The sequence below is a fragment of the Saccoglossus kowalevskii genome, chromosome 3, assembly GCF_978046115.1.
Source record: "Saccoglossus kowalevskii chromosome 3, keSacKowa6.1, whole genome shotgun sequence".
Lineage (NCBI taxonomy): Eukaryota > Metazoa > Hemichordata > Enteropneusta > Harrimaniidae > Saccoglossus > Saccoglossus kowalevskii.
The window spans coordinates 10742584-10886762 of record NC_140643.1 but is presented as its reverse complement, the minus strand read 5'-3'; the positions used below and the strand labels follow the sequence as shown (position 1 = coordinate 10886762).

Genomic DNA, 144179 nt, shown 5'->3' with positions numbered 1-144179 from the left:
CTGTTCGCATATTGCAACACAAAAATACATATTATGGGTAGTTTTCAAACAGTCTACCTACGTATAGTGTTTAGAATTATTGAAATAATAAAAATCAAAATAAGGGTATATTTTTTAGAAACAGTATACCAGGTAATAAATATAAAGGTTATTTTCTGATCTTTTTTTTTTTTTTTTTTCGTAAATCGTCGAACCGGGTTGCAAATCTCTGGGGTGAATCTATCATGCATGTCCAGAATTCCAGGGAATTGTCACACTTTTTTCCCCGTATGCACTTAGAGGATTCTTTTGAAAAGCCATGTTTGAGCATGTTTACTTGTGCTCTGATTTGAGTGCCCCTGGGGCTAGATACCTACTATAAAATACTTTATTTTAGCTGGAATTAATTTTTGCTGAAAAGCCTTTTTGGGTGTTTTGTATGGAATTTATTTTTACTGATTTTTGCCTAGATGAATGTAAAATATAGAAAAAAAAAGGGATATTGGCTGGATTTTATTTTCACTGAATCATTCGTTCAGCGAAAATAGCGAAAATTAATTCCAAGTGAAAGTAAAGTATCTTACTGTATCTACTGTTGTCTCAAAGTTGCATTTCCACATTGTTTTATTTGCAGAATACCTCCTACTAATTATTGTGATCGCCATAGGAAACAATAAAATCTATTGGTATGGCCACAAACTCTGAAATGACCTGCATTGAAGTTTGTTTTGTTTAATTACCAAATTCAATCAACTAGAAGACAGACACTGTGATCATTTTGTCAAGTAATCAAAGAAAGAAATGTATGAAGAAGCTGAAAATAAAAACAAAAGCTGAGAATAAATGTATTGCATTGTCCAAATTTATATATATTTATAAAAAAATAACTTTTATGTGAGACTGCAATACCTCTCGTCAGAATAGCATTATTCTCTTTTCATGTTTTTTTTCCCTTACAGGCAGAATTAAAATTTTTATAGGCATTCTATTTTTTAATTTTTTAGGATTGCATTACTGCGATTATCCGTAATTTAGCAAAATAACCTTATAGACACAATAGTGATATCATACTGATAACAGTTCAAGATCACGAAAACAAATGAAATGTAATTATGAACTGTGGTGGCGTCATTTGAAACGAAGAAATAACAAACAAACACTCGCGAGCGGCCATTACTATACTGAAACAGAAAACATGCCGGCGGAAAACTTAGAAGAAGAGGGATTGGAGAAAAACCCCGATCTACGTCTCTCGCAGTTAAAATTCTTGCTCAGTTTACCGGACTACAAAAACGATGCGTCTGTTAAGAAGAAACTCATCGATGGAATTCAGGCTAATAGTAAGTTTATCGTGCAAAATCAAATCGATGTACTTCAAGTTCTCAATAATTTGCTTTTGCACTGTCATGCCTGTTGGTCCCATACAGTCAGGACATCGCGTCACTTATATATAAATTTTGCACAAGACCAGTTAGTCGTGTTTCCAATACTGTCTTATATGAAAAAAGTTGTATATCTTGTTTTGTTTTTCTAAATTGGACATAAAATTCACAGTAAACCAATTATGTCATTGCTAACACAAAAGTATTGTTTGTTTGTTTTTATCTCTGGCTTTTGAACATATTCCCGACAGTTTATTCATTCTGTGGAAACACACAACAGATAATTTAACTATCCTATTTCAAATTATTGCATTCTTTGTTTCACAATCTTTGTATTAGCCATCAAAAAAGAATTGTATTCAACTTGATTATTCAGTAAAATTGCATAATCAACACCATAGAAATGTTTCACCAGACTTCTGGGCATGCAAGTTTTTTACCAGTCCGATTGGACAATAATTTCAAACACTGATTGTGAAATGCTGTATATCAATTTTCTCATTTTCACTTTCTCCATCACTATGGTATAATGCATTTATTGATAAACGTAGTATGCAGTGTATCAACACTCACTAGCTACTTTATACTTGTTACCTTCTAGTCATAATTCTGTCGCTACCTACTATTTTGTAATAACCTTTTACCATAAAATCTGCATTGAAAGCAGCATTTCTAATTGAGACTGCCTCCATTCTTTTGGCAAATGAGAACTAAATTCACCCTTTCTCATGTGTGTAAATGCTCTAACTTTTTCACCACCAGTTCGCCTCTTGTCTTCACAAAATAGTCTTGTATATAGTCTGCCCTTTTCGTCAGAAGATTTGGATAAAAATGGGCAAATTTTTTGAATAAAAACTGAAAATTGACTCAAATTTTGTCTGTTGGCTCCTAAATTAAGGTTTATTTCTAGGAATAATGAAGAATATTAGAAAAACTGGCAGAAAAATTTGTGCAAGAAAGTCTGGTGGTGAAATGGTTAATTGAGGCTGCATCCCCTCTGTTGCATCGTACCAAACTGGCGTCTAATACAGATTTCACAGCACTAAACCTAATGATTAGATGTTTGATATTGACTATGATAGCATACATCTTTGACACATACACTCATTACTTTAGATATGGCACCATTCTATGAGGAAGTCTGTAACGATCTAGGGTGGAAAGTAGATCAGAAGTTATTAAAGCAAATGAAAGACTCAAATGCTACCAAGCTAAAAGAACTACAGACCACATTAGAAGATGCTGAGCAGAATCTGGGGGAAACTGAAGTGAGAGATGCCTTTTTAGCTCAAGCAGAATTCCATTGTCGCATTGGTGACAAGGTATGTGCATGATACTATATCTTTACACAAGATGCAGTGAAATGGTGTGCATAAAGTCATAATGAACACTGACATCAATACACATGTACATAGGAATACAATTACTAGAAATATTGGAATGTTTCAGATGAAACAAGCCATCGGTTTTCACCCATTATCACATCTGCTGCAGTAAAGGTTTCACCCTTGTAAATCACTGCTTTATTCAAATACTTGTAAATACAACAATAAAATCAATGTTGGCCTTTGCAGTCAGACCGAAAAAAAGTCCAGCAAAATAACATTTCACTTTTTGAACTGCAACACCTACTGACAACCTAAAAATCTCATTCTCTATTTTGGAAAACATTGAATAATAATGCATATTTTGGTTTGAGTGTCCTTCTCATCCATCCATCCATTTTAAATAGGATACACCTTTTTTTAACATGATGAAATTATAGGTAAAAAAAAACCGTATATACACTATGTGTGTGGGTGTAGCTGTTTGTGCTCATTTGATTGTGCCCCATCTAAGAGTCTTTGTGTTCTTCAAATTAAAGTGCCTGTGCAATGCCCACCCTCACGTTTCCCATTTTAGATCTGTGTCCCACTGAAATGGGCAGTTATTGATTTTTTTGCTGAAAATGATTACTCGTATCCAAGTAAATTTGGGATATTTCTAGTGTTGTAGCCACGCCCACCTATCCTGAAACGGTCGACTGTTTCCGGATTTCCGACTCTCGCCGAAAGTGAGCCACCAAATGACAAAATGTGAGAGGAAGTCATACCCCTGAGCCGTAATAACACTGGTCATTCAGTATACTTTTAAACGATATACATTTTTTCGGTTGGCGTTCTTTTTCTTTTTTTGTTTATTTTATTTTTTTTTTGAGTGAGAGTTTTTAGATGTTGTGTTGTGGGCAGTTGAAGTGAAACGTATAGTCATAGTGTATGTATTCACATGTTTCTAATTGATCCGAAGGTGTGACATCAGTGGACGAAAACCACTTAATCTCAGATTCTTTTTTTTGTTGAAAAAACTGCCCTCGTCCATGAAAAAAAAACTAGGTTTAAAGGAAAACGCCGACAACGTAAACCTGTCGCAACACTTTTGAAAGAAATAGATTCCGGACAAGTCCATTATCACCGAGGCGGATTTCAGAAGAGAGAGAGACGTCCGGCAAGTGTTTCAAATGAATTGACTTTTTTTGCGATTGTGAGTATCGTTTTATAGAGACTATTTAGTTAAGTAAAAGTTAGCAATAATTTAGACAGTGACACGAAAACGAAGCGTCGGACAAACAGGAAATTACACAGCCCTACGCTCTGCTAATTGTTTCCATTTTCGAAGGCTAAATGTTTCTGAATTGTTTGGGTATTGGTGTTGAATGTCGAATTCATACCTCTGTTCTTTTTTTACCTCCATGCTTGCAGATGTTTTTCCACCAAATAAAGTTTTAATATGTTATAATTATGACAATCACGCCATGGATCACGCTAACTCAAATCCACTCTGAATTTATCTGTATATGTGTTGATCTCGATTATTTTTGTTATCCAATTAAACGCCACTTTTAACGCACTTGCCCTCGTCGTGACCCGACGCGTTCACCTATTTCAACAAAATGTCAATTTATTTCTACTCGGCTGTCATTTATTTAGTAACTGTGATTTGTCGTTTTTTCAATTATTTTATAGTGATCACTATAGTCTAATGTTTAGAATGTCAAAATATGTTCTTTTTTATTTTAATTTTGAAAGTTTTACTCAGACGATCGATGAAATAAAACAGTGTAGTGACGTGCCTAGTAACCTGCTAAATAACGACGTCAAATTCTATTTTGTTCAGCGACAGTGTACAAACGTGTGCCGGTGTCGGTGACGATCACGGTGACCAGCTACAACAGAACGGACATATTTCGCATCTAACTCAACCCCATGCAACAAAAATTGATACTATGTGTTCATTATGGTCCATTCTTCCTCGACAAACAAGTACATAAGTGACATTTTAGTCAAAGACGAAAAAACTGCACAAGTAATTTGCCTTATTTACACGTATCGGCAATGCAAGCTGCCATGCGATTTCCCCTTCTGACATCACAAGGGGAATTTATGTATGCAAATGAGAAGCTAATGAGGAGCCTCGTTTTTAAATACACAAAAATAAAGTTGCCATAGACTGAGTTTAAAACATATTTTTTCACTTAAAAAAAATAATTCATGCTTAAAAACATAAAAAATAATAATATTTGTGTATCAATGGATAAGCGTGAAAATAGCAGCCATTTCACAGGCACTTTAATTTTATACTGTACATGTAATTCATTCTGTTTTGCGAGAGTTATAAATATTTTTGAATTTGTTATTCAGGGGAAACTGCAATATGTTGTATGAGTGAACATTTCTATCTGGCTTCCATAAATAGAGATGGCTGTATTGTAAAATATTGTTTCAAATATTATTTCAATAAGACGATCAAAGATGTTAAGATATGAAGGTCATCAAAAGTGCTGTATCACTACAACTCACTTGTTGTGAACTACTGTGATTTATTAGAATTTTATTCAAGTATATAATGAATATTATTCAAACGTGAATCAAAATTAAAAAATATTCAACTGTTTGGATGGCGCTATGAGTCCTATATCGAACAGGACGCGGCACGATGACTGTCGCCCTTTAAGGTTAATAGACCCGAAGTAACGAGCAACACACTCACTGTGGTATGGACACAGCAAGTCTTACAGCAGAAGTTTTGTGGGCAATGAAATGCGTTAATTCGCACTACAGTTATAAAAGTTGTGCTGATTTGGACAGTTATTTCGAAGGATGTTTCCAGATAGTGATATAGCAAAGAAATTCACCTGATAGAAACTGACTGAGTTTTTGTCAAATTGGCTGATGTAATAGTAACATGGTTGACACACCATAACTGTCCAGTTACATTCACTACTATGATATTAATTAGAAATGTCAGAACTTGCAGTTTGTTTCGCTCATTATTTATGTTTCCTGGTCAACTTAAGTAAATAAATTTGATAAAGTTTATATTGTAGTATTTACTTTCTGTGTATATAATAAAGAATGTCGGTATTGACTTTGGTTTAAACTTAAATGAGTATTCCACTGAAATGCTTTATATCGACTATATTTCCCTACAAAATTGGCCTGGAATAGCCTGGATTTTCATCAATATTGGGCCTGGAATAGCATGGAATTTTATCATCTCTGGGGTGTACGAACCCTGTCACCGGTATTTTGCCTTGTAAATGACACGCCAGTGTGATGATAGTGTGTAATAGTAGTAATATTCCAAGCTGTCAAGAATGTTGGCCATGTTTGTACTGCAGTGTGTCCATACATGCAAGTGGTACGTTCCATGTATATGTGCCAAATGTTTTTATTTTAGCCCACTGTATGGTGTTGTGATTTGTAGGACCAGTCTTTCACAGACACCATGTGTAAAACAGCGAATCAGTGACTATCACAAAATGTTGTCTCCCACAAATATAAAAATCTGAATTTAATCAGTTCCAAGTTTATTTCCAAAATTTTGTTCTGCCAATTAACCATTTATTGATTCTTTGAACAGGAAGCTTGTTTGTCAACATTTAGAAAAGCATTTGAAAAGACTGTGGCATTAGGACATAGACTGGATATTATATTTCATCTTATCAGAGTTGGGTTGTTCTACATGGACAATGATCTTATAACAAGAAATATTGCCAAAGCAAAAGAGTAAGTATCCCAAAATGTAAGGTTTTCACTTGCAATTTGTAGACACTAGGAGAGTGTAGGTCATTTGCATCATACTACTATTTATTTTGAATCTTGTTAACATATATAGTCAACATAGTAATAACTGCTAGTGAAAGTTTAAGTACATTGTATAGCATTTCATTGATGAAACCACAATGCTTAAAAAAAAGAACATTGTTCGTTATTATGAAAGGAATGCTAAGCCACTCTTCAGATTTGAATGTACTAACTCACAACACAGAAAACCTTACATAAAGATATTGTGAAAGTATCGCCCTAAAGGACTTACAGTCTAACCTGTCTTAGCGGCCACCCTCAGAGAACGGTCACCTCTCCGGAGCGGTCACCCTGCAGCAGTCCCGTGCAATTTGCCATGTAATTGACACTCCATAGAACGGCCACCTGTCTAACGCAGCCAACGGCCAGGTTTCAGCGGCCGCAGTGATCAATTGAACTGCATATAACGGGCATAGTTCCCGGATGTCTTGCAGAGTACAAAGATTAAGCGAGGCTTCAAAGACCACAAAGGACAAAGTTAGCACGTTTTAACACCTTTCATTCAACCGATGGCTTTGGCAATTATGTTTTTTTCCTAGTTTATATTTCAGTTTATCACGGCCAGCACACCGTACCGATGGCCTGGGAACTCCAAAAACATAATTAAGAATTTGGAAGTGTCCTGATAAAAACATGTCATTAATATTTTGTTGAAATATGTATACCATGGGAACAGAAGTGCTATGTACATCGGCTTTGTACAATGAATCAAGCGGCCACAATGTCGTCAACCCGCAAACTTGTTGTGAATCGCCGAGGTGAATCGGATTGCCGACGATAAATCCCCGATCAAATTGATTACCAACAAAACAAACGTAGCAACTCACATGTTATTCAGTATCGATATTTATTCACTTTGAACTCCTATAAATATCGATAAATACGCATGTAACTGAAATTGATAGCAAAAGGAAAAAAATTAACGCAATGGCCATGCCTGTTTATACATCCAAATAAATTATGCTAATTAGCCTCGCGCATGTGCGTTCTTGTTCTTCCGGGGTTATGATAACTCGGGTCAAAAAGTAGTGTCACTTCCGTTACTGTGTATCGATCGCTGCGAGGGAATGTGTGTGCAGTATCGTCTCCTTGTCCAACTAAATTCGTTCAACAATTTTTGTTTTAGTCACTACTGCAATGATACATGTAACAATAGATGATTTTAACAATGATGTTCAACTGACTTCAGTTCGCCGGCCAAAGTCGCCAGGCATATTTCACACGTTTCTATTGTTGCAGCGGTACAATAACATGGAAGTCGCTCAGATTTCGATTGCGCAAGGTAGTGTTTTGATTAAAGGGGTCAACCATTTCGTAAGTGAGGTAGGTCAAGGAGATTTTGAAAAAAATATCAAAATGTTAAAGGGAATTGTGGTGGGGGATAATACTGTCAAGTTGTCACATAACTGCGGGGAGATCTAGCACTACTATAGATAAGTGTTCTTTTCGTGTATGTTGTAAGGATCAATAAAGCACTGCTAACTGTCCCTCTCTCCTCACCTTGAAAAAATTTGCTATAGCCCAGGGACATTCCAATTTATTAGAACAGTTACCAAGTGTACACATGGAGTACGTCCATGGTGTACAAGACACAATAAATAATAAAAGAAACATAAAAATCAGAACAGCTAAGCATAGCAAGCTGAGTGATTTCTTTAGTAGGAAATGAGACTAAAACTGCTACTGAACATGAACTTTACTGTACAAATCTTCAAACATTCAATTTTCGATACTACTCATTATTATTTATTTGTAAAAAGTGTTTGGATACTGTGTACAGTAGTGTGACAGTGTGTGTCAAACAGGGTTGTGAGATCTGTTTTATTACATTGATGTAATGCCTAATTAATATTCATGAATAAATTAGTGAACCTGTATAGAAAGGCCACCTGTCTATAAAGGCCAAAATCTCCAAGTCCCGAGGGTGGCCACTATAGACAGGTTTGACTGTATTTTTTGTTTTTCAAATTGTCAGTATTTTATAATTAAAATCCATAATAAAGGTTTAGGAATGTACTGAAACTTTATAAAAATGTCATTGTTATATGTGCTCTTATGTTAAATAAGCACTTTGAGCAACAGACCACAAAACTAATGCTTGTGACTCTGGAAAAATTACTAGAAATTTAAAACCTTTTTGAATTTCTAAATAATGAATCAATTTTTTGGTAACAACAATTTTAATTACATTATAGAAAAGTCCTAAATGAATGAAACATCTGGAAGTTTATGAACTGGAATCGTGCATACAACATTCAAAACATTCAAAAACTAATTTACATGAATGGTTAGAATAATCCGTAATATGTAAATATTTCTGAGCAGTGTTTGTGAAACTGAATATATTTATGCATTGTTCATTTCATACAGACACATGATTTCAGTTTGATGAATGTGTATTAAATATATGTGGTGATAACTCCTTTATTCTGGTCAACAATTTGCAATTCCAAATTGTTGTATTTCAGCTGAAACAAATCAAATGATATTTTAAGATAAAGGAGATATATTTTTATACTGAGTGTTTATGACTTGCTGTTACATGACTGGCACCAGGCTGTTTTTTAACAAGGAGATTAAATGTATACATGTATAAACTGCCAGCCTGTGTTGAGAGTGCTTATGAAATCTATCTCCTACTTATATTGTGTCACGACTAATGTTTGCACGATTGTGTCACGATTAGTGTTTGGTAATTGCTCTGGGTGATTTCTCAGCTCAACTTTCAACGCAGACAGTTGGACCCCACCCCAGACGAAATAAACTATTGCAGAAGCTAATCTAAAATTTGATACATTTTTTTTCTTGTTGCTACAAGATGCCGAATTAAAAAATAGACCACCGAAAATGTCATTACAATGTCACCCAGTGTCATTTTTCTCCCCAAGAATGCCAAATACAATTTTTTTTCTAATTTTATTGGTAACGAAAGTATATTTTAAAAGAAGTTCCAAATAAAAACAAACATTTATTAGTCATTGTGACATAACATCCCAGGTACTTAAAACTATCCACAGCCTTAACAGGAGTATCCTCCAGCATGATCACTGGGTCCACATCTCCAATCCTCATAGCTTTGGTTTTGGGGTCAGGCCAACCTCTTCGCCAGATTTCCCCAGGTTGTGGAGTGATCTGTTGCCTCTTACGGACTTGGATTCGAGCAAGGCGTCATCATCTGCAAAATCCAAAATGCTGTAGGATATCCGTAATTTTTTTTCTCTTGCAAAAGTTGATCGCTAATTAATTAATCAAACTGATGGATGATGGCAACATGTATAAATTACCATAGCCATTTAAGTATGTTCATCAACACGGGAGTGATTTGCCAATGTTGTAGTACAATCTATTTGGATTTTGATGGGGAAACTGCATGATTTTTTAAATCAAAAAATTAGTTGTTTTCAAAAGATAAACTTAGCAATTGAAGAATAATATAACATTGTTTACAGTGATAACAGCTCATATTCAAAACGAAGCTTCTCAATTCACACTAGTAACTACAGTTTGTATAAACATAATACTCTTGAATAGGCATCAATGACTGTGATAAAACTTAAATAAGACTCTATTTTCGGTGTCAAGAAGGATTGAAATGCCAAAAAAACGGCCCAGGGCGAATTCACGACAGACTCCGGTATCATAGATGACAGAGTGTTGCTTTTCATATAAAGTGATTGTCCATCTGCAATCTATCAACAATTAACAGCTCAATTGCTTTGATACTTGGTGTGTAGGTCTTCAAATTTGTTCATTTTGTGACGATATATCACTTATTTTCACAAATATCTTTGGAACAAAATGAAAACTATCAACATGATTGATTTAGTATTTGTGAACAATTTCTTTGAAATTTAGGTTGGCATGTTTTTAATAGGCAGAATTTAACTACATTTTAGGGATTAAGGTAGAAGCCTTCTCATATTTTTTGAGAAAGTTGGTCATAAATCACATGACAATGTTCATTGGTTTATTATGTAAAATCATGAAGCTATTTTCCCATGGCACCATAAAATAGCATTCTATTGTGTGTTACAGTGACGTATTTTGAGAAACTTGTACTACATTTTTTCAAAAATAGCTATTTTTAGAACAATTCCATAGAGCGCAATGTTAAACAAAAATTGCATTTTTCAACACTTTTTAAAACCCAGATTTTTGAAAAAATTCAGGAAAACAAAAAGTAGGCCATCATTAACAATATATTATTTTTTCAGCCTATGTCACCAGCCTACAATTTGAGATTTGGCATAATATCTCTGCCATAGGAACCTATGGTAAAAGCACTATAATACTGCCAAAATGGCCGCTATCCACTAAAATACAACCATGATTTTCTCGAAAATTAACTTGGTGACCCCCATTTTTTTTCAAAGTCAATATTCTTGTATTGCCTGGAAGTACAATATACAAAAAAAAATTAAGAAATTCTGGGTTTCTAACTTAACTGTGTTTTGTGTGCAGAACACTCGTTGTAGTTAGCAGGCATTGTGTCCTGTAATTAAAAAATTACTTAATTAATAAATTTGTATTTACATACTGTTTCTTTCAAAATATGGCAGCCACTGAATATTGCGTATTCTGGTGTTGACTCGCTGATTGTCACAATATATTTGTTACTGGGTGATACGTGCACTGGTACTACAGGGATTTTAAACTTTTATCAGAAGTGTTGCAAATATTAAATGAACTTTCCTTCTTGAATAGTGTCATTTCACAATCCTTCTTATGTTTTATGTGTTACAGTATGATTGAAGAAGGAGGAGACTGGGATAGACGCAATCGCTTGAAGGTTTACCAAGGAGTATATTCCATGGCTATACGTGATTTTAAAAATGCTGCCAACTATTTTCTCGACACAGTCTCAACATTCACATCATACGAGTTAATGGAATATACAACATTTGTCACTCATACTGTATTGGTATCGATGTATTCGCTGGATAGAACCGATCTCAGACAAAAGGTAAGTATTTTCTATACACTTCAAAAGTGTAATCAAATCTGTCTGTTGCCAGAACCAATCAGATTTAAACTAAAGACATGCATCTTAGCATTCATATGCATGTGTATTCGTTTGGTGATTTGATTCAAAATGTCCCAATGGCGGCCATTCCTGTCTTACCCTTGCCCAATTATTTCAAACTTCACACTTATGCACATGCTCTGGCACCAGCATTTTTTTCTTGATCTTGTGCCTAAAAATGTATCAAAATGCATCAATATAAAGCTGTGTTGTGTCAATGATTGTTGAAATTTAGTGCATGTGATAGTCATTTTGTTTTAGTGGAATCCAAATTTGAATAGCCTGATGGTTTGCATATTTGACAATTAATTAAATTATTTTGTTTGTTACACGCAGGTTGTTAAGGGATCTGAAATATTAGAAGTTTTACACAGTCTGCCTGATATTAGAAACTTCTTATTTTCTTTATATGATTGTAGATATGGAGATTTCTTTGCGTCTCTTGGTAAGTGATATAAGTAATATATCTCAGATACAGTATAACAAATATAAATCATCCTGTTATATATAAATAGATGAGTGAAGGAAAACTTGATTGGCTGCACAGCATTATAATTACATAGGGAGATAACTCACAGGAAATGTAATAAAATGTATGAGAAAGTACCACTACTTACCAATCAAGAAAAAAAATAGCCTTGGAACCTTATCAATATGTGGCACGGAATAGCATGAAATATCTTTTCTCTGTAGTGTATGAACCCTTACTTTACTTTAATCAGTGTTTTATTATATTTGCAGCTAAAGTAGAAGAGATGTTAAAGTTTGACCGTTTGATGGCACCACACTATCGGTTTTATGTGCGTGAAATGAGAATCCTTGCATACACACAGTTACTAGAATCCTATAGAAGTTTAACACTACAATATATGGCTGATGCATTTGGTGTTAGCATTGAATTTATTGATCAGTAAGTAACTATGTATGTATTCATTCATAATTAGTAATTGCCTAAATGTCATGGTTACTATCCTCTGGGTGGACATCCGGGTATTTTCATCACCTGGCAAACATCACAGTGAAAAACAAAGGCGGAAAAGTCTTAAAAAACTGTACATTTGGATGGTTGTTGAGACTCCTGAACAATGTAACAAAATTACCCCTACATGTACCTCAACTCATATATAAATTTAGTTCTTCAGGATAACTTTAAAGTTGAGTTTGCGCTGTTTCCTTGACTTTAGCTGTGTTCACCAACTCTTAACGGGCGTTCCACAGTAGCTTGAGCAGAGCTCATAGAAATTGTACACACCTTAGCAATGTAAAACATTGTGCTCCACATCCAAAATACAAGGAGTCCCCATTGTGACTTACATGCTTTGTAATACCACATTTAATTAACTCCAATAGGAGATCCCGTTTCTACAAGTGCTTCAGAGTAAATAACTCAAAAGTATGTGATTTGAACAATATTTCCTATATAAGTTGGTCAGATCTATGTGTGGCTTTTCACAATAACAAAAATAGTGAAAGTAAACAAGAAAAATGAGTTGAATGTAAAATATAGGAAAAAGGGTATATTCGCTGGATTTTCATTTCATTATCTCCTTTCATCATCTCTTTAACTAAAATAAACTCTTTTAATAGTTTTAAAGGAACACTTGTCAGAATTGTGTATAATTATATACTGTATTTAATTATTGTTCTTTTGTTTTCTCTTTGGTCTTGACAAACATCATACACAAAAATCCTGAACTATGACAAAGCGAGACTCACCATTTGAGTTAGTAAATTTTCTGTATTGAGTAGCTTGTCTGCCTCTTAAAATTGGGTTAACATTAGTGTTTCTATGAGCTACACATAGTTGTAAGTTAGGATGATTGGAAATGTCAAGTGATCTATTATTTATTGTACATTCTGTCATAAACATTGTTTACAAACAACACAACACTTAAAAATACAATGAACTATTCCCCATAGATTTTCAAAACTTACGATTCCTTAAATGAAGAATCAGCCACTTGTAATAACTCGTGATTTTCTCTCGCAGGGAATTATCTCGCTTCATTGCTGCTGGTCGTCTTCACTGTAAGATAGACAAGGTGGGGGGCATTGTAGAAACCAATCGACCAGATAGTAAAAACTGGCAATATCAGGTGAGTTCAAGTTCATTTCCAAATCAAATCTGCTTATTTTATATTATCCATGTAGATGTGTGTATCACATTTCTATGTGTTAATGCAAAGATTTTTGGTTCTCAAGTTGTTTTGCATGTATAGTAAGGCGGTTGATGAATTCAAAGTTATTTTCAGATAACCTATTGTCATCTAAAAATTGTCTTGTGTTCTTTTTTTTATAGGAGACCATAAAGAAAGGAGACTTGCTATTAAATCGAGTACAGAAGTTAAGCAGAGTAATTAATATCTAAGCCACTCATGACAGTGGAATGGAGTATTGGTATCATGATTTTGGAATACATCTATTTTGACTTGTGTGCCATCTCAATATTAAGAATAGTTATCACCTGGAAGATTTGAATTTGTCTATGCGAGTTGAACGAAAATAATCCTGATTGGTGCTATGCATGACTCCTAAATCCTGGTACTTTTTTATGGGACAAATTCACTATCAATAAAAGTTTATTTAGTTACCGAAAACATGCAAGAAGTTGTCTTTTACTGTACTCGACCGCGTTAGCGCCCATGCCCGGGCAAGCGCCCACCCCCCACTTTTGTGCATTTTTTATATTTGGGGTCACATTCGGCAAAGCGCCCACCACTTCATTTTGCAACTAATTTAAAACTTGGTCTTGCGTAACGAATCTTGGTAATCGTTTTTATATGATACAGCGTGGATATCGATCGCTGTGAACATGTGAATGCGTAGAACACGGTAACCGTGCGTAAACTACGCTTCGACAATGACCTGTTAATACAAGTAAAATGCGATAAATATTTCATGCCATATTCAGTTTACCTCTCAAAAATGGCTAGTTACTAGTTTTTCGGAAAACCATGTCGTTTATTCGCTGAAATCAATCCCAACAGATCGTACTTCGACATCGATTATTCACTTCCGCATTGCATTACCGGAAAGTCTTCGGGAATTTCCGAAGAATTGCGTCAGTGCAACACAGCATTCTGATTAGTTAATAACCAACTTGACCCATTAGTTCAAAGGACGCTGCTGTAGGTCAAATCTGCAATTGCATCATGGCGGAAAGTGATTTTCATCGAGAGTTTGCGTACGATCCAACAACTTCGTCATTGGAAATAATATGACAATTTTGACTTCGACTGTGTTCCAACAGACTCAAATGTTTTTAATTCCGTAAATTATGGCGGTACGTAATTAATATTGTAATAAAATGTGCGTATTTTTTGTGATCATTTCTGTTTTTTTTTCATTGTGAAAATCAATGACGACGCAACTAATTTAGTAATTTGATTTTCTCTCAAAGACGTAATCTGTCACTTGATGAATCAAAATTTTCATTTGCACTCTTTTTCGAGGGGGGTGCTCGGGTAAGCGCCCACCCCTACAAAATCGTGATTTTCCGAGTTGAGGCCCCTGGGCGCTTTCGCGGTCGAGTACGGAATATCCAAAAAACAGTTTAAACTGGTGTAATATTGAACATTATTATATGAATAGAATACCCCCAGAAATGCCAGGATGTGTGACCTTTAGGGGTCATTCATAATACAATTATATGTTCAAGTATAAATGCTTCATTTCATTATTTTCTCCTAAACTTTCAAAAAGCTTTCAAAAATCTTATTCTAAGCATTATTAGACAGAGGATCGTAGATTCAAACGACTGACTGTTATATATATTCTGTTTAATAATTGTTGACTTTGTTATCGAGTTTATGGTAAAACTACCACTAAAAAGACATACCTTGTTCTTTTGTTTCTGTCCCTTATCTTGTTTACTTCACTAGCACATCTGTGTATGTCTTCGTAAGTTTCAATGTGATGATTTGATTGTAGTTCACTTTTCATATATTTGGTAGTAAAATAAAGTCTGTTCTATCGAACTATCTTTGTTATCTAGTGTATTTTAGAGTCATATGAATAAAATTATTCCATCATGCCCCACCATATTGTGTAGCTGTGACAGCACTCAGTCATGGTGATAATTAGCCACTGTGGTGACTAATTATGTTATTAGGCAAACAAAGTTATCATTAGTCACTCTTGCAATGAGCTGTTATGTTATAACCCAAACAATGTTATTAGCCACTCTTGCAATGAGCTGTTATGTTATTACCTAACCAAAGTTATCATTAGCCACTCTTGCAATGAGCTGTTATGTTATTACCCAACCAAAGTTATCATTAGCCACTCTTGCAATGAGCTGTTATGTTATTACCCAACCAAAGTTATCATTAGCCACTCTTGCAATGAGCTGTTATGTTATTACCCAACCAAAGTTATCATTAGCCACTCTTGCAATGAGATGTTATGTTATTACCCAACCAAAGTTATCATTAGCCACTCTTGCAATGAGATGTTATGTTATTACCCAACCAAAGTTATCATTAGCCACTCTTGCAATGAGCTGTTATGTTATTACCCAACCAAAGTTATCATTAGCCACTCTTGTAATGAGCTGTTATGTTATTACCCAACCAAAGTTATCATTAGCCACTCTTGCAATGAGCTGTTATGTTATTACCCAACCAAAGTTATCATTAGCCACTCTTGCAATGAGCTGTTATGTTATTACCCAACCAAAGTTATCATTAGCCACTCTTGCAATGAGCTGTTATGTTATTACCCAAACAAAGTTATCATTAGCCACTCTTGCAATGAGCTGTTATGTTATTACCCAACCAAAGTTATCATTAGCCACTCTGGCGACTTGCATATTACTAGTATATTATTAGACACATAAAGTTATCTTTGATATTGTGGCAACTAGCATGTTACTTAACCAATCAAGGTTATTACCTTAGTGGCCACTAGCTATGATGTTATTAGCCACACAAAGTTATTAGCCATTGTGGTGACTAGCATATTATGTCATCAGCCTTGTAAAATTATTAACCTCTGTGGTGACTAGCATGTTATGTCATTATTACTCACTGTGGAAAAGTGTTGCATATTTTTACCTTGTCCATATCATTGGAGATGAGATAACAGGCAAGGTATATGAGGGGAAAATGTTGTTGTCATTGTCTGTCATCAAACTTTTTTTGTGGTCACAATATCACAAATAACACAATAACAAATTTTATCAAATTTCTTTCAAACTTATTACATTAACCAGTTTTGGATCTTAGCCAATTTTGGTTATGGTTCATGTTCATGTTCTATGTACATTTTTCAAGATATTCATTAAATTGCACTTGAAACTGTCTTCTGGTTGTCGTTACAGCAATTTTTATCTAACCACCTTCAAAATTGGGAATCACTATCAACCAAGGTCAGTTTTGGTGTAAGTGCAATTTTCAAGAAAGGGGTAGAATTTAACTGAAATAAAACATTTTTAGATAGAGAAATAAGTACAGAAAGAGAATGACGTTAGTACATGTTACTGCTCTTCAAGATTGTCAATTAGGAAAGTATAGTAAACACTTACAAAAACACTTTCCTGCCTTTTTTCAAATCTGTACAGTATTTTATTTTGCTTAGATATATTACTGGGCTATTATTTGGGAACAGTATATATAGCATTGTTTTGCTTAATTTGTCTTGGTTCTGTTGCTGAACAATTATTTCTTAGGAACACTTACACAATTCAAGTTATATTATTCTATGAGGAACATAAGATAAATACAGTAGTATTTGAGAAAAATGATTATTAATTTATTTTTTGTGTGTAACTATGTTTTCACCTATATTTCCACACAAAATGCTTAGATAATATATTATTGTATTACTTGAGGACTTTTATACTCATTTTTGCCATGCAAAGAAATAATATTACATCATTTGTCATCCATCCATACATTTGTTATTTAATCTCGGTTCTCAATGGACAAGGTTGTGATAGTTATGCTATGTTTCATTATAATATCCAGCTTTGAGGTAAATACTTCAGCTGAATTTGCACATTCTAAAAACATTAGTTTTCAAATTAGCATTTTTTGTCTGATTGTATGTAAACTGCTCTCATTTTAAGATAGAGTCTGGATTGATTTGAATTAATTGTCGATGTGATACAAAAATCTATCAAAATGAGATATTTTGATGTTTTTACAAAAATGACCCTTAGTTTAATTGTTACATTCATTTCTTCTTTTTAAGAAGTCCATAAAATCTGACATTATTCTGAAAAGAAATTCAAAATGAAAATTATTTCAATATATTTAGACAATTCTAGAACTTATAAAACATTAGTGACATTGAAAGGTGTCCTATGCTGCTATTTTTTAAAATCTCTGAGGATTAGTGAATTGTGTTTTCATTTTTTGCACAGATTCCCATCATGAAAATATTATTGACTGCATAATTTTGCAACCTAATTACCCACATACAGATAATTGTATTTTAGGAGTGGTTGTGTATTTGATCCTACACTGAAATCATAAAACAAATATATATAATATTTTAGATATTTTATTATAAAAATAAAACAAATTTATTAACAGCCATAAAATATCTATTGAGAACCTATCTTTATAATCGGGTATTAAAGACTTGTTGGACAATGTGATCTACCTTTTATCTACCGTATGTATGTTTGTGATCAATTCTCAAAATAAAACACGGGTTATGGTAATTACAGACAAACAAATAAATATATTGATTGTCATCCAGAAATAATAAACTCTGACACCTTAATCGGTCACGATATCAGTTCATATTTTATGCATGAAAGAATCAGTCACGACATCTGCTCAGTGACAAAAATAGTACCACGATAATATCACGATGGCTGTATCATATCAGCAGGGAATTATAAATCCTCTTTTTTTCCTTGCTGGCATTTCTCTTGCATCAATTGCGCACTATATTCTGATCTCTATATCCTCTCTCAAACTGCGGGATTCGTGTCAAAATGGCTACGCGTGTAACACGCCTGTACAAAATGATATACTGATGGCAGGACCGCAATTTATTGACGTGGTTAGACAGAATTCGTACTTGCCCAGCGACAGCGCCGACAAGCTAATGGTTGACATGCATCGATTTCGCCGAAAATGTACGTGTCCACCGCCACCTGATTGGTATGAATCGGCCAATAAACGTCGCCTCGTGGAATCTAAATTATGGAGACAGGAGATAGATGCAAAGCGGGCCCCACTAACAATTTGTAAAGCAATGTATCCATTTACTTACGTTGGTTCTGGTATCACCGTTGAACCATTCAACAAAGTACCGATTGTCGGGCTGTCCTTCTCCCTTGTGGTAGAACATATCTTAGAACAACCGGATATTTCTCAACCAATAGTTCTGTCGCTAACTTCTAGAAATAAATATGGTGTGTTAAGCATTGCCGGGGATTTCAAATATAGTGGTACAATTAAGGGAATACAGACGTCATCTCTTTCCATTCACGTCGGTGAAGACGTAAATGAAATCAACAATCTGTTGAATAAAGTCATCTATACTGGTACCGTGTATCTTATTGATGCTTACGACAAGATTCAAGTTTCCTTTCTCAATTTCACCATCGATATTAATCTTCACATCAAACGCCCGCCATTACCAGATCTCATTGATCCAGGGGCGACAGGAAGCGTCATTGACAAAGTCACTGTCATTACCAAGACTTTTGAACGCCCGGATATTGTAAAACGATTTATAAACAGCGTCCATCATTTTTATCCTAATATGACTATCATTGTTGCGGATGATTCACAACAACCAATACCAATAAAGAAAGATCATGTCAAATATTATACAATGTCATTTAGAGACGGTAGTTATCCAGGAATTAATTTGGCATTGTCACAAGTGGAGACAAAATATGTACTTTATGCAGACGATGATTATGTGTTCACAAACGAGACACGACTTGAATTGATGCTTGAAAAACTTGAAAATCCACATGCCAATATAGATATAGTTGTACCCAACGTGATCGGTCTACCTAACATGAGTGCTCTGTTAAAATTTGGATTCCATGAACATGGAATCTGTGGCCTTGGTGTTCGCGGAAAGGTGTCACGTGATTATTTAATGGTACCCCAATACCCGCAATGTAAATACGGTGATTTCTTCGAAAATGTGTTATTGGCTAAAACTGTGATATATCGAAAAATTGGCTACTACCCTCCCATCAAACCTTGCACGCACGTGGAGTTTTGGACGAACGCAATCGGGAAAGCTCGCATCGTGCTGTGCGATGACGTCAGAATATTACACAAACATGGTTTTAATCGGGTTTATAACAAATTTCGTGTAGAAACGTTAAATATTGAGAAAAAACGAGACCCTTCCCCTTTGTTTGAAAATGATCTATGTTATTCGCATAACTACGATTTCCCTATGTCTAAAGAAGACGTCATGCACTAAATCATAATTTTCTCACGGTTTCATAATTACAACTGTCTACTCTACAATTTGCCTTAAGAATTGTTTAATAAATAACACGATTATACCCTGACTCATTGTCGTAAAACCAATATGTTGATTTTTAGTGTGTTTTTTTGTGAGGGCTAACCTCCATAGACCAGGCATGGGAATGTGTATGGTGTACCAATAGCAGTACTCGTATCGATTTTTTGGAAGTATCACATGATTATTTGCGCATTGTTGTCGACGAATTGGTGTCTCCAATTATCGGTGTTATTGTTTTTGTTTTTACCTAAGATCGATAGCAACGGCGACCAGGCATAGGAATGTGTATGGTGTACCAATAGCAGTACTCGTATCGATTTTTTGGAAGTATCACATGATTATTTGCGCATTGATGTCGACGAATTGGTGTCTCCAATTATCGGTGTTATTGTTTTTGTTTTTACCTAAGATCGATAGAAACGGCGACTTTAACATTTTAATGTGTTTTTCCTATGCTATATGTTTATATTACGAATCATCTTTCAGTCCTCTTTATTGTGTAATATTGTTGTTATTCAGTTTCAAACATTTTGCAGAATTAACGACAAATACAAATACAAGCATACATTGTGGGATGCTTTACATCATTCTGTACATTTAATTTTTTACATAACAATAAACAAAACAAAGTAGCATTTTCTACCCTCGTTTGTTAAGAAAATTCAAAATATTATCGACATTATCTAAGATTGTTTCACATTTTTTATACATATCTTAAATACGCTAAAATACTTTATCTTAAACAAATGAAATCACCCTGAAACGCAATATTTTTGTAAATCTAATTGTGTGTTAATTTTCATAGACTCACTTCCTAGATTTTTAAGTGAAAAATCCCAAGCAAATTAATGTTAATAGTATTACATACACATTTTACGTTTGATATGAACATGAATTATTATAATCAGTCGCGTAACAGCAGCTGACTCACGACTATCAGTTATTTGTTTTTGGCGATACTCCGATTAGTAGTAACCCTTTACAATGATCCTCTTGAATGAATGGATTGTCGATATTATGATAAAACATTGCAAACCTTTAATGACATAGTATGTGTAATCTGAATGAATACGTAATTCACACGTGTTGATTCATAATCAGTTTCATAATCAACCTGCCATACATACATATGTGTTGGCATGTTCGCTTATTTTATAGTAATAAAATAATAAATTAAGTTTTTTATGCATTACAAATCCATATTAAGAATCAATTAAAAACTGAAAGGAAAAACTTTATCCAGTCAATACTCATTTCGTTGATTTGATGCGTATCTAATACCAATGTACATATTGACGCTATGACTTTGCTGAAAACAAATCGCAGATCATACCATGGCGGACATTTAGTTTTCGTAAATTTAAATTTTAAATCTAAGATGGGATTTACTTTAATTGTTGACATAATCACCTGACAATTATCCTAAAACGCTAATATGCAAAATGTTTAAACACAAAATACCAAACTCAACTCACATTCCTGGAAATCCCGTACGGACTATGCATGGCACATCTTTACTTTCAATGCATCCAATGCGATAACATAGCTGAATTAAAAAAATATTCTATTGTATGTTGTATTTATGTAACATATTCCTAAAAAAATATTCACAAATTATATCTACAACAACATAATATCGGATGAGCTAACACATGGTAATTCACTAACAAAATTAAGTTTCGCGATAGGTGTACTATGAAGAGATGTTGAATTTCAAGACCACCTTGTCAGTGTATTTCTTACCCCTCAAACCTTATATGTATAGATCTGATGATTTCAAATTTAGTAACTTCACTCATTTTATTAATAATTACAGCGCAGCTAGCAGATTATGGTACATATGGTAAATTTTATGCAATACAAATACTGTATGTCCATCCGGTTTTTGACTGACAAAAGTAAGTCTTGTCTGTCTATATTAGAGTTACAAGGTCTAGTAGACGTCCGAGCAAATACCAAAAGTGTTATCCCCTTAGACCCGCATGACTGTTGCTGAGACAAAAAAAAAACATTTTGTCATTATGGAGGAATCAATTACCAACAATGGGGTAACAAACAGCAACCAGCAATATCAACACATTTTTGATACAATAAATACAAATATATGACAATCTTCCAATAAGTACTTTCCAAAAAACTTAAACCTACAACATGAGGGTTGGTTACAATGATGGCATTACTGCAGAAACATGACACGGAACGACCAGCACTACCGATACCAGCACGAAAACTAGTTACAATGCATAGTTTTATAGATCGGAGAAATATTAAGAACAAATCAATGCTAAGATTATTATTAAAAGAAATATGATAACATGATGCCATGTATCCTAAAATTACCGAGTGTTTTCTCGAATTCATTCATTATATTAAATGTGTTGTGAATAACACGGGGAAACGTTTGCCAAGTCTGAACGCCTGGTTATTTTCGTCCTCTAATTTCCCTATACTGTATGTATAAGGTATAATATAAAGTACATGCTGCGACCTATGCCATCTTCCGATTCACACGATTTAGATGACCATTGCCATGGTGAGAAGACGGACTAATATTACATACATAGTGCTGTACAGATGATAAGCAGAACAAAAGCAATAGACCTGCCAGAGTATACATGTACATAAACCCTAAAAACTGTATTCACGATTGTTGAATCATCACATCACATCACAACAACTGGTTCCTGGAAAAGCACAATTCATAAATAAAATAAATCACACTCTGTATACTCTAACATCTGAACCAGTCTCATAAGTTGCAGATGATGATTATACCGCCTACATAGTCACCATTTTCCGAATTCGAACTATGCAGATGCAGCAGTGTCAATCGGCTATATGATGGCTAATACAACAGACAATGATTTGCCTTGCCATGGTCAAAGGATCATGTTTAATTGAGTAGAAAGAAATGTTTCCTATTTTTGTTTCTTGTTTAATATGTGAATATTTGTGGCATGGACAGCACATTTCACTATTTCAATGTCGTTGCCCCAAAATCATAAGCTTGGTATAATCTTTGCTGAAGCCCGGGGCTGCTTTTGCACACCTTCCTGGGGTCAATTACGATATTGCAAATTATCTTTCTCATCTGCAGATAAACCACTTCAGTTATTGTATCCGAGCGCTCTTTCTCGAGTGAACTATGCCTATTCTGCATTCCAGAACCACACTCCTGCAAACTAAACACACATGTACTAGCCATGCACACAGTCCCCCACATTCACAATAGTATCCCCATACTTTTCGCTACAACGCTGGCAAAACAAGACCTTGCATACTAGACTATTAGGATATACATGGCTTTCACCATTCACATGTTCACCGAACCAAAACATCACTCACTGCGTACTTCAAGATATAAAGAGAAACAGTTGTGATGTAACCAAAAAATACTGCCAAAACATTATGCGTTAATCTAAGGATGCCCACAGAACACATACATTACTTCACACACATGAAAAATGTGTTTGTCCACTTCTATTATACCATTATCTAGCTTCGTACACATCAACGAGTTCCCGGCTCCAACTGAAACCACATTCACTGCCAACCAAATGCTGCTCACATTCAACATCCAATGTGAACTATATGTCATGTAATCACGGGTGCACAATTACTATTGCATTGTCAAACTCATCCATCTGCACGGTGAAAGGCCACTTAAATTATCAACTTGATCACATGACCGATCTGCTCGTCCCAGCCTTCCAGTTCACCAACGGTCGCTGGCTTACTAGACAAAACCTCGCCATGCGCCTACGTGATCGCTGTATTCATTTCATCTGTACACCACACTCAGTTTCCATGGCGGTACCACGACAGATGTGTTAATTAAAACCCTTAGGGTAGTGTCTGCTACTAAGTATATACGACTAACTCTCTTCAGTTTGCCAAGCAAACCCATTCGAGCTTAGACATTTTTGCATGTCCCTACTTTATTTATATCAATAGTGTTGGCTTTGCTAGGTGATTTGCCAGTGCGAACCTTTCCACTTTACCTGAAGTCATCACATTTTTGCCGCCCTTCAACTCGCAACATTTGTCATTCATCTCGTTTTGATTTGATTCTGTTCAGTCTATATGTTTATCGTATTATTAACTATTATTCGATGACCATAGCCGATTAGTCTATTAGTTTGTAGAATTATGCTTGTGTTTGTTTGTGATACCATTTTCTTCTAACATTCTTTGTGTTGTTTTCCTTTCGAACTAGATTTTTAGTGTTTTCGCAGCTTTAGAATCTGTAATTCTCCGCACTTGCGGTAACTCAGGCAACACTCCAAGTGGGGCAAAACAATCAATATTCACCCTACAGTATAGGATGCTCTGACACCAGTGGTGGGCTACTGCAGAACAGGCTCCGTCTCCGGAAAAGGTCGTTACCATACTCACCTTCGGTCTTACTCTCTCTACTTATCTTATAATTATATAAGGCATAATGTAGTGTTGGGACACAATTCAATGAAATATATATTTAACACAGTTTCTGCACCGAAAATAAAATATGATGTTGATGGTAGTAGCAAATCCAATTTGGCATGTTTCCCCATAATTTAAATTTAACAATCAATGAAATTTGAAAGTTGTCACTTTGATTTTAAAATATCTACATAAGTGAGCGAGAATACAACTGTGATATCACGTAGTAGCTGAGTAATTACAGTTATGTTTATTATTTGTATTTTGTTTATTTACATTTGTCATTGTTACATTTAGGAAAACGTACTTATAACTGAAGGTGCATTGAACAGTCGAATATTTGCACATTTTTTCAATAAAGAAATAAGATTTTTCTATGTGTGAATTAAAGAGAGATGTTAAATATAACTATATACCTGTGTTGTTTCGAAAACTTCATCTTTGTTATGTCTTTTCTTACCCAAGTCACAAAGGAAGGATACAGAATAATGCAACTGTCATGAATTTGTTTTCGCGTATCTGTTGACCGACTTAATTAGTTGATTATTAGCGAATTGCTGTGTTATGTCTGTCATCGTGTAGGCCTATTTGAAGTTTTGGACGGAACTTGGCTCAGTGATTTGGAACTAATTACAAGATACCGTCGCTATTCTGACATCCGTAGTTATTAATGTAGTGAACGATTAATGAAAAGATATGACGTATTCAGTACTTAGTGTGATTGGCTTTATGATTGAAGGTTACGCCCTAGAGTCTTTTTACTGCATTGTAATTGGTTAGAGTTTTGAAAATGAATAAAGAGAGTTTGAGTTGGTCTTGGCGAATACTCCACGACAGACGCAGTAGAGAGAGAGAGCAGTCGAGAGTCCTGGAGAGACTTGGGGCGAGCCTTGACGCAGTCTAAGAGAGTCTTGGGTCAGCCTTGCGATATAGTCTTGGGGACTTTTCCCCAGGGCGCTGTGTCTTATAGAGTGCTCCAAAAGATCGACTAAGACGAGAGTTGAAACGTATTTTGTTGTGTGTGCCTTATTTGACTGTAAAGTATAAGTGACATTCCCGATCCCGCACCTCAAGGGGACGAGATATAGAGACGAGACGAGTTTTCCCCGTGACAGTGTGGAGAACCCGAGAGAAAGAGAGATTTTCCCCCTGATACGTTTTGGATGAACCCGGGCAGGTGTTTAACACACATTGACATCCTGTGAAGAGAAGTGAATGGCGAAGATGTGTCTTTCTTGTGAACCGAACTAACTGGCTCGATGGCAGAGACGAAACCGCGCTCAACGACTCACGACTTTACCCGAACGGCACCGATGTACAACGCTGAAGAGATGAAGATTTCAGAACCCCTTCGGAAGGACGAATATCGGATAGGACTGTATAATTAAGAATTGAGCGACATTAAAGACAAGAAGATGAAAGAACGACCCGGCTAACGCGATGACAAGAGGAGACGCTTATAGACTTTGACTTTAGCTATCTGTGTATTGCTTAGAGTACCGCTCGCTGGACACTGTAACTGACACTGTGTAACTCAAGGACGTTGAACTCTTTTCCACAACCCTAACCCTATTGCTCAGTAATGTAATGTATTGCTTGTTTTTTCTATTGTTTTTACCGTTTTTTTTGTGATGTTGAATTGTATGTATGTAAGCGCCCAGATCTTTGTTTTGAACTGATATTTAGTGACGTTCGAGGTCCTTTATAACGATTTAAGCGCGCCTCAGTGGACAAGTATTTGCAACACAGTGTTTTGAGTTTCGTGAAGTTTTATGGAGTTTTAATGAGTTTATGAGTACGGATTATGATGGGGAGAGTGATGCCCCCACGTGTTTTTTTTAAGAGTTTTGAGATTTGTCGAGTACAGAGATACCGACGTTTTAAGAGTTGTTTTTGTTTATGTGTTGATTCCGGAATACTTCTGACGCTTTTTTGAGTGGAGAGCACCTTTGTAACGTTTTTTAATGTCTTTTTGAGATGAGAGTGTTGTGCGCTTATATATGTATTGTTTGACAACGCAAGCTTTTGTTCATGATTGACAGGTTTATGTGATTCAGTAGTTTCTATCGTTTTGCCTTTCCCGTTTTTTTTTGCCAGAGGAGTAATGTGTTATGAAAGCGAATTTGTCTTTGCATTCTGTTTCCACGCCGTATGACTTTTGTTTAGATTAACGACTTTTGAGTTCAGTTGAAGTTTATAAGCGTATGTGACAGGAGTTTGATTAATAGCTTTTTATTCATTGTTTATTAGTTACCGCTTTGCAATGCTTTAACCGAGAGACGCATCCCTGGTAATCACGTGATCATGCTGTCGACTGCAGCGATTTGCAGATTGCATGGTTACACCACCACGCCTTAGTTTTTTGACCTTTTGATATAGAGTTTGTAACTTTAGTAACGGAGACAGTGCAGCGAAGGGTTTCCCTCGGCGACCTGTTTGAGAAAAGCGAGTCGATTGGTAGCCTTTCCCTTGTTTTTGATTTATAACCGTTGATATTTGTGACTTTATAACCATTGTATTTAGACTTTATAATCATTGTACTTAATTAGTGTGTTTTACTCTTTTTGATTTATACCTTTTATTATTAGTATTGTATTTAACCTGTATGACGATGAGTAGAGGACGGTATCTTTGATTTATGAACGTGTTATGCCAAGAGGCATATCTCAGTTTGGGTGAAGGGATGTGTCATGAATTTGTTTTCGCGTATCTGTTGACCGACTTAATTAGTTGATTATTAGCGAATTGCTGTGTTATGTCTGTCATCGTGTAGGCCTATTTGAAGTTTTGGACGGAACTTGGCTCAGTGATTTGGAACTAATTACAAGATACCGTCGCTATTCTGACATCCGTAGTTATTAATGTAGTGAACGATTAATGAAAAGATATGACGTATTCAGTACTTAGTGTGATTGGCTTTATGATTGAAGGTTACGCCCTAGAGTCTTTTTACTGCATTGTAATTGGTTAGAGTTTTGAAAATGAATAAAGAGAGTTTGAGTTGGTCTTGGCGAATACTCCACGACAGACGCAGTAGAGAGAGAGAGCAGTCGAGAGTCCTGGAGAGACTTGGGGCGAGCCTTGACGCAGTCTAAGAGAGTCTTGGGTCAGCCTTGCGATATAGTCTTGGGGACTTTTCCCCAGGGCGCTGTGTCTTATAGAGTGCTCCAAAAGATCGACTAAGACGAGAGTTGAAACGTATTTTGTTGTGTGTGCCTTATTTGACTGTAAAGTATAAGTGACATTCCCGATCCCGCACCTCAAGGGGACGAGATATAGAGACGAGACGAGTTTTCCCCGTGACAGTGTGGAGAACCCGAGAGAAAGAGAGATTTTCCCCCTGATACAACTGTGAGCTCTCAGTATCAAGTCAAGTCAAGTTTATAATAACACACATACACAGAAAGTATGAACACTTAACATTCAATTAACAATTCACTTGCGGAAATCAGAAAACTTTGAAATACATAGATCATTGTCAAATAATGGCGATGGGTCTCGTTTTTTCTCAATTTTATATGCTTCATTCCGGAATTTGTTGTACACAGGATTACGAACGTGGTCATGTGATACAATGACGTCAACACATTTTGCACAGCGAGCTTTTCCAACGGTATTAATCCAAAATTCGGCATGCGTGCTAGTCTTTATAGGAGGATAGTATCCAATTTTTCGAAATAACACGGTGTTGCACATCACAAAATTCTCAAACATATCCCCATACCGACATTGTGGGTATCCAGGAACGTTCAATTTTTCCTTTTCCACGTCCCAATACTCAGTAAAGCAGGTTCCATTTTCATTATATGCAAATTTCCACATGGACCCTAAAAGAGGTAGACCAGGCACGTGGGGAATTACTATATCGATATTCGAAAGAGGATTTTCAAGTTTTTCAAGCATCAATTCCAGTCTTGTCTCGTTTGTGAACACATAATCATCGTCAGAATAAAGTACATATTTTGTCTCCACTTGTGACAATGCTAGGTTAACTCCCGGGTAATTACCATCTCTAAATGCCATTGTATAATATTTGACATGATCTTTCTTTATTGGTATTGGTTGTTGTGAATCATCAGCAACAATGATAGTCATATTAGGGTAGAAATGATGGACGCTGTCTATAAATCGTTTCACAACATCCGGGCGTTCAAAAGTCTTGGTGATGACAGTGAGCTTCTCAACCACGCTTCCAGATGCTCCTGGATCAATGAGATCTGGTAATGGTGGGCGTTTGATGTGAAGATTAATATCGATTGTGAAATTGAGAAATGAAACTTGAATCTTGTCGTAAGCATCAATATGATATACAGTACCAGTATAAATGACTTTACTCAAGAGATTGTTGATTTCATTTACGTCTTTACCGAGTACATTAATCTTAAGAGAAGAGGTTTTACTACCATCAATAATACCGTCATATTGAGGGCCATCAGACATTGTAAATATACCGTAATTATTTACAGCAGAGATATACAGAATAACTTGTTGAGACATGTTCGATTGTTTTAAAATGTGTTCCACTGCAGGGGAGAGGGACAATCCAACAATCGGTACTGTGTTGAATGGTTCAACGGTGATACCAGAACTGACGTAAATGAAAGGAGAAAATGCCTTACAAATTGCTAGTGGAGCTCTCTTTGTATCCATTTCATTTTTCCACAATTTAGATTCCTTGAGACGGCGTTCATTGGCTGCTTTATACCAAAACGGTGGCGTGGGGCAGCTACATTTTGCACGATAACGATTCATATCCATCATCAGTTTTGCATCGCTTAATGTGGGTACATCAGTATTGGTCGTGTATTTTATCCACTCTGCACCAACAGTTGATTTCGAATCTTTCACGGATCTCTTATCTGGCACTATATGTTCTACTCTTAGCTTAGTGTCTTGGTGCTTGCTCACAGGAGATGTAAACATGTGAAGATGAATAAGAGAGGCAGTTATAAATCCAATCGAAAACATCAGTAAAGATGATAGTCTGTACGAAAAAACACCCATGTTGCTAGGGTATCCGTGCACAAATGATAGTATGATCTGTACGCTACAAAGCTGCTACAAAGGATTACGTACACCAAATGTAACTTATCACACTGTATATGGATAATGAAATATGCAGATTAGATAAACAACACAACAACAGACAGTAGATAAAACATTTGATTTAGGCAGCTTAGAAAACCTATCAAAATATGACTGGACATAAGTATATTCTTAAATAAAATCAATACCTTTTTCTATATTTTACGTTTTCGATTATACAGAAATACGTAAAACGAATGTTTATGTCATTAATTTTGTGCTTGATTTTGGGAGATACTGAGCCAAATGAAAGATACTAAAATATCAAATAAATTCAGAATTTAAAACATAATCAATCAGTTATTTTCACACGTACGCATAAAGAGAACCACTTGTCAGTACTTTTGACGAGATTGTCATGGCCAATCGTTGCACTGGTTACAATAGTGAAGTAATTGTTTCATATATGAATGAGATAAAGCTGACAATTTTATTTTATTTATACTATAATATAGTTAAAGTATTTAAAATTAATCATTTAATTTAGTGAGTTTTAATAATATATATTTTCATGTTCTCCCCAAAATTATAGTTGTGCAAATTTCAAACCGAACGGAGTTCATATGTGAGGATCATTTGTGAAGTAACTTCACTCAGCAGTGAAGTCCATGTTACCGCCCTATCTATCTTTAGACAGTAGACTATGTGTCTGCCCATACGTGTTTACATTAAATGGAGGCATTTTCTCAGTAAACAGTGCGTCCCCATCTTCGCCCACTCGCGCAGTCGACCGGAATATATTTTACTGTCCGACATAGTTTACATAGTACATGGTGAACGTCATACATCTACCCCATATGTGTGTATTTATTTAGTACACAGTTGACTGTACTCAAAAGTACAGCCCCATCTACGTTTACGCAGTAGAATGTAGCCAATATACTAGTTGTTGCTATTACAGCCATGTTCAATCCATGTTAATGCTCATTTTACTTCATTTTACTGTTCAATACTGTAAAATGACTAATTTTCGCTGGGTTTAAATTTCACTGATTTACCATTTCAGGCATATTCAGTGGGTTTTAAATTCACAGTTTTATCATTTAGATAATGTGTTCTAAGCACAATTTTACATATTCACTGGGTTTTAATTTAGCGCATTTTTCAGTCAGCGAAAAAAGCCAAATTAAAACCCAGTGAATAATTAACTCCTTTACAGTATATGGTTTGATTCATCATTACATGGTCAACTGTAATGTGATGGAATAGAATAATAGAATAAATGGGCGCAAATTGTAGCTCATAAACTGGTTTGTGATATATTGCAAAATTTGGAGTTTTAATGACACAAGGAGAAATTTTGGTTTGAATTTATTTACAGAAATCTGCCAGCTACTGCGGATGACTAATCCATTTCATCTCAAGCAAAACATGGATGCTAAAGTGATTCAACAAGATTCTGGTGCGCATCCAAGTCAAGATGGTGAAATCTTGGGACCAGTTGGGACCAGATGTGTATTCAGCTGACATTACTAGCATATATATAACTGCTGTATATGTTTCCATGCCAGGATTAACAAATACAATGGCGTTGCTCTGACAGATGATCGTCTGATTTGTGTTTTGTTAGAAGGACCACATGGGAAACTTTGCTGATACGGAGAACACATATAAAACGACTCGAATGATTTGAAGGTTAAGGTTGAATATCACCGTAAACCTACATTTTAATTGACTACTAGACACAATTAGGACCTAAATGCATTTGAAAAATGATTGACCATGGATTGGTCTATTTACATTAGTGTTTAATCATGTTATTAGCAGCATCTGCTAGCAATACTCTTACTGATATTAGTCTAGGCTGACTGCCCAGAGCTAGTTGTGGTGTTCAAATCATTATTACTGATTATGTACCAGTATCATTTCTGATTTTGGCAGAGGTGAGCTAGGTTTTATCTACGCCTTACTATGTGTCACAAGTTTAGTGTCTGACTAGTGCTACACTACTAGATTGCTGTCACACGCAACGTAATATTACCGTAATTGGTATAGTACAGGTGTGATGGTTCAAATATCAAAATGGCAACAGTAACAGAAAGCCTTCCCTGGCGGCGATGATAAAATACGAACACGGAGCCAACAGATGAGGTTTCAACTGGTACTGGTATTATTATACTCTGAAAACATCAAGTACAATAACGCGGTAAAACTCCACTACTCCAATGACTAGATACTTAAACTCCAATACAATTCAACGAGATCTCCGATCTGAACTCAGTGCTGAACAACTCCCCTATATATACCCACACTGTCTATAAATAGATCATTACATTAGCATACATAATGAGTCTGGAACTTACTACAAATTTCTAGAATATTCCATTACCTTCTATTGCCTCCTACAGTGTTCTATTACCTATTAAACCAGTTTCTAAAAAAACCTAGAATATTTCACCCAGACACAGTACGGTTCTAGAACATTCTCAGTGACACGGAAGTGGTAAATAAGTCGTATGCGACAATTGCTTATATATCTGTGTTTGTAAGCAATTGTATAATTTGAGTCAAGTCAAATATTGGCATCATTTCAGTCACCGGATTGAAATGGCGTGCACTCGATGAGCAAGTTTTATTTCCAATCTGACTGAGTAAACCATGTCGCAGTGTATGGACGAGTGGTGCAGTGTCTTTGCGAAAATTACAGTGAAGGTAAATGACAGCGATGACAACTCAATGTTGTTTTCCGGGACTGAGTTGCTTATGCCACTTATCAATGAGAATAGTTAAGCAATAATCGCCGGTATTCTACAGATTCCAGAATCTCCTGCTCATAGATGAAAATATTATGTTATTGAGCACATAAAATTATCATTAGCATGTTATGTTCCTCGCTAAATAAAGTTATCACAAGCCAGTGCAACGACAATCATGTTCTGTCTGACCCTCATTATCCATTGTTGCGACTAGCATGTTCAGTTATTTGCCCCATAAATTATCGTTATCCACTGTAGCTACTAGCATGCTATGTTATTAGCCACGTGAAGTTATCAATAAGCACTTTGATGACTAGCATGTCATGTCAGTAGCCTCGCAATACCAACAAGTTTGGGAGCTCAGTCAAGTTTCTTAAAATTGTCTTGTTGTGGTTATACAAACAATTATAACTTACCATTTTCAATTGCTTACTAATTACTATAAAATGTCAACCAAGCTAAATTATTGGTGTAATTATCATTAGGTTGCAATGAAATATTTTTAGATGTAGAAATAAGGGGACTGAGTGAGTACCTTTATAGTGCTGATGTTAGTGATATGATGTCCATTATCTGCCAATTAGACAGTAAACAGGTATGTTGTTATGGTTATGAATATTATATATTTAGCTTAATACAGTACATGAAGTAGTATTTGGGGGAACATGAATAATAATTGGATTTTTAAAATAATTATGCTGACTTTTCAGCATGTATTTTCCACACAAAATGATAAAATATATGCAATATATTATTGCATTCTGCACTCATTTTTGCCATGCATAAAAAATATATTGCATCTTCAGTTGTTGTCCATCCATACATTTATTGTGTAGGTACTCAATGGACAAGATTGTTACAGTTGTACTATTTTTAACACCCATCATTTATCAGCCTCCATATTTTGTAAAAATTACCCTCTAATTTGTACATTTATCCCTTCGTTTTAAGTAGTCTAAGACGTCTGACTTTATTCTGAGAAGAGATGCGAACTGAGGATAATCTGATATTTTCGAAACTGGACAATGGGTGTTGATGTGTGTGTTTTATAAACAAACTGATAATTAATGATTCCATCTCTGTACTACATTTGCTGTTTATTATTTATAAATGACTGTAACACTATCAATCACTATCCATCAATGTTTTGTTCATTTCTGCTGGAATATTTTGTGAAATTTATAAATGAAATTATATTCATTGATTGCTTATGCAAAGGTTGAACACTTGCATGCCACGTAAACTCGTTTGTTGATATATTATTACAATGTATACATTTTTTAACCAGTATTATAAATATTAGTGACATTCGAAGGTATCCCATTTTGCTAATTATGTAAAAACAGTAGGGATGTGGCCCTCCATTTTCCAAATATAGGGTGGCGGATAATAAAATAAACCCATTTTAAAAACAATTCATAAATAATGAAAACTCTGACATCTAAATCGGTCACGATGTCAGATCATATTTTATGCATAAAAGAATCAGTCACGCGTTGTTGCAGCATCTGTCGAGACATCTGCTCAGTGGCACACAGTCACTTTATCACAACACAAAACATATATCACGACTACTGTATTATACGCGTGGGGAATTACAATTTGTCATTCTTGCTGGCATTCTTCTTGCACTAATTATGCATTTCTTCAGATTTCCATACTCTCAAATTGTGAGATGCGTTTCAAAATGACCATGCGTGTAACACGCCTGTACCAAATGATATACTGATGGCAGGTCCACAATTTATTGACCTAGTTAGACATAATTCGTACATGCCCAGCGATACCGCGACAGCGCCGACAAGTTAATGGTTGATATACATTGATTTCACCAAAGATGTACGTGTCCACCGCTACCGACTGGTATGAATCGACTAACACATTTTTCATAGCAATGTACCCATTGAATTACGTTGATTTTGGTATCACCGTTTAACTAAACAGCACGGATTGTCCCTCTCCTCCGTGGTAGAACATATTTTAAAATAACCGGATATGTCTCAACCAATAGTTCCGTCGCCAACTGCTAGAAATAAATATGGTGTGTATTTCCGGGAATATATTATCAAATCAAATATAGTGGTGCAATTAAGACTTTACTATTTTCATGCACGTCATGCACATTGGTAAAGACGATAATTAATTATCTTTTCACACTGGAACTGTGTATAATATTGACACGTATGTCAAGATACAAATCTACATTATCAATTTCCCTATCAATATTTATCTTTACATCAAACGCCCATCATTGAGAAGTTCACTGAACGCCCAGATGTTGTTGAAAACTTTGTGGATAAAGTTCATCAATTCTATCCTAATATGGCTATCATTGTTACTGATGAATCACAATGTAAATATCCTTTATTCTATGTTTTTTGTCATATTACCTCAAACCCTGCAAACAGAAGTGCGCATGGAATCATGGGAAGAAATGGTGTGCATTGCCGTGTGATAACTGTCATAAAGGTCATACTTGCTTACCACCTCGGAATAATCTTCTTTAATGCTACATCTTCAGGGTACCGCGAAGCATAATCTACAACAGTAAAAAGGTACTGATTGCTAGACTAATCGGATCCATAGCTATCATTTGAAATGGAACTTTAATCAAGGGCATATCGCCTAATGGTACTCTTACCATGCATACCAGGCCAATAAAACTGAATTGCTATTCTATCTGTAGCCTTCTTAGCACCAAGATGACCTGCAATAACTGACTCATGAGCAAGTGCTAGTACTATATCACGGCAACACAATGGTGCAACTAACTGGAAACACACACACGTCTTCTATTTACGTGAGGTGACTGAAAAAACCTGGCCCGATTGCCACGACCTGTGATCAACTCTTCTCCTGTAGATACTAACTTCTTAACATGCTCCAATATAGAATCAGACTGATGTGCCTCTCGCACTGCATCTACAGTAATAAGTTTCTTACCACCATTAGTATCAACCTTACTATGTAACTGGACTATAAGCCTACGTAATGGCTTTTTCTCAGCTATCTTCTGGGCCCTAGTCTGTACTACTGGTACAACTTGAATCAATGGAGGGTTCACAACTACTCCCACTAACTGAAGGCTCTCTTATCTCAACACCTGGAGAACAACCTTCATCCATATAGGGCACACTAGTCTGACTACTAATGGATGTACAGCCTTCATTACCTAAGGGAACACTAGTCCCAACACTAGGACAACAACCTTCACCATATTAGTCCCATCACTCACAGGAGTACTATGTTCATCACTCGAGGGCGAACTAACCTCATCATGCCCTAGCTCATGAGCTAAACCTAGCTTCCAACCAGAATCAGGATCCTTGGGCTCCACTAATGTTACCAATAATAAGATCATACACTGGGGTTCTCATACACAGTACCAACATAAAAGGGTGTATCTATATATAGTCTAGCTACTGGGGCTTCCTGACATGTACCATCCATCATCATACAGGTACGACTCTCTCCAGTCACTTGACTATCCTCTACCAACTCTCTACGTACTACAACCAAACTACACCCACTATCAGGTAGAACCTCTGCCTTAGTACTGCCAATAAAGCCTTGGACAACAGGCATACCACTCACTATCCTATTAACTGGTGCAACACTGACAACACTAATAATTGGCCATATTTCAACCCAACTCTATCTTGTCCCAGTAAACATGGATGCCTATTTGCATCTGTGACTTTATGAAGTACACAAGTAGTACTGATTCCCTGTGAATCTTTACTATTCTGATTACATGCCAACATAGCAGCTGACTTAACCTGAGGCTTGGAACTTTTGTAATGCTTAGGATAACTGACAGCAGAGTGATTTGGATCACCACAGCCTGGCTTATACTGGCCAAATCGACCTTTTCCTTTCTGACTTGTGCTCTAGAACTGACTTTTCTGACTATGACATTGAAACTGGCTAGATTTCAGATTTTTGACACCTGTCTGTTTACTTATCAGCTAAGTCAGCCATTTCTTTAACTGACTTTGGTGACCTTTCTCCTATGAAAATAGGCAACGCATTACCAAAAGTACCCATCAATTGATCTCTCATCACTAAGTCCTTAGCTCCTTCAAAACTATTATCAACTTCAGACAGCTATACACATCGGTCGAATAACTACTTAGTCTAGCTGCAATTTGCGAAATGCGCTTTCCACCTTCTGCCCTACTAGTTTGAAATCTCTTTCTATAACCTTTTCTATTCATGTCATAACGCTTCAGAAAAACTGCATACAATGCTGAAAACAAATACAAAGCTTTGTAATTATTTTGAGAGGTATTACAGTCAGGAGATTTAACTCGATGTTTTGGTGTATGTGTATTTCATTTCTAGTACTATTGTCTTGTCTACCTTATTCTAGGAGAGAAAGAACCCTCCTATCCGGTGTGAGTTCTGTGGGTGGCCCTCTCAATTGCGATAAGCGGGCCTTATGACACATGCTTTCAAAGTTGCTGGTGTTGTTGCTGTCTGAAATCCAAATAATAAAACTGTATTTATGGTGGTATTATTATTATTTTGAACCTATCCGTTTGGGTATTAATGATAATGTAGACGATGGTACCACGTACTCCTACTATCCATTGCATATAAATAGGACATTGTATGTTAGTTGCATGTACATGTAATGTAGAGATTGGGTGGTACGTTTTTACTCAACTCGATAAATATTTCCATCTTTCAAGCAAAACGCCCAAAATAGTACAAATTTCTGAACAATAGAAACATACGAAGAAGGTCAAGAAAGAACATTAACACATTTTGAAGCCAATAAAATTGACAACCAATTACATTATAATAATTGCTACTACCTTCAAGGGAATACAGTACTATCAAAAGAAATGACATTTACCACAAACCGCAGTGGAATATCCGCCCCATGACTGCATGGAGCTAAATGCTTTTTATTTCTACAAATCACCCTGTGGGACATAGTTATATCATAAGACCTAGGTGCAATTTTCATAGAACCTCATCATTCGACTGCATGTTCGTAACCAGAATTTATGTTCCTGATTTATTTCAGGCATATTCCTAGCACAATGTGACCTGTCCGGGTCAGATGATCAAATAACATTTCAGCTGGGCCATATCCATTAGATAATGAGGTTGTCAGATATGCCATTGATGCCAAGTAGCAATCCACTTGTTTTTTAATGAACTGCTCACCTGTACTGACAGTCAGTTCAATGCAGGACCACTAGTCACAGCATTATACCTATATTTTCTAGCAAATTTGGACCAATTATCTGAACTCATCGGGTATTCCATATAGGTTATATATATATCATTCTTATACAGCCACTTTTTGATATGGCCGTTCAGGGAATTCTCTCTCTCTCTCTCTACTTAACATTGCCCTGGTAACCTTCATTTAAAATATCTAAAACATCTAACTTGTTTAAGCTAGGGGTAATAATTCTAGACCCTCTCATCCAGATATTATCAACATAAATAATGTCTGCCTGGAAGAGACAGTATGCATTTCAGAGTACCTATCAGTAACTGGCCATTTAGCCACCCTTATTTACAAAACTTAATCAATTTACAACATATCACGCATCACTACACCGTCTCACCTAGATAAGTAAGATTGGAATTTGACTTACGAAATAAGAAGCATACAATTTAACTACCCTCCACAGTTGTTTATTTTCTTTGTTTACAAGGATGACTGGACAAAGCATCTGATATAATGAGATCTTTGCCAGGCACATGAAATATACCTAAATAGTATCTCATCGTCTAATTCAAAATCGCTCCATTCTAGGTAAAAGCTCATTCAAATTCATTTGTCCAAAAAGGTTTGTGGTTGTGATTTATGAGTTTGGAACCATTTAGGAAATTTGCGAATGTATTACACTCACCAATGCTCCCCTTTTAATAAGGGCATAATTTTGTTTTGTTTTGGAAACAAATATTGATGCACAATTGAGTAGTTCCTACTCCCCACTTGTTTGCTTTTGAACCTGGTAGTCATATTCAATTGCTCAATATGTTTGTAGATAAATTGTCTAATCGAGTTTACACGAACGGTTCGGAGTTCTTGACCAAAACGAAAAACTTTTTTCACCAGTTTCTGTCAGCAATACACTTGTAATTATGAGTAATCGCTGAATAATTATGACTCGGATGCTTGATAAGTGAATAAAGGCTTATTATGGGAGTTCTGCCAAGGTACAATGGTAAGGCGACGGCCGAAATAAATTTGGCTGGCTGGCTAGGGTGCATACATATATACATTAGCACCGAACGCCCTACCATCGCACTGCGCAGGTAATAATCGAAACAAAAACATTATATTTGCTTCTCAGTGCATGTCTGATGTTGTTTGTGCTGTTGTTGGTTGAAACCCTAATAATAATAGACGACGGTGCCACATGTTCCCATCGATTGACTGGTAGATTCAATGTTATTTACACATGACTATACATAGGGTGATACATCTGTACACTACTGGCATATACATAATTGATCGAATGTGTTGCAGCATCTGCCATGTCTAGTTGTATGCAACCACAGTCCCGCATAACAACGTTTCAAGATGGCGCTGTCATAACAATTATATCATCTTTTGTTACATGTTCTGTAATAATGACCAACTTATATTTATGAAAAGAAACTTCTATTCACACTAGAAATTATAACCCGTTTTAGACGGATTGTGATAACAATTTAGAGTTGTGGTATCTTGGAATATATGGTAAATTTGAATGATTATTTAGCTAGTTTTTTTTCCACAAGGCAGTGCTCGGGGTCCAGGTTGTTAGTGGTTTATATCAACGATCTAGGTAATTAAATTTGAATGTTTGTCGATGACATTAACATATTCAAATAAATTAAATACAGGCAAAATTGAGAGTTTATTCACAAAGGTATCAGCAACCTGGAGCTGCGGACGTATCTAGGACACATGAGTAAAGTTTTGCTCAAGCTCAAGTAATATGTTTTGCTCCAAATAATATAATAACAACTGATATACAGATGTACTTCATAGTTTCAATCAACGTATCTGCCAGAGGCGCAACAATCAGTATTCATGGTACTGAGTTGTTGTTTTTTTAAATAATTAAAAGCAAATCCACCCAGGCATATTTTTTATTGTATTTTTTTATGTGTATTTTTTTTCAGCACTCCCATGATTGATTGAGCATAGTTGTCAACAATTGAAACCCATGAAACTACAAATGCGTATCCCCATGTTTGTATTGCATATTTGCAATGGGATTCGACCAATAGAGTCGCGTTTCTTATTAAATGTTTAAATTACCTCAGTACTAATGGGTATGATGTAGCATAGAGGACACAATACCATGCAATAGATATTTTACACGCTTTCTGCACCAAAAATATAATACGATGGTAGCAGCAGATCCAATTTAGTATGTTTACACATAATGAAATATTAAAATTTAGATATTGTTATTTAATTTTTAATTATCTACACATAAACTTAAAGTTACTATACTGAATGAAAAGAGTAGCAGATAAAATATTCAATGAAATGTATACTGAGTGAATATTGAGAGTGGGAATTACGTGTCTACTTTCCATTGTCGTTTCAAATACAACATTTATCCTTGTTATGTCTTTTTCACTATTTTGTTGACATAATCTGACCTAAGTCAACAAAATATATAATATTGCATCTACGATTTCACGGTTATAATGAAAATAGTTGATACAACACAATACATGTTTTCTGGTTTAACAAGTGCATTCACAAGCTGAACATCTATCTAAGTCACGATTATAACAATATACATATAATACATGCACAGAAAGTATAAACATTTAGCATACATTTACTGAATTCACTGAAATAAACAATTACTTAACGTGCTAGTATATCTTCTTTCTTAAAATTGAAATCATAAAATTTTGAATAACACAGATCATTTTCAAATAATGGGGCAGGGTCTTGTTTTTTCTCAATTTGATATGCTTCATTCCGAAATTTGTTGTACACAGGATTACGAACGTGGTCATGTGATACAATGACGTCAACACATTTTGCAGAGCGGGCTTTTCCAATGGCATTAGCCCAGAATTCAGCATGCGTGCAAGGCCTTATAGAAGGATAGTAACCGATTTTTCGAAATAAAACTGTCTTGCCCATCACAAAATTCTCGAACATGTCCCCATAACGACATTGTGGGTATCCTGGAACCACCAATTTGTCTTTTCCTACGTGCCAGTAATCGACAAAGCAGGTCCCACTCTCATTATATGCAAATTTCCACATGGCCCCTAAAAGAGGTAGACCAATGACGTGAGGGATTACTATATCGATATTAGAAAGTGGATTTTCAAGTTTTTCAAGCATCAATTCCAGTCTTGTCTCGTTTGTGAACACATAATCATCGTCTGCATAAAGTACATATTTTGTCTCCACTTGTGACAATGCAAGATTAATTCCCGGGTAACTGCCGTCTCTAAATGACATTGTATAATATTTGACATGATCTTTCTTTATTGGTATTGGTTGTTGTGAATCATCCGCAACAATGATAGTCATATTAGGGTAGAAATGATGAACTTTATCCACAAATCGTTTCACAACATCCGGGCGTTCAAAAGTCTTGGTAATAACAGTGAGCTTCTCAATGACGCTTCCAGATGCTCCTGGATCAATGAGATCTGGTAATGGTGGGCGTTTGATGTGAAGATTAATATCGATTGTGAAATTGAGAAATGAAACTTGAATCTTGTCATAAGCATCAATATGATATACAGTACCAGTATAAATGACTTTACTCAAGAGATTGTTGATTTCATTTACGTCTTTACCGAGTACATTAATCTTAAGAGAAGAGGTTTTACTACCATCAATAATACCATCATATTGAGGGCCATCAGACATTGTAAATATACCGTAATTATTTACAGCAGAGATATACAGAATAACTTGTTGAGACATGTTCGATTGTTTTAAAATGTGTTCTACTGCAGGGGAGAGGGACAATCCAACAATCGGTACTGTGTTGAATGGTTCAACTGTGATACCAGAACTGACGTAAATGAAAGGAGAAAATGCCTTACAAATTGCTAGTGGAGCTCTCTTTGTATCCATTTCATTTTTCCATAATATAGATTCCTTGAGACGGCGTTCATTGGCTGCTTTATACCAAAACGGTGGCGTAGGACAGTTACACTTTGCACGATAACGATTCATATCCATCAACAGTTTGGCATCACTTAATGTGGGTACATTAGGATGGGTTGTGTATTTTATCCATTCTGCACCAACAGTTGATTCACACTCTTTAGCGGATCTCTTATCTGGCACGAACTGTTCTGCTCTCATTCTGGTGTCTTCGTGTTTCTTTGCAGGAGGTGAAAACATATGAAGATGAATAACAGAGGCAGTTATGAACCCAATAGAGAACATCAATAGAGAGTATATTTTGTACGACAACACACTCATATTGCTAGTGTATCCGTGCACAAATGATATTATTATTTGAAATTACGCTACCAAGCTGTTACCTCGTATGCACACCAATTGAGAGCTATACCTAGCACGCTGAATATGAATTATGAATGTGTCTTATGTGAACTATTGTGCAAATGAAATAGTAAAATGCATTAAGCCTATTAAGGTTTACCGGGGCACGAATTAATTTTAAAATAAAAATTAACAATTGTCTTCTCTATCTAATATGTCCATGTTGTTTTTTGATTTAACAAAAAAACATATAATCGAACGATTGTTTTGTCAGTAATTTTGTATTTTTATTCTTGGAATACTGAACTCACTATCAATTATTACCAAATAATTTCACACACGGTAAAATGTGAGAAAGGTACAATAGAATCATACATGTACGTTTCAAAAGTGTCACGTGTCAGTATTTATGACAAGACTGACATAACAAATGGAAAACAACTTTTTTACTGGTTACAATTGTGAAGTGATGTCATCATATTTAAATATGATAAAAATTACAATTATATTACTATTTATATGAATTCAAATCTGCATTCAAGTCAAACCAAACAAAGTTCATATGCAAGAATCATTTGCAAAATAATTTGATCAGTTGCCATGGCACATGCTAAACCTCTTTTATACAAACCTATGAAATAACATTCCCCAGTTGTTAGTGGTTACTCAGTAAACATACGTTGAACTGAATGTGACTTTACTATCACATCTATGGCCACTCAGTTAAACGGTGACTGGTCTCCATGTATAACTGTCCTATTCATGTTTACTCCGTAAGCAGTGAATTACAAGTTTCCTCCCTATCTATGTGCACACAATAGACAGTAGATTGAGCTCTGTGTTACTACCCCATGCGTGTTTACTGAGTTAACATTAGACTGGACTGTCTCATTTGCATTTGTTCAGTAAACAGTACACTCAATGTTACTGATCCATCTATGCCCACTCAGTACACAGTCGACTGGAATCATTCTTCTTTAGCAGTACATGGCATGGTTCGTATATCAAGCCGGATTAAAACTTTTAGAATACAGTACATTTAGAGATGTCTCTGCTCTGATAATGGACATCCGTACTTCAGACTTCCAGACTATGTTTTTAAAACATACAGTTGATCAACAATTTTCAAAACAACTTTTTATTATAAATGTGCCTTATGTTCCCTGTCAAGACACAATATTTTAACCACGTGGAAAAGCTTTAATACTGTTCGTGTAGGCGAACCTGTGTCTGTCATGGATATTTTTAATGAGCCTATTTTTAACAATAATATAATTTTACATTGTACAAACGACAAGCCTCTAACATGTCAGACATTTGTTGACGCAAACATCGCAACAGTAAATTATCTGATTGATCATTAAACAGAAGATGGTTACACCTGATGATTTACAATCAGTCGTTTCAGTTTACTCGACGGAATACTGGAACAAATGTTTAAAATGATTCGTGAATCCATCCTACAATCATTCATCAATAAAATTGATAAATAACTTTCTGACACACAACCAGGCTATACTTACAGATACAAGATACAATATTGATCTAAGGTTCATTAATGACCCTGTCACACTTAATACCCCCTTTACAAACAATGACAGCAATATATGTACATTCTGTGAAAATGTTAACGACCTCTTACATATTTTTCTCCAATGTGACCGTCTCAATTCATTATTCAAGCAACTCAATGCTCTGTGTAAAAGGCGTTTGGACAATGCTTTCAAACTTCCCCACTAGTGTGGTATATACTTAGTCTGCCTGCCCCACCCAAAACAAGTCTGTACACTGAAAAACGTGCACATACCCTTTGTAATGTCCACTGCAAAAATTTCGATACATTTATCCCGATGCAATACACTTAATGGCTCCACCGTTGCTGTACACATCTTCAAACAAATACTGTGTTAACTAATAACCGAGGAGAGTGAATCTAGAATCTACAAGTTAAAATAAACCATAAATTATTCAAACCAGTCATCACGATTAATATTTGTTTATGGACCATCCCCAAAACTTCAGTCTGGCTTACGACTAGCTAGAAACAGTTTTAGTTTTTCCTTTTTTTGAATCCCATTGTATTTTTCTTATAGAATTATGGTATAGAATACCCAAATAATATCACTGTGAGATGCATTTTGCTGAACCTGAATACACTGCAAGCAAACGTACACAGATTTTACTGAAACTGATCAAATTATACGTAATATAATTATGCAATGTAAATTTAAAATGATTACTCCCCATGTCTCTGCCACAATCAAATTATATCCAATATTTTCGCATTCGACTATTTGCATTACACAAAATCTTAAATTATTGTCACATTCTGAATTCTTGTTTGAAGTTTCGACTGGCTGTGTGCCTTCGCCGCTGCGTTGTTTTATGCCACCGAACTTCAAACTTGGATCTATGTGATAGGTATTTTTGATGTGTCGAAACCTTTCACTTAGGTAACCAGGATTCGATTGTTCCCCACGTTAGACTCACAAAAAACACACGCACAAGCTCGATTCGTGTCAAATTCGATTCTCTACTGCCTCTCCTTTCTTCCCGAGACAGCTTCAAATCACTTTTATTACTTGTCAACCATTAGCCAATTACAATACTGTATAAGAGACTTTGGGGCGTTGCCCCCAAACACACAGCCAATCACACGAAAGTTTTACACATCATAATACAATTGATTAATCGTCACTATATTAGGAAAATCACTATCATATTGTCAACGTCAGTTTATATTTATGGGTACTAATGGTCTTGCAATAACATTCCACAGTTGACATCAATAAACATCATTCGTTCTGGACTACAACCAAGACATCGCATAAGCTTGAAATAGCAAACATCATTAGTCTTGATCTACGACCAAAGCACCGCATAAGCTTTAAATCGCAAACTGATGAGAATGTGTCGTCTGGTCCCGACCAGTTCCGTCATCTGGCCTCATCATTTAACCTTTATCAGTAGATGTCATGGCAACCACTATTAAGCCGACTGGCCTCATCATTTAACCGTTATCAGTAGATGCCATGGCAACCACTATTAAACCGAAATATAAATCATGATACTATCTTAGAGTCAGCAAATATATATATATATGCGTTTTTTCCCGCCAACCATGAGAGTTAGTGACCAATCGCATCGCACAAGGATCGGAAATATATCAGATCAAATATCGCATCATTTACCTCTGAGGGTTTTGAACATCAGATAAAGCAAAGATTATTACACACCTGTTTAGTCTTTCTGTGAATGTTTCGTCTAACTAGGTTATTACAAACTACCAGCATTTATCCGTAACACTAAATCAATATGATGTTCATTGTCTATAAATGATGTGCCACTAATGTGGGCCTATGGGTACGGTGGCCTGGTGGTATAGGGATAACTTTCAATTCTCAGGACAAAAATGTGTTAAATTTGAATAAAAAAAAATCCCTCATAATTTGCATATCATTAATATATTTGTACTTTGAACTCTGAATGAAGTCAGCCATTGCATGCAATCTCTTTGTCTAATGTGACAGTCATTTAACAGTGGACAGTATTGAACATTATTAAAAGAATATCAAATACGGAGAGTATCATGGGCATGAGTTTTCACAACTTTATAAATGGGATCTCTGGTATCGATTTTATTGATTCGGCGAACAAGTGCACAAAGCCAGACTGTATGTTACAGTAGCGTAATGACAAAGCGTATATAGTAGTAGGGATAGTACAGTGAAATGTATGGGCTTTTTGTGCACATTCAGAATTACTATTTTTCTTTGAAAAATAAATATACTATAGTTCGAATTAATATGTAACAGCATGAAGATTGTATATATATATGGAACAATACATAGATCTTTGTTGCAGTGCGCAAGTCTCATAGTAGTGAAATCTTCACATAAGGAAGGTTTGTAAAATATTATATTATAATATAGATATTCCACGACTAGAAAGCAGTTGAATGAAATTGCAAAATGTGTAACGTATTCAACGATTCATGTATAAACAATAACTTTAATAACTCTGATTTTACTCGGCAAAAATACTGCATTTTTCTGTCATAAAAACGAAAGAATGCCACAATGTTGAAAACGGAAAGACTTTATCGTAGTGTTTTGGTCACTGTAACGAATGATTGATATGACGTGGCGGGGGAAATAAGAACGAATCAGTGTTACAATACTACCCTTGAATAGAATTATTATGCCTTCATGCGTTACTGTGAAGGACTTTATAGAAAAAAAATATGGGTTTGACCAATAAAGAGGTTGGAAGGTAAAACACAAATTATTTTGTGTTTCAGGTTTTTGATAGAATTTTGTCTTTTCCTGTATTAAAATGCTATCATCGGAGTCATCGGAGCGTGTCTACGAATTTCATGTAAACAAACAATGTATTTAACACACGTTGTATGCGTTGATATGAGTTCCATATAGAACAGAACGCCGTGCGACGACTATAGTGTTTGAAATGTGTTATTTTTTGAATATTTGTTTAATTTTAATGCACAATCCTTGAATAAATATCATATAATACAATATAAGTATCGTACGCGATTATAAAGCCCGCCGCAAAACATTTTCACGTCACGTAATAGTTTCCGAGCATGCACAGTTTTATCAAGGGGGAAAGAGATATAATATGATTCGCTGAAGAAAACATCTAATGTGCATAAATTATTATTTATGAAATGAAATAACCGTCTTTTCACTAAATCGTTTCAAAATGACGTCCATCATGGTAGCCGATTTTATCATTGTAAGCCCAACAAAATAATTGAAATTCTGATGTAAAAGAGTTTTTGACATGTTTTTGATCAGAAAGTAACCACAGGTTTATACCTTAGGCCAAACAATTGTTTTGTTGCCCTCAGCGACTGACCAAAATATATGAAACATCGGGTCGCGTGTTTTTAGCAGCAATATCACCAAATGGTATATTTCAACTGCTTACTAACTACACAACATATAAATTTCAACCCAAGTGTGTTGAACAGTATATAATGCGATAAAACTCATACATGGTTTAATTTACCTTATTCGGAAGTAAGTATAATGCATGACTCTGGCAAGTCATTCATTTTGATAGATTGAAACCATACATGAGACACAATTGGGAGTAACTCACAATTGTAGATCAAGTGTTGACCATAGATTGATTGGTGAGGAACCTGGAAGTTCACGAATGATTGGGAAAAAGCTGCACCGGCTTGGAACTCATTTTCGACTAGGACAATGGTAACCACACTAATTACACTAACATACTAACACGCTGAGTCTGCAATAATCACCCCTCTGGATTTATTAGTCACACAGACTGAAAACCGCACAGACCGCATTGTCGTTTCAAATACAAAATTTATCCTTGTTATGTCTTTTTCACTATTTTGTTGACATAATCTGACCTAAGTCAACAAAATATATAATATTGCATCTACGATTTCACGGTTATAATGAAAATAGTTGATACAACACAATACATGTTTTCTGATTTAACAAGTGCATTCACAAGCTGAACATCTGCCCAAGTCATGATTATAATAATACACATATAATACATATAAACTGAATTTGTAATGACACAACGTGGGTTTCGCATGACTCAACAAATTTTTAAAATTAATAAAATTAATTAGTAGAACATTGATAGAGGGGATACTTTGTACCACAACACACTCATATTGCTACGGTATCCGTAAACAAGTGATATTATGATCTGATATTACGCTACAAAGCTGTTACCACGTATGCACGCGATATTGGGCTATGAATATGTTTACTGAATAACAATGTGCAATAATCCCGTTAAAGCATGAATGGACACGAGTATATTTTAAGCTAAAAATCATCAATCTCATTCTATATCTGATATGTATATGTCGCTTTATTAGTGAACTACTGAGTCCTGAAAACTAATTACCATGCAAATGAAGAGATAAGTTACCAATAGATATACCACAGATAATCCAGCTATTAAACGCTAATAACACTCCATACTGAACAATATGTACTACCTGTAACCCCTGAGTGTAGAGAAACGACCACGTGGCGTAGTCACAATTGGTGGTTACAGTGATTGTAAAATAATAATGTTATGCCTGTTTCCTTTATAAGTAGTGCGCGCGATGTTTATCAAAAAAGGACCCCTTGTCTATTTTGATAATTCAGAGATCCCTTGGGTGCATCGAATATTAGTTGGTAAGTTTCCATTATTTCAAGATTAATGGAAACGAAGATGACAAATCAAGTTGTTAAACTCCTGAAAGAGTGGCACAGCACTACGACAATAAGTATAAATTAAAGTATGCAAAGTATAGTAGGAACTAATTTACTAAAAATAGTACATGAAAAGTTGGGAGGCCAAATAATTTTATTGAAAATGAATTCGCCCGCAAAGTCCGGGTCACGTTCAATGTGCAAAATATACTATGTGATTTTGCGGAGAGGGGAGAAAGGTATAAGTTTAGACCGAACTTTAGACCAAACATGCCCGGGCGCGTGGCTGGCTGACAGATGGCGACAGTCTTAAAATGGAAATGCAAACATTTACACTAATTGTAAACGCAATGCTTATCATAATATTTGTATTACTTCCCAGTCACTATCGTTGGTGAAGACATGAAGCAGTCGTTTCACTCTGCAGAAATTAGTGATGATAATATTTGCTGACAGCTATGAACTAATCTACCAAGAATTTAAAAAAAAGAATTTGCATTTACAATTATTACTGAGTTCAATCAAAGAATCTAGAAATTACAATCGCAAAAAGGTCGGAATTAATAATTATAATTATAACAGCAAAATACGCGTCAGTAACAAAGTGAAATGACTTCTAAAGACTGAATTTCGTATTCGGGGCCCTGGTTTTAGTTAGAAACCGACGTTAACTTCACGTTCATGTCCCACCATGGCAAAAGCCGAAAACATGCTTGGGGTGTTAACTGTCATGAATTTGTTTTCGCGTATCTGTTGACCGACTTAATTAACTGATTATTACTGAATTGCTGTGTTATGTCTGTCATCGTTCAGGTCTATTTGAAGTTTTGGACGGAACTTGGCTCAGTGATTTGGAACTAATTACAAGATACCGTCGCTATTCTGACATCCATAGTTATTAATGTAGTGAACGATTAATCAAAATATATGACGTATTCAGTACTTAGTGTGATTGGCTTTATGATTGAAGGTTACGCCCTAGAGTCTTTTTACTGCTTTGTAATTGGTTAGAGTTTTGAAAATGAATAAAGAGAGTTTGAGTTGGTCTTGAAGAGTACTCCAGGACAGACGCAGTAGAGAGAGAGAGAGACGCAGTCCTGGAGAGACTTGGGGCGAGCCTTGACGCAGTCTAAGAGAGTCTTGGGTCAGCCTTGCGATATAGTCTTGGGGACTTTTCCCCAGGGCGCTGTGTCTTATAGAGTGCTCGATTGACCGACTAAGACGAGAGCTGAAACGTATTTCGTTGTGTGTGTCTTATTTGACTGTAAAGTTAAAGTGACTTTCCCGATCCCGTACCTCAAGGGGACGAGATAGAGAGACGAGACGAGATCCCCCCCGACAGAGTGGAGAACCCCGGGGAGGAGAATTTACCCCTGATACGTGGTGTGAGAACCCTGGGCATTGCGTCTTACGCACATTGACATCCTGTGAAGAGAAGTGAATTGGCGAAGATGTGTCTTTCTTGTGAACCGAACTAACTGGCTCGATGGCAGAGACGAAACCGCGCTCGACGACTAACACCGTTAACAGTACGACACCGATGTACAACGCTGAAGAGATGAAGATTTCAGAACCCCTTCGGAAGGACCAGTACCGGATAGGACTGTATAATTAAGAATTGAGCGACATTAAAGACAAGAAGAAGATGAAATAACGACCCGGACTAACGCGACGACAAGAGAAGAAGACGCTATATAGACTTTGAATTAGAACTTTAGCTATCTGTGTATTGCTTAGAGAACTGCTCGCTGGACACTGTAACTGACACTGTGTAACTCAAGGACGTTGAACTCTTTTCACAATCCTAACCCTATTGCTCAGTAATGTAATGTATTGTTTGCTTTTTCTATCTTTTTTCTTACCGTTTTTTGTGATGTCGAATTGTATGTATGTAAGCGCCCAGATCTTTGTTTTGAAATGATATTTAGTGACGTTCGAGGTCCTTTATAACGATTTAAGCGCGTTTCAGTGGACAAGTATTTGCAACACAGTGTTTTGGGTTTTTGTGAAGTTTTATGGTGTTTTAATGAGTTTATGAGTACGGATTATGATGGGAGAAGTAATGCCCCAATGAGTTTTTCAGAGTTTTGAGATTTGTCGATGTACAGAGATATCGACATTTTAAGAGTTGTTTTTGTTTATGTGTTGTTTCCGGAATACTTCTGACGCTTTTTGAGTTGATAGCACCTTTGTAACGTTTTTTAATGTCTTTTTGGGATGAGAGTTTGGTGCGCTTATATACGTATTGTTTGATAACGCAAGCTTTTGTTCACGATTGACAGGTTTATATGTAATTCAGTAGTTTCTATCGTTTTGCTTTTCCGTCTTTTTGCCAGAGGAGTAATGTATTATGAAAGCGAATTTGTCTTTGCATTCTGTTTCCACGCCGTATGACTTTTGTTTAGATTAACGACTTGTGAGTTCAGTTGAAGTTTATAAGCGTATATGACAGGAGTTTGATTAATAGCTTTTTATTCATTGTTTATTACTTACCGCTTTGCAATGCTTTAACCGAGAGACGCATCCCTGGTAATCACGTGATCATGCTGTCGACTGCAGCGATTGGCTGATCGCTTGGTTACACCGCCACGCCTTAGTTTTTTGACCTTTTGATATAGAGTTTGTAACCTTAGTAACGGAGAAAGTGAAGCGACGGGTTACCTCAGCGAACTGTTTGAGAAAAGTGAGTCGATTGGTAGCCTTTCCCTTTTTTTTGATTTATAACCGTTGATATTTGAAACTTTATAACCATTGTATTTAGACTTTATAATCATAGTACTTAATTAGTGTGTTTTTCTCTTTTTGATTTATACCTTTTATTATTAGTATTGTATTTAACCCGTAGCGATGAGTAGAGGACGGTATCTTTGATTTATGAACGTGTTATGCCAAGAGGCATATCTCAGTTTGGGTGAAGGGATGTGTCATGAATTTGTTTTCGCGTATCTGTTGACCGACTTAATTAACTGATTATTACTGAATTGCTGTGTTATGTCTGTCATCGTTCAGGTCTATTTGAAGTTTTGGACGGAACTTGGCTCAGTGATTTGGAACTAATTACAAGATACCGTCGCTATTCTGACATCCATAGTTATTAATGTAGTGAACGATTAATCAAAATATATGACGTATTCAGTACTTAGTGTGATTGGCTTTATGATTGAAGGTTACGCCCTAGAGTCTTTTTACTGCTTTGTAATTGGTTAGAGTTTTGAAAATGAATAAAGAGAGTTTGAGTTGGTCTTGGAGAGTACTCCAGGACAGACGCAGTAGAGAGAGAGAGACGCAGTCCTGGAGAGACTTGGGGCGAGCCTTGACGCAGTCTAAGAGAGTCTTGGGTCAGCCTTGCGATATAGTCTTGGGGACTTTTCCCCAGGGCGCTGTGTCTTATAGAGTGCTCGATTGACCGACTAAGACGAGAGCTGAAACGTATTTCGTTGTGTGTGTCTTATTTGACTGTAAAGTATAAGTGACTTTCCCGATCCCGTACCTCAAGGGGACGAGATAGAGAGACGAGACGAGATTCCCCCCTGACAAGTGTGGAGAACCCCAGAGAGAAGAGATTTCCCTCTGATATAACTCCCATCAAGTTATGACCCGTAATCCCCCCATAAGGAAATGGTTGCATCAAATATTAAAATAAAAATGGTTAAATAGAAGGTAGTATTTTTTTAATTTTTATTTTTGCAATTTCTCTGACTTTTCCAATATGTCTGTGGCTCTTCCTTGTTTTGCATAATGTTTGTATCAGTATTCTTAGTATATTCAGTATAGCGTTCAGGGCACTGCTGTTGAACAACAACGATTCAGTCAATGTCCTTAAGTACCAATTTCCTCGTCGGGCGCTTTGTGGCTGGTGTAACATATTTAAGGTTGGTTTAACCATCGAAATCAACACTGAGAGTGAGACAATTGTAACATTTAGTGCTCCAAGAAAATGTTCTCTGTTAGTGTGTATTTATATACGTGAGCCGATCCTATTACCCATGGCAGTTGGACATTTGCCAAATGTCACAACACTCATCATAGCCCACTTTCTATATAATAATAACAATACAATTAAACTAAATAATTACAATTGATTTAAATTATTAAATACTGTTAAACTTGTCAGTGTTAACTTTTTACGTCACATTGTTCCATGGGTTTGGACATTAGTGCCTTTTTTGAAATGAATTGGTATTGATTAAGTGAAAGATTATTGCAGCAAGTATAACTCAAGTATTGTTTTTAGATATTCATAATGATATAGTTACATTGAGTATTGAAGTACCAGAGTTGCTAGTCGAATACTCGATAGAGGATATAAAATAGATTATATTCGTGAGGTTGTTTTCAAGCGTCTGCAATCAACATTATACCAGTTAACTAAAAATTCAAATGTTCCAGTAAACATAATTCTACCCAAAAGTGCCACAAAGTGTGAAAATTACTAATGCTAATAATAATCCCCACCAATGTATACAATTGTTCTTACAAATATAATACTCGATAAACTGATAAATGTTAACGATCAAGTTCATCTTTTTTTGAAAGTTTAAAATTATAAAACATAGGGGGTCTTGTTTTAATCAATTGCATAGGCTTCATTGCGATATTTGTTGTACTTACCGAAGAATACATGATTGTTCTATATCATAACATCATCACAATTTGCTGAACGTGCCTTCCTGGTAGCATTTGTCCAAAATTCTAAATGGGTGCCAGTTTTCTTCAGAAGGTATACCCTATTTTTTGATACACTAGGGCCATCAATAAATGTTCAACGAAATCTCCAAATGTACACTGTAGATAACCACGAATCCTTAATAGCCGTTTTTTGTCATCTCCTACTACAATGAAACAATTGCCACCCTCGTTATATGCATATTTTCATATGGCCTCCAATGGTTAATGACGTGGGAAATAACAATTTCAACGTTTGCATGTGGATTTTCAAGTGAATAACCACAACAGTAAATGTACCTTTATTGTTTATAGACATGTGCAACACAATTATTCAGTGAAATATGTCGGACTGTTTAAAGATATGTTCTACTGCAGGGGAGAGGGCGAATCCAACAATCGGTACTGAAATCAACAGTAATATATTTGATGTGAAACGTGTGAATTTTATAATTATTTAAAAAGTGTCTTTATGCTCTGTTACAGACATTTTTATATTCTCGGTTTTAAATTCAATTTGTGTTACGTTGGTAAGTTATTTCACATAAAATCTTTAAACTATTTTACCATTTTAGAGAAGGGGTCCTGAGCCATTCCCCACCCACAGACAAACACACCCACACCCTTGATCCACTACGGCAAAATGTTGTACACAAAAAAGACAAGACTATACGTATCTTAGCATTATTGTCTAAGTATTTTAAGGTAGAATGCTACTCACGAGTTTTTTCGCTCTTCGCAGTGGCACGATTTCCTGTCGAAATCTGTCTACAATTATTCATTTTAGTATTAGTCAATTTTGTATTATGTAATTTTATTTCTGCACAGGGCCTCAGCCTATCGTACAAAATGTAATGGGTAGAAAAGTGCACAGCACGTTTTAAATACAATACAACATCCATGTAAACATATGGTACTAAGTTAAGCTGGATTCATATTCATCTCGTCGCTTGACAACTTTTAAAAGATACAAAGCTAGTTGATATATGGTGTGGCAGTTTGTGTAAACTCAGACTGTCAGTATTTGCATAATTGCATAGGGTTATTGACAAAAGATCAGCCCTTAGATTATTATAAAATGGACATATAAAAACAAAGTGAATTTAATTTTCTACTATGTTAAATTCGAACGTATCACTGCAAAAACTAAAAAAATGTTGATCTAACTGTATTTTTGTGTGTCTGCCTAATTCAACATCATGTTTTTGGCCAAAACAGCGAAAATTCGTCAGTATATATTTTAGTCTATAATTGCTTGGCAATAAATTTTTCCGAAAGTACACAGCCTGGATGATTGTGAAATTGAGGCATGCCATTCTTGCTGACAGCATTTTTTTTTATTCTTTGAGTAAATATCACTAAGAAATTTGCAGTATCTCCAACTTGTTTTTTAAACCAGACAATGCCGAAGTCATATTTGAACGGGAGATTTGTATTTGGGTTTCCCAAGTAAGTCTGCCTGTCTTGTCTAATCGTTTAAGCATGATATAACATGTTTTGGGATTCCAGCTAATTTTTACTTTTAACCAATATGAGATACAACGCTTGAAATAACCACAGCATAATGGCAGACTTGCACATTCATCCAACGCCGCTACATTGTTTGTACAACTATTAATGATAAATATATATCTGCAAAATGTTGTTTGTACCCTCTCGATTTCCAAATTTTGGTACCCCCATATCGCTACCATACGAAATAGCTAGCACAATGATTGATTGCATCAAACAAATTAAATGCACCAGCCAGTGGCACACTACCAAATTTCTTACAGTATGTAAATGTGTTGGTTCACTGTAAATCTGTTTTATGAACCCACTAAAAATATAGTAAATTTTCTAAGACATCAAAAAAACGTGTAAAATATATGTTTGAAAAATATGATTCATCACATAGTTTCAGTGCTGAAGCAACACTGTGGGGGTAAATTGTTGGCTGCAAGAAGCTCTTCGACCTATACAATTCGTGATGATAAATCTTCAGCAATTTTTAAATGATCTGTTCAACCCGTAGCTGTACACTATTGTCCAATAACAGAGGCTACACATACTAATACAATAAGTTGACTACATTTGGCTTATACACTTGAAACGAAACAATATATATGCCATCATTAACTTGAAGAATACAAAACTAATGAACCAAACTGGGAAAATACAGTGTCGTGTTGTCGTGTCAATCCCGTTCGATCCCCACACTTCAGTAACTGAGCGAACACTAGCACAAGACAAACGGATCTATTCAGGACCACCACATCCTTCAGAGAGTGACTACCATTACATTATTGTTTCAATGTTGCTTTAATATTTAACATCAGCTGCTTGAACGCGATCTTCATTACACCATCGCGGAATCACCGAATAAAAGCTTGCCCATTAATAACAACCTTTTTTATTTGCTGCTGTTGAGCTGAGACGGTGTAACTTCACGATTGACATTTAAAGCTCGTTGCCACCAAAATGCTCATTACTGTGCAATTTAGATTTAATTAATACTGTGTGTTTATTATGTTCTAATCTACGATCATGAATCTCTTCACTTCCAAAATTTAGGGGGTTCGACCGAACCTCCCCCCCCCCAATCTACGGGCCTGAAAACGTCGATTCTGGTCCGATTTCCCCCCAAAACTCAGTTCTCTGCGTTCCTTTTGTCATAAGCTATTTGAATATAAGAACCACATCCCGGCTAAACCCAGTTTTCAGCAGAACTGTCCCAAAACACTGTGGACACTCTGGAAACTATCTGCTAACTCACTCAAACTTGCAAGCTAAAATAACATCTTTACTGGGGTAACTCCACCCTTGAACATATCCCATACGTCAAGGAATCCATCATCTGATACTGACGGTGACAGGTATTAATGATTCTAAAATCCCTATATGTAGTAAAACACAGCATAGCCCATTGTTTCTGAAAACGTGGGAAAATTGCCTGCAATGTACTTATAGCCTTTGAAATCGGGATAATTCTAATGATTATCAATAGCGAAAAAATAATTAAAAACAAAGGAACCTGCATCCAATACCCTATTATCATATGTCTAATTAGTTAACTTATTAATTTCTTGACTAATTAATATTAATCACCTCAATTCCTTATTAAGCTACTATCAGGGGGGAATTCTCTTCTTCCTGGGGTTCTCCACAGTGTCAGGGGGGAATCTCGTCTCGTCTCTATATCTCGTCCCCTTGAGGTACGGGATCGGGAAAGTCACTTAAGCTTTACAGTCAAATAAGACACACACAACGAAATACGTTTTAACTCTCGTCTTAGTCGGTCATTCAAGCACTGACTCTCCAGGACTGGACCACGACTGCGTCTCTCGTGGAGTACTCGCCAAGACCAACTCAAAACTCTCTTCATTTTCAAAACATTAACCAATTACAAAGCAGTAAAAAGACTCTAGGGCGTAACCTTCAATCATAAAGCCAATCACACTAAGTACTGAATACGTCATATCTTTTGATTAATCGTTCACTACATTAATAATTATGAATACTAACTGTCAGAAATAGTAGTCAGAATAGCGACGGTTATCTCGTAATTAGTTCCAAATCACCGAGTCGAGTTCCGTCCAGGACCTCGCCTGCCTAAACGATGACAGATATAACACAGCAATTTGCTCGTAATCAGCTAATTAAGTCGATTAACAGATACGCAAAAACAAATTCATCATACTACTCTAATTAATTTCTGCCCTAATAAGTACTAAGTCGCCATTAACTCGCTTGTAATAAGTGATTTCATCTTCATCTTCTAGTTGGTCTCCATGGTTACCCCTACCAAGAAAGCTATAGTACTCTGTATCTGAAACTCGACTCAAACACAGTAATTCTGATTAGGCAATGCTCAATGGCTCCTAATAAAAATCACAAATTATCTATGATATACTATGGTTCATTTTCAAACATTAAATCTTTGCTAATTATATTCATTACCACAAAATTGGCTTTGACCTAATTCGTACTTTCCATGTAGCTTTAACTGAAGTTCGCACACACTAGCCATAACACTAATTTCCTGCCAATCTCTCCAACTGATAGAGAGTTCTCAAGTATGAATAAACAAAAGTACCTGCTGGTATACATACACTGACATACACATGTACCAGCTATCGTACACTGGGTCTATTGACTTACATTACATACTCAGTTAGAACCTACACTTACTCATATGAAATCATTAATTGCTAATTATTTGATTCGGGTACACTACCATATTAAGAAACGCGAATTCCATGTGTAGAATTGTATAGAAGAGATTCGGGTGGATAGAGATAACGGAGGCGAGATAACATTGGCTTGAGGAAATAACGAGGTTTATTACACTAACATAAAACAGCATCTGACAAGTACAAGGACAATTTTTCAATTTATAGGGGAATGGTGCATTCTTGAATTTAGGCGGGAAGAGGATATATTACATGTATGTAATAGGTCAATAAGGAGGGGATCCGATTGGCTAAAATATATGCGTTGTGATAGGCTGAATCTTTCGTATGCAGAATCCAAAAGTGCTTATAATGATTCCCGATATTCCAAATATGGAATGATTACGCGCGTAAGCGTCCTCTAATAATAGAAGTTCGCTGATTCTGTCACAAACATTTTGAATTTCGGCATTCCCATCGTGTATCCTTAGAAGGAAAAGATGTATAATAATAAGGTTATTACGAGGATACCTCAAAGTATACACTCAGACAGAACGCCGATAGCTGTACTGCCTTCGTGCATACTTTGAGGTATTCTGGTAATAACCTCATATAATATCAAGGTATTACTGTTTTGCATATATTTTTAGTCTTGTAGCAAACTAAGTTTATTTTTTGCTACTCATAAAAATGAGTGATCCTTCTTGTCTCATTTTTTTAATGCTGTATTGGGTTAAAGCTGTGTATAATAATTATAGTAGTACCAATAAGCCGTTCTCCAAATATCAGTAGTCTAGAAAAAATATACTGACACAATCAATGGAAGCGGAACATCACAAACCCCCACAAGGGAGTCAGACCAAGTGCACGTGGATGATAAGCATCTGATGCTGGCATGCCACACCCGCCGTGATGCTCCAAAGTCATGTCAGGGAAAAATGTCAAATCAAGTTTACTGGACAAACAACCACACTAAGTAGCGAGGACAAACACGACCACATACATCAATCAACAAACAAATCTGCAATCATGTTACAGACAGAAATCCCATAGGAAGCCACCAAATCATGATTGTGACCAAACAACTTCTTAAATGCACGTTTCAGTCGAGGAATCAGAAACCCTTGGCTTATCAACTTGGCAGTCAATAGCCAACAGTTTCAATTCACTTCAATAAACTAATCATTCTATTTAAGCTATTGACCAGTGCCATGAGCCCTTACAACGCTTTGTCAGGGAAATGTACTGGATAAGAGAACTTAAAACCACTGATCCATACGGCCTAAACATTAAAGACAAGCAGCCTGTCGGCTGAGATAGCTCCGCTGTTAGCAATGCACATTTCAATTAAAGAACAGAAAATATTATTAGAAAATGAACAATATGTATAGTATCAAAGCAATGGGACTTGCTGTTTTCAACAACAATTCAAAAATATCACTTTTCACCAAAAATGACAAAAACAATCATCAAAATTAGATAATTGAAGATATCAGCACGAAATTAACAAATCTTAAAGAGGTCCACATGTAGTACTTATACATGTATATGTAATATCAAAGCAATTGGACTTGTAGTTTTTAACAAGAAGTCGAAAATATCACTTTTTACCAAAAATGACAAAAATATTCACCAAAATTAAGAATTGAAGATATCATTACAAAATGAACAAATCTGAGAGGGGTCCACATGTAGTACCTATATATGTAATATCAAAGCAATTGGACTTGCGGTTTTTAACAAGAAGTCGAAAATATCACCTTTTACCAAAAATGACAAAAATATTCACCAAAATTAGAGAATTAAAGATATCATTACAAAATGAACAAATCTGAAAGAGGTCCACATATAGTACCTATATATGTAATATCAAAGCAATTGGACTTGCGGTTTTCAATAAGAAGTCTAAAATATCATTTTTTACCAAAAATACCAAAACTATTCACCAAAATTAGAGAATTGAAGATATCATCATGAAATGAACAAACCTAAACCTCTCACCAAGTATCAAAGCATTCAAGCTTGTAGTTTTCAAGAAGAAGTCAAAAAAGTAAAACACAGACGACAGAAGACAATCACTCATATGATAAGCTCCGCTCGACAAAGTTGACAGCGGAGCTAAAAAAGTGAGATGAAGTATGCCCTCTTCTCTTTACTTCACTTCTCTTGTTTTTATTGCATAAACAAAATTAGCCATCTCTTCTTTCTTGAGTTGAAAACTCCCAAACAACTTCTGTCAGCTGCTTCCTGTTATTACACCTGATGAAGGTCAGGCTTTTCTGTTTTTTTAATAGTAGTTTTTAGCTTGGATTTTTATTATTTTCATCAGCTATGGCTACTATTTTATCGTCTTTTTAACCTGGTTTCCAGTGTTTGTATGATACTGATTTTTGATGTTTTTTTAACACAAAAATGACTACCATTCAGCCATTTCCAATTGGACCATCAAACCAATATATCTGAATATCTATGACATGATGTATAATGAATATTTAAAATTTGAAAATAATCAGAAAAAGCATGCCAGGGATATGGCATTCGAACCAGATTCATTAAAACAAAATGGCCGCCAGTCAGTCATTTTGAATCTTATCTGAAAAACAAAATGACGTGCATCAAGGTCCCATAATGTCTAATGAATATACCAAGTTTGAATAAAATCCATCTGTAAACAGCCGAGAAATGCTTGATTTTGATAATTTTTCAGTACAAAAATGGCTGCTATTCGGCCATCTTGAATCAGATCAGGAAACAAATTGATGTGCATATGTATAATAATATGTATAATGTATGTGTGAAGTTTGATTGGTCCAGGCATGATGTCTAAGATACAGGTCAGGACACATGCACGCACGGACAAACGGATACACGGATGATAATCCCTGTTTTCGGACTGCATCTGAACAGGGACTAAAAATGAAATGCACCAGGAACCCATAATGTGTAATGTATGTACCAAGTTTGAACAAAATCCATTCATAAATGCCAGAAATGCTTGATATTTGATGAGTTTTTAGCACAAAAATGGCTGCCATTTGGCTATTTTGAATCAGAACATGAAATAAATTGATGTGCATATGTATGATGTATGTGTGAGGTTTGATTGTGATTGGTCCTGGCATGTCTAAGATATACGTCTGGACGTACACATGCACGCACACATGGACAGAGAGAGGTCAATCCATAAGTCTTCGTTTTTGGACTGTGTTCGAACGAGGACTAAAAATGAAAATATCATCACCAAATGGAAAATCTGACAGTGATATCCACCTGAGGTGCCTATAGGTATAATACCAAACCAATCTGACCTGTGGGTTCAACAAGAAGTTGTATCACTATTTACCAAAAATATTTTTCTAAATTGGAAAATATCATGAAATGAACAAATCTATGAGAGGTGTAAAGTATCAAAGCTATCTGGCTTGTAGTTTTCAAGAAGAAGTCGAAAATATAAAAAGTTGACACGGACGCTGATAATCAGTAATATGATTAGCTCCGCTCGACAAAATTGACACAAAGCTAAAAAGTCTGTGATCACAGATTGCTTGGATGGTTGTAACCAGTTCCTAAAATAGAGGTTACATTTTGTCAGAAATATTTTTTGACAGGAATGTTCATGCAATGTTTATCCAGCTAATGCATAGTTTGAATGTCTAAGTTGCTAGAGTCACAATTGGGGTTTGTTGAACAATACAGTGAATGGCAGTACCTTAGGGACGACGTCAAAAGATTGATGTCGGGCAAAAAACATATTTCCTTTAGTTTGGGGGTGGGGGGAGGGTTTGACCTCAAAAAGTTTCCATCCTACAAAAACGATTTTATTTTTTAATGAAGTCAAAAAAATCTTGGAGTATTTGTAGTTCGTTTTTTTTCTATTCAATCATGGACAGAAATAACCGAAAAGGGAAAAAAAAAACAGAAAAATGGTTTGGTTCGGGTGTAAATTTGTGCATCAAATGAGGTGCATTTGTAAAATCTTTTTACACCCACTCGAAAACCAACTGCTATGCAATACTACTGTCCGATTATCAATTTGTATTTAATGGTGAATGTGTCTGACGCCATGACCAATATTTATCAATTAAGTTTCAGTGGGGGGTAGGGGGGTTTGGAAAAAAACTAAAGGAATTAAGTTTTTTATCCGACATCGATCTTTTGACGTGGTCCCTTAATTTATAAACATATTGATAAAAATAAGGAAATATCTATGATCAGCTTTCATTGAAATATTTAATAGTGATTGGTTCACCAATGTTTACGACTATATCTTGCATAACAATTAAACAAGACTCAACACTTACAGTAAAATACTTTATTTTCGCTTGGAATTAATTTTTGCTATTTTGGCTGAAGGTATGATTCAGTGAAAATAAAATCTAGCAAATATACCGTTTTTCCTATATTTTACATTCAGCTAGTCAAAAATCAGTGAAAGTAAATTCCACACAAAACACCACAAAAGACTTTTCAGAGAAAATTAATTCCAGCTATAATAAAGTATTTTACAGTATTCAAGATGAAGTGCTTGGTGATTGGATGATGTTGAACTAACTTTTTTCTGGGTTAGTCAATTTAAAATCAGCCATTATGATGTATAAATGTTACCAGCTTTCTGACTTTCACTGCAGTAATGCATTGTACAGTTGTAAACTAATTTCAATATACTTTAATTCTATTCAGAATAATGGGAAGAAAACAATGTTCTGGTCTCCAAGAATATATGAAGTTCTAAATACCTACTAAAAAACATTGCACAGCTTGTTCTGTAAAGTTTACAGGTAACCCTTCATTATTCTCCATAGATACTGTAACAGTTTCCGTTAACAATAACAAATAAACAGTGAAAAGAGAGACGTTACAACCGTGTCAGTTAAGCAAATTCCAATTAAACTGTAGACACACATAGCACCATGTATGGACACAATGAAAACCATCAATAAAACAAGTGAAAACAACTTCTGAATAAGAAAAGCATTTTTTTTTTCCTGCAAGGTATAGTTTGATATGAGATGCATACACTGCAGCTTTGGATTACATTTCTAGTACAGGGGAAAAGCAGAATTCAGCAGCATGAGTGAATATATTGACGGTAAAGCAAACAAAATTGCTATGAAAATAATGATGTAAAGGCAAACAATGCTGCAATAAGCGGGGAAATAACAATGGTAAAGTGAAAGTATTGATGGTAATACAGATAATGCTGTCATGGGAGTTGCGCAATGAATGAAATTTGTTTTATAATATGCAGCATTGAAAGAAAGCATTTAGTATATGTATACATTAAACTCATGTGTGTGCCACTATACACCAATGCCCACCCTGATAAGAGTTCTTAAAGTCCCAACCCCCTACCATACCTCTAAAACCTCCAGTGTCTCAAATTTAATTGTATAATTGGGCATATACAAGGGTTGGGGGCTCAAAGAACTCTTTCCGCCCAGCCATTAACAAACATATATAAGTCAAAATATAGATATATACATATGAATATGATTATTAGATAAATAAATAGATAAATATGAGGTTAAAGAAGCAGCCTGCTTTTGTAGTGTATGAAAGGCACATATGAAACAGTACTATAATTAGGGCAATTATCTGTTCATTATTACATGACATTCAGTCAAATAATACAGCAATGACATGAATTGTAATAATGTGTCATGCATTTCAGAGACCTCATTGGATGACATTTGACCTTCACACCATTTGTAACAATGTGTCATGGATTTCAGTGACCCTCATTGGATGACATTTGACCTTCACACCATTTGTAACAATGTGTCATGCATTTCAGTGACCCTCATTGTATGACATTTGACCTTCACACCATTTGTAACAATGTGTCATGCATTTAAGTGACCCCCATTGGATAACATTTGATCTTCACACCATTTGTAACAATGTGTCATGCATTTAAGTGACCCTCATTGGATGACATTTGACCTACCCCATTTGTAATATGACATGCATATAAGTGACCTTCACTGGGGGGGGGGGGGCATGAAACAAACTCCCATGAATAATGTTAATAAGGCAGTGATATCAGGGTGGGAAAATATTTGCATAATGATATGCAAAATAACAAACTTTTCTTGTTCACAAATATCAAAGTTACATATCGTATGAATATTTCCACATCAATTAAATTAAACATGTAATCTAAGTTTGATATGGCAGCAATTTGAGATGTTAATAGCAGCAACTCGGGACAAATGAGTAGTTTCTGCAGTGCATCCTGATACATGCTGACAGGAACAATACTACAAACATAATAACATTAATGGTCCTGCAAATCATTACTTTAAACTCATAATTCAAAACAGCCAACAAAGTAGTAACGTTTACTATCTCCATTAATATTGTTATAATGCTGATGTATCATATTTGCATACCAAATTATTAAATGTTTCTCAAGTTTCCGCATTTTGTGCTAGTAGCATACTATTTTGGGAACCTCTATTTATGAATTGCACTGAAGTGAAAGTATTATTATTGAAAAGGTGGTGGTTGTTGCAATCCTAAAATATGCATTCATATTTTGTATAATAAACTACATATTTAAAAGACAGTCAGAACCAACTACCACCCTTTAAATAGCTAATCAGTCATTGTGTCCATGCTATAGTTGAGACAAGTGATATAGATCATGTGACAGCCTCATTCAGAATTCATATATGCGGAAAATGAGCTTCTATTCAGCTCTTTCATAATAATGAACTGTCATGTTTATTTATTGCCTAAAAGATGGTGGTCATCACAACGCCTCATGTTTGCGATGTGAAATATACAACATGTGTCAATTACAAAAGTTAACACATACTGCATAACAACCACCACCCTCTAAAATTAAATGAACGCGATACAGTATTCAACTCCGAATTTAGCTTATTTGTAAACTATCTGCTTGGGAAATTAACGATCTATCTTTAGGGTTATTTCCATTGTACAGCCCAAATTTATTGCCACATTTTGCTTGAGAGAGGCCACTTTTCAATTGTCTTTGAGGAAAAGGATTAAAACTTTTGGATTTTGAATTGGACTCTGAAGGAGATGTTGGGGATATCAATTGTTCTGTACTTTTGGACCTTGTTCTTTTCTTCTTGTCTTTAAGGGAGAAAGTGGCAATTCTTTCTTCCACTGTTTGAACAGGCAGTACAGCAGTCTCATTAGGGTGTTGTGACTCTGAAGATGTATCAATGCTACCACTCCTGTGAGCGCTAACAGTAGTTGCCTGGGTTGCCATTTCCAACAACGTCATGGGTTTCTTGTCCTTGAATTCTTGTGAATGACGATGATGGGGATGATGTTGATGTACCTGCCTTGGTGTTCTATATTGTTGGTTATGTTTGTGATGTGTTCTTAAGGTATGATGATGAATACGTCCATTATGATGCGAACCTTTTCGAACATGTTGTTGTTTTTGGTCCAGTTCGTTTGCCGCTGATTTGCCATTTGTCTGTCTTGAGAGATCTAACAGTCGAGGTCTGTCATTTGGCTTTGCATCTTCTTGGGAGTTTATTTGTTTGGGTTTACCGTTGGTTTTTGTAGCCTCTTCAGTTAGTTTAGCAGCAATGCTTGTAACATCAAAATGAAACTTGTTTGATTGGCTAGTTTTCTTTTTCATATCATCATTTATGCCTTCAAGATCAATCAACACTGCTAACTTTGGTTCTGCAGCCGTAGTCTCCTCAGACACCTCTGTGTTATTCTCTACTTTTTCTATTCCACTGTTATTTTCTACACTAGTGTCCAGTTCATTAGAGTCATCTGATGAACAATCTTGATCCAAATTAGTCTGGTCATCACCACTTGATGAACTCCTTTCAACATTTTCTGTCATGGCAACCTCACTCCCGGTTTCATTTTCATCCATCCCATTTGTCACTTTCTCATTTGTTGCTATGTCAACAGGTGATTCCTTATCTTCAGCCGGGGAGTTGTCTGATGATGAACTTTGCGGAGATGTGGCAATCGTCTTGGCAACATGAGCATTGACATGTGCTCTTATCCTAAGATGGTTTACAGCACTTGCGTGATTTTGAGTTGGTGATGCTATCCTGGGACCAATCGTTACTCTCTTATTCCTAGCACCAAGCCCTGGAACAAGAATAAAAAGAATTAGATTCATGAAAAAAATATAATTTCTCAACAACGTAATGAAGCATGAGTGTTAATCACAGCAATAAGTATTCGGCATTTTCGTAGAGGTTAGTTATACAGTCTTGCTAAATAACATCATTTTTAATTACACAAAATATGAAAACAATATTTTAGAATTATATAGTTCTGAAGGGAAATTTAGGTTAGGGTTTGAATACAAACTGTAGGTTAGATAATATAGCTTCAGTTACATTTCAGAATTATTCAGTGTTTAAGACATTTTTATTAATTTATATTAATTCAGCCGTGTAATGACACCTCATATCAAGGTATGAATATAGATATATGCTTCACAACTATCATTTATGAGTGAATGCAAATATGTTTTTATTAGATAAATTTATTTTATCTAAATATCAAATTAACAAGCTATAATTGTGATATAGTGTCATATGACAGTGTGTTCCACAACACACAGGAATATGGTGTGTGGCAAAGCATGGTCTCTCTCACACAGATACAAAATTCATACAAGATAGAGATTTAGTTTTCACTAAATTGTAAAATTAAAATCAACCTTACCTTTCTTGCCAACAAATAAGTGATTCATCACAGGTGGTTTTTCAATATGTGGAGTAATATTCTTTCTCACCATTTTTGGCCTCGCATCTGAACAAATAAATAAGTGAAATATGACCTAACATGAGACTTGAAATATGACCTAACATGAGACTTGAAATATGATCTGACATGAGACCTGAAATATGACCTAACATGAGACTTGAAATATGACCTGACACGAGACTTGAAATATGACCTGACATGAGACTTGAAATATGACCTGACATGAGACTTGAAATATGACTTGACATGAGACTTGAAATATGACCTGACATGAGACTTGAAATATGACCTGACACGAGACTTGAAATATGACCTGACATGAGACTTGAAACATCATCAAACTCAATTCATTAATACTATTAAGACATTTATGTACATATGTGCATGTCTAATAAGCAAATGTGTGAATGTGTAATACCCAACCCTAATTTTTGACAAAATATATTTTGAACAATGTGCTTCTCTAGAAAAATGCTAATCAGCTCGAAATATGCAAATTAATCTTACCAACTTGGGTGTCTGTTGGTTTAACAGATGATCCGGATCCATATATGACATGCGCTTGTTGCTGTCGCTCCTGAATCCTCCAATACTGCCTTTTTAGTGAGTAAATATCTAATGACATTCTTTCCAGCATGGATGAAGAAATTTTTTGACTGAAACTCATATCACTACTGGATGAGAAGGCACCGGGACTCACGTTTGTGATGTCATTACTGCTTCCAATCTCACCTAAAGAACACATCAGTAACATTAGTCATATTTTCCATATCCAACATATTTTCCCTGCTTTTCAGACATTTTCTTAATTGCGTATCCAAAGGTAAATGTAACTAATGGTAAGTGTGAAATACAAAAACACATAGATATAATCATAGCATATAACGCTTCCCCTCCCCCTACATTGTGAAATACAAGCCTTCCTGTACTGCACAACTCCTGGGGCAATTAAAGTACATACTGTAAAATATTTTATTTTAGCTGGAATTAATTTGGTGTTTTGTATGGAATTTATTTTCATTGATTTCTGACGAGTTGAATGTGAAATTTAGGAAAAGAGGTATATTTGCTGAATTTTATTTTCACAGCGAAATTTAATTCCAACCGAAAAATGTATTTCACAGTAACCCATTAGTGGTTTTATATGTGATACCACTGATCATTTTAGTACACAAGTAGACCATTCTCCAGTCTGTGGTATCAAGGAAGACATGAAACCTTCTTACATTATTATCTATATTAAAATGCTAATGTTCCAATTACTTCCACCACACAAGTGGAAAATACATTTCAACGATTCATGACTCAATTGAGCTGCAACTGCCATGTAAAAATTAAATGATGAAAAATTAATTTTATTTTAATGTTATTTATTTGTAACGTGCCAGTTAAATATTCTATATCATGGCTTGCTAACTACCTGACAGTGAGATTCCAATAACAGCCTTTAGAAAGCCTTTCATGGGCATTTTTATGGCAAATTATAAACTATAACACGTTTACCCTGAAAGACACTTATGTTATGTTCAAATCCAAAGATGAAGCTTTCATTGGATATGGAAGCCATTTTGTGAGACCCATTACCCATAAGGCTTTATGGGTTGCCATGCACACAAAAGATATTCCATACGGGTGGTTAACATCATTGAGTTGTCATGATTGGTTAATTTTATTCAACTGTGAGTGTCATTTAAAATTTATATAGTAAACACATTTTATATTAAAAAACATTCATGTCTATATGAAACAGAATGTAATTCAAAAATTTAATTTTTTAAAATTCAAAAATATTTAATATAGTACTAAATTAATTCAAATCCCAAATTTAAGACTGATACATGTTGAGATGATGAACAAAAGTGTTTAGTAGGTACATGTATACTGGGATCATTGAGCGCCCTCTACAGTTGATAGTCACAAATATAAAGATGAGCAATTCTCGGGGGCGGACATCCGGGCATTTTCTACCGCCTGGCAACCCTTGCGGTGAAAACAAAGACCAAAAACTCGCAGAAAACGGTACTTTGCGATGGTTGTTGAGAGTCCCCTGAACAGTGTAACAAGATTAGCCCTACGTGTGTAACATATATGAATTTGGTTGTTCAGGATTACTTCAAAGTTGAGTTTGTGTTGTTTTCTCGAGTTTTCACCGGCTCCACCGGCGTTCCACAGCAGCGCGCACAGAGCCCATAGAAATACGTGGTACAGTGGTGCGCGTCTTAGCAACGTAGAACGTCCGTGACGTAGCTCCGCCCCAAGGATAGGACTTGGCCGACTCTGCAATGAGCGCCCTCTACAGTTAATTGTAACAAACACAACAGGCACCTTCTGTATTTACTATTCTAACATGCAGGCATGCCCTTTACCATACTGACCATTTTCTAATTTCCTCTGTGGTGACGGTGGCATAAACACGCCAAAGCAATTGATGGCTTGCAAATCATCTTCATCCAAATCTATTTCTTCATCACTAGTAACACTTCGTCTGGGCTTTTCTTTGTTTTTCACAGATTTTTCCAGTGTACCCACTGGTGTAAATGGAGTAATGCTGTACATGAACTTTTCACGAATTTCATCAAGATGAGGAAACGGGAAAGGCGCCATATTGTAAATTGTCTGAAAAATAATAAAAATTACGATATTCAGATAAATATTGATAAATTACATTAAAAACTGCAAAATTAAATTATTACACGTTTTTTCAATTTCTGTCCTTATCCATTGTATGTGCCCAGTTATGCAAAACACTGAAAAATATCCATTATTTAAACTAGCTTTCTCAGAGAGAATTAAAAGAATATATAGATACCTGTATGAGTTCATCTCCACTAACCAGTCCTATATGTAACATTTCATGTGTTAAGAATCCCATTGAGGTATAGAAATCATCAGCTGATTGGCAACCTTCTATACGACTGAAAAAATACAAATATTGTGATTAATAATACACTTAATAATTGACAAAGACTGATTTAGTTGACTTTCTAAGCAGAGTGACACTGTATATTTCCAGTTTACTTTTGTTTGCCAGTTCCTTGTACCAGTGATAAGATTACAGTACGTGTTGCAAGTATTTCAACGTTACAAGACCATACACATGTAATGTACATCAAATCAATCAATAATAGATGGTTTCCTATTAGATTGTTGTTGCAGGAATACAGAAATATCAAGCCCTGCTAGTCACAAGGTTTTACCAATTACATCAATAAAAACAATTATCGTGATATTTTTTCTTTATTAGTAGTACATGCACTAATGTACATGTAAATGACTGTGGTGTAGAGAAAAAAATAAGTTGTGATCAAGCTCACAATTGAAGATGATTATTATTATTATTATTATTCAAAGATTACTAGAATTGTTATTCTTGGTGAAATAAAAATCATATCATATCATATCACAATTGACAATCATGTTCCATACACATTTATGTATAAACAATTCTGAGAATTTTCCACTGCTATATTGACATTTAAATTAGGAATATAAAATTACTTGATAGGGAAAAAAACAAAACAGAGAAAAATATCTTAGAACTTACTCTCCTAGTTTGGCCCAGATCGCAAGTGCTGTCCTCAGTAAGATTTCACTACCTTCCAGGAATACACAGTCCCAAACTCTTAGTACAATTGGTTTTGGAAGACATGTGGCAAACAGAGTCAGGAACCATTGCATAGTAAATACATTGGTGAGTGGAGGTTCATAGTGACCTACAAACAAACAAACAAACAGTAACTGACAAGCAGTATTCAGGCATGTACATGGAATTACGGGATATCTGTACAAGTATTAAATCCTATAAAGTGCATACGTTCATTTCACATACAAAGCCGCAGTGTATGAATAGACATGTGATAACATGTAAAGAATAGTAAGTGTTCGAGGTAAAAAAAAATCAATAGAGTTGTAGCCAGAGAATGGAAAAATTGACTGTGTGGTAAGCACGTTGTAGAATCTTCAAAGAGTAACACACTCTAGAATTTGCTAAAAAAAACAAAACATTTTTTTTGTCAAAAAACCCATTTAATGTTTTGAATGAATAGCGCCCTCTGGAGTTGACTTACCATTAGCATCATCATTGGCTGCTTTCTGTAAATTATCCAAATGTTTTGAGAGTTGCGGTAATTTAATTTGAAGAAGTTGACGGAAGACTGCCATATCCACAGACAAAGCACGCAAATTATTAGCAAAATAACTTTCAGGAAGTACATGGTCTATCAAGTAAATCATCATCTACAAAAAAAACACAAGTTATATTACAAAAAGTGCGAGTACAAATTTCATTTTGTCTGACATTCTACAACATTCAGGAGATACTGGTACAAAAAATGTATGTCCGCAATCTAAATCCAGTCTGCATTACATTATTCAACAATGATAGGTGTAGTTTGTAAAGCATGTTAGATTAATTGCTATTTGTCAGTATCCTCTTCTCATTCTCAAACTTCCCACATGAATCTTCTTTACACAAGTAAAATTTATCAACGCAAAATAGTAATCACTGTGATATTTGTAGAATTATAACCAACTTGAGAATGTAGTAGACTTTCGTTGGGCAAAACAGAAAAAGCTTGATAAAAAAATAATAATAATGATTAATGAGTAACAATTTTTACATGTTATTGTAGCCCCTGCAACACTATCTAAAAATTATGACAACACTAATGTCAACATTAATTACGTCACGTGACTGCTAAATAAACAAAATCCATTGTGTTGCTAATTTTTCACTAATACATGTGTACTAGAAAACCAAAAAAGCCGCTTTTTCTTAAAATCAAAACGTGACGAAAAATGAAAAAAAAAAAAATCACTCTGAAAGTCTACTACATCTTTAAAGGATAACAACAAATTATGATAACTCTTTCAGACACTCCTAATACAGTACACTCCCATGCACTCCTATGCAGGCTATCAGCTGAATGCAACTTTTCAAAAAAGTTGTTTAAAGTGAGTATACCTTTGTCATCTATAATTGCAACATATTTTTTTAATTTATTTTACTGATATAAATCATGTTTTGATTGGTTGCTTTAAACAAATTAGATATATGGTGGTTTTGAAAGGAAAACCAAACAAGGTTTAAACTATCTAAATGTTAAAGCCATATATAGTCGCTTATTTGAATTTCATGTAAACAAACAATGTATTTTACATGCATTGCCTATGCCGCTATCGGTTACATTTAAACATGATGTGGTGCGATGACAGCATCACTTTATGTTATGCTCAGACTGTATTGCAGCATTTGAAGCATCTTTTCCTGAGATTACAGATTTGATATATATTTGTGAACACAAATTAAAGAAACTCCAGGAAATATGCAGAAAAAAATATTTTCAGACAATTACAAAACAATAAAATGAAAATAAAAACATCCATTGCAGCAATATTAATGAATGTCATCCCATAGCTCCATAAATGTCACAGAAAGTCAAAATAAATCAATAAAAAAAAAATACTTTCACACCAATTCAACCCATAATATAAAATCATCAAAATATTTGAAATGATGCCATTTTACAACATACATTATTTATTTCCTTAATGACTAGGTATTGCCTGCAACGATGTAATATCTATGCAAATGTAGAGATAGATGGGCACAGGGGGCACTCTATATTTTGAAGTGTTTTACAGGGGGATAGATGTTTGACATGTGTACATGTGATTTCAACAAGGATGAATATATTGGTGACTTATTTTCCGCATGGAATGCTTATCAGAATTTTTATTTTTACTCACTTTTACATCATACATAAGATAATTATATTATTATTCCCTAGTATTTTTCTTAGTTCAGCTGGGAAAGATATGAGTGACATATTAAAGAGGTGTATCACTGTGAGTCAAAGATTACTTGTGATGCAGCTCTTATTTCAAGAGTATTCTCCCCAACTGAATGAAGACAAATATTGGAGAATAATAGTATTATCACATGAACAAGTCAAGTTTTTAGTTTCTTGAAATTAAATATTCTGATTATACAAGAAGGCATAAAAACTGAAAAATCATTCATAGCTTCACCAGGCTTGTAGTGCGTCTATTATGGTAGTGTCAACACATTGACACACAACGCATTCCTGGATATTGAACACATTGTTTCAATACAGTGGCAACACACTGGAATGCTAAATACACATTGTTTTTGATTAAAATTATTTTGCAATCAAATGTTTAAATTTGTTTTCTTTAAGTTTAAAAGCAACAACCGCTATTATTATTATTTCCTGACTCTGTTTGCCACATGTCAGGAGGTAGTGAAATGGAAGTCAGTAGAAATAGTTCCATATTCACAGAACATAGAAGACGCAGGGTCAAAAAGAGGTATTTTCCGTTCAATGGATATGACTTTTGCATGTAATACTCTTCATCAGATAATCAGTTACTGATATTAGTCTCAGTAATGTAGTACTAATCCAATATTGTTTATCAGTTAAATTATTATCTTTTTTTTTTTCATTTCCTGTCGGTTGATGTATCTTGCATCAATTTAAGTAGTGACAAAGATTAAATATTTTTTAAAGCTATCTGTTTGACAATTTAGAAATTTCAATAAAAGTTGTTTTGATTTAAGAATCCACTCTATTGTTACTTTTATGACTCTAAAGGCATTTTATATATGTTGAATTTTATGGCATTTGTAAAGACAAAATTTTGTTACGTCACCAACACTCTGTGACTTAGGACCTCAAATAACTTTTCACTGCTTCGACATTTTGAAAAATTCAGCGACTCACAAAATTGTTCTCTTGCAAGATCAAAGCAGTTTACAGTTGTTTGTTTGTTTGTTGTTTCCACAATGAACACAAAGTTAGGAACTGAAAAAAAAAGCTACCAAATTCAGAACTTCTAACAATTACAATTCTAAATATATGAATCTAGCAAAATCACTTGTTCTGGGATGAGTGGGTGTTCACATTATTATAACCAATGTAAGCATATGGCCTTTATTCAGTTGGAAATTAATCTTTGCTTTGTGATCAATTCATACACACAAATGCACATGACATTTGACCTTGCGAAGAATAGACAACATATGGCTGCCTTTGCTGTAATGTATTCTCCTACATAGGGTGTTTCCATGAGTAGCAGGGCTCAACACAGACGTAATGTCAACCCACTGTTGAAAAACATATGTGAACATGACTAAAGCTGTACTGAACGGGCTAGTTCAGCTTGATGTTAGAGGGCTGGTCTTGACCGAAGTTTTGCATTTAACCCTGAAATAAGATACTGTAAAAGGGTTAATTATTCACTGGGTTTTAATTTTGCTTATTTCGCTGACTGAAAAATGCACTAAATTAAAACCCAGTGAATATGTAAAATTTAGCATAGAACACATTATCTAAATGATATATATGCCTGAAATGGTAAATCAGCAAAATTTAAACCCAATGAAAATTAGTAATTTTACAGTACATATAAACAAGGTATCCAGATTAAAACAATGCCCTCTATTAAATGGCGACACAATGGTAGGGGGGATAGGACATAATATGTGTGAATGCTAGAGTAAGTGATCTATTCTGATAGTATATGTGATCATAGGTTATGAAAGCACATGGCAATCGATATCTTAGTAAAACCATGAACAAATATATTGTTGCTATTTTGTTGATTGGTGGATGGGTTAACACAACCAGAAGAGGGTATTTTGTTTATAGTCAAGAAAAGTCCTTTTATTCATTCTCATTCCTTCATCTGTACATCCAATTCTTAAATCCATACATTTATTCTTTCATTCATCCTTCAATCCATCCATCCATCCATCCATATTCATTAATTCAGACAGTCATTTCCAAAACATTGACGCCAAATAGTTTAGGGTCTGGGCATATCAATACGGCAATGTGATAGAATATAATCCACTCCGATGTGAAATGTGAAAACTCATAAAACCTGCACCATACCTGGCATCAAACCACAAACAAACAATTTCAAAACTTAATTCTGTTTTCTTTTGTGAATTTTACTGAATATTCAAACAATGTGTATTGAAAGCTGTCACGGTATACGTATTGAAGTGACGTATATGCTCTGAAATATGGATTAATTTGTTGTTGTCATGTGACATTGACATTTAAGAGTACATCCTGTTGTTGGTATTTGCATCACTGACCTCAAAAAACACAATAATAATAATAATGGCTTGTTTCCTTTTAAAACCCAAAAAAGGCATTGATACATTTTATTATAATGTCGGCAATACCAATTCATAGTCGACCACAGAAATAAGATGACAGAAATTAAATTATATTTTGTATTAATGTTGTTTATCACTTCCAACCAGGGAATCTACGATCAATAATACAATATTTTTAGTTCCAATAATGTGAGAAATTCCAAGATGAAGACTAATGATGCTGTAATTATTTTTTGATTGGATAAAGCTTGAGATGTTTGCGTCAAGACTGCACTTCCAGTCACATGATATAACAGAAATGATAATAAATTATGTAGTTTATGTCTGTATACTGTAAACCGATTTAATTTCATGAGGGACAATTTTGTCACAATGAATGCCATAAATTATTGAATCATCAACATTTCTAGTAGTGAAATAGTATTTCTAGTATTTCAGAGTCAGTTTTTAATTTTCATAAAAGCGACCATTATAGAAATGAAGGTGACATGAACTATCTGAGTGTCTAAATGAAACTGATCTCCAGATTTAGATATCCCAAACACATCATTCCATTTAGCATCTACTGTGCCTCCATGTAAGTCACCTCAAAAATAATGGAGATAAATTCAGACACATTACCCATGGGAATCTTAAAAGCTCTGCTGACTTGCAATTGAATGAATAAATTAATATTTGGTGTGATTTCTGATGTAAGCTATTGGTGTAATTAGATGTCCAAATATGGTAAGTTAATTGTTAAAAAATTAATCTGGTTATCAGCTGACCTTGGTATCAGAATATGGTAATAATAAAATTAATTGTGTCTAAGTGAATATCAAAGAAACACAAAATGATAATGTAGATGAAGATGAACAGAACTGTGAATTCATTGTTGGAAAGTGTTCACATTTTATTATAGGTACAGTTGTAATACTATTTTGACCATCCATCAATCACAGTTTTTCACAAATGAGTAATTACTTTGAAAGTCACCTCAGATTAGGATAAATCTATTAGTAAAACAAACTAAAATAACAGAAATATAATTTATAACATTTATGATATTGAAATAATTTTGCAAAGGTTTTTTTCCAGGCTGAAAAAATTACTCAAAACCAAATAAAATAATGCAGTTACTAGTAAGGATTGAAAAATTATGACATTACATCTGTTTTACATTTTAAACAACATATTCCATGGCAGCATTAATACATCCAACCCAAAGTAGCTTACCGGTATGTCTGATTGGCTAAACAAACAGACCAATCAGTGAGCAGATTTTTTGTTGACAGGCTTTTTTAATATATCAAATTCTGCCTTATGTAAAGCACTTTGAAATAGCAACATATCATTTTAGCGAATTTTACTCAATGCATGAATTAACTGAATTTTAATTTAGCTAAAGTACCAATAATTTTATTCTAATTAGCGACATCTTTATTTAGCGAAATTGTGGATGTCTAAAAAGACATGTTTTACAGTATATGATTAAGTATCTTCTATGAATCTTTACAAATATCTCATGGGCATTGGATGTTTTGACTTCATGAATCCCCCCAAAAAAATATGTTTTTATAATATTTTGTAATAACTTATGTTTACTATTTTCAACAATAAAAGAATGCAGTTACCTGATATTCAAGCCAAAAAACTTTTTATCATAATATTTTTATTTTTATAAAAAAAAAATCAGATTTGAGGAGATAATATTTGCAAGCAAACAAACCAATAATTGTAACAGATGTTGGTTTCATCTTAAGAACCATATTATACTCGGTAACAGACGAAGCAATAAATCTACTAAATAAAACAAATATAGAGTTTTAAGTTTCATTAATCGTCGGTATGTCTGAGTTGGGTGAAATATAACTCCAACAATTCAACAATTTCCTTTCATTTTCAAATCCTCACCAGATGACACACAAACATATGGCACACAATATTTGCCAATTTTATTACATACTTCCTGTCCAGTTGTCATTTTTGAAAAAATTAATAATAGAAAAAAAACATTTCCTAATCTAAGCCTTCAATGCAGTCAATTATAGCCAGATAGGGCCACATATATTCATACAGCACCACATAGAAAGGAAACTGGTCAATGAAGTGACTTAAAAAATAACTCTTAATAACATTACTCGACATGTTTTCATTTTAATAACAAACGGAAATACCAGATAATGAGATCACAGTTAAGTCCCTGTTAAAACCCTTATGGAAATGTTGAAAGGTCATCGATATATCAATAATTGGAAATTTAAATACTCGTGCTGTTTCCATGGTTACCTGAGTTTTTTTTCACCTCCTCCAGCACATTAATGCATACATTAAGATTATTATTTTCTTACTCATGACCACCTAATCATTAAATAGAGTCAGAACTTCCAGAATTGTTGTTCCCTAATATTGAATAAAAACTGTGATACCCAATTACCCATAATACTAACTACGATTATTTGTATTCTGATAACTAAAAATAGCTGAGACACTACAGGAGTCTATTCATCTTGTCCATTCCCTAATGACTCTGTTCAAAAGCTATAAATAGAAGACGGTTCCCATGATGCTTTGCAGTCTCATGTGATTGTTGCCTTAAAATAAAAATGAAAGTCTTGGATTCCCAAAAGCACTTAGATGACACTACATACATGCAAAACAATCACTTCTCGATTTATTATTGGTTCTCGATTGTTGTCAGCATATTTATATATATATATATATATATATATCTTGAATTGGTATCATATTTGCTCTATTAATAGTACATGCACTTTCGTAAATGACAGATTTGTATCATTAAGATTATATTATGAGGCTATTACGAGGATACTGCAAAGTATGCACAAAGACAGTACAGCGGAAGAATCAATCGACGTACAGTCTGAATACATCATGGGAATGCCGAAATCCAAAACATTTGGAACAGATTGAGCGAACTTCTTTGATTGGTGTCTGGTCAAACCCTGGGGGCCAGCCATTTTTGTTTTTTATTATTAGAGGACGCACATGCGTAATCATTCCATATTTAGAAATTTGCGTTTCCTAATATGGTAGGATGAAAATACCCAGTGCAATACCGCAACATTCAGCACGCTATAACTTATGGCGTTACAGTAACAGATGTATAATAATAAGTCTTATTGTTAAGAATACAGCATACAAAAAACACAATTTAGTTTTGGTTTATGCGCACTTACATCAGAGTGAATACTAGTACTGAAGATAGCTAGAGTACAAGTTTTAACAATTTCACTGGTTTATTACACTTTTTATTTGTAATACAATTTAATAAGCCCAGGATGTGTTTCATGAGCAAGATTTTAATTTAATTCTCATGTTCTATCACCATGGCAATATATCAATGTTTTTTCTTCCTTCAAGACAATCAATGTTCAATGACAACCACAATTCCTACATACATATAGATCTCAGCATGATGCTGAATACAAACTAGATGTAAGTACACGGTGAACAACTGACCCTATGATCTAGTCACTTTTCACAAATCAATCACTGACTGACACTGCTCTTTAGTAGACTGTGACAGCTACGCACTGACAGGGTTGACAAGACTCAAATAACGTGAAATGTTTTATATCAGCAGATCTCTAGATTCCAATGAATGAGTCGATATACATGTATGCATGTACTTTTTAATATTCAACAAGTTAAACAGTCGGACTATCAAGTGTTATGCAAGATTTTTTTCATTTTTCAGGAGACGAGAAGTAGAAATACATTTTATTGCTTCACTGACAATGTAATTAGAGAACTCAATCATGAACTGCCAAACAGAATATGATAAAATCCACGGGAGCTTTTTTTAACTACTCGTCACCATAAATAGAATTTTATATAAAGTTCACTTGCCCCACAATGTAGGAGAATGATTTATTAAATTTAAGACAGACTGTCAATGTTTTGGTTCTTTCTCATCAGAATTGACGTTACGATACAAACATCCATTCCACATTGTATTTACCTTGCTAGAAATCACATGCTGTATGACATCATACTAGCATAGCAACGATCATCGCTAGGGTATAAATGTGTATAAATATTAAATGTATAAATGATTTCAACGTCAACAATAGAAACAATCTTGACCACGATAGATGCAAACAATTCATACCAAATTATCCTTGTCATTATGCACACAATGCCAATTATGCACACATAATGCCAATTTTCAGTTCAAAAGTTAACAAGTCATTGTCAATGACACGTCCCCGTTCTGTTCATATTTGAGTGACATGTACATTCAAAGCAGATCATGACCGAAATGCACCTGCATATGTACAACAAATTGTTCTAAATCTGAACAAAATCCATCCATGCATGACTGAGATCAGGTTCCGGAATTGTGAAAATACGTGATTTTGATGCATTTTCAGCCTTAAAATGGCCATCATTCAGCTATTGTTAAGCGGATCATGAAACAAATGCACATATCTATTTGTGACATGATGTACCATGTGTGTGTGAAGTTTGAACTTGATCAATCCAGACATGTCTTGGATACGGATCCAGAACTGAATTTATTAAAACAAAATGGCCGCCAGTCGGCCATTTCGAACTTGATTCGGGAAAAAAAAAGACGTGCATCAAGGTTCTATTATGTTTAATGTATGTACCAAATTTAAACAAAATCCGTCCATGCATAACTGAGATCCGGGTTTGGAATGGTGAAAATGTGCGATTTCAATGCATTTTCGACCTTAAAGAGGCCGCCATTTGGCTATCGTTAATGAAATCATGAAACAAATGCACATACATATTTGTGACATGATGTACCTTGTGTGTGTGAAGTTTGAACTTGATCAATCCAGACATGTCTCGGATACGGATCCAGAACTGAATTCTTTAAAACAAAATGGCCGCCAGTCGGCCATTTCGAACTTGATCCGAAAAAAAAAATAACGTGCATCAAGGTCCTATTATGTTTAATGTATGTACCAAATTTGAACAAAATCCGTCCATGCATAACTGAGATCCGGGTTTGGAATGGTGAAAATGTGCGATTTCAATGCATTTTCGACCTTAAAGAGGCCGCCATTTGGCTATTGTTAATGAAATCATGAAACAAATGCACATACACATTTGTGACATGATGTACCTTGTGTGTGTGAAGTTTGAACTTGATCAATCCAGACATGTCTCGGATACGGATCCAGAACTGAATTCTTTAAAACAAAATGGCCGCCAGTCGGCCATTTCGAACTTGATCCGAAAAAAAAATAACGTGCATCAAGGTCCTATTATGTTTAATGTATGTACCAAATTTGACTGAAATCCGTCCATGCATAACTGAGATCCGGGTCCGGAATGGTGAAAATGAGCGATTTCAATGCATTTTCGGCCTTAAAGCGGCCGCCATTTGGCTATCGTTAATGAGTTCATGAAACAAATGCACATACATACTTGTGACATGATGTACCTTGTGTGTGTGAAGTTTGAACTCGATCAATCCAAGCATGTCTCAGATACGGATCCAGAACTGAATTTTTTAAAACAAAATGGCCGCCAGTCGGCCATTTCAAACCTGATCCAAAAAAAAAAATGACGTGCATCAAGGTCCTATTATGTTTACTGTATGTACCAAATTCGAACGAAATCCGTCCATGCATAACTGAGATCCGGGTCCGGAATGGTGAAAATGTGTGATTTTGATGCATTTTCGGCCTTAAAATGGCCGCTATTCGGCTATCGTTAATCGGATCATGAAAAAAATGCATATGCATATGTCCCATATAATGTGCGATGTATGAGTGAAGTTTGAACTTAATCGGTCCATGCATGTTCGAGATACAGGTGATCACGGACGGACGCACGGACGGACAGACGGACGGACGGACGCACGCACACAGGGCAAAACATAAGTCCCTGTTTTCGGACTACGTCCGAACGGGGACTAAAAAGCTATAAATAATATCTTATAAAGCCATCATACATACATAATATACCAGCACTGTGCTTGAAACAGAGAAAATACTGCACAGATGGGGAATGAAATGTGAATTGATCAAAGGTGCCCCAAGGTCTTACTTTTAGTGCGTCATCTTCTTTACGTTGCATAACTTCTAGTATAAGTGCAGCGAGTACGTTAAATCCTTGACAATACCCAACAGCTTTATTCCAACGAGCATATGCTAATAAAACCCTTTTCAATACCACTCTGTCTTCCTCAGCTTCCTGACCACAAAACCCACTACAACCAGTACGATGTAGATCCTATTAAATAGCAAGAATTATTTTTAATATTTCTGATGGATGAATATTTGGTGAGCATGTTAAAAAAATTGTACACATAATATATAGTAAAACTGTCTCCATTATTAGTGCATGCATTGAATAACAGACTTCGTTCCTAGTCTAAAAAATTCACAATACAAAAAATGTACTATATTGGCTTTAATAGTAGCACATTTGTTTGTGATGAAATGATTATAAATGTTGCAGTCAAAATAAGTAAATTTACAAAAATGCTGAGACAGGCAAAAGATTACAACAACATACACCAACTGAGAGCCAACCACATAAATTACAAGAACACAGATTACGCATATTCACACCTTTACTATTTGAATTCCTAGCTTGTCGTCATCCGGATTACTTCGTTCATTGAATGCTAGTTTGACAGTCTTCTCCCAGTCCACTTTGATACTTCTGATATGATTGTCTGCCAGACACAGCCATATTTGTCTTCTGAATTCGTGGGGTATACCTCTCGGTAGACGTACTACGGCTTTGAGTGCGTCATACCACTGAAATTAACAACAGCAATATAATTGCAATACAAGTCAAGACTAACTATCTGTGATCATTGGTATACTACTATAGACTAATTAAACCACATCTACAGCATAATGGGATACATATTTAGGTGGAACAGTCTCGTTTAATCTCATCCATCACTTGCACATTGTATTCTTGACATATAATAACCATTTCTAACACAACATTATTTGCTTTATATTTTTACACTAATCCAAGACTTTGAATTGAATTATGGTGGCGGGACAGTGCAGCACATGTAATTACCCACAATCCTAAATGTTTTGTACTAATCTGACAAACAATTCTTCGATAACTAAAAAAATCCCCTCAGCACGTGGTTGTATTTTTGAATGGATGAAACAAACTAATATGCATTCTAGCTACCAGGTGAATAGAATGAACATTTATCACATCTACAAATGGTTTTCACCAGACTTTGAGAGCTAAATTTGACATTCTGAAGACATATTGCAAAGTGTACTTTTAAAAAACAATTATAACAGATCATTAATGCATCCAAAAAATTTTTTCAACAACAAGTTTTAGTAAAATCAATGTCCAATAGTACATATCATAAAGAATTATGGGTAATTTTTAGTGAGCAGTATAATACATAATAATCATTGGACTATTTTTACCTGCTGATAGCCATTCTTTCCTGGTAAGGGTTCAATGCTGAATCGCATCCTTGTGTCAATTCCTACAACAACAAAATCGCTCAATAAGTAAGGGGGTACACATAGATATTCTAGTCAACTATGATGTCACACTAGCCAACTATGATGCCACACTAGCCAACTATGATGTCACACTAGCCAACTATGATGTCACACTAGCCAACTATGATGTCACACTAGCCAACTATCATGTCACACTAGCCAACTATCATGTCACACTAGCCAACTATCATGTCACACTAGCCAACTATCATGTCACACTAGCCAACTATCATGTCACACTAGCCAACTATCATGTCACACTAGCCAACTATATGTCACACTAGCCAACTATGATGTCACAATAGCCAACTATGATGCCATACTAGCCAACTATGATGCCATACTAGCTAACTATGATGCCATACTAGCCAACTATGATGTCACACTAGCCAACTATGATGTCACTAGCCAACTATGATTGCATACTAGCCAACCATGATGTCACACTAGCCAACTATGATGTCACACTAGCCAACTATGATGTCACACAAGCCAACTATGATGTCACACTAGCCAACTATGATGTCACACTAGCCAACTATCATGTCACACTAGCCAACTATATGTCATACTAGCCAATTATGATGTCACACTAGCCAACTAAGATGTCACACTAGCCAACTATGATGCCATACTAGCCAACTATGATGCCACACTAGCCAACTATGATGCCACACTAGCCAACTATGATGCCACACTAGCCAACTATGATGCCACACTAGCCAACTATGATGTCACACTAGCCAACTATGTCACACTAGCCAACTATGATGCCACACTAGCCAACTATGATGCCACACTAGCCAACTATGATGTCACACTAGCCAACTATGATTGCATACTAGCCAACTATGTCACACTAGCCAACTATGATGTCACACTAGCCAACTATGATGTCACACTAGCCAACTATCATGTCACACTAGCCAACTATATGTCATACTAGCCAACTATGATGTCACACTAGCCAACTATGATGTCACACTAGCCAACTATGATGTCACACTAGCCAACTATCATGTCACACTAGCCAACTATGTCACACTAGCCAACTATGTCATACTAGCCAACTATGATGTCACACTAGCCAACTAAGATGTCACACTAGCCAACTATGATGCCATACTAGCCAACTAAGATGTCACACTAGCCAACTATGATTGCATACTAGCCAACTATCATGTCACACTAGCCAACTACGTCATACGAGCCAACTATGATGCCATACTAGCCAACTATGATGCCATACTAGCCAACTATGATGTCACACTAGCCAACTATCATGTCACACTAGCCAACTATCATGTTACACTAGCCAACTATCATGTTACACTAGCCAACTATCATGTCACACTAGCCAACTATCATGTCATACTTGAGTTTCTTATTTGAAATAAAAGTCAACATAGGTAGTATTTGCTCTATTATTAGTATGTGCACTCATGTAAATGACAAGAGTTGTGTCTATGGTCAGAATAAATCTAATTCTAAGATCTAGTACACAACACATGCAAATATTTGTGTACATGTATTAATAATGAAACATTTTTGACTACAAAACATCAAATAATGTTCCATAAGGTAGTGCACCACACCATAGTACAGGTGTATCCAATGCATTGATAACTATTATTTTCGAGCGCGGAGCTATGTCATTTTAAGTTTCTAAGATGTGTACCACTGTGCTATCGCCTCTGCACGAGCTGTTGTAGAACGACAGTCAAAGAAACAGTGTGAATCTGTATAGTTACAGGTTTTACACTAAATATACAACAAAAATGCAAGTAAAAGAAAAACTGTGCAATGAGACAACAAATAAATTTAGGTTTTACAGAGTGCACAGGATGATGAATATAGGTTTACTGTAAAGCATGTTGAAATAGCTACATGCCATTTTAACAAACTCGAATATTAATTAAGCTAAAGTGCCAACAATCTCATTGTGAGAAATCAACATACTTCTTTTAAATTAGCTGCATCTTGAATTAGCAAAATTACGGATTAGCTAAAAATAACATGTTAGCTAAAAACACATAACTTCCTCTCAAAAATTACAATCAATATAACACATATAAAATAGAATATTGATTTTCTTAACAGTTGAATATATCAATTCACTGAAAATGTTAAAAGTTCAACACTGATAATTAAAACATTTTGGGACAGTTAATTATATCTGAAGCATTTGCATAATCAATTTCTATCATCACAAGAAATTGATCAGCGTTCTTAACTGCATGGAATATTAATGATGTTGACACAGTTAACATTACAGTTTAATTGCTACAAGGCTCTTGCAGGTTAAAGTTATAAGGTTTTTATTCATGGAATTTATTTATCAAATTATAATCCTAACAATAGAAATGGTTTTATTGGTTTCAGAGAGAGCAGCAATAAAAAACTTTTCAAAGAAAATATATTTTTGTGATCATAAACAAATTTATAATGTTTTGTGAATTCAAGACCAAGTAGTTGTATACATTGTAGTGTTACAAACATCGCTACAAGTTAACACTATAGACAGTATATGGCTTACTGTGAGGCTCAGCTGAAATTGACTCTGTATATTGTCTACTCACACCTATCTACTGCCACTCACCCATAAATGAACAAAATTCGCCAAATTCAAAAGTTCCAAAATCCAATCAACAAAAATCAATATGCAATATTAAAATGTTACTTGAATTATGGAAATATAAACTAATTGAGATATCATAGAGCAAGTTAGATAGAAAATAAAATATGTATTCTGATTCTGACACCAAAGTGGGTGTACTTAATTTATTTTTTCATTAATATATAAATATCACTGCAAAATAAATTGTTTTAGACATTATTAATCATGACAGTGGGAAACGTAACTTTATACTTTGTATATCAATAAGTAATATTTAACAAAAATATCTAAAAAATATTTATTGAGTTATTGATATGTTTGTCTTTTCAGTGATGTAGTGTGTCACACAGATGTCATACACACATAATAAAGCATCAACATTTTTACCAAGGATAAAAAAATAACTGATATATAGGAATTTTTTTTAATATGAATATTGGTACACAGTGCTTTTTTTTTAATTCTGATTTCATATTAAAAACACAGATTGGTATTCTAAGCTTGACTGCCGCTAATCTGAGGGTCTGCCTCAACATAACCAATATGATATGCTTGGTAACAAATTAATTAAATTATTGTAATCGACATGCGTGACTCAACACATTAATAACGTAGAATGAGCCTGAAAATAGCGACACAATACAATGACGAACGTGTGACTTTATCTGTATCCGTTTGCCTATTACCTCAATTATTTACTGACTAATTGGAATTACTTTATCTCGTTTATTCATTTGCGTATTTTTTATGATGACCACAAATATATGTACAATTTTGTAAACAATACATAAGAAAATAAAAAAAATAAAATATCCCAAATATAAGATGACGAACAATTACAAGAATGTATATTTTTGAGTTCATGGAATTGACGAGTTCAACAGCAGATTGTGAGAATTCATCATCTGATTAAGATGGGTTGGACGTCTACTTCAGATGCACCACAGGAAGCGAAGCCACAATTAAGTAGTTATAACATACACAATAGCAATTGTAATAGTACGTGCATTTTTAATACAAATTAATTAATCTATATTTTATTACATTTTAAAATTAACGTTAAATTTAGTCAAAAAAATGTATGTTGTAATAACAAAGTAAATATATTGAACGACAGTTTCCTTATTTGAAATAGGTTGCCAGGTAGCAAAAGCTATTTTTAGTGTCATCACTTTAAATCGTAAAGTATTTAAGAATACAAATACATGTGTCAAGAAGATGATGCGAGTATGGTTTTTGAAATAATAATTAAAATAATTGGAGGAAATAATTGTGATTACCATAAACACATCTGCAAACATACTAATAAGTGCTGATATGGATCTTGCTCAATCCTATTTTACAAATCTTTTGTGTATGTTGAATAGAAAACCTACCACGGTACAACATAAAGCTATGTGTTACTAGCATTGCGGCAAACAGTGGGGAACAAAAGCCAACTTACTGATCAATGAGATAACACACGCGCGCCTCAATGACGTCACGTCGTCACTAGTGAAAAGATAAATCAGATATTTTAGGACGGTTTTTAATCGCAGCCTCCCGTCAAGATACGATGAAAAGTTCACAGATATATATATTTTTTATCTGGTCATCCCACGCAGAGTGTGTTTTTTTCTATTCTGACAGAAGAACGACTTTGCCGTTTACGTCATACATACGTGGGCGACATGTAAAACATTAAAAACAAACTGATTTTGACCGATTAATTTCATTGTAATTATTTCCAGGCGCATAGTATTTTAAAAATAAATTGCTAAATTCATTTTTTTCCTATTATACAAAATGGAATAACAGTGGTAACGAACAAGGCACGTACGCTCAAAAAATAAGAAACAAAAACCTCACCTCAATAGTAGTAGTTTTGAAGCAAAGAAACGGAATAACCTTACGTTGGTAAAGCAAAGAAACACCGGTCGTGGATACAGTAATGTTCCTGGAACTTCGTAAAATGCCAACGAAACGCCGTGATTTCCAAGTCTTATATTGTTTCGTTTTGTCATACACACATGTCAAGACTGGGAAGTGAAAATCAAGGAAAGCAAAGAAAAACACCTAGCTAAAGCGTAGAACAGCAACGAGAATTAGAAGCAGCAGCCAAGACTACACAGCACCACCGTCGCAATAAAGGAGGGCCTCTCGTCAGAAGCGGTAGTGCGGAGCGAGTCGAATCGCGATGCGGCAATTTGCTTTCCATTCAAACTACGTCAGCATGGCAACATAAAGGATTTCTCAGTGGAGAGAATTAAGTCCCATTACCATGGTGAAATATTGAATAGATGAATGACGTCGATGCGAGCACATATACACGGCCGCTAAGAGTATGCAAAGTAAACTAAAGTGCTTAGAGATGACGGGGAGGGAGTTACGTACGTCACGACGTTTCCTGGTTTCAACGATCAATGCTAATGAGATGCGCAATGGACATTTACAACAGGGCCCCACAGAGTAGAGCAATATCACTAAAAAAAAATGACCTGGTTAATCGGGACCATTGGTTGAGTAGGTATTATAAGCGAAATCAGATCACTGAATGCGGCGATAGATAAAAAATTATTACAATTGCGATCAGAGCGGCACAACGGCTATTGAATGACATTTTAGAATGAAGCGACGAAAAGAACCGCCGTGAAATGCCCTCAACACAGGCTTCAAAGAGAAGAATAATCACATGGAAAGGTCAAGCGTCGATCCGGGAACAGAAACAGACTAATCTACAAGCACGACTTGTACACTTATGAATGTACTGGAAATTACCGCGATGTGTAAGCATGGTATAGAAGGTAAGGCAAATATTATTTATAGAATTCCGTGAAGAGGTAATGACAAGCCAAGATGAGATATACGCTAATCAAACCACAATGAACGTCTCCGTATTCGAATTTATCTAAAATAGCTACTAATCAGTGGGAAACGTGACTTTATATGTCTCAAAATGAAAGATCATCGAGTTAACGATGAGGTTGTGAAAATGCAGTTTGATACGAAAAATAAAATATGAATAAGTGGACCCAAATCGCGAGAGTTTTCGTGAAACCAACTTCCCAAAACGTTGAGTACAAGAGCGTCGCCAACTTGGGCGGTTGATGTCACGTAGCTTAGATTTGTTTATAGTTGAGCGCACACAAAACCTGGTATTTCTTTATCCCATTTTTTTATTTCATAATATACTGGTTTGATTTTAATACTGATCCTCTCGACACTCCGGTGATTGTTTTTACACCTGGAGAGTTTGAATTCGCCGACAGCATCCACGTGAAAAAACAACACATACGAATTTAAATGCATGTGCCATGATTTATCGTTTCTAACTCTATACGATTATTGTATTTTACGTCATGGTATTCATATGAATTGCCTAGTCGAATTACTGACAACGTTTAGACATATAGTAGAAGACTAACAAACGTTTGTTTTGTTTCGTAAATATAATTAACTACGCGCCATGGTAGCGAACTAGCCAGGTGTTAAAGATAGATTTCTTTTAGATTTTTTTTTCATCAAAGGGCGATGGTCGTCGTGTCGCGTCCTGTTCGATATGGGACTCGTAACAATCTATACAATGCATGTAAAATGCGTTGCTTATTTACATGAAATTCTAACACGCTTTGCGCGACGACCACCGACCTTTAAAAAAGTATAATATACTTGATATGAAGTCTATGAATATATATGCCCTCTCTGTCTTTCATTAGTTAATGTAGTATATCTGAAGTTGAAATTTACATTAATATGAATATGAATTTCACAAACAATATTCCAGGATAAATAATCACACAAAGTTCCTTATCATCAGATGGACTATTGAAACCACCAAACAAAAATTAGCATATCATTTCCTACAGTGGAAAATTTGAGACCCTTTTTATTCAATCCAATATTGGTAAATGCCAATACAGCTGAATTTCAAAATGGCAACATGGAGATATTTATAATGCAAGAATGGTTTTCACTGCAGAATATCAATATGGGCTAAATGCCAAAATCTATCAAATGCTGGAAAATCAGAGTCTGAATTTTTTCTGTCTTAATTCTTGCCCACAGTCTAACATGATTATTACCGGTAATAAGACTTATAATAATAATAAGATTTGAACCGACATAGGTCTGACATTGTGACAGAATTATCAAAATACATTGTATATTAAAAATTGTCTCTAGGAACACATGCTATAGTTGCCAAAAACTTACCTTGCATTACTATTATTACGCAGATTCATTGTTGTGACAACATTAGACAATTACACACAATGTGTGAAATGTGGGTTTATATACATTTGCAGGAATTAGCATATGAACTTACACTTCCTAGTATTTCAACATGAAGAGTATACTAGTTATACTCTTATTACAGATCAATAATAATAAAAGGCTATTTTTTAATTATCCCTAGTTTATTGTTCATGCAAACAAATTCATTAATGGCCCACATTGTTTAGAAGTTACAGGAAGTACAATGTACTTTTGCAGATTTTTGTTTTGAGTGATACATTTCTTGTGCCATTATGGTCACTGTAAATGATACAGTATTAAAAGCATTGATGAATGCGAATAAATTAAAAGACATTATACAAAGAAATTATATTAAAACAAAGACAAGCAAAACATAAAAAAATATTGTCGCTGATGCAGAATCTCCAACAACATAAATTCTGTGGAGTTTCCATTGATAGGATTTTGATGAACTGTTCAAGGCAAATAAAAAAATGAAAGTTCTACAATATTAAATCAAAAACACAGTTTTTCCCAATAATGTAGTACAAACACATAATGAGTGTTATTTGATTAAGGTACTCCACAAAGAATTGCCACGAAGTATTATACACATCAATCAATGCTGTGCTGAAATGTAAAAGCAAATACAGTGATTTGATTTTGTAGAAATCCCTCGCCCATGTCTGCTTGAATATGAGTCGTATGGAAAAATACCAAAATGAAAAATATACACATGCTCAAAGACAAGCTATCAATTTATAATAATAATGAAATGTATTACAAGGAACAAATGCATTACTTTATAAACATCTACATCTCAACAATTAAACTTTTTTAGATGCACATTAAGAACTTGGCATTTCTCAAGGAACATAATAAGTATGGGAAGATGCAGACATGTTTAATACTAAGTGTGGCTACTAAAGAGGTGAGAATAACCCCTGTCAGTTAGATAGTCTAACAGGAAACATGTCTTGAACACTAATTTCCATCAGTTCTCCAATGGTTTACATGCAAACACAACTGAAATTGAACAATTATCGCTACCCCTTTGGGTGTTCTGTTTCATTGTATATCCAATTCCAAAACGAGAACAGAGTAGCAGCTTCTGATATTCTTCTAGAATATTAACAATCCCTCAGGGAGTATTTCAAGACATTTTCAACAACAGAACGGCAAGTGCATTTGTGAACTGTCGCTAGTATTGCAGGAAATTTGAAAGGGCCATGGCTCTCTGAAACACATCAAACATTATTGTAACCCCAGGTAGTCTAACTAAAATGGTTTATAGGTCAACCATTATTTTATTATTTTCACAAACATTAGCAATTGTCATTGACAGTGCCAGAAAAAAACCTCCCATGAATCCTTATTTGTTTTTAGTTATTCCTTTCATTTTGATTTTATTTGTAATTTATGATATAACGGTATGTTGTTTTATGACTGATTTACTATGGTTTCATTGATTAGAATTAGTACAGAACGAACATAACTCATCTCGCAAGAATTTGGAGGCTAACATTTCAGGGTGAATGAATGAATGGAAGGAAAAATGTTATACAAATAAATCATGTTCACTTGACAATGTCTGTGCCTTGCATTAAGAATCCATTCACCCAGTATTTGTTTATTCCATCTAGACTCGTGAGGGCGATTTAGCTAAATTCCACAATAAGATGGTCAACATACCTAACTTGCTACAATATAGAGAAGGTGACTCTGAGATGAGGCTTGATTAATAAGACTACCGGTACATAGGAGAGGGGAAAGTGAGGAATTATGTTTTTGACAATATTTTCTATTATGTAATTTGTCATACAATGTCCAATCTTCTTCAGAACGACTTGTTGACTTTGGAATAGTGGTCGTTGTGTTATTGCAGTGACGAATACAACCATATTTGAATAAGAACAGTGAATTGCAGCACTGACTTTGTGTCTTACTAGTATGTATTTGATAAAGTATCAAAAACAAAAGCACTCACTTCTGTATGATAGGTAGCATGAGGGCGCTATTTCAATCACATTGTGGTATGTTCTGTGACACACACACAACACAAACACATGATGGACTGATAGTGCACACACATGAGAAACATTCCTAACAGCCCAATTTAAATTATATTTTATGTTTTTGTGCCAGGCGACAGTTCTGGCCATTGAATGTCACTGTTGTCTCTTCTGACATTTTTATGTTCAAATTCCAAGTACAAGTGCTGACAGGCAGTGCATTTTTGCCACAGAAGTCATATTCATGTTTTGTACTAGATGGCAGGGCTGTGTGGCCATCTCTCTATCAAATGGCAATTCAATGTGCTATCCTGGTTTCAACCAGGCTCGGTGGAACACAAGCACCTTTTTTTGTTTGCAAGCAAGCTATTGTATCCATTGTGCACTTGGAATGAACCATTCAAAGTGTCACATGGCTATGTACCAAGGTTATGTGTGTATTTGGAATCCCTCAGTGTCATTTAACAAGGTGTTCAGTTTGTATTCAAAGTGTCACATGGTTTTGTACCAAGGTTCAGTGCGTATTTGGAATCCCTCAGTGTCATTTAGCAAGGTGTTCAGTTTGTATTCAAAGTGTCACATGGCTATGTACCAAGGTTCAGTGTGTATTTGGAATCCCTCAGTGTCATTTAACAAGGTGTTCAGTTTGTACTCAAAGTGTCACATGGCTATGTACCAAGGTTCAGTGCGTATTTAGAATCCCTCAGTGTCATTTAGCAAGGTGTTCAGTGTGTATTCAAAGTGTCACATGGCTATGTACCAAGGTTCAGTGTGTATTTGGAATCCCTCAGTGTCATTTAGCAAGGTGTTCAGTGTGTATTCAAAGTGTCACATGGCTATGTACCAAGGTTCAGTGTGTATTTGGAATCCCTCAGTGTCATTTAGCAAGGTGTTCAGTGTGTATTCAAAGTGTCACATGGCTATGTACCAAGGTTCAGTGTGTATTTGGAATCCCTCAGTGTCATTTAACAAGGTGTTCAGTTTGTATTCAAAGTGTCACATGGCTATGTACCAAGGTTCAGTGTTTATTTGGAATCGCTCAGTGTCATTTAGCAAGGTGTTCAGTGTGTATTCAAAGTGTCACATGGCTATGTACCAAGGTTATGTGTGTATTTGGAATCCCTCAGTGTCATTTAACAAGGTGTTCAGTTTGTATTCAAAGTGTCACATGGCTATGTACCAAGGTTCAGTGTGTATTTGGAATCCCTCAGTGTCATTTAGCAAGGTGTTCAGTGTGTATTCAAAGTGTCACATGGCTATGTACCAAGGTTATGTGTGTATTTGGAATCCCTCAGTGTCATTTAACAAGGTGTTCAGTTTGTATTCAAAGTGTCACATGGTTTTGTACCAAGGTTCAGTGTGTATTTGGAATCCCTCAGTGTCATTTAACAAGGTGTTCAGTTTGTATTCAAAGTGTCACATGGTTTTGTACCAAGGTTCAGTGTGTATTTGGAATTACTCATGGTTTTAAACCAAGAGATCCAGAGTGTATTTAGAACAGCCAAGTTGTCAAGGGACATACTTACGTCTTTTCTGTGACACAGCCTGTAGTATAGCTGTCAGCACATCTTGATTTTTCTGTAACTTTGCTGCACGTCTTTCTCGTCTCTTAAGTTGTTTAACAAGACGTGCAGACTGAACTGTTGTCTCTCTCTGTAGATCTCGCTTCATGCTCCTCAGCTCATCAACAACTAAAATAGAAAGCAAATACAGAGAAAGGAATGTGTTGCTATATGATGACTTTAAACATAATGCATTTTAGATTATTATGAATATCAAAAAGTATGCACTGATATTATTATACATCTTTTTCTAGTAATTATACTCATAATTATTATGGTTAGAATTTAGTGATATATAACAGCCTCATAAATGCCATCAAAACATGTTATCACATGGCTTTCTGTCATGTGCTACATTGTTGTTGTGTCTGAAGTAAACAAAAACAAGTATTCGAATACGACATCAATCAGCCGCACATTTTCCTTATAAGGAAGGGGTCCACAACACAATTAAATGTGTCGCGAGATTCGTTCACGTTTTTATGGATGGATCCATTCTATTGTTTTCGCAGACAGATGTATAATTTCATATTTATTTAGGTTGTGTCTGATCTGAATACAATGCTCACTATCATGACTACAAGCAATGTTGTGGCATACTGAACAGGTCTCATTCTAATACATGCAAATTTATTTCTATTCACAGGTGTATACTCTATGGAATGATGTAAAGTACTCAATTGCCATGGCAACATATTATTAACATGAACAGATTTGATTTATACTCATTGTATAAGTGTAAGTTATTTTTTACTAACCCCCCTCCATTGAACTAAGTTTCATACTTTCAACCAAATTCACTAAAAGTGAATGTAGTGAACCAAATAAAAATATCTAAAATTCAATTTTGGCATACTTATTATATTTGTCCCGAGCTTATCAGGAGGGCGTGGCTGTATATCATGAAGGTAAAATAATCACGGATATTATTTCAAAACCATGTCCTGCAATGATTCACAGTTGTCAAATTTGCATGATAAAATAGTCTAATATAAGGTAACTAAATTTTCGTTTTATTAAAAATATCATTTAATTGTAGTATGCTTTGGTACATGACTAGGAGAGCTCTGTTTTTCATGAAGTGTACGTAAAAACAGAAAACAAGATATGGTAAACATTTTCAAAATGTATCATAACATGAATTTTTACTAATTCTTTTCGAGGTTTTTTAGTAAATTATAAATAATTAAATTCTCAATTTACTAATGACAGAGAGAACATAGGAAAGTACAGCATGAGAGATATTCAAAATTTCTACCTATATTTAGATTCATTATTTAGCAAATTAGCATACATTTTCACAAATAGGAAATGTCCCCCTAAATGTAATGGTCGTAGAACACAACCCCTCTCTAAACCTTCTGAAATGATTCTATGTACATGTACACAACATATGTTACCACCTTTCTATCAATTACTAAATGCATGCTTTCAGCAAAATTATCATTACTACCTGCAACTTTCAATTTTAATATTCACCAAAATGAATCAATATGGTATTTTTAGCAAATATTTTTACAGTTTAATTTCCAAGTACAATATTGATTATGAATATGAATTGGGCACCAAAAATACATGTATATATTTATTTCTGTATTACTCACATAATTCATTATTATCATTAAATTATACAGTCAAATTACATAAATTAAACTGTTATATAAGAGTTCTTTGCACATGTTCAAACTCTCTAATACAGAATAACTGTTTCCTTCAACATATAATTATCTAACACTAGATAAGATTCATGTGACTATTAAATATGACTTGATCTTAGCTCCATTGATATGTGTCTATCTGTGGCAAGCAGTGGTTTGTATGCAGCTTTTTTAAAGTTACATTTAGGGAGGAACATATATATCAGGTCCATGCACACCCAACTGTGGCTCAATGTGGGATTGTCTCAAAAAATTTATAAAACTTTTCCAAGCATCAGCAGGTCTGGGTAACTGTATTGTCGATGTGTAACTTTGCACTCTGTCATTAGTAAATATGATAAATTTGGATTTATTTTCAAAATTTACTAAATATCTCAAGGTGAATTAGTAAAATTGACATTATGATGTATATTTATTGTTTTCTGTTTTCAATTACTATGTTGTAAATTTATGTCTGATTTAAGTGACCCTCTTTTTATTTTCCTTGTACATTTCTCAGATTTGTGCTTGGTAACAATGTATGATAAACTTCTTCTCTCCCTTATTCTAACTATTTACACTCACTTTGTTTGACAGTACACACATACAACCACAAATTCTGTTCAAGATTTGATCCAATAATTGGATTGACTGCTAACCCTATATACCGGTAGACATTAAAGTAACCTACAATTGAACTCAACTATTTTTCATTCATTCATTCATTCGTTCGTTATTCACTTACTTACTCACTCACTCACTCATTTTTATTTATTTATTTATTTTAATCATTCATTTATTCATCCACCCATTCACCCTTTTTACCAACATTCATCGGTGTCAAAAGTATGTCAGTCATATTCTGCATAATAAAATTGATAATAAAAAAAAAACAGATTGATAGAGAACAAAGAATACTACAGGCTGTTCAATATCTGAATAATTAATTGTAGACTTAGATTAAATTGTCACAGCTATGCACTAATATACACATTTAAAAAACAGACTTGCAGTTTTCCACCACCTTTATCTATTATTATTTACCGTTTGGATAAATAATTTGCACAATGGGGAGATCTGTCAGCAGTAAATATAATGAATTGTGAATATTTGTCAAAATTTATGAAAAATCTCAGGATAAATTTGTAAAAATTATGATTTATCAGTATATAGTTTGACAGTTATTGTTTTCAATTATCACTAATACACATGTACTAACAAAAAAATGCTGTGAACATAAACGATAAATTAATTGTGATATGAAAACGAATTTGTTTTAGTAATCCAATAATTAGCTAATATAGCAAATATACGATATCTAAATTACAGAAAAATCTTAGAACTGAATGTGCCATTTAACATTTAATTTAAAGTGAATGAATATGAATAGTGACTGAACATTTTCCCATAAAATAAATTTAAGATATATCAGCTTTATTTTCGTGAATGTTAGTTTTACACAGCATTGTTAATCTCATGATGTTTTATTGTCAATGTAATTTGAAATATTTTGGAATATTACTGTAACAATAATTTATTTGTCAGTAGGAGTGTTTAACATTACAGAATATTTAATATATTGTCAGAATTTAATAGTCAAATGGGATGTTTGTTTAATTAATCAATCATAACTCCCAAATTATTTTGTATATATTTTATTCTTTTAATTAAAATGAACGACACTCTATGTGGAAAAATTATTGGAAATATGTGCGATTTAAAGAGATCAAATGTCATTAAGGTCATGTGACTATTATGTGAAATATTTGGCGACTGGAATGGCAGGGTATATATTAGGTAAAGAATCATGTTTTTCAGTACTTTCAAATTTCAGCGATCATTCCTGTACCAATTTTATTATTCGATTATTAATTCACATTGCTGGGCCCATGGATTCACAAAGATTTACCTCAGTTCTGAATACTATAGTCTGCTGTAATTCGGAACAATGATGAATCCGACAAATACTTGAATGTTCCAATAATAATTTAAGCCCTTTCGTACCATCACTTAAGTCATATAATAATCCAAGGATCCCAATAAAACAACCATGCGTCATTTTAATATTCATTTTCAAGCTGCTTGTTTCTGGTTGATTTGAGTTTGAGAACGAGACTATTTTGCGATACATTTGATAAATATAAATAAGACAGCAGAAAATATATTGTATATTTAAATGTTTCTGTTTGTATTTTTATTTATCCTGTTTTATAAAAATCAAAGATTTTGATAAATTCAGTCCAATAAAGTAAACGCCAGAAACTTGGGAATGTTATAAACTTTTTGGAAACATAATTTTTTTAAAAATCAAAATGGCTGTCAAATTCACCAATCCAGAGACGTATTGTAACATCTCAAATATTAATGACTTTAGCATTATCCGATCAGTAAGTGCTTCATTTTGAAGTGGAGGTCACAGTTACCATGTTGCATGAAGGTATGTGCGTGTATTCTGGAAATAGACATTATTCAGCTCTTGAACCAATCACTATTAAATATATTTGAATTTGAATGAAAGCTGACCAAATTTACACATTTTTATAAATATGTTTATAAATTTAGGTACATTTTTCTGCCTTTCTTTGTAACAATAATGTAGTTGTTTACATAGTTCAACCTTCACATGTATATGTAGGTGTCAAATAATTTGTATTTAACCTCAGTGTCAAACTCTTTTCCACTCAAATTAAGGCAGGGAAATTTGTTGACATTTCCTGTAATTTTCACTGCATTCAATCCTGATTTTGAACCAAACAGACAAACTGTGTCATGGCTTCTAGTTTTAAACCAACAATTTTTAATTGGAAAAGAGCAGAGTACAAATTATTATTATTTTGTGGAATATGCCTGAAGTTGAATTTGGATGCCATATTCAATGTTTGTCATCTTTTACAAAAAATCATGCTCGATTCTTTCTTTATTTTTTCAAAACTTTTGATCAAGTTATGAAGTCAGTTGAATGAAATATAAAGATATCACATACAAATTTATTTTTCATGTTCTGATGAAATGGTTGGAATGAAATTATTATTATTATGAAATTAGTGATTATTAGTGAATTAATGATATTAGCAATCACAAGATCACAATGAAATGTTTACTTCTACAAAAAATAAAGTTTTTCCCTTACTTTGCAACCAGCTGCACTACAAACCATCAAGATGTCTGCTATAGAAGTAACAATTTAATCGCCAAATCCAAGACTGTAAAATACTTTATTTTAGCTTAAATAAATTTTTGCTGAAATGTGTTTTGGCTGTTTTTAAGGGATTTTATTTTCACTGATTGTTGATGAGTTGAATGCAAAATACAAGAAAAAAGGTATATTCGCTGGATTTTATTTTCACTGAATTATTGCTTCGGCGAAAAAGGCAAAAATAAATTTCACAGTATTTAAAATATCATGGATAGATGAGGTCATGTCTCATTATTCTGAACATTATCACGCCAAATGCAAATGCAGTACCATATGGCCATAGGTACAAAGACTTAGATAATAGATATATGTCACCTGTGTCGTATACACTGTTCACTGACAGCTCCAGACATTATAACTCAGAGACCTGAAATTGCTATTTTACAGATTCTGCTTCAATAAAGTGGACTGACTGGCAGATGGTGTGGTCAGAAATGATATTATTTATTCAACCATCTAACATAGATTTATATATACCAGTATCTACGTTTAGTTGGATTGTCATAGGAAACATGATGACGTCATCAGATCATTCTGTCATAAAGGGATTCAGACTGTCACCATCATGAAGATAATTACCATCTACCTACCTACCAAATGAGATTGGTGTTTTTAATTCATTTAGTTATTTTTATTTGAAAAAATAAATATTTTAAAACAGGAATGTTGAGTTTAAATAGTTCCCAACAGCATCAAAATATGTCAAGTCCAATCCTACACCCTGGCATACACTGAAAACAGAACTAATTGGATTTAAACTTAAATCAGAGGGAAGAGGTATACTACTATTAACTGACTAGAGATACCGAGGTCAATACGTATATGCGTTCATTAATGTAGAGGCCACCATTGAATAATAGTACTCACTTTTAGTGTTGAGATATGCTCGATGCAATCTCGTTGAATGTCTATTGGCAAACTGGTCATGATACGTGTCACTGCGACTACTGCTAAGATGGGCAGCATCGGAATTACACGATGACTCGGTGTATGCATCACTGTCTATGCTATCATGTCTCGGTCCATGATATCTGTCGTAGATTTCACACAACAACCCATCTACTATTGAACTTGTGCATGTACGACTTCTCTCTCTGCCACCTGTCGGCACCGCTGTATTCCCTCCATGTAGCCCTTCTTCCCCAATCACGCACGGATTTATGTATGTCACATCTTGGTTTATGTCATTAGCTTCGTTTATCAGAGGAGACGGGAAGAAAATATCATCGTCAATGTCGGACGTATCGTCCTGGAAAGTTTCCGATATAAATTCCTCGGACACGGCCGCCATATTGCCATGTTGGCTTGTTTATACTAATCAACATAATTTATGTTAATCTATGCAAAAAATGGCATTTTAGTGTGTACATTTCATAGCCATTTTGCGGGTCCCTGTTCAAGCGTTATAATTATGAAAATTGACAAATAAACATTAATTTATCTAGTAATTAATTGATTAACGTGAGTTAATAACAGAAACGCACAGTAATATATATATGACACAGCTTCAAGTTGTTAATTTTTATTTGTGTTTGTGACGTGGGAACACTAAAAAGTCGGTCTTAAGTTTCGCAAAAAAACACATAAATGTGTTTTAGAAGCGTACGCATCGAGGAGTTTCACTGTTTCTGTTGGAATGCGAATAAGGCATTTCAGGGACGCATTGTTTGAATTCCACAGTAACTCGATATGTCCTCAAACCCGGGAATAGCCCATGAGTGATATTTAGTAGTTGCGAATTATAATGAGGGGTAACCCATTTGAAATCCGGGGGGTTGAGGATTTGGGGAAAACAAATTTGATATGGGCTAAAAATCAATAAAAAAAACCTAGACGTTCAATATTTAAAACAAATCTCTTATTGGGGGGAAAATGAAGTTCAGACATGCTAACAGGAAGGAACAAAAAGCCTGCCACAGTGGTGTGAAAAAGTAAGTATGCAGGTATCTCCGCAGATTTGAAATGGGTTAGCCTTAACCTTGCAACCCTAACTAAACTACGAGTGCAGTTCAGGCCATTGTTTTTATATCTCCATGGATGGTTTCGAGGACGAGAAATTAGTATAATATTTATTGTTCAAATAAATAATCTAAAATTTTAGATTGAAGTCAAATGTGTCATGTTTAGTACTGTCATGCTTAGTTAGCTATCTAAACTTAATTCTATTTCTCTTCCGCCAGTTCGATTTGAGGAAACAGCGCCCTCATTTATGAGTTATATTTAGGGACAAGAAATTATTATTCATATCATTATTTTCCACAACACATGAGATAACCGAGCTGTACATGTTATTGATAATATGTCAAAATATAATCAATATATATAATGCCTAATAAACAAGTAAATAAATATATAATTTAATGTGTTCATTTTTATTTAAAAATAAATATTTGTATCTCTCTAAGACGTTTGAGCGTGGTTCTAATTTAACTTGTTATTATTTTTTGCAATTTACTGGATAATCAGTCAGAGTTAAGGTATGCAGAATTCAAGTAAGTGCCATGGAAACGCATGTCAACGTACTAGTATGTTAACATGCTCAGTAAGATAAAATACAGAAACATTTAAAGGGCAGTGGTCGTCGCTCTGCGCATGTGCGACATCTGTGTTGATAAACATTGATTTCCCACAATCCAATGCGTTCTTTAATGGAAATCACAAGTATGAGGTTTGACCTGGGCGTTACTTGCACTAATGACTCCTTTGATACCTTTCAATCACAACAGTCAGTCAGTCAAAGTCGCCTCCTTTATTTGCTATTTTATGTATAAACGCTATAATGCGAATATTTTTAATGAAGAATATATGTGAACGTATTCCCCCAATACTACACGTGTACAGAGCGGTGTTGGTTAGCTCATTTTTTGAAGTTTTTTTAGTGGGGTGCAGCATGTGCGTAGCTCCCTGACTTGGCAGTGAATGATATGCTTGTTTGTTCATGGTGTTGGAAATCGAATTAGGTATAGAATAAGAAAACCACTCATAGAAAAAAATAGACTTTATACAAAAAATGAAATGAAATTCACTTCATTCTAGATTGTGAATTATATAAAGAAGCTCTTATTTGAAGAATGTGATATCAAAAAAAAAAAAAAAAAAAACAACACAAAGAGGAAAGACAAAAAAACTTTAAACAATATGCAATTGTAGTATTGCATTGGCAAAATACAAAATACAATATACTAAATTAAATAAAAACAAGGGAGTTTTAATTTTGTAATAGATATTTTTTTCAATATTTATTATTTATTTCTGTCTGTCTAATGTATTTTATGTTTTGTCTTTACCATGAAGTACCCTCAGATGGTACTTGTTGAGTAATAAAGATATTGTTATGATGCAGGACATTGTCTTCAGATTTGCGAATGCAACTTGAGCAGATACATAGTGCTACCAATAACTGTCAAACTGCCGCTCGAGCTGTCAGTGCCGTGTGATCGCTACTCTATCTTTTCTCTCCAGGCCCGTATTTCGGCTCGAACTGGTATTACAGCAAGTTCAGTTTCACTGCAGCTGTCATAATAATAGTTGCTTGATAACACTACGAGTTTGGAAAGCAGTACATGGAAAACATAGACTATAGCGTTGACCAAACAGGGTTGTTCATAAACGACGTCACTGAAACAGTAGACCCCCAGCAGCGGCTATCCGTAGGAAACGAGGCAAATATCGTCTGCTTTCCATGTATTTTATAACGTTATAAAAACAATAGGCTGGTGGGAAAGTTCAAATATTTATTCAGTCTTGATTAAAATTACATTACTTTAAACCATGTCTGTTACGATTAATTTACAGGATTTTGGTAAATTGGTATTTTTTTTAAATATTGTTTTCCCATATTGCATATAAAAAAGCTGCATATGCAGATCGTGAATCTACGTGGACTGACGTCATTCTTTTCAACTTTGTCCGTGGACGTTTATAGGGCTTTCACACCGTTGGTAGGTAACTTTGTGAATTCAAATATTAGAATAAGAACACTGATGTTTGTTTGCATTGCTTAGAAAATTTGTGATCTGAAATGAACGTGTTTTCGGCGAGAATATCCCCAATTCGTTTTGCTAGTACGTCAATTCGTTCATATAAACGGTGCCATCAAACGCTCACTAGCAGGTAGGACGTTTTGATTTTGACAAACAAGGTCGAGAAAGCTGCTTTTATACGTGTTACAGAAATAAACAACGTGTTAACTGCAGGTCTGATTCGAATTCTATGCTTAGAGGCGGTAATGTAACAAAGATGACAGCGTGCGCGTCATGGCATGAACCGACTTTTCACTTACAGCTGGTGCCTATCTAATGACCAGCTTCCCGCCTGGCTTTTAATAGAAGTTTACACTCATGCAAATGGATTACTGCGAAAGACTATAATGGTTGCGATCTATGCTGTGTTAGTGTGTATGCATCGACTACATGTCATGTGTCTAGGGAGGTACATCACAGAGGAATACATACATATGATGTGAACCCATGTGACACACTGTCATGTAACAAAGTAAGGGAGAGTTTTTTTGAGAAATTTGGCAAAGGATAACATTTTTTTAAACACAAAACTAGAGAGCTTTAAGCGAACGATTGCGGTTGTAATAAATACGGATTTCATCTTGTTTGGAAGAAGGACACGCACATGGCGGCGCTCTTTAGTGCCTCATAGTTCTTATATTCGAATCTCAAAACATATATTCGTTGTTCCGAACACACTTGAATGTCATTTACTATAAACGCTATTTACTATCAACAATCTATTGAATATTGAAAAATGAAACCAAACACCATGTATTTAAAATACATTTGACCGCCATTAGGCAAGTATGCAAATCTAAAAAAAAAAATAGGTCGGACTTCTGCATAATTTATTTACAACTTAATTCAGCAAAATGTAAATACTGAATATGCAAAAGTGATCAAAAGTAAATTATCAACAATACAATACACGATGTTTTGAATTTTCTTGGCCGTAATATGACTCCGATTATAAGATCAAATTTAATTGGACTTAGACTACCAAATGTAACAGTAGTAGCATTGGACGTTCGAAAATATACCAAAATAGTATACCGTTGTATAAGTTGTACGAGACGGTTTTTGGGCACACTTGGTCATTATCAAGAGGTTTTGATGTGCTTTCACATATAATAGTACACACTGCAGCATGTTACCAGACTGGTGAAGAAGGAACTTCTTGTCAGGTGAGAGCGACAACTATGGTATATTCGTAATAAACAATCCGTGTTTATTCAAGCTCATTGCGAATGCGAAGAAAATAATGTACTGTCAAACAAAGTGAGTGTATGAATTAAATACTTAGAATAAGGGAGAGAAGAAGTTTATCATACATTGTTAGAATCTCTGAATGAAAACTATTACCAAGCACAAATCTGAGAAATGTACAAGGAAAATAAAAAGAGGGCCACTTAAATCAAACATAAATTTACAACATAGTGATTGAAAACAGAAAACAATAAATATACATCATAATGTCAATTTTACTAATTCACCTTGAGATATTTAGTAAATTTTGAAATAAAATCCAAATTTATCATATTTATTAATGACAGAGTGCAAAGTTACACATCGACAATACAGTTACCCAGACCTGTTGATATTATGTCAAGACTCGCCCCAAGTCTCTCCAGGACTGCTCTAGACTGCGTCTATTGTGCTGTGCTCCCCAAGACCAATTCAAACAACTTTATTCATTTTCAAAACTCTAACCAATTACAAAACAGTAAAAAGACTCTAGGGCGTAACCTTCAATCATACAGCCAATCACTGTACTAAACACGTCACATCTTTTGATTAATCGTTCACTACATTAATAACTGCGAATACTAACTGTCAGAAATAGTAGTCCGAATAGCGACGGTTATCTCGTAATTAGTTCCAAATCACTGAGCCAATTTCCGTGCAGGAACTCACATAGGCCTAAACGATGACAGACATAACATAGCCATTCACTCGTATTCAACTAATTAAGTCGATTAACAGATACGCGTAAACAATTTCATCATAGTGCATGGACCTGGTATATATGTTTCTCCCTACATGTAACATAAAAAAACTGCATACAAACCACTGCTTGCCACAGATAGACACATATCAATAGAGCTAAGACCAAGACATATTTAATAGTCACATGAATGTTATCTATGTGTTAATGTGTTAATTATATGTTGAAGGAAACAGTTATTCTGTATTAGAGAGTTTGAACATGTGCAAAGAACTCTTATATAACAGTTTAATTTATGTAATTTGACTGTATAATTTAATGATAATAATGAATTATGTGAGTAATACAGAAATAAATATATACATATATTATTGGTGCCCAATTCATATTCATAATCAATATTGTATTTGAAAATTAAACTGTAAAAATATTTGCTTAAAATGCCATATTGATTCATTTTGGTGAATATTAAAATTGCAAGTAGTGATGATAAATTTGCTGAAAGCACGACATTTAGTAATTGATAGAAAGGTAATACATAGTAACATAGGTTTGTGTTCTACGACCATCACATTTAGGGGGACATTTCCTATTTATGAAAATATGTGCTAAATAATGAATCTAAATATAGGTAGAAATTTTGAATATTTCTCATGCTGTACTTTCATATGTTCTCTCTGTCATTAGTAAATTGAGAATTTAATTATTTATAATTTACTAAAAAATCTCAAAAAGAATTAGTAAACATTCATGTTATGATACATTTTGAAAATGTTTATCATATCTTGTTTTCTGTTTTTACTTACACTTCATAAAAAAACCGAGCTCTCCTAGTCATGTACCAAAGCATACTACAATTAAATGATATTTTTAATAAAAAAAAATTTAGTTACCTTATATTAGACTATTTTATTATGCAAATTTGACAACTGTGAATCATTGCAGGGCATCGTTTTGAAATAATATCCGTGATTATTTTACCTTCATGATATACAGCCACGCCCTCCTGATAAGCTCGGGACAAATATAATAAGTATGCCAAAATTGAATTTTAGATATTTTTATTTGGTTCACTACATTCACTTTTAGTGAATTAGGTTGAAAGTATGAAACTTAGTTCAATGGAGGGGGGTTGGTAAAAAAATAACTTACACTTATACAATAAGTATAAATCAAATCTGTCCATGTTAATAATATGCTGCCATGGCAATTGAGTACTTTACATAAATTTATAGAGTATACACCTGTGAATAGAAATAAATTTGCATGTATTAAAATGAGACCATTAATATCTGTTCAGTATGCCACAACATTAAATAAATGCATATTTCAATATATTCGGAAATCAGTAAGAATTGGTGTCATTGAGAACTGTGTTTTTAAAAGTTGTCCGAAACGTCTGGTGATATTAAATCTATACTCTAAACTCATTGTCTCAGTTCAAAACGGTTGTTTTACAATTTAGATCTATACTTATAATTAGCTAGCCAAATCGCGATAAGTGGTCGCTAAATATTTGGGGAAATGGCCTCGGCACATGGTTCTAAACAGCTGCTACTTTATAATTGAGGTCGTATAATTAGTTAATTAAATAGCGACAATTGTTCGTGAAAATAACGGGGAATGAGGCCTAAATAGTTATTAATTACATTAGATCGTCTAAATAGCTGGCTAACGGTTTGGGGAGTATGTTGTTTATTAACTCAGTGGCGGACTCGGATATAGTGGGGTCTTGGAGGTCCGGACCCCCTATTGAAAAATTCATTCAATTTGTTTTTGTATAATATAAAAAATCAATAACGCCCATGTAACTGAGGGTAATATTTGAGAAAACTTTACCGATACAAATCAGTCAAGCAAATCAGTCTGAGATGACGATGCTCCACATTAATTGGTCGAGTGAAATGATTGGTCAATAAATTACATATCTGATTAGGCGAAATTTTAACTATCTGTATAAAAATAAAATTATCAAAACTGCTTCTCCAAGAACTGATTCAAATACACTTCCACTGTAATGAAATGGGTCAAAATGAACATCGTGCCAATCACTTCATAAACAAATCATCAACAAATCTTGAGTACATAGTCGTAATTGTATAGTACCAACGGGGCAATAAAAACCGTGATTCAAAAGCAATAATAAACATGTCCTCTCGTGATAAGATCGGTCCACGTATTGGAAAATATGTTTTTCTTGTATGAAAACGACACTGATATGTTCAAAAAGCATTAAAGTACTAGGATTTAAAAAAAATAATGGTGTAAACAGATTGCCGATCAGATTTAAACGTAATATCTTCTCTCATCGAAACGAAACACGAATTTACAGTTCTTGTTGGTAATACAGGCCGAACAGGCCAAATTAGTTTTACATGCACGCTGCAATTGTCTAGTTATTTATATAAAAGTATTTTTTAAAATGGCGGTGTGTGCTCAAAGAATAACTGATCTATGGGCGTGGGATAACATTGTGACTTAGCATTACGACGAAACACAAGCCTGTGCGAGTCAACTATGAGGGCGCTGTCTGTCTGTAATGATTCATTAAAAATAAACTAGTCAATATTGACAGGGTATCTGCATGTTCAAATAAATAAGGTATTTTTTTGATTACAAACAACCGGGACCCTTATTTTGTGACCAACTGAAAGAAAGGTAAAGAAAAGAACGTAGTTTGACGGAGAGATGGCACATATTGCTTTGCTATCATCAACACCGTCAGGATAGGTTGAACATGTTTTACATAATTGTTTTTATCACCAAGCTGTGGTTGCATATAAAATGGCAAAACATCACGAATGTGCCAAGCGAGATACACGCACGGGTATGTCACAGGTGCTTTTACTATTGCTAGGCTGTTGTATTTTGTTAATAATATAATAATAGAATAATAGAATATGATAATATCAATTTATCGTATTTTCTGTTGTGAACTGGACAGGGTTTCAGTACAAAATACGAGTAATACTATCATATTTTGATTTATAAACAATATACATCAATCTAGTAATACTACGAGCACCCTTAGGGCATGTAAGTTATCCGACATGTACCCATTTTGGTATTTATTATTTATCATTTAAATTGCTCTCTGATAAAAATCTTATTCTAGCCAACTAGTAGTTCGCGATAAACACTACACGTATTTAGCATACGGCATACAGTTGGTGGGGTCATTGTCAATGGTGTTATTTGACGAGTTTTGGCGTCGCGTGCTCATGTTTATTCATGAATAAAACTTGAATGATGTAAAAAGGGGTTTTAGTTGTACAGTGAAAAGTTAAATATTGATTTAAATTATCTTGAACAAAAATATTTCCCCAATTTTTCTTTATGCAATTTTAAAAGAGGTGTCATGAATTTGTTTTTGCGTATCCGTTGACCGACTTAATTAGTTGATTATTAGCGAATTGCTGTGTTATGTCTGTCATCGTTTAGGCCTATTTGAAGTTTTGGACGGAACTTGGCTCAGTAATTTGGAACTAATTACGAGATAACCGTCGCTATTCTGACTATTAATTCTGACAGTTGGTATTCGTAGTTATTAATGTAGTGAACGATTAATCAAAAGATATGACGTATTCAGAACTTAGTGTGATTGGCTTTATGATTGAAAGTTACGCCCTAGAGTCTTTTTACTGTTTTGTAATTGGTTAGAGTTTTGAAAATGAATAAAGTTGTTTGAATTGGTCTTGGGGAGCACAGCACAATAGACGCAGTCTAGAGCAGTCCTGGAGAGACTTGGGGCGAGTCTTGACATAGTCTTGGGCTAGACTTGGGTCAGCCTTGCGATAGTCTTGGGGATTTTTCCCCAGGGCGCTGTGTCTTACAGAGTGCTCGAATGACCGACTAAGACGAGAGCTGAAACATATTTCGTTGTGTGTGTCTTATTTGACTGTAAAGTATAAGTGACTTTCCTGATCCCGTACCTCAAGGGGACACGATAGAGAGACGAGACGAGATTTCCCCCTGGCAAGTGTGGAGAACCCCGATGAGAAGAGAATTTACCCCTGATACGTGGTGTGAGAACCCTGGGCATTGCGTCTTACGCACATTGACATCCTGTGAAGAAAAGTGAAATGGCGAAGGTGTGTCTTTCTTGCGAACCGAACTAACTGGCTGGATGGCAGAGACGAAACTGCACTTGACAACTAACACCGTTAACAGTATGGCACCGATGTACAACGCTGAAGAGATGAAGACTTCTGAACCCCTTATGAAGGACGAGTATCGTATAGGACTGTGTAATTAAGAATTGAACGACATTAAAGACAAGAAGATGAAAGAACGACCCGGACTAACGCGACGATAAGAGAAGAGACGCTTATATAGACTTTGAATTAGAACTTTAGCTATCTGTGTATTGCTTAGAGAATCGCTCATTGGACACTGTAACTGACACTGACACTGTGTAACTTAAGACGTTGAACTCTTTTTCACATCACAACACTATTGCTCAGTAATGTAATGTATTGCTGTTTTTTCTATTGTTTTTACCGTTTTTTTGTGATGTCGAATTGTATGTTATGTAAGCGCCCAGATCTTTGTTTTGAACTGATATTTAGTGACGTGCGAGGTCATTTATAACGATTTAAGCGCGCCTCAGTGGACAAGTATTTGCAACACAGTGTTATGAGTTTTGTGAAGTTTTATGAAATTTTAATGAGTTTATGAGTAAGGATTATGATGGGGAAAGTAATGCCCCAATGAGTTTTTTAAGAGTTTTGAGATTTGTCGAGTACAGAGATACCGACGTTTAAGAGTTGTTTTTGTTTATGTGTTGTTTCCGGAGTACTTCTGACGCTTTTTGAGTTGAGAGTACTTTGTAACGTTTTTTATTGTCTTTTTGAAGTGAGTATGGTGCGCTTATATACGTATTGTTTGATATCGCAAGCTTTTGTTCATGATTGACAGGATTATATGTAACTCAGTAGTGTATATCTTTTTAGCTTTTCCCGTCTTAATTGCCAAAGGAGTAATGTGTTATGAAAGCGACATTGTCTTTGCATTCCATTTCCACGCCGTATGACTTTAGTTTAGATTGACGACTTGTGAGTTCAGTTGAAGTTTATAAGCGTATGTGACAGGACTTTGATTAATAGCTTGTTTAATCATTGTTTATTAGTTACTGCTTTGCAATGCTTTAACCGAGAGACGCATCACTGGTAATCACGTGATCATGCTGTCGACTGCAGCGATTGGCTGATCGCTTGGTTACACCGCCACGCCTTAGTTTTTTTTGACCTTTTGATATAGAGTTTGTAACCTTAGTAACGAAGGGTTACGACAGCGAACTGTTTGAGAAAAGTGAGTCGATTGCTAGCCTTTCCCTTGTTTTTGATTTATAACCATTGATATTTGAGACTTTATAACCATTGTATTTAGATATTATAATCATTGTAATTAATTGGTGTGTTTTACTCTTTTGATTTATACCTTTTCTTATTAGTATTGCATTTAACCCTATGACGAAGAGTAGAGGACGGTATCTTTGATTTGTGAACGTGCAATGCCGGGAGGCTTATCTCAGTTTGGGTGAAGGGATGTGTCATGAATTTGTTTTTGCGCATCTGTTGACCGACTTAATTAGTTGATTATTAGCGAATTGCTGTGTTATGTCTGTCATTGTTTAGGCCTATTTGAAGTTTTGGACGGAACTTGGCTCAGTGATTTGGAACTAATTACGAGATAACTGTCGCTATTCTGACTATTAATTCTGACAGTTGGTATTCGTAGTTATTAATGTAGTGAACGATTAATCAAAAGATATGACGTATTCAGTACTTAGTGTGATTGGCTTTATGATTGAAAGTTACGCCCTAGAGTCTTTTTACTGTTTTGTAATTGGTTAGAGTTTTGAAAATGAATAAAGAGAGTTTGAGTTGGTCTTGACGAGTACACCACGAGAGACGCAGTCGAGAGTCCAGTCCTGTGGCGAGCCTTGAGGCAGTCCAGTCTTGGGCGAGTCTTGGGTCAGCCTTGCGATAGTCTTGGAAATTTTTCCCCAGGGCGCTGTGTCTTATAGAGTGCTCCACTGATCGACTAAGACAAGAGTTGAAACGTATTTTGTTGTGTGCGTCTATTTGACTGTAAAGCTTAAGTGACTTTCCTGATCCCGCACCTCAAGGGACGCGATAGAGAGACGAGACGAGATTCCCCCCTGACACGTGTGGAGAACCCCGATAGAGGAGAATTTACCCCTGATAGAGGTATGTGAATTCTGCGTGTTTTACGTACTATTTTAAAATGGAAAGAATACTGTGCATGCATTGCAAACTTGTTATACGAGCTAATACTATATAATGACTGTGACTATTTTTTCCTAGTGCAGTTTTAATGCGACAATTATAATGTCTGAATTTATTCTATGTTACTGCAAGATTGTTAGCAAAATCCTAGTTTATTGTGAACCTTGTCATGCTCAAAGTGTGATTTTTAATATTCATATATTGACCATTATGAAAAGTAGCATTGATCTACGACATCTAGCTCACAGCAAATGTTTCTTGTCAATACTTTTTCCAGACAGTTGTCTTGTACTTTCATATTCATAAAAAAACGGGACATGGACATTTTTAACTTCGATTATCATAAACATAATTATTTTATTGTCTTGGTATTTAATATTTGTAGATGTCATGTGAAGAGTGGAAACGAATTATAGGTCTGCAGGCAAATATTTTATATTGCAACATTTTAATAAGTTCTTGAAGAGCAGGGTTACATTTGATGATACAACACACATCTAATGAATTATTGAAAACAAACGGGCAAAGAAATGTAAACGTGTTTCATTGATATAACAAAGTTTTTTGATTGGGTATGTTGAAATTGAAATGAATGTGGTAACTAATCATATTGCTACAATATCTATGCAAAGATCAGAAACTAAATGCCTGGATAGTTAAAGATAAAGACGTATACTCTACCGGACACTGTTATGTGTGTATATAAAGGATCAAGAGAAAGTCTTTGAGTACACGGAATGTGGGAATGAGTGAGAAGGCAAGGCCTGAATTTGAACAAAACATAGTCACATCATACCTAATTTGTCATGAATGGGCATATAATAGGATTGATATCTGCTCATTTAATTGAAGTGCTGTTAGAAAATGACGGTGCCACTTGTATTTCTAGTAGTTATGTAGTACAATTGGGAGTCATGGTCCATGATGAAATAAAAGTGACCGACGCATTCGAGATATGGTGCTGGCCATGGGAACGCTGTTGATAATATACTTGTCAGCTAAAAACAAACACCCTGGTGAAACGTGAATACATCTTATATTCAGGGATTGTCAAGTGACGTGAAAGTCCCGGGTCGCCTCCTGCACAAATTCTTAATTCATGCAAAATTAACTATAGTATAATGATTATAATGATGAATTTGTTGTTGCTAGTTAAGATATTATTTCGCAATCATATACTGGGATCTTCACAACATATGGAAACGGAGGCATCTATACATTGTCAACATCATGATACCAAGGACTAAACAAAAAACTATAAAATTAATACCTTGTAGTACTATACCTAGATTCTGAAATGTGTCTTGTCTAGGTGGTCATGGAAATTTCATTTGTTGAAGTGTATGGCTGTTGCTTCTCATCCAGCATTAAGAAAAATAGTAGAAACGGTCTCGGTGTACGAATTTACACATTTGGTGCAAAATGTGTCATTGTAGAATCATTACATGTAATCAGCAACTATTTGGGCCATTACAATCACTTGATAATCTTCGAATGGTTTGGCAGTAATAAGTATGGATATTGTCAGCATCCTTTATTCTATGTTTTCGTCATTCTGTGAGATTTGTATGAACTGCTCCCGCGATCTCCTGCTTTCAGTGGTGCCCTCAAGAATACCAGCGTTTCCCTGCAAGCAAGATTCCTGTATTTCTTCGTCGTTGTAATGCAGAAGCCATTGATTGCCACCCATCTCTACATTCTGGTATTGTGAGTTATCACCAATGCACAATTCTCTAGGCAATCCCTATTTGTTACCGTTACGGCCGAGTTTGAATCGAAAGTCGGATGACGGTCAGACACGAATTTTCTCGTTGACCCCAACTCAAACAAGGCAATCGCAACAAGAAACGACACAAAACAAGTTATATATATATACACTATACTATATACTATTTATAGGTATCACTGGATTACTATAATTTCAATATTGGTCAAATACAACATGCATTGTATCACCGGCATTCACGCCGTATTCAATTCGTTAGAAACTAAGGACAAGCATTCTGAACATCCCATGAATACATTATCCTAACACCAGACTACAACTGGGTTTCACAAAAACGAACCCCAATTCAACTAATTAATAAACAGTAGTTTCAGAAACATCGCAACACCGCAATAATCACTACAACAAATAGTAATATATTTAAACAGTGGCTTCAAACACCACCAAATCACATCCACTACGATATAACTACGCTCGATTGTGGCCCAATACGCTAACACAATCGTTTCACAACATCTCTACGCAATAGAAACAATATACAATTATTCAGAATGCTTGCCCCTTAAAACAGTTGACCAATTACAATACGCTGTCATACAAATACAAATTATAGGGATTCAACATAATTACAAATATGTACGCAAACACTTTAGTTCAGCTTGTGAACACAGTCAAATACATTTTGCTATGGAAACGCGGAAATATACGAACGCTAGAACGGCGACGTGGAAACATGTACTTGAGACGGTGACGTCCACACACCTTGCAATTCTCTGACCATGGAGTTGACGTAATCAGTCTGCGATGTTCACGCACCTTGATGTTCTTTGGCTGTAGTATTGCAGTAGTCAGTCAACGGGCACGCCCTTGGAGTAATTGCTGAACTCAGCGGAGAATGACATAGCAGACTTTCAGCCTTGATAACGTACGACAAGGCGTAACAGCGTCGAAACCCATACAATGAACCGGGACCCAATTATCCCACAAGCCACTTGGTGACACCAGAAAATTGACACACCTGCTAACCACGCGAAATATTGTAATGAATGACCACGAATTCAAGTCTGACGACCCCCTTTATAAACGACGTCCATGCACCTCCCTAGCTCAATAGCAAAAGCGTTCGTCTTCACAAAACCAAAACGAAACGCTAAACAAAACACAAAAATACGTAACAGTGGTATTTTCTGTGCTTTATTTCTTGTAAATATTTTGAGAGGTATTAAAGCCAGGAGCTTTAACTCGATATAACTCGTGTATTTAATTTCGAGTACTATTGTCTATCACATTCTAGCAGTGGAAGGACCCCCTGTCCAGTGTTCTGTGGGTGACCCTCTCATTTGCAATAAGCAGGCCTTACAGTGTGACATTTTGGTATCAGAAGTGGGACTGTGATGCGTGTGTGTTTCTGATTCGGAGTGTAATTCGAATTCGGATTGGGATTCTGGTTCAGTATTGTCAGTAATCCTAGACTAAATTGACTGCTTTGTAACTGCTTAAGGTCTAGAGAACACAGTGTTGTCAGACCAGTTTGTACTGCTAGATAGACATTAAATTGCTTTATTTAATACTACTGGAACCTGAATTACACCCTTTCAGCATGTATATTGTTAATGGGGATAGAGCTGACTCAATTTATGAGGGCCGAGCGTGAGAAGAGAGCGTGAAGAGAGGGATGAGAGAGCAGCCAAACGTGAGGCTGAATGGTTGAAAAAACGAGACCGTGAAGAGAAAGTGAAATTAAGACAGCATGAACTTGAAGTGTTGTGGTTGCGTGTGGAGCTAATGGTCAACATAAAGGCATAGAACAGTTGGCTCAGTCTATTGTTAGTTCTAAGGGTCCAAAGCTACCATTGTTTGATTTATTTAAGGTTCGAGCGATTTGCTGCAACTCAGAAATGTTTGTATGTGTTCTGCATCATAGTCCATCGATTACAATGTTGGAAAGGCAGCTTTGTTGAAGCATTATGATATGAATGAAGAAGGTTATAGAAAGAACTAGTAGGGCAGGAGCTGGAGAGAGCGTTTCACAATTTGTAGCTAGATTAAGTAGTTATTTTGACCAATGGGTAGAGCGATTTATTTCTTTTTAAATTTAATATTAAATAAAAAAATAGCAAAATGGAGGTGTTAACGCGAAACCCCCTGTAACCGCGACTGGACCGGACGCGCCCCCTGTGGTGAAAGCTAGAACTAGTGTGTTTTCATACTAGTTTTTTATGTTATAAGCAGAATGACAGGCAAGAACGTTAACCAATCAGAGTAATTTCACCTTTAAACTATATCTAGTTAACCTTTTTGTACCTGAATACTGCACTTTTCTTCAAGTTTCTCGATCGTCAATCATAACAAACGAATTACTCTTATAATGTTCCGTACAAATTATTCTGATGGAGAGAAGTAGCCTGCGTGTAGCTTTATCTTGCCTGGGTTACAGTGAAGCGCGATCTGCACAGAAGACAATAATTGATGGTTTTACTGATGGCCACGCCGTTTCTTTTGCACTTCAGACCAGAAGCGGCAAATCGATTGCATTTGAAGTTGTTACGTTCTGTTTAGATGAAAAATAGTTTGGCACTGTCGAATTAGGGAGTTTCAGTCACCTCATGTTGATAGAGGATGTGTGTGTTGTACCATTGTGTTGCCGTGATATAGTACTAGCCCTTGCTCATGAGTCAGTTATGGCAGGTCATCTGGGTGCTAAGAAGGCTACAGATAGAATATCAACTCAGTTCTATTGGCCTGGTATGCAGGATGATGTTATTAGGTATTGCAGGTAATGTGATATACCGTATGTCAAGTAAGCAAGGTACCATTAGGTGATATGCCCTTGATTGATATTCCATTTCAAATGAAAGCTATGGATCTGATTAGTCCGATCAGTCCAGCAACTGAGAGAGGTCATAGGTACATTTTAACTTTTAACACAGTATCCTGAAGCTGCAGCGTTGAAGAAAATAATCTTTGAGGTGGTTGCTAATGCTTTAGTCAGTATGTACAGTAGAGTTGGTGTATCAAAAGAAGTTTTAACTGATTTAGGGGCACAATTTGTATCTGACATTATGAAGGAAGTGAGTAGAGTGTTGTCTATTAGTAACTACTCCATATCACCCAGCATGTATTGGTTTGGTTGAGCGATTTAATTATACTCAGTATGTTGAAACGCATGTGTCAAGAACGACCCAAGGATTGGGATAGGTATCTTGACCCAGTACTGTTTGCCTATAGAGAAGCTCCTCAGGAGAGTTTGGGGTTTTCAGCCTTCGACTTATTTATGGTAGAACAGTAAGGGGACCAATGATGATTTTAAGAGAGTTGTGGACAAAGGAGACCACTACACCACAGGTTAAAACTACATACCAGTGTGTCCTTGATATGCGAAATCGCCTTGAAGAGACATGCAAATTGGTTCAAGCTGAGTTAGCTAAGGCAAAGGTAAGATACAAAAAAATATTATGATAGGAAGGCCAGGGATAGGAAGTTCCAACCTTTTGACAAAGTCTTAATGTTACTTCCCAACGACCATAATAAGTTTTTGATGCAATGGCGGGGCCATATGTAAGTAAGGAGAGTGTGGGTATGATGAATTACAGAATGGAGGTAAAAAGCAAGGTGAACATTTATTTGCTGAAAGCATATTATGAAAGAGACAAACGAAATGACAAGAAAGTGGTTACGGGTGTGGTGTGATGAGCTGTGTGTGCACTGCAGTTGTAGAATATGATACTGCAGGCAGTGGCACAATACCGTGTGATAGTGGTGAATTGGCGTCTATGCCAATTCAGTGTAAAAAAACAATTGTTGATTGTCATGTTGAGTTAAATATCGACCAAAATAGAGAGATTGATGGAGTTATAAGAGAATTTTCTGATGTTCTCACTGATTGTCCTGGAAAATCTAAAATTGGTGAGCATAATATTAAATTGGTAACATCTGTTAGGTAACCAGTTAGATCAAAACCATACCCTTTACCGATCGATATGACAGATATAGTGAGGTCGGAGGTTGAGAGAATGTTAGAGATGGGTGTGATTGAACCAACAAATTCACCTTATGCCTCACTCATTGTTTTTGGTATATAAGAAGGCAGGGGGTGTTTTGAGTTGATTTTTGCAAACTCAATTACATTACAATGTTCAATGCAGAATCAATGCCAGCACATGAAGACATATTTTCAGGTTTAAAAGAGGGTCGGCACTTCACTAAAATTGATCTAACCAAGGTGTACTGGCAGTTCCCCATGGGCGAGAAGGCTAAAGAAAAAACAGCCTTACACCTCATGGTCTATTTCAGTTTCGGCGAATGCCCGTCGGGCTTGTGAATGCACCAGCCTCTTTTTCCTTTCTGTATGATGCGTATTTTGTGAGTAGGTCTTAAAGGTAAATTTGAGAATTTAATTGATGACAATTTAATTTATTCAAAATTTTGGGAGGAGCATGTACAGAACGTTTTGGCTCGTTTAAGGAAGGCAGGATTAACCGCAAGACCTTAAAAGTGTTTCTTTGATTTTACTAATTTTGAGTTTATTGGTCACCAGGTAGGTGATAGTATTTTGCAAGTATTACCAAATTAAATAGAAGCCATACAGCATGCACCCAGACGTGAAACAGTAAGTAAGGTCATTTTTAGGCATGGCTGGAGACTATCGCAAATTTGTACCAAATTTTGCTAAAATATCAGCGCCACTCCCGATTTGATCTGAAAAGGTCAGCAACAAAATGTGGTCTGGGCAGATCCCCAGGAACGTGCCTTTAATCACTTGAAAGTTTTTTTGAGTAAGCAATCAATGTTAAGGTTGCCTGATTTTACTAAGAGATTTGATGCATCAGGAGTTAGGCTTGGTGCATTATTATTGCAGCAATATGAAGAAAGAAACTTTCCAGTGGCATATGCCAGTCGTAAATTGCCAGCCAGAGTCTTATTCTGTAATTGAATAAGAGTGTTTGGCAGTGATTTCAACATTATTTCTATGGCAAAGATTTTATTTTGCAGACTGGTAACCAGCTGTTAATTTATTTAAACAAGGCATGAGAAGTAAACAGTAGGTTATTACGGTGGGCCCTATATTTGCAATAATTTAGCTACCGTATTATAGCAATTAAAGGTGGTGTCTATTTAAGCAGGATTGGGAATGTTTAGAATTATTGTTACAATATTTTTTTGCAATTTTGAGAAATGTAAATTTATTGGTAGTTGATGCTGATTATTAGACTGAAAATATGCCATGTTCAATCTTGATGAGAGGGCAATGTCAGCATCCTTTATTCTATGTTTTTATCATATTACCTCAAACCTTGCAAATAAAAGTGTGAATGGAATCATGGGAAGAAACTGTGTGCATTGCCGTGTGATTGACAGGTCATACCTGTTTTCAACTCTGAAAAGACAATTTGAATCTACCAGGTGTGCTTGTGATTTACATAACAAAGGATGTTTATGATCTACTGAGTTGCCTACGTGACATAGCTGCTAGCAAGATCACATTCTGACCGACTCATGTGGTAACCTAGGCGGTGTCCCTGAATCTGGGTCATTTCTGTAAATTGGACAGACTGAGGTCAGTTGGGTCCATGTGTTCTACTGTGTACCCTGTGTGTTTCTGCTGCGATATTATGAGACACGTTTCAGTCATCATCCTGTGAGACTTGTGCGAAATGCTCTGCGATCTCCTGCTTTCAGCGGTTCCCTCCAGAATACCAGCGTTTTCTCAGCAAGCACGATTCCTGCTTCCTGTATTTCTTTGCTGTTGCGTTGCAGAAGCCATTGACTGCCACCCATCTCTACATCCTGTAACTGTGAGTTATCACCAATGCACACTTCCCTAGACAATCCCCTATTATTTTGAGAGGTATTAAAGCCAGGAGCTTTAGCTCGATATTTTGGTGTATGTGTATTTCATCAGTACTATTGTCATGTCTACCACATTCTAGCAGTGAAAGAACCCCCTGTCCAGTGTGAGTTCTGTGAGTGGCCCTCCCACTTGCAATAAGCAGGTCTCACACTGTGGCAGAAATCCATAATCCATTGTACCAATGGTACTTGGCTGATGCCAGATAGATAGACCTGTGTTTGGAAATAGACTATGATTATGGCCCTTCTAAAACAATCAACAAAAGATGAGTACCCCCAGGGAAATCCGGGATATAAAAGCTGCACTGGATGATCACTTTTTGCCACAATTACCTGATCACAGTTTACAAAGGCTTGGGATTAAAACTGAAAGGTTTGTTGTTAAATCTGAAATGTAAATTTTCAAAGAATGCAACTAGAGAAAAAAATCAACTAATTCAAATTGTTCAAATTGGTACAGCAACTAACATTTTAATATTCAGATAAGCTCAGTTGGACGATTCCCATTCAAGAGAATGGCATATTTTAAAGAAAACACAAGCTGGTTTTATCTTGAAAGTAATCTTAAGGAAATTGCTCCCAACCACTTTTAAAACAGAAGGTCTTCAATCTCTCATTTTGTCTCAAAAGTTCAAGCTTTGTCATCGATTTCTCATAAATATGTGAGAAGATTTTTATCGATACCAAATATCTGAGTTTTTAATCTACAAATCCTCTTTTTAAACACGTAGTGGAATAAACAATAGTGTCACGAGGCGTTTATAAAAAAACGAATTGGGTATTGTTCAAAAGAGACGCATATGTGTATAAATTTATATTATATTGTGCATTATACGCAAAAAATAATTATTTATTTATATATTACCATAGTATTATTTATTAGATCCCGCAATCAGAATTAGCGTTTGACACTATGTGAACAGAAAGTAGGCCGTGTTATGTAACCAACATGTCGTCCCTGAACAAAAATTGAAGAGTATCGGTGTGGTGAATGAACATGTGTTATGGCTAATGAATGATTGACACAATAAACTTTATGACGTCATGACGTTCCTATGGTGTCTACAGTGCGTAATTTCATAATCCCCCACCTCTTGCATCGGTGCGTGAAGTGGACCGCATTTAGTGCTGAATCTTTGCAGGGACGGGCGATTCTGCCGGAGACTAGGACTATACCAAGCATACATTTTGTGTACCTAATGAACTATGATGTCATATAATTCACGCGTGGCGTCGTATGTGCGAGATTGACTGGTGTGCATATTGTTTATAATTATATATATGCATATAATTGTATTGAACTATATTGGTCTAAATGATCCTAGTGTTACACAAATTGCGTAATATTTTATTTGTCAAGAACCCGCACACTAGGTGGTAAAACTATTGAATATTATTGGGTTTTTGGGGTTAATATTTGACCCGTCCCCATGACCTCGTGACACATTTACTGGATATGTTCACATCCCCATCCAGTATACTACAGGACATACATGGTCACATGAACAGTGCATACATTTAAAAACATCCACCTGAGATTTTTGATAATATGGCAAAATATTTACCACAGAAAAGCTGTTTCAAACAATATACATGAGCAACTTATGCCTGGAGGTCAAAGTATAAATATCGTGCAATTCAGTATAGAGCAAGGAGATGAGGGATTCCGTGGGACCAGTAGCAGCACTTTGACAAGGTAAGTCAATAACGAGTTCCGCGTTTACACCTGTAATAGAAAACAGATGTCTGATTATATTGTTTACAAATGATACTGCTATAAGCTTTGTACATGAGGATTTAATGTAGTTTTGTTGGTCAAGGGAATATAAGTGATCATACCATGACCAGGCTGCTAAACAAACCAAGTACCAATGTACTTGTCAGACACAGAAAATTGAAAAGCTTCGCTGAAAAGAAAACCATACAAACACTAAACCATACATTTCTTGTATTGTTTTTCTTTTTCTTATGTTTTACTTATTGATTTAATATTCTAATTGTTTACTTTAGTTTATTATTTTCAAGATCCCAATAAGGATACGAAATCAAGTAATTTACTTACTTGCTTACTTACTGCAGCACCAAAGCACAAAATCAAATTCAACAAAGGTGTATATATGTATCCTGACTTTACGTAGGTTAATTCAATACTAGATTCATTGCCTTGTAAATTGGGTCCGGACACTGTATTTGTTCGTTTCCAAAGGATCTTGAACGAACACGACGAGTTCAAAGTAAATCAAACTGCAAGTACAACATATTCAGAGTTATCCTTGAGTACATATTTTCTTATAGAAAAAGCAACCATTTTTTGTAACTTAATTTTTGCATCCAACTCTTGTAAATATAATAATATTTAGTGACTAGATAAAAAAAATACAATTCAGGTTAGGGTAAGTTGTGAAGATGATTTTTCATAAACATTTGGGGATAACGCTATGAACAAATCGCCAACCTACAATGAATTTGGCTATAAAGTTGATGGTATTTTATTATTTCCTGTATGAGATAGTGAGGACAATTGTGAAAAAAAAGATAGTTATTTACTTTTCCAAAGTTTGTAAATGTGAAAAAATCTTTTTGTAGAACAAAACAATGTAAAATACAAAGGGAAAACTATATAGGTCTGGTTGTAAATGTCAACATTGTGTCAATGCTGGTAAACCAGAATCTACCTCAACCAAATTACAAACAATTCTAAACGAAGTGAAAGACTATGTAACTAAACTGACTGGCGACAAGGCGGGAAGAAAACATTGCTAATAACTACGATTATTTGATAGTTAATATTACTAAAACCTGAATGTGATAAATAATACCAATGTATTTTCTAAACTAAGGAAGTATGACTTAACGACAAATACATATAGGTGGATATTTAGGCGATGAGTGTTACCAACGCAAAGACGAAAAAATATGCAACGACTTTATTTAGATATAGTGAGCAATATCAGACATACTTTCCAGTGATCCAAATAAATGTCTATTATATATATTGTATATGAATTATTATATGTATTATATATTACGTCATAAATTATACTTATTACGATTATTTGAGCCAGAATTCATGAATAATTTATGCAAAAGCTTGTCATTATATATAACATTTTAATACTTCTGAAATAATTACCATGTTAATTAGGTAATGTTGGATTACATTTATATGTATATCTATATCACAAGTTATTACTTGTCATTGATTTGACAACATTTAGTCGATGGTTAAGGTAGAAGCCTAGTCATAATTTTTGACAAAATTGGTCATAAATCGCATGACAATGTTCATTATTTTATTATGTAGCTATCATGAAGCTAATATCTAATGGTACAATGAAATAACATTATTTTGTGTGTTACAGGTATTTTTTTTGAGAAACGTGTCCTAATATTTCTTGAAAATTGCTAATTTAGAACAATTCCATAAAACACAATGTTAAAGAAAAATTGCATTTTTGACACTTTTTAAAACCCAGATTTTTTAAATAATTCAGAACAACAAAAAGTACTCCATTAACAACATATGATTTTTTCAGCCTATGTCACCAGGCTAGATTTCGAGATATTGCATAATATCTCTGCCATGGGAACCTGTGGTAAAAGTGTTATAATCGTGTCAAAATGGCGAATTTCCACTAAAAAACCATCAATTTCTCGAAAAAAAGGCTGATGACCCCCAACTTTTTCAAGGTCAATATCCTTATATTGCCTTGGAGTACAATTTATTGCAAAATTAATAAATTCTTTTTTTTAAATTAATGAGTAGTCTTCTACATTAAGACAACCGCTTCCCCTAAGTTAAAATGTCAGTTTATACCACACACTGGGCCATTTATTATACAATCAAGAATACTCTGTAGTCAGTCAGAAGCACATGTTGTGTCAACTAGATAAGTCCATTTGATTCCTGAAAATAGACAAAATCTTTCATTTTTAACTATATATGTGAGGTCGTTGACTCATTTATTGATGCAAATGATTGGCATATACAACATGGCTTTAACTGTTAACTAAGTTTATACAAGAATCCACTAAACCGTATGTGCGACGAATTCACCAGAAATATATATTTATTTCGAAATGTATTTCAACGAATAACCATTTGAATATGAACGAATACTTTATCGCAAAATAATTATTATTCTGGTTCTATGGCGATCATTTTCAAATAACGTTCAGAAACATGGGATGCATAGCGGCTACAGTGTCAACTACCCTCAGATTTTAATGTGACACGACGAGAACATCAGCCGATAATAACAACTGAACTGGGTAAACACTGGCGACGAATGCAATACGTGTTGCATCACATTAAAGAGGGATTAGTGCGTTATGACAGCTACACATCAGTGACACTCCAACAGTTCTAAATTACGTTTATTCAGATATGTAGGATAGGAAAAAATCTTCAATATTTGTAATACAATAGCATCAGGTCAGAACGTATCAGTGCTGTGTGTCATAGCTGTCTATATCTTCTCAGAATGTAATAACAAACCTGACAGTCTGATTGGTCATGCAAGCACATTGCTATTGACATCATGGCTGAGGATAAAAAAAAATACGCCAAGATGTTGATTTTGTTAACCAATATTACTTCAATTATTATTATTAAGGATTTTACTATTTCGAATATTTCCTCTGGTTTTCAGAATTCATTTTCAAATTCTCTCAACCTCAACTTCTTCGCGCACAGAAATTTGTTTCAGACATGTATGGGGGACTTTCAAGGATTGTGAAACATCATCGGTTCGAATTGACCCAAAGACCCAAAAATTATGTTACTAATGCACCAAAACCGTGAATATAGAGATAACTACAAAAAATATATTTCGTAATTGCAATAGGGTGAACTGCAAAATTAAATTCATGATTCTAGAATATAGCTTGCGTTCTGTTTTACATTTTTAAATTTGAAATTTAGATTTGACTGGCTACAAGGTGCATATTAATGAGCATTTTGCTCTGATACTAAGTAGTTTACAGTTTGTTCAAGATGGGTAACATTTGAGTCAAACTTCACATATGCTCATTTTCTCGAATATTAAAATTGAGTAGTTATATGACGATTAAAGAAATATTATTCAAAATGCTCGTTTTTTGACTGATTAAAATGTCACGATTAAGGTGTCTTTTAACACACTAAATAAAAAAAATATTTGTATCTTAACAGTTATATTAATTATGCCGCTATTTTGAATCATAAATTTATGCTTTATAACCTTATATAAACTAGCTTTTGTATTCGTTGGTAAAAATGATTCGACTAATCACTCTATAATAACATGTGTCACGTCGTACAATGCAGGCAGTCGATGCTAAGCGAGCTGTATAAAGCCTTGTTCACACGCCAACCCTTGCCTTCTGTTCATACACTGCCGAGGTGTATATTTAAATCGGCATTCACATCTATTCACGCCCTTCGCGGTTACTCTTAATACTAACAGTGTAAACAAAAATTGCTGACCAAAATATCGTCTTTTATTTTTTTTCACATTCTTGAGCTTTAGACAGTTCCGACATGGTTTAAATAGACCATCCCTGCATTCATTAAATCATGTTTGTTGCGTAGATTCAGAATTTGAGTTAGAAATAGTCTTAATTTAAACTGCCGAAGAAAAGAGCCCTTTTTCATGTGCCGTTGTTGATAATACTACATCAAAATCAAAATGTCATGTTTTTTACAAAAAGAGAACTAATATTTTAATCTCTCTTGATCAATTATTGCCGTGCTCTCAAGCTGTTGTTTGCCATCTTGTAGTATAATAATAGTAGTATAATTTGGGGTGTCGTTAAATGACGTTGTTTAAATTCCGAATTCTGGCTCACACGTGTCTCAACTCAAGGCTAAAAACGGAACTTAGGGTCGAGACCAGCCCGAACTAAACAACGCCAGTCGAGACCGGGTCAATCTGTTCACATGTGTTTTTCAAAAGTGGTTTAAAATAGACACGTTGCCGAGCTCCGTGTTTTGCAACACGTGTGAACACTTTTGTTTAAATTTGCATTTACATATATCGTTTTAGTTATTTGGACACCATAAGGTTTGTTGCTGGCAGGTAACGTTAACTTCCAACAGAAAGAGTAGTACCGAAATGACAGTGTCACCGCAGCGAAGGTGGTTTATATCCCTTCTATTTTTCGGAGCTGGTTTTATAATAGCGTCATTCACGCATCTTCATGTGTCCAAGCCGTCAGTGAAACCACGAGAAGATTCGTCGCCCTGTCCAAACGGCAACATGGTGTGTGTACCCGATATGTGCAAGTCAATGAGTGGTCTCGAACTGCAGCGATGTCTATCTGGTAACAGAATTGTCAAAACTATAGACGATAGATCTCTAGATGAATGCCAGTCACAGTTTGGCAAATCGTGGCAGACGTACGCGACAAATACCCTAGATATACAAACTGACCAATTACTGGAAAAGATGTATTATTATCGCCCTAAGTGTAAATGTCCATCACCGCCAGACTGGTATAAATCAGCCAATAAACGTCGTCTCGAGGAATCCAAGTTATTGAAAAAAGAAATGGATGCAAAGAGAGCTCCACTAGCTGTCTGTAAGGCATTTTCACCTTTCACGTACGTTGGTTCTGGTATCACCGTTGAACCGTTTGACACAGTGCCGATTGTCGGTCTTTCTCTCGCCCCTGCAGTAGAACATATCTTAAAACAACCGGATATTTCTCAACCAATAGTTCTGTCGCTAACTTCTAGAAATAAATATGGTGTGTTAAGCATTGCCGGGGATTTCAAATATAGTGGTACAATTAAGGGAATACATACGCCATCTCTTTCCATTCACGTCGGTGAAGACGTAAATGAAATCAACAATCTGTTGAGCAGAGTCATTTACACTGGTACTGTGTATCGTATTGATGTGTATGACACGATTCAAGTCTCGTTCGACCATTTCACATTTGATATTGCTATTCACATTAAACGTCAACCATTACCAGATCTCATCGATCCAGGCGAATCCGGGAGCATTGATGATAAAATTACAGTGATTATGAAAACATTTGAACGACCAGAGTTAGTTAAACCGTTCGTGGACGCCGTTCATAGTTTCTATCCAAATATGACTATCATCATTGCAGACGATTCACAAAATCCAGTGCCGTTTCAAAAAGATCGTGTTAAATACTATACAATGAATTTCAGGGATGGCACATATCCGGGAATAAACTTAGCGTTGTCACAAGTTGATACCAAGTACGTACTCTATTCCGATGATGATTTCGTCTTCACGAAAGAAACTCGTTTAGAACTGATGCTCGAAAAACTTGAAGACCCCCGTGCCAACGTTGACATTGTCGTTGCAGATGTTATCGGACTTCCCCGTCTTGGTCCTATGTGGCGTGTAGGCTACAACGAGAGCGGAAAATGTATCATGGGCGTTCGCACTGTACGTCCAAAATACGTGGCAGTTCCCGGCTACCCACAGTGTGTCCATGGGGATTTTTTTGAAAACTTCCTTCTATCCAAAACTGTTTTACTTCGTAAAATCGGGTTTTATCCTCCCATCAGAACATCTACTCATTTAGAATTCTGGACAAACTCCATTGGAAAGGCACACATTGCGCGATGCGATGACGTCACCGTTGCTCATAACCATGTACATAACCCAGTGTATGACAAATACCGAAATGAGGCCTACAGTCTAGCCAAGAAACGAAATCCGGCGCCTTTATTTGAGAACGATCTGTGTTACGATTTGAGGGGAGACTTTGGGGGCAAATCGAGACGCGACATTCAAGGATGAATTGAAAGGCCGCGTTTTTTTATAAATATCTAGAAATATATTAATTGATTTCACGGTGTTTCCTTGGTAGTTATTCTTGTATCGCAACTTGATATTTTATAACTCTTTATATCAGCTACTCTTAAAGTTTGCTATTAGTGGTGAATTGGCAAAAGAATAAATTTGAATTCTATTGAGACAAGTGGCTTTCAAATTATGTCGCGTGTTAGTGGTACATTAAACCATAATGGTGTACCGTCATTCGTCCACCTTCTTTGTCTTTTATTGGCGTATTAGATATCAAACAAAAAAGCGTTATGAATGGGTGCTCATTTCTAGGAGATTAATTCGGGAATGATTTTTCAACTAAGAACGATATAGATGGAATTCTCATTAGGCCAAAAAAAAAACTTATGTTGCCCTCAAGTCGGAAAATTGAAAAATTGGGTCGGTCGCTCGGATTTTTTTTTCTAAACTCGTGAAAACTAAGGAAACATCTTTCTACTGCTTAAAATGGTGAGTTTTTAATATTTGGGCCTATTAAAAAAAAAAAATAAAAAAAAAAAAAACGCGACCCGATATTTCATATTTTTCGGACGGTCGCTGAGGGCAACAAAACGTGTGTGACTCGAACGGCGCTCGCGTACGGCGCCTAATAGCCGGGCATCCCCCCAAAAGGATAATTAATAACCGAGTTTATTACGTGCAGAAAGAATGAAACCCGTCTACGCGGCCCGTGCCACTCAGCGTGGCCAGAATGCGGCAAATCTGGCTGTACTAGGATGGCGAAAATATTGGGTACATCATTATAACAGTGAATAAGTACTGAAAAATTAGTTTACACTCATTTCTAGGAGAAGTTGTCACAAACCCATTACATTTTGGTACAGCCAAGGTATGGGTACGTTTACCATGGCAACAACAATTCATAATTCAAAAGGTTATTGATATATTCTCGTGAAATTAGCATGAGGGGTGCTAAAATCATAGGAGCAATATATTTGATTTCGGCACAGATGTTGATAAAGTTGTCGTGGTAACAGCAATTATAAAAATAATATTCATAAAATTTCCAGGCGAGTGTTCCCTCGATATAATAATCAATCTATTAAACGTCGGTAGAGACGTGGATCTGGTTGCCATGTAGACGCAAATCATAATATGCATTGCATATATCATAATATATCATTGCAAGAATAAAATTACAGATCCCTGACAGCCGAGTTAAATGTGTTTTTTTCACGTTGACAAATACCGAGACATATATTTCTAATGATAGAAGTAAGGTATAAATATGATTAATACATGGCCTTGCTCTCCTTAATTCACTTTGTTCATCCAAAATTATGTTTCAAGCTGTAAATATTACTGACGCAGAAGAGACGATTAATCTTTCTATATTCAATGGAACACAATTCACTGGTAATTTGCGTGATTTGAAAAAAAGGAAAACCTGCATGATCCTTTTTCAAAGGCTTTATTTTGAACAATTGAAAATGAAAACGGCTAGTGCCGCACGGCTAGCATTGGTGATCAAAACATGTGTGACGTTAAGCCAGTGTTGGCAATCAAAAACAAGTGTTGTCTTTTGTGATTGATCTAGGGGGTAAAGAGGGGAGCAAGATGGTGTACTGAGCAGTTGACAGCATGTTTAGAGGATGCAGTAGAAAGCCCAGAAATCATCCTACCAGTCGAATTAGCATCTGAACAAGGGGAATCCGGCGACTAAAAGTAATGTGCCGCCAACGCTTACCCTAACTCTAGCCCTCTACCCCCAATTTAGTTGTATAAGCCTCTCTAGATATATATATATATATATATATATATACGTGTGTGTGTGTTTTAAAGAAGTGCATATACAATAGAGTCTATGGGCAATAGGGTAAGAGCTGGGTTAAAGTCAGTATTAGAGGTGGAGATACATTGGCAAGTCTTTTGCGTCTAAGACGCCAGCGACCTCATCAATGCTGAATTCGTTCTACTGTCAACCCAAACTGCGAATCTACTGATGATTTTCAACAGATGCTAATGTCTGTGACGTCATAATGCTGTGCGTCGTTTGGAAAAAAAGACGAGCACAAAATTGTGAACGAACGTTATACTGAGTTGCCAGTTTGAACAATAGTGAATAATGCCCACTGTCCTTAACTGAGGATTATTGCTGGTTCACAAGCCTGTACTGTAATCCAGCATATTTAACAGATGGAAAACACTTGTGTATATACAATGTATGTGCGATGCCAGAGCTGTTGAAACTTTGAGGACATGATTTGAAATCAATCCTAACTTTTATGAACGATTATATACTGGTAGTTACAGATAATAAGACCGTGTATTGCATTGTATTGGCAAGTAACTGTTCATGTAAGGTTACATTTGACCATTCATCCCACAAAATCTCTAGTGTTTATGTTGTGTACTTGCATTGATATACTTATGTGTGATGCAATAATTAAGTTGGTTTATTGTTTAGCCATACTGTTTTATGTCCGTACTGTTGTTCATTTCTTTAATGCCAATGGTTGTGAACCAGTGGGCAGAAACTTATGTTGCTGACCTGCAAGTTGTTAATAAATACAAATTTGTGCTTGAGTGGATCAATTTGTCTGCAATTATTGTTCTTTCCTCACGAGTGGTTGCAATTGTTGTTTGCACCAGATAAAGTTGAAAACATTCAGTCAGTGTTGCCACGATTCTATCCCTAGGATTGAAATTATTTTGAAGGTGGCCATGCTCGTCTTTTGCATGTTGACATTCCTGTTGATCTATGTTACAAAATAGCGCCCTCTAAGGGGTGTGAGGCGCTATTACACAAATTGTGTGATGAATTTAGTTCATAATCTTGAATTTACTATGCGAGTATAGGAAATATTAGTGGTGAGCAGGTAAAATAGAATAAGTGTTTCTCTTCTGTGTCTGCCTTTATCAACACAAAGAAGCTCACTATTTCATTTGGTTCGAGACACGTTCTAATTTTTTTTTTAAATATCAGTTGTTTATCATTGTAGGATACTGGCAATCATTCTGAGAGATTTGGGGACACTCTCTGCTGCGAGCTGTACTTCATGCTGTAAGGAAACTGTCAATTGGAAAAACCCTGCCCAAATCAACAATCAACAGTAATGTGGGGGAGTTGTGGGAAATTCTAGAGAACAAATTTGTGGGGAATGTTCTTGATACTTTATATGTGGAAACTTGAATGGTGTGAGTGTACGTTGTTTGATTGATACTGGATTCCAAGTCATCACGATTTGTCAGTAATTTTACCATGACGAATTCGTGGTACGACTGACCACGTTCTACAGTACAAATAAGTTGTCGAGGTAGATGCTACTTTCCCAGAGTTAGGGGATATTTCAGAGAAGTAAATTTTGGCAATTTGCTGTTCCTGACACCTTTTATACAAGTACCTGTCGGTACTAATTGGTTCAATATGCATGTTGGTAAGAAATTGCATTTCTGGGTATCTTGAGTGGCATTCAGTCATTGTATGTCTATCAATCTAAAAACAGAAGAGATTCATTGGCAAAAATTGGTGTTTGATATTTCCGTAGAGTCTGATGGAATGTGGCGTGATTATGATGAATGTAAGATTGATCGCATGATTGTGACTGTTTGTTGTGAAAGGAAGAAATCCAAGTTGATCTTCATGGTGCTTAATAAATCCCCAAGTCCAATAAGACTGGAGCCTGGTGGTGTTTTGGGTGTTGCCAAAACAGTGGAGAACTTAACCCGGAAATGAAAGTTGATAGAAGAGGACATATTTATAACTGTTTTTTTGGGGGGGACATCCCCCCCCCCCAGGAAGGTCGCGCCTTCGCCGTGTGAAGGATGGGCTACATCAATATGATGGAACTTGTAAGATGAAGTCAAGCATATTTAGATTGCAATATACCATGAGTAGAGGCAATTGCACTATCGTCTATGGCCATTCCAGAACAGCTTGTGACCCCCCCCCCCCCATGCTTCATGTCACTGCTACATATATTTCAAGTCTGACAATGGCTAGAGGTCACAAGAAGACCCAGTGGTGTGCAATCTTTGTTATAAGGACTGCACACACCCAACCCAAACTGAGAGATGGTCATAGCTGTGCAAATGGGGTTGTGTTTTCATGAGGAAATGCTACATAGATGTTGTATGGGGGAGACGTTTTATCAGCATGTGCTTCCATGTGTCTACTGAGCAATTGCACTTTCGACCTGCTATGTGCGTGATTCTACTGGCCAGGGAAGAGCAAAGATGTCAGTGAGAAAATAAAACCTTGTGAGAGATGCTCAAGATAGAAAGATCCAGATGACTTCAAGAACAAGGCATACTCAGTGAACATGTGGTCAGAACACCCCATGCATCTTGTTTGCATGCACTTCACATCACTTACGTGATCCAAAGGCAGCATAAAGCATATTCTTGTGATTACAGATCATATTTTTGCGAACCATTTGTAATAGACGAATTTTCTAAAACAGATGTCTGCTTGGTAACATGAAAAAGGAGCAATGCCGTGTAATTTAGATTTATTTTTTCCACGTCAGTGTCTTCTTTTTTGCCACATGTTTGGCATAGTCCTCAAAAGCTTCCAGGGGAGTTTTGAATTCAAACTCCAGTTTATCGTTGTTGGATCACAATATTTGGAGTCAAACTGGTGAAATTGGTTATTATTGGCAACCCACAATTGGCAGGCAAAGGATACCTTCCAGTTAAATTTCACAGGTTTCCATGTGTCGGGCCTAAGTGGAAAGACTGTCATGCCAAAATGACATTTGCCCCCTCTCTCGATTTCCAGACTGCATGTACCACCGGCATGCATTTCCAATCGCCACCTACGTGGTGTTTGCACATATTTGTACTGTTCGAGAGGGAGGAACATCATCATAAACGGATGCCAGAACTAGTAACTGTCATTTGCATAGTCAATGGGGAGAAAGAGACTGCGCTGAGAGACACAAGGGGGTTCGGGGTTGTTTTACGTCACTCTAAGTTTATGAGAATTGTACTTGTGTTCCAACTAATGGTCCATAGAAACGAGTCCCTGAATCAGGGCTAGAAGTCCATACTACTTATTACACTGTAATTGTGCACATACAAGCCCAGACTCTCTTTTGATGTGTTAGGCAACATTTATGGAGCCATTGACGTTGGCACTTTACTCGTGTGACATGTAGGTACAAACTGTGTAGGTGCAACCGATTAATTATTAACACAATAGACTGTGACATCATCCCTAGTTCTTAAGGTGTTACGCCATGTTTTCACAGGCTTCCTACTCAAGATTTTGACTGAGACGGAGAGGTTCCATGCTTTTAGGTGACTCTGAAATCCAGTGAGCAGATCCATGTAATACCATAGCTAAATCAGAGTATGAAGTACAATGGGAAAGGAGACCTAGTGCAAATATAGATTTTCGACGCTCCAACTTGTGAACTCCAGTCCCCGGTTACAAATCATTTACTCAGTGAAGGCCGAATCTAGCACTGAACTATTCCACACAGGGTGGTAAAAAATATTGAATATTATTGCGTGTGTTGGGTTAATATTTGACTCGACCCCGTGAGGCGCCAGGATATTATTGGAAATCAAATCGTATCTGTAGGCTTGTATTGGAAATAAAAACGCTTGTGGTGAAAAGCTGGTATTGAAAATGTGTGACGCTAGGATCCGGGGAAAATCATTTGTGTAGACCTAGTCTCGTATTAGAAATCAAAATATTCATTTATAGCGCTAGGCTAGTATTTAAAGTGGGCGGGACCCCTCGATACCATCATCAGATGATAGCAACCCCAGAGTCACCTGGATACCACCATGAGATTACATCAACCCCAGACACTCTTGGATACCACCATCACCATTATATGACAGCCAGCAACTCCAGAGACCCCTGAATACCACCATAAAATTACATCAACCCTAGAGTCTCCTGGATACCACCATCACCATGACATGACAGCCAGCAACCCCAGAGACCCCTGGATACCACCATGAGATGATAACAACCCCAGAGTCACCTGTATACCACCATGAGATTACATCAACCCTAGAGTCTCCTGGATACCATTATCACCATGGCATGACAGCCAGCAACCCCAGAGACCCCTGAATACCACCATGAGATGATAAAAACCCCAGAGTCACCTGTATACCACCATAAGATAACATCAACCCTAGAGTCTCCTGGATACCCCTGTCACCATGACATGACAGCAGGCAACCCCAGAGACCCCTGAATACCACCATGAGATGATAACAATCCCAGAGTTACCTGGATACCACCATGACATGACAACAACCCAAGTGTCCCCCGGATACCACCATGAGATTACATCAACCCCAGAGTCTCCTGGATACCACCATCACCATGAAATGACAGCCAGCAACCCCAGAGACCCTTGGATACCACCATGAGATGACATCAACCCTAGAGTCTCCTGGATACCCCCATCACCATGACATGACAGCAGGCAACCCCAGAGACCCTTGGATACCACCATGATATGATAACAACCCCAGAGTCACCTGGATACCACCATGAGATTACATCAACCCCAAAGTCTCCTGAATACCACCATCACCATGACATGACAGCCAGCATCCCCAGAGACCCTTGGATATCACCATGAGATGATAACAACCCCAGAGTCATCTGGATATTGCCACGAGATTACATCAACCCCAAAGTCCTCTGAACACCACCATCACCATTACATGACAGCCAGCAACCCCATAGACCCCTGGATACCACCTTGGGATGATGGCAACCCCAGAGTCACCTGTATACCACCATGAGATTATATCAACCCCAGAGTCCCCTGGATACCACCATCACCATGACTTTGCAGCCAGCAACCCCAGAGACCCTTGGATACCACCATGAGATGATAACAGCCCCAGAGTCACCTGGATACCACCATCACCATGAAATGACAGCCAGCTACCCCATAGACCCTTGGATACCACCATGTGATTACATCAATCGCAGAGTCTCCTGAATACCACTATCACAATGACATGACAGCCAGCAATCCCAGAGACCCCTGGATACCACCTCGAGATGATTGCACCCTCAGAGTCATCTAGATACCACCATGAGATGACAGCAACCCCAGAGTCCCCTGGATACCACCATGAGATGATTGCAACCAAAGAGTCACCTGGATAGTATGGGGTAAACTCTAACTAGAATAAAATCGAAAATGCATTTCGTAAACACCTTTTATGAACTCGTTGCCATGTTTGAATACTGGTGTGTGTGGATATTTTGCTTGGTCGTCTGACCCATTACCTTTGGGCAATGATGTATTTCTTCCCAGCCACATTCGCAACTCCAGAGTCACCTGGATACCACCATGAGATGATAGCAACTCCAGCGTCACCTAGATACCACCAAGAGATTACAGCAACCCCAGAGTCACCTGGGTACCAGAATAATATAAATATAACCATTAAATTCTGATCTTGCAACATGCCCCAACCAACCAATATTGGTTTTGTATTCGCGATACGTGTATTTATTTGTAGTATGAAAGTTATGTATAATCACGGGAAACTCTTGATAAGTTGCCAGACCCATGTTATTCTTATAATGACTGAATTCTTCCTCTCGTAATCTTACTGCAATTAAAATGCTGACGACCAATTTCAAACAAGAAGAAAAGAGAGGGACGCCTATTATGTTAATTAATTTCTATTCAATTTCTTAAGCACTTTCCTAACTGACTATTAACTCCAAGGGTTGTATACTTAAGGAGTGTCTCAATCGAAGTCATTACGAGAATCACTAACTTATGGGGAATCTCTATTGACAACAATGCAATCTGAAATGAAGTCCGCCACCAAGCGACAGAAAAGATGATTGTTTTAAAGTCTTTCTTTCATTTAGAGTTTCATAAACTTAAATTTCAAACAAGCGTTTTATTACTTATTACTTATTTGTTGGCCTATACAATAAAGAATGGTATTTGTTCAACGATTATAGACAACCTCAGACGCCGCAGGCTGTTCACATGATTCAAAGCATGTCTGAACTATTATGTACCCACAATTCAAGTTAGATGCGAATTATTACCATTTTCTCATTTTCAATGCCTGTGGAATTTATCAGCATGAACATTTAATTCAAAAGTTTATGTGAATTATTATGGCGTCTCATATTTCAAAACATATTTGAGTTATTAGTATGTACCCATAATCCAATGCGATTATGAATTATTAGTACGTACCCACAATTCAATGCTTGTGTGAATTAATAGTACGTACCAATAATTCAATGAGTGTGTGAATTATTAGTACGTACCTATAATTCAATGTGTGTGTGATTTATTAGTACTTACCCACAATCCAATGTGCATATGAATTATTAGTACTTACCCATAATTCAATGAGTGTGTGAATTATTAGTACATACCCATAATTCAATGAGTTTGTGAATTATTAGTACGTACCCATAATTCAATGAGTTTGTGAATTATTAGTACGTACCCACAATTCAATGCGTGTGTGAATTATTAGTACATACCCATAATTCAATGAGTTTGTGAATTATTAGTACGTACCCATAATTCAATGAATGTGTGAATTATTAGTACATACACATAATTCAATGAGTTAACTTCTAGAAATAAATATGGTGTGTTAAGCATTGCCGGGGATTTCAAATATAGTGGTACAATTAAGGGAATACAGACGCCATCCCTCTCCATACACTTCGGCAAAGACGTCAATAAAATCAACAATCTGTTGAGCAGAGTCATTTACACTGGTACTGTGTATCGTATTGATGTGTATGACACGATTGAAGTCTCGTTCGACCATTTCACATTTGATATTGCTATTCACATTAAACGTCAACCATTACCAGATCGCATCGATCCAGACGAATCCGGGAGCATTGGTGATAAAATTACAGTGATTATGAAAACATTTGAACGACCAGAGTTAGTTAAACCGTTCGTGGACGCCGTTCATAGTTTCTATCCAAATATGACTATCATCATTGCAGACGATTCACAAAATCCAGTGCCGTTTCAAAAAGATCGTGTTAAATACTATACAATGAATTTCAGGGATGGCACATATCCGGGAATAAACTTAGCGTTGTCACAAGTTGATACCAAGTACGTACTCTATTCCGATGATGATTTCGTCTTCACGAAAGAAACTCGTTTAGAACTGATGCTCGAAAAACTTGAAGACCCCTGTGCAAACGTTGACATTGTCGTTGCAGATGTTATCGGACTTCCCCGTCTTGGTCCTCTGTGGCGTGTAGGCTACAACGAGAGCGGAAAATGTATCATGGGCGTTCGCACTGTACGTCCAAAATACGTGGCAGTTCCCGGCTACCCACAGTGTGTCCATGGGGATTTTTTTGAAAACTTCCTTCTATCCAAAATTGTTTTACTTCGTAAAATCGGGTTTTATCCTCCCATCAGAACATCTACTCATTTAGAATTCTGGACAAACTCCATTGGAAAGGCACACATTGCGCGATGCGATGACGTCACCGTTGCTCATAACCATGTACATAACCCAGTGTATGACAAATACCGAAATGAGGTCTACAGCCTAGCGAAGAAAGGAAATCCGGCGCCTTTATTTGAGAACGATCTGTGTTACGATTTGAGAGGAGACTTTGGGGGCAAATCGAGACGCGACATTCAAGGATGAATTGAAAGGCCGCGTTTTTTTATAAATATCTAGAAATATATTAATTGATTTCACGGTGTTTCCTTGGTAGTTATTCTTGTATCGCAACTTGATTTTTTATAACTCTTTTTTTATCAGCTACTCTTAAAGTTTGCTATTAGTGGTGAATTGGAAAAAGAATAAATTTGAATTCTATTGAGACAAGTGGCTTTTAAATTATGTCGCGTCTTAGTGGTACATTAAACCATAATGGTGTACCGTCATTCGTCCACCTTCTTTGTCTTTTATTGGCGTATTAGATATCAAACAAAAAAGCGTTATGAATGGGTGCTCATTTCTAGGAGACTAATTCGGAATGATTTTTCAACTGAGAACGATATAGATGTAACTCTCATAAGGCCAAAAAAAACTTATGTTGCCCTCAAGTCGGAAAATTGAAAAATTGGGTTCGTCGCTCGGATTTTTTTTAAACTCGTGAAAACTAAGGAAACATCTTTTTACTGCTTAAAATGGTGAGTTTTTAATATTTGGCGCCTAATAGCCGGGCATCCCCCAAAAAGGATAATTAATAACCGAGTTTATTACGTGCAGAAAGAATGAAACCCGGCCTTCAGATCTGGCTGTACTAGGATGGTGAAAGTATTGAAAGTACTGAAAAATTAGTTTACACTCATTTCTAGGAGAAGTTGTCAGAAACCCATTACATTTTGGTACAGCCGAGGTATGGGTACGTTTACCATGGCAACAACAATTCATAATTCAAAAGGTTATTGATATATTCTCGTGAAATTAGCATGACGGGTGCTAAAATCATAGGAGCAATATATTTGATTTCGGCACAGATGTTGATAAAGTTATCGTGGTAACAGCAATTATAAAAATAATATTCATAAAATTTCCAGGCGAGTGTTCCCTCGAAATAATAATCAATCTATTAAACGTCGGTAGAGACGTGGATCTGGTTGCCATGTAGACGCAAATCATAATATGCATTGCATATATCATAATATATCATTGCAAGAATAAAATTACAGATCCCTGACAGCCGAGTTAAATGTTTTTTTTTTCACATTGACAAATACCGAGACATATATTTCTAATGATAGAAGTAAGGTATAAATATGATTAATACATGACCTTGCTCTCCTGAATTCACTTTGTTCATCCACAATTATGTTTCAAGCTGTAAATATTACTGACGCAGAAGAGACGATTAATCTTTCTATATTCAATGGAACACAATTCACTGGTAATTTGCGTGATTTGAAAAAAAGGAAAACCTGCATGATCCTTTTTCAAAGGCTTTATTTTGAACAATTGAAAATGAAAACGGCTAGTGCCGCACGGCTAGCATTGGTGATCAAAACATGTGTGACGTTAAGCCAGTGTTGGCAATCAAAAACAAGTGTTGTCTTTTGTGATTGATCTAGGGGGTAAAGAAGGGGGCAAGATGGTGTACTGAGCAGTTGACAGCATGTTTAGAAGATGCAGTAGAAAGCCCAGAAATCATCCTACCAGTCGAATTAGCATCTGAACAAGGGGAATCCGGCGACTAAAAGTAATGTGCCGCCAACGCTTACCCTAACTCTAGCCCTCCACCCCCAATTTAGTTGTATAAGCCTCTCTAGATATATATATATATATATATATATATATATATATATATATATATATATATATATATATATATATATATATATATATATATATATATATATATATATATATATATATACGTGTGTGTGTGTTTTAAAGAAGTGCATATACAATAGAGTCTATGGGCAATAGGGTAAGAGCTGGGTTAAAGTCAGTATTAGAGGTGGAGATACATTGGCAAGTCTTTTGCGTCTAAGACGCCAGCGACCTCATCAATGCTGAATTCGTTCTACTGTCAACCCAAACTGCGAATCTACTGATGATTTTCAACAGATGCTAATGTCTGTGACGTCATAATGCTGTGCGTCGTTTGGAAAAAAAGACGAGCACAAAATTGTGAACGAACGTTATACTGAGTTGCCAGTTTGAACAATAGTGAATAATGCCCACTGTCCTTAACTGAGGATTATTGCTGGTTCACAAGCCTGTACTGTAATCCAGCATATTTAACAGATGGAAAACACTTGTGTATATACAATGTATGTGCGATGCCAGAGCTGTTGAAACTTTGAGGACATGATTTGAAATCAATCCTAACTTTTATGAACGATTATATACTGGTAGTTACAGATAATAAGACCGTGTATTGCATTGTATTGGCAAGTAACTGTTCATGTAAGGTTACATTTGACCATTCATCCCACAAAATCTCTAGTGTTTATGTTGTGTACTTGCATTGATATACTTATGTGTGATGCAATAATTAAGTTGGTTTATTGTTTAGCCATACTGTTTTATGTCCGTACTGTTGTTCATTTCTTTAATGCCAATGGTTGTGAACCAGTGGGCAGACACTTATGTTGCTGACCTGCAAGTTGTTAATAAATACAAATTTGTGCTTGAGTGGATCAATTTGTCTGCAATTATTGTTCTTTCCTCACGAGTGGTTGCAATTGTTGTTTGCACCAGATAAAGTTGAAAACATTCAGTCAGTGTTGCCACGATTCTATCCCTAGGATTGAAATTATTTTGAACGTGGCCATGCTCGTCTTTTGCATGTTGACATTCCTGTTGATCTATGTTACAAAATAGCGCCCTCTAAGGGGTGTGAGGCGCTATTACACAAATTGTGTGATGAATTTAGTTCATAATCTTGAATTTACTATGCGAGTATAGGAAATATTAGTGGTGAGCAGGTAAAATAGAATAAGTGTTTCTCTTCTGTGTCTGCCTTTATCAACGCAAAGAAGCTCACTATTTCATTTGGTTCGAGACACGTTCTAATTTTTTTTTTAAATATCAGTTGTTTATCATTGTAGGATACTGGCAATCATTCTGAGAGATTTGGGGACACTCTCTGCTGCGAGCTGTACTTCATGCTGTAAGGAAACTGTCAATTGGAAAAACCCTGCCCAAATCAACAATCAACAGTAATGTGGGGGAGTTGTGGGAAATTCTAGAGAACAAATTTGTGGGGAATGTTCTTGATACTTTATATGTGGAAACTTGAATGGTGTGAGTGTACGTTGTTTGATTGATACTGGATTCCAAGTCATCACGATTTGTCAGTAATTTTACCATGACGAATTCGTGGTACGACTGACCACGTTCTACAGTACAAATAAGTTGTCGAGGTAGATGCTACTTTCCCAGAGTTAGGGGATAGTTCAGAGAAGTAAATTTTGGCAATTTGCTGTTCCTGACACCTTTTATACAAGTACCTGTCGGTACTAATTGGTTCAATATGCATGTTGGTAAGAAATTGCATTTCTGGGTATCTTGAGTGGCATTCAGTCATTGTATGTCTATCAATCTAAAAACAGAAGAGATTCATTGGCAAAAATTGGTGTTTGATATTTCCGTAGAGTCTGATGGAATGTGGCGTGATTATGATGAATGTAAGATTGATCCCATGATTGTGACTGTTTGTTGTGAAAGGAAGAAATCCAAGTTGATCTTCATGGTGCATAATAAATCCCCAAGTCCAATAAGACTGGAGCCTGGTGGTGTTTTGGGTGTTGCCAAAACAGTGGAGAACTTAACCCGGAAATGAAAGTTGATAGAAGAGGACATATTTATAACTGTTTTTTTGGGGGGGACATCCCCCCCAGGAAGGTCGCGCCTTCTCCGTGTGAAGGATGGGCTACATCAATATGATGGAACTTGTAAGATGAAGTCAAGCATATTTAGATTGCAATATACCATGAGTAGAGGCAATTGCACTATCGTCTATGGCCATTCCAGAACAGCTTGTGACCCCCCCCCCATGCTTCATGTCACTGCTACATATATTTCAAGTCTGACAATGGCTAGAGGTCACAAGAAGACCCAGTGGTGTGCAATCTTTGTTATAAGGACTGCACACACCCAACCCAAACTGAGAGATGGTCATAGCTGTGCAAATGGGGTTGTGTTTTCGTGAGGAAATGCTACATAGATGTTGTATGGGGGAGACGTTTTATCAGCATGTGCTTCCATGTGTCTACTGAGCAATTGCACTTTCGACCTGCTATGTGCGTGATTCTACTGGCCAGGGAAGAGCAAAGATGTCAGTGAGAAAATAAAACCTTGTGAGAGATGCTCAAGATAGAAAGATCCAGATGACTTCAAGAACAAGGCATACTCAGTGAACATGTGGTCAGAACACCCCATGCATCTTGTTTGCATGCACTTCACATCACTTACGTGATCCAAAGGCAGCATAAAGCATATTCTTGTGATTACAGATCATATTTTTGCGAACCATTTGTAATAGACGAATTTTCTACAACAGATGTCTGCTTGGTAACATGAAAAAGGAGCAATGCCGTGTAATTTAGATTTATTTTTTCCACGTCAGTGTCTTCTTTTTTGCCACATGTTTGGCATAGTCCTCAAAAGCTTCCAGGGGAGTTTTGAATTCAAACTCCAGTTTATCGTTGTTGGATCACAATATTTGGAGCCAAACTGGTGAAATTGGTTATTATTGGCAACCCACAATTGGCAGGCAAAGGATACCTTCCAGTTAAATTTCACAGGTTTCCATGTGTCGGGCCTAAGTGGAAAGACTGTCATGCCAAATTGACATTTGCCCCCTCTCTCGATTTCCAGACTGCATGTACCACCGGCATGCATTTCCAATCGCCACCTACGTGGTGTTTGCACATATTTGTACTGTTCGAGAGGGAGGAACATCATCATAAACGGATGCCAGAACTACTAACTGTCATTTGCATAGTCAATGGGGAGAAAGAGACTGCACTGAGAGACACAAGGGGGTTCGGGGTTGTTTTACGTCACTCTAAGTTTATGAGAATTGTACTTGTGTTCCAACTAATGGTCCATAGAAACGAGTCCCTGAATCAGGGCTAGAAGTCCATACTACTTATTACACTGTAATTGTGCACATACAAGCCCAGACTCTCTTTTGATGTGTTAGGCAACATTTATGGAGCCATTGACGTTGGCACTTTACTCGTGTGACATGTAGGTACAAACTAGGCTTGTATTGGAAATAAAAACGCTTGTGGTGAAAAGCTGGTATTGAAAATGTGTGACGCTAGGATCCAGGGAAAATCATTTGTGTAGACCTAGTCTCGTATTAGAAATCAAAATATTCATTTATAGCGCTAGGCTAGTATTTAAAGTGGGCGGGACCCCTCGATACCATCATCAGATGATAGCAACCCCAGAGTCACCTGGATACCACCATGAGATTACATCAACCCCAGACACTCTTGGATACCACCATCACCATTATATGACAGCCAGCAACTCCAGAGACCCCTGAATACCACCATAAGATTACATCAACCCTAGAGTCTCCTGGATACCACCATCACCATGACATGACAGCCAGCAACCCCAGAGACCCCTGGATACCACCATGAGATGATAACAACCCCAGAGTCACCTGTATACCACCATGAGATTACATCAACCCTAGAGTCTCCTGGATACCATTATCACAATGGCATGACAGCCAGCAACCCCAGAGACCCCTGAATACCACCATGAGATGATAAAAACCCCAGAGTCACCTGTATACCACCATAAGATAACATCAACCCTAGAGTCTCCTGGATACCCCTGTCACCATGACATGACAGCAGGCAACCCCAGAGACCCCTGAATACCACCATGAGATGATAACAACCCCAGAGTTACCTGGATACCACCATGACATGACAACAACCCAAGTGTCCCCCGGATACCACCATGAGATTACATCAACCCCAGAGTCTCCTGGATACCACCATCACCATGAAATGACAGCCAGCAACCCCAGAGACCCTTGGATACCACCATGAGATGACATCAACCCTAGAGTCTCCTGGATACCCCCATCACCATGACATGACAGCAGGCAACCCCAGAGACAGCTGAATACCACCATGAGATGATAAAAACCCCAGAGTTACCTGGATACCACCATGACATGACAACAACCCCAGTGTCCCCCACATACCACCATGAGATTACATCAACCCCAGAATCTCCTGGATACCACCATGAGATTATATCAACCCCAGAGTCCCCTGGATACCCCCATCACCATGACATGGCAGCCAGCAACCCCAGAGACCCTTGGATACCACCATGAGATGATAACAACCCCAGAGTCATCTGGATACCACCATGAGATTACATCAACCCCAATGTCTTCTGAACACCACCATCACCATGACATGACAGCCAGCAACCCCAGAGACCATTGGATACCACCATGAGATGATAACAACCCCAGAGTCACCTGGATACCACCATGAGATTATATCAACCCCAGAGTCACCTGGATACCACCATCACCATGAAATGACAGCCAGCAACCCCAGAGACCCTTGGATACCACCATGAGATGATAACAACCCCAGAGTCACCTGGATACCACCATGAGATTACATCAACCCCAAAGTCTCCTGAATACCACCATCACCATGACATGACAGCCAGCATCCCCAGAGACCCTTGGATATCACCATGAGATGATAACAACCCCAGAGTCATCTGGATATTACCACGAGATTACATCAACCCCAAAGCCCTCTGAACACCACCATCACCATTACATGACAGCCAGCAACCCCATAGACCCCTGGATATCACCTTGGGATGATGGCAACCCCAGAGTCACCTGTATACCACCATGAGATTATATCAACCCCAGAGTCCCCTGGATACCACCATCACCATGACTTTGCAGCTAGCAACCCCAGAGACCCTTGGATACCACCATGAGATGATAACAGCCCCAGAGTCACCTGGATACCACCATCACCATGAAATGACATCCAGCTACCCCATAGACCCTTGGATACCACCATGTGATTACATCAATCGCAGAGTCTCTTGAATACCACTATCACAATGACATGACAGCCAGCAATCCCAGAGACCCCTGGATACCACCTCGAGATGATTGCACCCTCAGAGTCATCTAGATACCACCATGAGATGACAGCAACCCCAGAGTCCCCTGGATACCACCATGAGATGATTGCAACCAAAGAGTCACCTGGATAGTATGGGGTAAACTCTAACTAGAATAAAATCGAAAATGCATTTCGTAAACACCTTTTATGAACTCGTTGCCATGTTTGAATACTGGTGTGTGTGGATATTTTGCTTGGTTGTCTGACCCATTACCTTTGGGCAATGATGTATTTCTTCCCAGCCACATTCGCAACTCCAGAGTCACCTGGATACCACCATGAGATGATAGCAACTCCAGCGTCACCTAGATACCACCAAGAGATTACAGCAACCCCAGAGTCACCTGGGTACCAGAATAATATAAATATAACCATTAAATTCTGATCTTGCAACATCCAGAGCAATCTTAATGACTACATTTGGGTGTTTTTTTATCGTAACATGCCCCAACCAACCAATATTGGTTTTGTATTCGCGATACGTGTATTTATTCGTAGTATGAAAGTTATGTATAATCACGGGAAACTCTTGATAAGTTGCCAGACCCATGTTATTCTTATAATGACTGAATTCTTCCTCTCGTAATCTTACTGCAATTAAAATGCTGACGACCAATTTCAAACAAGAAGAAAAGAGAGGGACGCCTATTATGTTAATTAATTTCTATTCAATTTCTTGAGCACTTTCCTAACTGACTATTAACTCCAAGGGTTGTATACTTAAGGAGTGTCTCAATCGAAGTCATTACGAGAATCACTAACTTATGGGGAATCTCTATTGACAACAATGCAATCTGAAATGAAGTCCGCCACCAAGCGACAGAAAAGATGATTGTTTCAAAATCTTTCTTTCATTTAGAGTTTCATAAACTTAAATTTCAAACAAGCGTTTTATTACTTATTACTTATTTGTTGGCCTATACAATAAAGAATGGTATTTGTTCAACGATTATAGACAACCTCAGACGCCGCAGGCTGTTCACATGATTCAAAGCATGTCTGAACTATTATGTACCCACAATTCAAGTTAGATGCGAATTATTACCATTTTCTCATTTTCAATGCCTGTGGAATTTATCAGCATGAACATTTAATTCAAAAGTTTATGTGAATTATTATGGCGTCTCATATTTCAAAACATATTTGAGTTATTAGTATGTACCCATAATCCAATGCGATTATGAATTATTAGTACGTACCCACAATTCAATGCTTGTGTGAATTAATAGTACGTACCAATAATTCAATGAGTGTGTGAATTATTAGTACGTACCTATAATTCAATGTGTGTGTGATTTATTAGTACTTACCCACAATCCAATGTGCATATGAATTATTAGTACTTACCCATAATTCAATGAGTGTGTGAATTATTAGTACATACCCATAATTCAATGAGTTTGTGAATTATTAGTACGTACCCATAATTCAATGAGTTTGTGAATTATTAGTACGTACCCACAATTCAATGCGTGTGTGAATTATTAGTACATACCCATAATTCAATGAGTTTGTGAATTATTAGTACATACCCATAATTCAATGAGTTTGTGAATTATTAGTACATACACATAATTCAATGAGTTTGTGAATTATTAGTACGTACCCATAATTCAATGAGTGTGTGAATTATTAGTACATACCCATAATTCAATGAGTTTGTGAATTATTAGTACGTACCCATAGTTCAATGAATGTGTGAATTATTAGTACATACACATAATTCAATGAGTTTGTGAATTATTAGTACGTACCCATAATTCAATGAGTGTGTGAATTATTAGTACATACACATAATTCAATGAGTTAACTTCTAGAAATAAATATGGTGTGTTAAGCATTGCCGGGGATTTCAAATATAGTGGTACAATTAAGGGAATACAGACGCCATCCCTCTCCATACACTTCGGCAAAGACGTCAATAAAATCAACAATCTGTTGAGCAGAGTCATTTACACTGGTACTGTGTATCGTATTGATGTGTATGACACGATTGAAGTCTCGTTCGACCATTTCACATTTGATATTGCTATTCACATTAAACGTCAACCATTACCAGATCGCATCGATCCAGGCGAATCCGGGAGCATTGGTGATAAAATTACAGTGATTATGAAAACATTTGAACGACCAGAGTTAGTTAAACCGTTCGTGGACGCCGTTCATAGTTTCTATCCAAATATGACTATCATCATTGCAGACGATTCACAAAATCCAGTGCCGTTTCAAAAAGATCGTGTTAAATACTATACAATGAATTTCAGGGATGGCACATATCCGGGAATAAACTTAGCGTTGTCACAAGTTGATACCAAGTACGTACTCTATTCCGATGATGATTTCGTCTTCACGAAAGAAACTCGTTTAGAACTGATGCTCGAAAAACTTGAAGACCCCTGTGCAAACGTTGACATTGTCGTTGCAGATGTTATCGGACTTCCCCGTCTTGGTCCTCTGTGGCGTGTAGGCTACAACGAGAGCGGAAAATGTATCATGGGCGTTCGCACTGTACGTCCAAAATACGTGGCAGTTCCCGGCTACCCACAGTGTGTCCATGGGGATTTTTTTGAAAACTTCCTTCTATCCAAAACTGTTTTACTTCGTAAAATCGGGTTTTATCCACCAATCAGAACATCTACTCATTTAGAATTCTGGACAAACTCCATTGGAAAGGCACACATTGCGCGATGCGATGACGTCACCGTTGCTCATAACCATGTACATAACCCAGTGTATGACAAATACCGAAATGAGGCCTACAGCCTAGCGAAGAAAGGAAATCCGGCGCCTTCATTTGAGAACGATCTGTGTTACGATTTGAGGGGAGACTTTGGGGGCAAATCGAGACGCGACATTCAAGGATGAATTGAAAGGCCGCGTTTTTTTACAAATATCTAGAAATATATTAATTGATTTCACGGTGTTTCCTTGGTAGTTATTCTTGTATCGCAACTTGATTTTTTAATAACTCTTTTTTTTATCAGCTACTCTTAAAGTTTGCTATTAGTGGTGAATTGGCAAAAGAATAAATTTGAATTCTATTGAGACAAGTGGCTTTTAAATTATGTCGCGTGTTAGTGGTACATTAAACCATAATGGTGTACCGTCATTCGTCCACCTTCTTTGTCTTTTATTGGCGTATTAGATATCAAACAAATAAGCGTTATGAATGGGTGCTCATTTCTAGGAGACTAATTCGGAATGATTTTTCAACTAAGAACGATATAGATGTAACTCTCATAAGGCCAAAAAAAACTTATGTTGCCCTCAAGTCGGAAAATTGAAAAATTGGGTTCGTCGCTCGGATTTTTTTTAAACTCGTGAAAACTAAGGAAACATCTTTTTACTGCTTAAAATGGTGAGTTTTTAATATTTGGCGCCTAATAGCCGGGCATCCCCCAAAAAGGATAATTAATAACCGAGTTTATTACGTACAGAAAGAATGAAACCCGGCCTTCAGATCTGGCTGTACTAGGAAAGTATTGGGTACATCATTATAACAGTGAATAAGTACTGAAAAATTAGTTTACACTCATTTCTAGGAGAAGTTGTCAGAAACCCATTACATTTTGGTACAGCCGAGGTATGGGTACGTTTACCATGGCAACAACAATTCATAATTCAAAAGGTTATTGATATATTCTCGTGAAATTAGCATGACGGGTGCTAAAATCATAGGAGCAATATATTTGATTTCGGCACAGATGTTGATAAAGTTATCGAGGTAACAGCAATTATAAAAATAATATTCATAAAATTTCCAGGCGAGTGTTCCCTCG

General features: G+C 35.8%; 6 protein-coding genes and 1 long non-coding RNA gene across 9 annotated transcripts; 4 read left to right on the top strand and 3 right to left on the bottom strand.

Annotated features, from left to right (window-relative positions):
• Positions 1-1116: 1116 nt before the first annotated feature.
• LOC100366465 (26S proteasome non-ATPase regulatory subunit 6-like) lies at positions 1117-14104 on the top strand. The gene is made up of 8 exons (XM_002736749.4): positions 1117-1319; positions 2478-2683; positions 6261-6406; positions 11228-11447; positions 11844-11952; positions 12249-12417; positions 13498-13603; positions 13807-14104. The coding sequence occupies exons 1-8, from the start codon at positions 1175-1177 to the stop codon at positions 13873-13875; spliced, it is 1170 nt and encodes a 389-aa protein (XP_002736795.1). The 5' UTR covers positions 1117-1174; the 3' UTR covers positions 13876-14104.
• A 4222-nt stretch (positions 14105-18326) lies between these two features.
• LOC102806709 (beta-1,4 N-acetylgalactosaminyltransferase 2-like) lies at positions 18327-19913 on the top strand. The gene has a single exon (XM_006818974.2). The coding sequence runs from the start codon at positions 18327-18329 to the stop codon at positions 19911-19913; it is 1587 nt and encodes a 528-aa protein (XP_006819037.2).
• A 7902-nt stretch (positions 19914-27815) lies between these two features.
• Positions 27816-29384, bottom strand: LOC146747475 (beta-1,4 N-acetylgalactosaminyltransferase 2-like). Its single transcript, XM_085496665.1, has one exon. The coding sequence runs from the start codon at positions 29382-29384 to the stop codon at positions 27816-27818; it is 1569 nt and encodes a 522-aa protein (XP_085352791.1).
• A 10620-nt stretch (positions 29385-40004) lies between these two features.
• On the bottom strand, positions 40005-41597 carry LOC146747474 (beta-1,4 N-acetylgalactosaminyltransferase 2-like). Its single transcript, XM_085496663.1, has one exon. It carries the CDS (start codon positions 41595-41597, stop codon positions 40005-40007), a length of 1593 nt encoding a protein of 530 aa, XP_085352789.1.
• A 19260-nt stretch (positions 41598-60857) lies between these two features.
• Positions 60858-97540, bottom strand: LOC102806365 (TBC1 domain family member 30-like). 3 transcript variants are annotated; one of them, XM_085496759.1, is made up of 12 exons: positions 97101-97540; positions 91365-91529; positions 80917-80978; positions 80074-80265; positions 79547-79732; positions 69438-69606; positions 68915-69083; positions 68180-68285; positions 67746-67986; positions 65878-66102; positions 65329-65415; positions 60858-64743 (listed from the first exon to the last, which is right to left on the bottom strand). In XM_085496759.1, the coding sequence occupies exons 1-12, from the start codon at positions 97522-97524 to the stop codon at positions 63527-63529; spliced, it is 3243 nt and encodes a 1080-aa protein (XP_085352885.1). In that variant the 5' UTR covers positions 97525-97540; the 3' UTR covers positions 60858-63526. The 3 variants fall into 3 exon arrangements, with proteins under 3 accessions (XP_085352885.1, XP_085352886.1, XP_006819036.1); XM_085496760.1 differs by lacking the exons at positions 91365-91529; positions 97101-97540 and adding exons at positions 85059-85105; positions 85463-85767; XM_006818973.3 differs by lacking the exons at positions 91365-91529; positions 97101-97540 and adding an exon at positions 85463-85583.
• LOC146747473 (uncharacterized) lies at positions 85963-96897 on the top strand. Its single transcript, XR_014928940.1, has 3 exons — positions 85963-86397; positions 92047-92138; positions 96621-96897. It is a non-coding gene; the product is annotated as an uncharacterized LOC146747473 (long non-coding RNA).
• Positions 97541-122104: 24564 nt separating the features above from the next.
• LOC102803025 (beta-1,4 N-acetylgalactosaminyltransferase 2-like) lies at positions 122105-123775 on the top strand. Its single transcript, XM_006821496.2, has one exon. It carries the CDS (start codon positions 122105-122107, stop codon positions 123773-123775), a length of 1671 nt encoding a protein of 556 aa, XP_006821559.2.
• The last annotated feature ends 20404 nt before the right edge of the window (positions 123776-144179 follow it).

Bases quoted from the DNA above. Each gene is read 5' to 3' on its own strand.
- LOC100366465 (XM_002736749.4), top strand. From the start codon at position 1,175: ATGCCGGCGGAAAACTTAGAAGAAGAGGGATTGGAGAAAAACCCCGAT. The intron at 11,448-11,843 runs GTAAGTATTTTC...TGTTACACGCAG, and splicing joins GAACCGATCTCAGACAAAAG to GTTGTTAAGGGATCTGAAAT. The intron at 12,418-13,497 runs GTAAGTAACTAT...TTTCTCTCGCAG, and splicing joins AGCATTGAATTTATTGATCA to GGAATTATCTCGCTTCATTG.
- LOC102806709 (XM_006818974.2), top strand. From the start codon at position 18,327: ATGGCTGTATCATATCAGCAGGGAATTATAAATCCTCTTTTTTTCCTT.
- LOC146747475 (XM_085496665.1), bottom strand. From the start codon at position 29,384: ATGGGTGTTTTTTCGTACAGACTATCATCTTTACTGATGTTTTCGATT.
- LOC146747474 (XM_085496663.1), bottom strand. From the start codon at position 41,597: ATGAGTGTGTTGTCGTACAAAATATACTCTCTATTGATGTTCTCTATT.
- LOC102806365 (XM_085496759.1), bottom strand. From the start codon at position 97,524: ATGGCGGCCGTGTCCGAGGAATTTATATCGGAAACTTTCCAGGACGAT. The intron at 80,979-91,364 runs GTAAGTATGTCC...TTGTTGTTGTAG, and splicing joins GGCTGTGTCACAGAAAAGAC to GAATTGACACAAGGATGCGA. The intron at 79,733-80,073 runs GTGTGAATATGC...GCTATTTAATAG, and splicing joins TAGGAATTCAAATAGTAAAG to GATCTACATCGTACTGGTTG.
- LOC102803025 (XM_006821496.2), top strand. From the start codon at position 122,105: ATGACAGTGTCACCGCAGCGAAGGTGGTTTATATCCCTTCTATTTTTC.